We start from the raw sequence: 121896 nt of genomic DNA on the forward strand, positions 1-121896 counted from the left end.
CAGGGATAGCACAGGAACCCCAGAAAGAGGCAGGTTAGAGGCCTCCGGGGGGGTTGGATTGATATGCACTTGGGCCTGCACCTTAAAAAGTTTGGCTGATTTATCATGTATTTTTTGTAGGGCTGGGTCCCTTCTCTTCTCAGCCCTGGTGGGCTTGGCTAAGGAATGGGTGCCTGAGGAAGAGGAGGAAGAGGCCTGGGGAACTTCAGTAGAATTACCAGTAGGCCTAACCTCTTTGGGACCTTTGGTAGTGCCTCTCTTGGGAAAAGAAGCCATAGTCTGACAATTAACAGAAGACAAGGCTGAGCCAATAACTGAATAATAAGGAGAAGAATTTCAAGGACTTCCCAAGAGGAATGGATCCTGCTTCGAGGCCTCGAAGCTGCTGAAACTTGAGGACAATCTGGGCAAACCCAGAGTTCGTGCCCCCAAATCCAGCGGGGCCAGCCTCCCTAAACTTTGTAATTAAGTAAACCAAGGCACTCTGGTTGGAGGCTTAGCCGGTGGAGAATTTAGCCTGGGACCCCCAAGGCCCGCTCCGGGATCCACGCGGTGGACTGAGGCCTACGGGGCTGGCAGGAGGCCAACACGAGAGGCCTAGATTTAAAAAGGGCGCGAAGGCCTTCGCGCCGAAAAAATCGCTCCGTAATTACTTAAAGGGGAAGCGATCGACTAAGTCCAGGAGACTAGAAGGCGTCTCACTCCGCAGGAGGTATTTCTTAAGCCCTTAAATATTTTTGTATACAATAAATAATCAATATATAAATACTTGCACCAGGACCTCCAGGCCAAAGGATTAGAAGAATCCACAAGCGGCCGCAGGAATCGTAACCGGCAAAAACCGCCGGGGGAAAACGAAACCGCAACTTCTCCCAAGGAAAAAAGCCGAGCCGCTTTATTTTTTTATTTTTTTCTTTTAAACGGCTGGCGCAATTAGTGCAAGTAAATGAATAAAGACAATAAATCTTACTACTTTTTGAAGGAAAGATCGAAGGGAAGGTGTTAGAATGTTGAACGAGCTATCACAATACAACCGCAGGATATGCGAACTGAGCGAATTCTGGGGAAGGGGCGGATCCAGCAGTCTTTTTTAATACTAGGCTCAGTTCCAACGGATTGGACAGGAGCAACCCATGTGACTGCTGGACCCACTCCTTCAGTACGGAGAACCAAGGAGTCACCACAGTGAAGGAAAGGCGATGGCTACAAAGCGAGCGAGCGAGAGGTGAGGGGAGCCCTTCAGGTAGCAGGTAGAAGCAGCAGCAGCAGCCACCTTTCGATCAAAGGAGTGGGAAGTTCCCCCCTCTCGCACGCGTGGGTTTCTCTCTCTGTATAGGAGGCAGCCTCGCGCCGGGTGTATGGGAGGCACATGCTCCTCCTCGCCACCTTAGAGTCCATCTTTTTTTTTAAAGCCTGAAAGTTTTGGATTTTTTTGATTCCGCTCACCTCACCTTCTTCCTTCGGCAGCGACTTTTCTCCTTAAGAACCTGGTCATGGAACAAATTAAGTTCTTAAGTAGAGGTACCACTGTATCTAGATACACCCATGTAACACTATCACTCAGCAAGCTGCGCTGGCTTACAATTGGTTTCCAAATGCAATTTAAGGTGTTGGTTAAAGCCCTTAAGACCAGATTATCTACGGGACCGTCTCCTACCTCATACATCCCAGTGACTGATTAGAACCCACAGGGTCGCCCTTCTCCAGGTCAGTCAGCTGGGCAATATTGACTGGTGGGGCTATGGGGAAGGGCCTTCTCTGTGGTGGTTCAGGTCCTCTGGAACCAACTCCCCCCAGAGATTCACACAGCCCCCATCCACCTGGCCTTCCAAAAGGCTTTGAAGGCATGGCTTTGCTGTCCGGCCTGGTGCCGTTGAGTGATACACTCTGATCTGGCCAGTAGTAATGAATGAGAGAGGTATGAATGTTTTTAAATATTGGGGTTTAAAATTTTGTATTCTTTTTATTGTTGTACACCGCACTGTCAAGAGATGGGCAGCTATAAATTTAAGCCAAAAAAAAAAAAAATCTTGTATCATTTGATTTTTATTCAGCCGATAAGATTTTTGAAGTCATCAGCTTCTCAAATACTCTTGTCCCCTAAAATCCATAATTTATACAGTAAACAAGAGAGAAAGAAAGTATCCAGTCTGTGACTGTTATTCCATCCTAGATGCAACAATAGAAAACACTGGATTTCAGCCTATGCATTTATCCTTTACTAAATATAGAAATAATTCACTTACATATATTCAAGACCCGTGTTTTCTTCTGTTTTTATTTTGTCCTTTCTGGTAGTGTCTGACCTCCTGTAAACAGCTGTGCGAAGATCAGAAGCTAAGTTACCAGGAAATTCCTGGAACAGACAACCAAGTAAGAATTTATTATGTTAGAACTGGAATACTTCGGAAGTGATTAAGTCAGTTCCAGTATATTTGGCTGACTTGTATCCATATTAGATTATAGCAGTGATCGGCAACATTTGAGGTCTGGAGGCTGCAATTGTTCCTCCAGCCTTCTTTGATTCACAAGAGGCTGTACTGATTTTCAATGCATTTATAGGAGCTGTACTATGTACACAAATGAAAAAAAACAACTCTCTTGGAAGCAAATTGCTTTCATTCCCCTTATAACCATCTCCAAAATCAAGGAGCAAAATCTTATTCTTTCAGTCCTCCATTCAAAAACTTCAAATACAATAGGAAAAAGAAACATTACAAAAACAGCAATCCAAACTGCTTGTCTTCGAAGCAATCTTGACAGATTTAATGGCACGCAATCAGTACTATTTCCATCCATTTTGCATCATTAATGAGGTAAAATTAAAGCAAATGCATAAAATGTCAATTATGTGGTTACACAGATAACACATTTGCTAATTCTAAATTTAATACATACTTTTTCCCCTCAAGGTATATTAGAATGAAATATTATTATAATAAAAAAACCTATGCCACTTAAATCAGCCATTTCATTATTAAATTTTGCAGCACAATTTTAGGGTGCTGAAGGCATACATATGGAGCACAAGCTGCAGGTTCGTATATCCAGATTTTGAGCAGCAAATATTTATTCTTAGAAATTCAACAGTGATTCTCAGCATATTGTAGTCTTTATGTTCTTATGCAATCATGGAAAGTTTTGTTTTTTCTATAAACCAGAAATCTTTAAATCAAGATCATGAAATGGTGGTAGACTTTCAGAGAAACCCTTCCACCCTTCCACCTCTCACAATACTAGACAACACAGTATCAACAGTAGAGACCTTCAAATTTCTAGGTTCTATCATATCTCAAGACCTAAAATGGTCACCTAACATCAAAAACATCATAAAAAAAGCACAACAAAGAATGTTCTTTCTGCGCCAGCTCAGGAAGCTCAAACTACCCAAGGAGCTGCTGATACAGTTCTACAGAGGAATCATTGAGTCTGTCATCTGCACCTCTATAACCGTCTGGTTTGGTGCTGCAACCCAACAAGACTGACACAGACTTCAGAGCTTAATCAGAACTGCAGAAAAAACAACTGCTGCCAACCTGCCTTCCATTGAGGACCTGTATACTGCACGAGTCAAAAAGAGGGCGGGGAAAATATTTACTGACCCCTCACATCCTGGACACAAATTGTTTCAACTCCTACCCTCAAAACGTCGCTACAGAGCACTGCACACCAAGACAACTAGACACAAGAACAGTTTTTTTCCGAAAGCCATCACTCTACTAAACAAATAATTTCCTCAACACTGTCAGACTTTCTACTAAATCTGCATTTCTATTCTACTTTTTTTTCTCATCATTCCTATCACCCATTTCCTCCCAAGTTGACTGTATGACTGTAACTTGTTCCTTATATCCTAAGATTTTTATTAATATTGCTTCTTCATTGCTTATTTGACCCCTATGACAATCATTAAGTGTCGTACCACATGATTCTTGACAAATGTATATTTTATTTTATGTACACTGAGAGCATATGCACCAAGACAAATTCCTTGTGTGTCCAATCACACTTGGCCAATAAAAATCTATCTATCTATCTATCTATCTATCTATCTATCTATCTATCTATCTATCTATCTATCTATTTTTCCTCAACATGCCTAACTGAACTAAAAGTCTGTATTTGGAGCCAAACAGATTTTTCAGATTACTTTTAGAAACCATATTATATTCAGTACATTATGTATTGTGCAATCTATTAACTGATACCAAATCCATTTTCTCTACAAATATTAAATTAATTTAAGATAAAAGAAAACTATAGTAAGAAATTAGGATGTCACAAAGCAATTAAAATTCATTTAGCCACCCTGAGTCCTTCGGGATTGGGCGGCATAGAAGTCAAATAAATAAATTTACTATGACTATCTTGCCTCACTACTCCTAATGCCATCTTATATATACTTACTAGTTGAACATATTATATTTATCTAAGTTATGTAGCATTCAATAAGAAATAATTAATTGGTAATAAAGTTTAAAAACAAGCTGCTCAGTATAAATTCTCAAATTTTAAAGTTCTCACTAGTAGATTCTCATTTTCTTCAGAACTAGAAGTTTGTTCAGGCTTGACAAATTTTCCTTTCACCATATGTGGTATTTTGGTGTCTTTTGGTCCATGTTCAAGACGGGAGATCAGAGGTTTTTGTTGAAGTCTTGTTTTCTTATCCATTATTCTAATGTTGAGAGAATTAACAAAAATTAAAGAAGGGCTTTCACCTCTCCTAATCTTCTATTAAAAATAGACACCAGATATTTTTTTAAATAAGATGCCTTTTTAAAAATATAGATTTCTATTTAACGGTATATTTGAAATCAGATACCTTTTCTTCTTCTAATCCTGAATTTCCTGCATAGTAGAACCAACAAAATTCTACTTCCCTTACTTTATTGAAATAAAAAAATAAAAAAGAGCAAAAGCTATTTTAACAAGCTATTTTAACCTCTATTTACTCCATGTTTAACTTCTACCGCTTTTTTAGAATTATGTTAACAATGTTGAAAATATATGTCCAAGTTACTTATTGATTAATTGATGTCTACCCATTCTAGTTGCTGAAAAGAGACAGGACAGAAATAATCACAGTAATAGAAAAAATTCAAGAATATAATTTGTGCAGATAAAATAAAGACCGATACAGATTTGCATTCTATTCACAAAGCAAGCATCCCGGTTTTTATAAGCCCAGGCAAGAAATTTAGTATTGTCTTATTCTGTCTCTAGTATTGGACCAACATGATTAATTCTTAATAATACCATTATTCTTTCTAATTTTATTAATTATCCAATTAAATCAAGAAACAGTCAGTATTAAATTTTATGTGGATGCTGCATCTCTCAGACTTTGGTTTCATTATGTGTTCTAGTATTAAAAAGTAGTAGAAATGTCAACTAGATCCATCAATCAATCAAATACTTGTTTACAATTCTGAAAACAATTCACAGGAATTGCCAAAATTAATTGTAACCAGTGTCATCTGAAAGCATACGTGCTCTATCTTCCATCTCTCGTATACATAGTGAGATAGGAGTTGTATGACAATTCAATAATGTCCCTTTAGGAATGCTTAGACATTTTCTAGAGAAGTGTTTCCCAACCTGGTCATTTTTAGATACTGGATTTCAATGTCTTACCAATGTCCATGCTGTATGAGAATTCTGTAGGCTGAAGTTGGTCTCAGCTGTTCTAGAGTCTAGACCAGTAGTTCCCAACCTTTTTTTGCCCATGCCCCACCTAAGCATCTCTAGAATCCTGAAGGAATATTATATATCTGTGTTGCAATAAAGATAGTTAAAATTTAAATAGAAGGAGGGAGAGAGAGAGAGAGAGAGAGGTGGATGACAGGCATAACAGTAATATGTAATGATGGGCTCATATGCTTCTTACCTAAAGGGTCACATGACATTTAAAGGAACTACGTTTGAGTAAAAGGAGCCAATTTTATCTATACAGTAGTCCCTCACCTATCGCTGGTGTTACGTTCCAGACCTGGCCGCGATAGGTGAAATCCGCGATGGGGAATTTATCGACTGATAGTACTTATTTAAGTATTTATATTGTAATTGTTTGGTAAGTTTTCATTGTTTTAAGTGTTTATAAACCCTTCCCACACAGTATTTATTTTAGATACAGTATTTAAATACAGTATTTACAATTTTAGATATTTTTTTTTTAAAAAAACCTGCCGATCGAGTTTGGCGGGCTGTTTAAATCTGCCGATCGACTTCCTCAGAAACCCACGATGAAGTGAAGCCGCAGTAGGTGAAGCGCGGTATAGCGAGGGACTACTGTATTCCCTTTAACCTGAGCTAAAAATTCCGAATAAAAACTTTTTCAACACCATTTCATCAAATCTCATCACGGGCTCAAGGTTGACTCAGCCTCCCATCCTTCCCAGGTGGGTAAAATGAAGACCCGGATTGTGGGGGCAATATGCTGGCTCTGTTATTTTTTTAAAAAGTATTATTGCTAACATGTTGTAAGCCACCCTGGGTCTAAGGAGAAAGGCAGCATAAAATCGAATAAATAAATAATTTTTGTTGGACATTTTTTAACCAGTACAGCCCCCAAAAATACTAATCTGGAGAGGTGGAGGTGTACTGGAACCAATGAATTTGTCCAGATATGTCCATACATGTATTTTATAACACATATACTTTTAAAGTCACATTAAAATCTAGCTCTCTCTTCAAGATATATTAACATTAGCAGTTTTGCTTATCACACACACAGACAGACAGACAGACACGCCGCTTTCGTTTTCCCTTGATTTCATTTCCTCGGTTTTCAAAGTACTGTAAATTAACAGGTGGTTAATTCTGCCCAAAGCTCCCATTTCCTACTTTGCATGCCAAACGCACGACCTGAGCAACTATCTTCTCTCCACCGCCGCCTCCTCTCCGTCTTCATTCCTTCGCAATTCCCCGTCTCTGTATGAAAGCGCGCTGCTTTTTCCCAGGCAGCATCCCACTCAAAGAGGGAAAAGGCTCACCATGTCCCCTGCCCCACTTGTTAAGCTGCCGCCGCCGCCACCGCCACCGCCGCGGGCGAGAGAGACCGTTATTCCAACTGGAAGGTGGGAGGGAGGGGATAGAAAGGGCCTCACTCCCGTTCCCGCCTTTTTGCCCTCCACACAGGCACCACTTCGGCTGCGGAGGGCGCGAGCCCGAGCCGTAGAGGGTCGCGAGGCGGCGGGAGGAGGCGCCGTGGGGCAAGAGCTCGAGGGACTTCAATTGACCTCAGTCTCTCCAGGCGGCTTTTCAGGCGCGCCTCGATTTCTTAAAAGGGCTTATTACAGCGACTCGAAGAGTGTTGCTTTTCATTTCAACGCTATCGTGGGCGGAAGTGAGGGTATTTATTTTACATAGAAACATAGAAGATTGACGGCAAAAAAAGACCTCATGGTCCATCTAATCTACTCTTGTTAATTGCTTTTCATTTCATTTTATTTATTTTATTTATTGATTTTGTCCATTGCACAATGATAGTTATATTGGGTATACATATAGTAGATATATAATGAAGGTTATAGAGGATATACTCATAGTGAAATATAGAAGATTGAAATATAGAAACATAGAAGATTGACGGCAAAAAAAGACCTCATGGTCCATCTAATCTACTCTTGTTAATTGCTTTTCATTTTATTTTATTTATTTTATTGATTGATTTTGTCCATTGCACAATGATAGTTATATTGGGTATACATATAGTAGATATATAATGAAGGTTATAGAGGATATACTCATAGTGAAATATATCTAAGAAGAGAAGAGAAGTAATAGGAATAAAATATATCAGTGAAAGAATAGAATAAATATAGGAAAGAAGAATGGTATAGGAGATATAGGAGAGCAATAGAACAAGGGGCGGAAGGCACTCTAGTGCGCTTATGTACACCCCTTACTGAGCTCTTAGGAATCTGGAGAGGTCAGCCGTGGATAGTCTAAGGGTAAAGTGTTGGGGGTTTCGGGATGACACTAGAGTCCGGCAATGAGTTCCACGCTTCGACAACTCGGTTACTGAAGTAATATTTTTTACAGTACAGTTTGGAACGGTTAATATTAAGTTTAAATCTGTTGTGAGCTCTTGTGTTGTTGTGGTTGAAGCTGAAGTAGTCGCCGACAGGCAGGACATTGCAGCATATAATTTTGTGGGCAATTCTTACATCTTAGCTGTTGGGAACCTTTGTGTCAACATATTTTACAGCAAAGGTACCCAAAAATTGGGCTGCGGCCCACTATTGGGCATGACCCATTCAGAACCATAGAAACAGAAAATTGACGGCAGAAAAAGACCTCATGGTCCATCTAGTCTGCCCTTATACTACAGTATTTCCTGTATTTTAGCGGCAGCAACTGCTGAGATGGCTCCGGCGGCTTCCCTTCATCACGTGACGTTCCCGGCGCTGTTGCTACTGGAAGGGAAGCCGCCGCTGTTGCAGCCACAGGGAAGGAGAAAGTTTTTGAAGCTGCTTACAGGTAATAAGAGGAAGCAATGAGGAAAGGAGCCCCCAGAAGCTGCCAAGATTGCAGCAGCCCCCACCCTTCCTGCAGCTTGGAGCTCTTAGAGAGCTCCTCAGCCCCCTGAAGCTGCCGAGATTACATTTCGGATAATGAACAAAATTTTCTTTGGCTGTTTGGTATCTGAATTTTTGTTCAGATACCGAAGCAAATTTTTGCCGAAAATTTTGTTCGTTATCCGAAATGTACGAGAAAGGAAGCGTTCGAGTACCGAGGTAGCACTGTATTTGAATGCAGTTTTAATTGTACAGTGTTAATGAGAAAGTATGAGTATCATGATGATTTAAGCATCTTAAACCTTTAAAGAGTAGAGCGAGTTTGCTGTAGTAGTTAAGGCATCTAGCTACAACCTGGAAAACTGTGAGCTCTAATACACAATTTTATCTGTATAACTTTGGGTAACTCACTCTCTCTCTCAGCCCTGGGAAGGAGGCAATGGCAACCATTTCTGCAATCTTGCCAAAATAAACAGCAAGGATTTGTCCAGGTAGTCGGAATCAGCATTGAATCAAAGGAATCAAAGAAAAAATGTTAAAGCTAAGGGGGAATAGTTACCAATATTAACTACAGTTTCTAAATTGCTTATATTAATAAATATAATAATCATTCTGTTATTAATTATAATAATTATTAATATTAATAAATATAAGGTTTAAATCACACATCTAAAGCTGAATGTAATTTTGATAAAGATCTGCAATCTGCACTAAATTATTTGTTATATAATAGAAGTTTGTAGCATTTAGGACTAGAATTTTTGTTGCTAAGCAGTGTAGTTGTAAAGTACATTAGGTGATCACATTGCTTAGTGATTGCCAGAATCCCACCAGTTTCAGTTGCCATCATAGCCCCAGGAAGACCTCACATTAATCACAGTAGGTAGTCCAGGAGTGAGAGTCCCGGGCAAGCTGTAATGATAACTACAGTCAAGCAGACTATGGGCAGATACTATAGAGCAGAGGAAGATGGGCAAGTTCCACAACCAGTTCTTATGGAATATAGGCAGATGGGTGCTGCAAACAGGCACTATAGAACACAGGCTGGCAGCAAGCTCTATGTAACATAGGCAGGCAGAGGATGGGCAAAATAATGGCAGGAACAACTTGTAACTGTGCTTGAATGTGTGAATGTTATTTTGAGGATCTGTTGTAGGTCCTCCTTGTTCAGTATCATTGTGATTTCAAACCGTTGCTGAAGAAGCTCTTGTAACTCAAGGATGCCCTTATGGTATTCTTGCTTGTTGTTTATGCATGTTAAAAGAAAAAACAAAAACAAACAGGAGAAGTTAAAGAAATTGCTCCTGTGGCAAAATATATAGAAACTGGGAATGTTTAATCCCCTGTAAGATGAGTGAACAGGGTGGTTATGATGTCACACTTCAAATATTGTACTAAAAGGATATTAATCAGAAGATGATCAAGACTTGCTTCCTACGCTTGGTATCGGAAGAAACTTGAAGCTTATTTAATTCACATTTCATTGTTATGAATTATAGTTACATTTTGGTTTCAAATTACAATAAACATTAATGTTTTGGGGAGAAATATAGTAATTAGAGATGTAAATGTGATATTGAATTATGCTGCTAAAATTTGAAATTTGACATTTTAGGAAAAACATTGGCATTCTTAAGTCTAAGGCTTAGCAGAGTGAATTATTTTATGTAGGTGACAAGAAATTTACATTCATGATGTTTAGATTCAATATGCTCTATATCAATTTTTACAATGTCTTTAAAATGGAAAGAGAACAATATGTTTCCATAAAATCTAGATTTAATAATAGGTTTAAATATTGAATTAATTTCATATTGCTATTACATGGAATCCTTTTTCTTTCATTTTGTTTTCTCCTGTATATTTATTTTATTTGTTATAATGTATGTTGTTTCTTTACAGTACTCTTACTGATGTATCTTTTTGCCTGCATATTTCACTAATTTGAAAAAGATGTGTTTCCTACTATTCAAGGATCAAGGGTGGTTTAATTTGGATCCTACAACAAGCAGGGGATTAGATTCAATGTCTTAAATGATCTCTTCCAAATCTACAATTTATATTGACTGGTTCCTAATATGATTCGATTGCTTATTTGTACCTGGACTATCATTAAGCATTGTATGTTACAATTCTTGATGAACATATCTTTTCTTTTATGTTTATTGAGAGCATATGCACCAAAACAAATTCACACTTGGACATAAATGTTCTGTTCTGTTCTATTCTATGGTTCTGAGCTTAATGTTAACATCCTTAGTCATTTATTAAAAGAGTCTTCCTTTAATTTCATGCTGTGTTTCCTAATAATAAACTGCTTATAGCACTTCTCTATATGCAATTTATGTACTCATTAATATAAATTCCAGTTATATAAGCCATAGGGCTTAACAGAGTACATAAATAGCCATAAATTAAACTTCTGGAAACATTGAAGACATAGAAGCATTTCTGTATAATGTCTTTTCTCCTCTTGAGCTGACTACAGGTAGCTCAATGTTGCTAGGAGACTTAATCATAAGAAGTATTGCATTAATGTCTCATTTCAGTTTTTAAAAAGACAGGAGCAACAGACAAGATAATGAATACATAATAACTAAAAATGTCAGAGTTACATAATTTAAATCCCTTGAACATTTTGTGTTAAATGTCAGTGCACAGTAAATTGTTCCTTAAAAACATAGACTTGACTGCAGGGATTGTTAATTAACTAAAAATACAGAAATAGTCGAGTATGGGCATCTGGTAGAAATTGCAATGATGTTACACATTTCATGGTATTACTGCAGAAATGATGCACACATCATTATGACACATTCTGTCACTTCCTCCTGCCTACCTGAATGGGGATGTCATAGTTTTGAGAAAAGGCATGCTTGTCAAGTAAAAAGTGTTTTTATTTTGCTGAGAATTGAATAGATGTTTGTTTTGAGAACTCATTACATAAAAGAATTTTGGTTACTGCTAACTGCTTACTGTAGCATACCATCACAAAAGTTATCTCTCAGATTTTAGTTTTTCAGACTGCTACTATGATTAAAGCTCATAGAGCAACATAATACTATATCTTTTCCCAGAATCCTGGAACACCTTTAAAAAAAACCATTGCACTACCTATTTTTATGTTGATTCTAGTAAAGAAAGATAGAATTAACCAAATTCCAAATTACAATACATGAGTGTTGTTATGTACATTCTCAAAGTTTTAAGGGACGAGATGGGGAAAAAACAGACTCAGACTAGTCGGTGCCACCTTTTGGGGGGTGGGATTTTTTTTGGAAAAAAATGTTATTTTAATTTTTTTGCTGAATTTTTCTTCTGCGCATATGCAGAAGTTGAGTTTCTGCAGTGCGCATGCACCACATCTTAGTTTTGACTTTTGGGGTGTGTGTGTGTGAATTTTTGGCACTTTGCATGCAGCACGTAGCCACGCGGCCCAAGAAGACACAAACGGCAAGGCAAGTTAGAACCCACCCTGTAGGGGCTGTTGTTTGTGGGACTGAGGGTGGCTGCCTTCAGGGTAGCATGGGAGTGCTTACCAATTGGAGGGCTGTTTGTTGAGAGAGGCCTGCCTTGCCTTAACCACCTGGGTCATAACAAATTCAACCCTGAGCTACATATATTCTTTTCTTTTGGAATATTTATATTAATTTAAGACATTATAATAATCAAAATCCATAATTTGACAATTGACATTATAATCTACTCTGTTCTTCTGCCATCCATTGCTTTCTGTACTGCCCATTCTGAAACAGTTTTGAAGACTTGAAAAGATCAAACATTTTACTGAGTGAAAATGCCTTTTTTGTATAAATGGCAAATTTATTTAATAAAGTTGAAAACTTGCATGCTGTTAACCAAGCACAAGTTTCATTTCTTCTTTATTATATTGTTGTCTCCAATTTAGACAATTTCATATTTTTGTCACGATGAAATCATTTAATTTGCCCACAGAGTTTAATTTTAAATCTCAATCGCAAGCATTTCATTCATTTCATTCATAAGTGTGAAGGTAGGGTGGAATAAAATAAATACTGGACAGAAGAGGTTGCTAAACAATTGTATAGCCTGCAGATTCCTTACTAAATTGCATACAATACAAAGGAGAGGACTTTGATCACATGATCATACCAACATCTTGATTGAAGGGATCTTCACAATGATAGATTTAGAATTCAGCTATGAAGTTGCCTAATACAGAAAGTTAACTTACTTATAACATTTCATTCCTAGACTCCCTCAAGAGCATGTCTTAGAAGATGATGGATAAGTAAAATAGCTATTGCCTCTTGAGAAGGTTTCCCAGTATGGCTGTAAATTATTCCATTTTGTAAATAAGATTCAAAGATTCAGTCTCATCCACTTTTCTTGTGAGCTGACTATTGAATTAAATGAGCCATAATTCTGAGCCCATTTATTGAATATAGTTTCATTGTTAGAGATCAGATTTCCTATATACGTAAGGAAGGAAAGTAAAATTGCCTTGATCACACTGATTTAAATCAATCCTCTTTATTTCAAATAATAAATTTCTGTGATATAAATAATATTATAAATATTATAAATTTTAGTTGTACAGTATTTATACCATTCATCAATTTTATTCTTCAACAACAATCTATAATATAACTGTCTCTGCCGATTGAACATGGAGATAGCAAAAAATGACACACGTTTGAGAAATGATACAAAAATAATTTGAACCAATTTAAATCCATTGGTGCTAAGAGGTACAGATACAGCATTTCAAGTCATCTTTCTCCTTTTCCACAAGTCTTGGAGCAAAATGAGTTTAAGCAAATTTGAGTAATAGAAAGTTCCGAACTTATTTTGATCTATGGTCTGAATGTTTGAAATACAAATGAAATTAGTATTGTGTGAAGTATACCAAACTTTCCATCAGTCACTTTCCCCCATTTTCTACCTAACCTTTCAGTTAGGCAACAGAGCAAAATATTATTTAAGGCAATTTGACATCAAGGCTAAAATTGAGAAATAAATGTTTGTTTGTTTGTTTGTTTGTTTGTTTGTTTGTTTATTTATTAGTTTTGTATGCCGCCCCTCTCCGAGGACTCGGAGCGGTTCACAACAAAAACAGTACAAATCCAATACTAAAACGATTTAAAACCCTTAATATAAAAACAATCATACATCTCATACAGACCATGTGTAAAGTGGAAGCAGCCCAGGGGAATCAATTTCCCCATGCCTGACGACAAAGATGAGTTTTGAGGAGTTTACGAAAGGCAAGGAGGGTGGGGGCAGTCCTAATCTCTGGGGGGAGTTGATTCCAGAGGGTTGGGGCCGCCACAGAGAGGGCTCTTCCCCTGGGTCCCGCCAGATGACATTGTTTCGTCGATGGGACCCAGAGAAGGCCAACTCTGTGGGACCTAACCGGTTGCTGGGATTCATGCGGCAGAAGGCGGTCCCGGAGATATTCTGGTCCGATGCCATGAAGGGCTTTATAGGTCATAACCAACACTTTGAATTGTTTTGACAGATGAAATTGGCAAAAAACATCAGTTTACTCAAATAAGAAAAAGATACCGAGCTCCCTATTTTGTCAAAAGATTCCTTCACAAAACACCTTCATTCCTAAGATCATCACTCTTAATCATGAAAAAGAAACATCATAAAGCCCGAAGGGTGCCCAATTGCAGTTTCTCTTCAATTGACCAATTGCATTCTCCAGTATTCCCTTAGAACAGTGGGCTCCAGGGACCAGTTCTGTGGAGAGATATTCTTCTGCCGCCCAAAGGGGACATGGTTTCACATGCTGCCTGCATCCAGTGGATGGGGCTTTGTTTGTGTAGCCCAGTTTCTGGAATATACTGCGGACAAGTGCTGGTCCATAGATTGGGAGTTTTGGACCCCTGCTTTAGAAGGCTGTCTGGGTTCACTCATTTCTAGGAACAATATAGAGAATTTCCTATAAAAGAATCTACTTCAGGAACCTGACTTGTGTGTATGTGTATCTATTCTAGTCTCTCTTTTCACTTATCAGCAAAAATATGTTACTTACATAAATACATAAATACATACATACATACATACATACATACATACATACATACATACATTCTTGCCCAGTTTGAGATCTAAGACAAATGTACTTATAAAAGTACATGTGAACCCACATTTTATGAAGAAGAAGTTCTAGTGTTCATAAACAGTATACTCAAAATTATTCTGATGCATATGAATATGAGGTCACTCGTTATTGAGATAAAGGATTCTTCTCTTTTTAATGCTTTTCTTAGATAATTTTAAGTAAGAGTTGAAGCAGTATTTATTTTGAAGAATTCTTCAAGTGAGTTTCAGGTTTGTAAGTAAAACATTCAATTAACTCATTTAAGATAAATGAAAAACTGCACAAAAAGTTCAAGCTAATTCATGTCATACCCTAATACAGTTAACTGCAGGAATCTCTATGTGTCTCAACATAGTATTTGTTTTGACAGGAAGTAAAAGAAATTCCCTAGGGAAACTTAAGTCTTTGCACATAGAGGCATTTTGCTGATCTGGGAGTAGGAGAGATGCTGCAGAGATAGAACTGTAGTTTCCTTTAGAGTTTGGGATAGGCAATTTCCTGCTGATGGAAATTCTTTTTCCCTCTTCTGGCTCCTTGAATTCTATCCCTTACTGTCATAGTTGAAAAGCCTTGTTGTGCTTTGCCACTACTTTCCGATAAATTCAATGAAGAAACAAAGCTCTCTCCCTCCCCCCCCCATTTCCTAAAAAGCAAGGAAAGGATAGCAGTGAGCCATTGGCTGGCTATTGATTTTTACACCCTGCCATTAGTCAATTGGAGGAAATATATATTAATTCACAGAAAGCTAAAAATGACAGAACTGCATGAAACAGCTTCAAAGGATTTGGAGTGCTAACAGAAGCCCAATACTGTATATATATTTTCTATTATTAATTAGTAGTGGGGAAGCTTAATGGAAAAGAATAAAACTACAGATAGTCATCGACTTATAACAGTTCATTTAATGATCCTTTGAAGTTACAATGGCCATTTTTCACGTTTACAACCCCATAGTCATGTGATCAAAATTCAAATGCTTGGCGACTGACTCATCAAATTTATGGTGGTTGGACTGTCCTGGAGTCATTTTTGTGACCTTTTGATGGACAATGGGCAAACAGATTAATTTAGCAATCATGTTCTATCTTAACAACTGCAGTGATTCAATTAAACAAGTGTGGCAAAAAAGTTCGTAAAATAGGGCAAAATTCATGTAGTGAATGTCTCATTTAGCAACAAAAATTCTGGGCTCCATTGGGGTTGTAAGTCAAGGACTATTTCTACATTATTCAGTTATATAGGAATATGGAACTTAATGTTTGAATCACAATTACAAGCTCGTTAGCTTGCTTTCTCCCATTTAACTACTACCAGAACCTTCACTACAGTATCTGGAGAAGTCATGTAATCTTGCTTATTCTTACGAGTTTATACTTTCCATATAAAATAATGAAGGATATTAATAAAATATGTATTACAGGTTGGATCTATTATTTTTATTCCACTAGTGAGTAGTCTTCCATCTACAGAGAGTTTTTATTGGACCTCACTATAGTCTGGTTAAGCTGGGAATATGGAAGAGCTTTTATTGCTTTTAATTGGTGGGTATGATTTATGAATCCCCCTTCCTGTGTAATGGAGAGTCAAATGTAGACTATTCTCAAAGTTTCTCCCCAATCACATTAAACAAACCAAGTTCTTCAGAGAAATACAGTACAGTATTCGTGAAATGCTATATTGCAAGTACCGGTAATCTCTTGAGGCAGTTCTAAAAATTACTGGTTTTCCAGTACTTTGGGCAGGAGTCGTCTCGTGTGGGTATTTCCATCTACCTGGAGATTCAGCTTATAACAATTTGGCTGGCCACTCTCCTTCACTCGCCTGGATTTGGCAGTTTTTTACAACTCAGTCAGCCAAGGAGACTTTTTTTCAACAGCTCCAAGCAGATATTCTTTCCCCCTAGGCCTTACAATTTACGCATGGTATGTTTGTATGTATGTTTGGTTTTATAATAAGGTTTTTTTTAGTTGTGTAGTATTGGATTGTTACATGCTGTTTTTTATCACTGTTGTTAGCCGCCCCGAGTCTGCGGAGAGGGGCGGCATACAAATCCAATAAGTAATCATTTTTATCTATCCTAGGCCACCAGGTCCGGAGAGTAATGAGCCTAGCTGCTCATTCGCAGCGGAGGTTCTAACGGGGATTTCACCCCTCATGGCCCTTCTTTCCAGGGTTCATTCATTTGGGGATCCCTGATATCAGGGGTACAACTCTCCTTTCTGCCCAGGGCCCTAGCAACCACTACCGCCTTGTTTGTATGGACCTGCATTCCAGAAGTTCTCCCTTGTTTGGAATCCCCCAAAGTTTGGTGCTGCGGACTCTCCTTTCTTTGGGATCCCCTGTAGTTTGGCATGAGGGTCCTGGCCACCTTTAGAAGCAGTGCACAGACACCACCAGCCATTTAACCAGTCCAAACGGCACCTGCTCCCAAACCTCTTTGTCCAGCCAGCCAATGCACAGGTCCACAGATTTTTTTTTCCAGGTTCCCAGCTCTGGGAGCAGAACAGGTCAATGCTCTTCGCAGCCCCAGCCACAGGGGCTCCTCTACACCTTCCCTTCCCTCCCTCTCATCCACAGGGTGATCCAGAAGGTGTTGGAGGAGTGGGCAGAAATCATCCTCATCGCCCCGCATTGGCCTCATCACTCCTGGCTTGCGGACCTGGTTGACCTCTCAATAACCCAGCCTTGCCTTGGAGGATTCTGGATGACAGGGTCTCACTCAGCCAGGAGGCCATACAGCACCCAGACCTGCGATGATTGCAGTTGGCCTCCTGGCGTTTGAGTGGGACATCCTGAAGCAGGACCATCTGCCCACAGGTAGTAATCCAAATGATCCAAGTCTCCAGGCGAGTGTTGATGGCATGGATTTATGATTCTACCTAGGCTGCCTTCTCCTGGTGGTGTGCGGGAAGGATATTGATGCTAAGCATGCTACCTTCCAACTGGTTTTGTGATTTTTGCAAGAGGGCTTAAAGAAGGGGCTTTCGCCCAACACCCTCCATAGGCAGGTTGCAGCCCTGTCTACTGTACTGTCTGTGGAGGGAGGCATTTCATTTCATTTCATTCACCATCTCAGGGTGAAGTTTCCTACAAGGGGCGACTAACCTTCCCCTATTGTCATGATGCATTGATATCCGTGATGGACCTTGTCACTTGTATTGCAGGTGCTCATGGACACTCCCTTCCACCTTCTGATCCTCAAGGTTGTCTTTCTGCTAGCAATTACTTCCACCATACCGATTTCAGAATAGGCTGCCCTGTCCGTCCGGAAGGATCTTTGTACCTTTCATCCAGACAGGATCGTACTATGCCTGTACCTGTCCTCTCTACCCAAGGTAAACTCCGGGTTCCACCAGGCCCATCAGCTTATCTTGCCTGACTTCTTTCCCGAGCGTTCCATCCCAAAGAGAGAGATTGGCATAAATTGGATGTTAGGTAGGCTCTCCGCAGATACATAAAATGAACCAAAGACTTCAGGCAGATGGAACAGTCTTTCATTTCCTACCAACCGCCAACCATGGGTCGCAAGGTGTCACCCTTTACCGTAGGGCGATGGCTGAAAGCTTGCATTGCCGCTGCTTATCACCATAAAACTATCCTGATTCTGGGCTGTATCATAGCACACTCCACCAGGAGTGCTGCCACTTTGGCTGCCTTTATGTAGAGCTGCTACCTGGTCCACACCTATTGTCTTTGTTCGCCACTACAAAATTGATAAGTATGCCTCAGCTGTGGGTGGAGGGTTCTCCAGAGTAGTGGACACCCCTTCCACCGTGGGCCCATCTGTTCCCCACCCTCTGAGGACCTAACTTGTGTATGTCCCACACATGAATACTGCTGCCAAGAGTACCAGAAAATGAACGTTGGTTCTTACCTGATACGTTCCTTTTTGGTTCTTGGCAGGAGTAGTCACTCCCTCCCTGTCTCAGGGCCCAGACCCAGTTTTGGAGTGGTGCTTTCCTTCTCTTTCAGGTACTCAACTTAGTTGCAATTAACTGCCAAATCCAGGTGAGCAAAGGGACCAGCAAAATTGTTACGAGCTCAGTCTCTAAATGGAAGTTATTACCCACATGTGACTACTCCTGCCAAGAACTGAAAAGGAATGTATCAGGTAAGAACCAACATTCATTTTCCAGGTAGTCTGGGACTTTGGCCATAATTGGGACTGGATTTTCTTTATGAGTCAAAGCAGCCATAAGTCAAGGCAACCACAAGACTGGACTGATTTTACAACTATTTTCACAGTGGTCATTAAGTGAACTGTGTGATCGTTAAACAACCTATGCAGTCATTAATCTAATTCCTTCCCTGAAAGGGTGGTGGTGGTTTGGTTTGTTTTTGGCAGAAACCATTGCAAAACACGATCACATGACTGTAGGATGCTGCAAATTTAAAAGTAAATGCAATGGAAGTTACTAAATGCCCAAAATACAGTCATTTGACCATTCGGAGGAGGGCAAGAAACATTTCACAATGTTTAAAAGTTTTTTCAAGGACCATAAATGACCCTTTTTGAGGCCATTATAATTCCACATAGACATTAAATAACTGGTTGTAAGTTGAAGGCTACCGGTAATATATTCGTGGTTCAGTAACTTAACAAAAATATACATCTCTATTATTATTTTTCTTTTGTTTATTCATGGATTTTTATTCTGCCTTTTTTTACTACTACGGTATTATTACTAGGAATTGTTGATAAAGGAAAATATGAAAACGTTTTAAAGCTCTAAGCATTTACATAGTAAAGGCAATTTGGTAGTCCAAGCTATGAAAAAGGGATGCACAGTATAAAAGGCTACTGTTTTCAGGGGCAATTATCATTTAAAAGGAATAAACAGAATGACATGTTCATCTTCTAAAATGGAATTGTTTATGGAATGGGATTAGGAATTGTGCCTAATTATTTAGCAAAGCCTTGATTTGTTAAACACTTCATTAAAAACAAAAATATGAAGCAAATTGGCCCCTGTTTATTTTAAAGTCTTCTAGACTGAAAATTCTGTTGTTCCCGATGGCACTTTAATAGCTGTTTTTTCCAAGAGGTCTGCTTTTGAGTAATAAGGGAATATAAAGATATGGACTCCCTGATCCATTTATATAAAATCTGATGCAATAACCTTATATTAGAAGCTCAGTATAAAGAAAACCACAGGATATTGCTGAGCCGCAATAAAAGCAGCAGGGGAACAAAGCCATTCCCACAACTACATTGGCCTACCCATCAATTAATTCATTATTGGAGGCAAATTATCAAACCAGATGCAACAGAGAAAAACAAAATGCAAAGCTAAAACTGCAGCAGAGCATTTCTAAATGAAACAATCATCTGCAGGAGTAAATTGCATGGTATTATTTTTCCATACATCGACATGAAATAAGTCTTTTATAATGCCACTTCCGAAGCCCTGAAGAACTAGATAGAGTCATTAACAGTAACAAGAACTGACAGAGCCATTAACAGACTGCATGCTCCAGTCAGTGTAATGGAAACGTCTACACAAAAAAGCAACTGTATTACATGTCCTCCTCCTCTAGTCAATCTACTTATTGAATTGCTAAAACAGGAAATTTGCTCTACCACCTCATCCTTAAAAATAGTAATGAAACTGATAGAAGTTAAGCTGATTAAGGTTAAGCTGATAGGAGTTGGTAAACACCCGCCCCCAGCTGTTACTTTTAGGTTTTTTCATCTGACAATTAGTATAATTTTGTGATCAATTGAATATTCTGATACTCTATTTGCAATATGAAGTATTTATGAAGCTTCTGCTAGGCAGCCTATTAGCCCATTTGTGGAGAGAAGGATTTCTTCCCTGTTTTCTTTCTCCACAAAATTTCTTGAAAAATTATCTTAGCATATATTCCCTAATTAAAACTTTTGATCATTTTGATTGTTCTTTTCTATATTGTTTCTTAATTTACAATTTATACAAAAGGGAAATGTCATTATACTATAGATTTGATTAAGGTCATTCAGATATTAACACTTTCTTTTTTATTGCTCCAATTGTCTTCCTCTTCTGCAGTAATCTTACAAAAATTCTACATCGCAGGACTAAGATACAGCAAATAGTGGTATGCATGATGCATTAAATAACCTTCACAGATAAATAATACAACACAATATAATAAAACAGCATGAAAACACAAAATAAACTGAATGTTGAAAATAGAAAAGAGAGAGCAAAGATTAAAACTGGTTTGCATATATCACAGTTGATTGCTTAACCAAATCTTATGGATTAAACCACAGTTGTCTGAAAGCACTTAATATTCTAACCTACAAGATATAGTTTTAAATCTGTAATGTCTGGGTTCACAAAATAGATAATATATTTTGTAACTTGACTGCTCTTCCATTCATATCAAAAATACTATCGGTATTGAAGAGATGTAAAAATTACCTAATCCAACTCTTTGCTTTAAGGAGGATACTGCAACCCCTCCCTATAAGCATCCTGTAATCATTCCAATATAACTGCTACTTAGTGTGCTGCCTATCAGATTAACCACTGTTTTCTGAGTTTTTGAGCAAACATGCTTGCTAAACAGTATTGAATTTAGATGCTAAGATAAGCATACAAATTACTATTGTGTGTTCTCCTGAGTTTTCAAAGGTCTAAGGTAAGTTATGCAAGGAAATTTAATTTTCTTTGGTTGGGAAAACATTATGGTTTGTGGTCTCTTTGCAATAATGTTTTTATTAATCTTTCATTTACTCATTCTCTACAAAGAGGAGCAAGTGTTCTACATGCTTCATCTGCAGGTAGTTTACAACTAAACAGTTATGGCTTCTCCAATTCTGTTCAAATGTAAACTGCCCAAACACATTCTAGCTATCTCTCTGTCCCTTTCCTAATTAAATTCTGATGCGTACTAAACACTATCTCCTATAATGTCTTAAGGAACTTGGGAAATATTGCTGAGCTGGTGTTTAATCAAGGTGGGTTCCATTTACCTTTGCCACCAGTTCACATCACAATGTTTTGTGTGGGCATGCACCCCCTTGTGCAATTCTGCTTTCTCACATGCTCAGTAGCTATAATCAGCCTGAAATACAGCTGAGAAGCAGATCAGTTGTGCTTCCTGCAAAGGAATAAAGGCAAGTATAAAATGGGGGTGGATGGGACGGCCCTTTTTTAAGGAGCGACAGAAGAAAAAACTCCCAAACAGTAAAAAATTCAGGAAAAAAAATCCCAAAAAACATGGCGGCACCCACAGACTGGCATTGACTAAACCCCATTCGTGACACCATTGTGACGTCACCAGCAGGTTTTTACCAGTTCAGGCAATCCAGTCTGGACCAGCAGAAACTCATCCCTGTGTTTAATAAGTATGAGTTTTGAAAATGATTCCAATACAATTAGCAGAAATTCCTTCTGGTTTGTTCACTCCATTTTTTTGAATGCTACATTTAGTTTATGCAAAAGAAAATTTCCTTTATCTGCACACCTAACAGCACAGTAGTTATGAGAAAGAGAATGGTTCCATCTACTTTGAAGGAAGCGGCACTCTGCCTTCTGTTCAGGAAGTCAGAATTGGATCCAACAGAACTGGACAACTTTCATTTCCTGAAGGTGTAGGCTTGAATATCCAAAGGACTGTGGGGGAAGAATAGATTATGTAGACTCTTTTCAGTAAGGTTTTAGGCTGGATTACAAAGATGAGACTGCATTAATCACACGATGATAATGAACTTCATCAGATTTGGGATGGGGGTGGTAGACCCATCTAATCTTCCTTGATTTTATTTTTTTATTTATTTTATTTATTTATTTTGTCCAATACATAATGTAGGTTTCAGAGGATATAAACATAGTAAAATATATCAATGGAAGATTAGAAGAAAAGATATAGGAGTAATATGAAGAAATACTAGAGTTCATAAACATATACATGTAGTTAGTAGAAATATAAGAGAAGTATTAGTAAAGGGGATGGAAGATATGGTGGTGCGTTTATGCACACCCCTTGCTGACCTCTTAGGAATCGGGAGAAGTCAACTGTAGATAGTCTAAGGGTAAAATGTTGGGGGTTAGGGGATGACACTACAGAGCCAGGTAATGAGTTCCATGCTTCAATAACCCGATTACTAAAGTCGTATTTTTTACAGTCAAGTTTGGACCGGTTAATATTAAGTTTGAATCTGTTGTGTGCTCTTGTGTTGTTGTGATTGAGGCTGAAGTAGGCGTTGACAGGGAGGACGTTCTAGCATATGATCTTGTGGGCAATGCTTAGGTCATGTTTAACAAATAATTGGGTTTTGCTTTTCTCCCATTCTCATGGCATGAGCATGTTGTGCAACTAAAATAATAGTAGTTCATTAATGCTCATATAGCTTAGCATTTACTTCTGAGATATTTTGTGCACAGAGATTTTTTTGTTTCTTGAGAAATGAGATTGTCGTGCACTAAATTAGTTATTCAAGCATCAATCTCAAAATATATTTTCAATTATGTTGGACCAGCTCTCCATAAATCTGCGTTGTGACAATGCAACAATATGAGTGCTCATGTTAGCACATCAGTAAGAATATTATACTAATTTAAAATGGAAGATGACATTACATTATACGTATGTCCACCATCAAAAATAACAGCATTTGTTCAATTGTATTTGGCATTTATGAACTGTGCATAACCTTCCCACATCTCTAGTAACACTCACTACTCATACACCGTACTACTATATCAAGAGTTTTACTGGACACCATACAGAGGGAGAAAGATTTCAAATTGTAACTGTTTGGTATTGTTCCTATTTTTGTGCTGTCTGTTATTGTTTTTATTTCTGTTATAAAAATTCTCTGTGAATTTGAGCTTGGGAAAGAGAAAAGATACTCAACAGAGGCAAACAATAAAGTCTTTTTGAATTTGTGGAACTTCAGTTAAGGCTAAGCTACCAGCCTGTTCTGCTCAGGTGTCCAATTGAATCTTGATGTGCTACTTGACCTTGACAATTTCCCTACTTCCTAACCAAAACCAGCACATTTCCGCTAATTCTTGTTGAATGCATCAGCAATATTAGAGTGGCAGTTATTTGGAGTACATTACTTATGGCATGAAGGAATTCCATTTGTTTCAAGGTTTGGGGAGTTCTATCAGGATTCTGATCCTATCCTTACACCATTTTTCTTTACCTCCATCCATGTTGCATATTTTATGGTAGTAGGCAGAATGATTCACCAGACTGGGAGCTTGATAGAATTGTGAACTTTAGAAAGCATATTTAAAGATTTGAATCACCATTGTGTCATTTTTTTTAAGTGGGCTTTGTAACAACTACTTTTAAATGAGCCTGTAATTTTTCTTCAGCATGACAGAACCAATCAGGTCAGCTTGCAAAGAAAATCTCAAACCAAGCTATGCTATGTGTCAACTGAAGTGTATATTTTTTCTTTCCTCTATAGTCCATAGACTTCAGTAACCCTCAGTCATTCTGACTGCTGTCCAACAGCGCTACTAAGAACAATTATCATGCAATTGTCACACAGTCGGTATTAAAAAACACCCACATAGCAAATAGATGCACATCAGTTCCTTTATTCAAAATAGTATCAGCCTGAATTGAAGCTAATCCTGCCATGCTATTAAGAATTTCCAATTGCCTAAACTCTAGGCATTTCCATACGACTGTTCTAAAGGCTTAAGCTTTCACTGTGTGACATAGTTTAAAATATCATTTTGAAGCTAGGCAATGTTTTAAAATGAAATATTATTATAATTGTAAATGTTGCACCTTCAAGTTAGTTACAAAGCATTTTATGTCCATGGATACAATGTTATTGTCTAGTTGGGAAGCACAGAGCACAAAATTCTGAACTGGGAAAGTTTTTATTTATTTATTTATTCATTCATTCATTCATTTATTGGATTTGTATGCCGCCCCTTTCCGTAGACTCTACTGAAAGAGTAGTAGATCCTTGGAACAAACTTCCAGCAGACGTAGTTGGTAAAATCCACAGTAACTGAATTTAAACATGCCTGGGATAAACATATATCCATTGTAAGATAAAATACAGGAAATAGTATAAGGGCAGACTAGATGGACCATGAGGTCTTTTTCTGCCGTCAGTCTTCTATGTTTCTATGACTCGTAGACCATTTTCCGTAGACTCCGTAGACCATTTTCCACAATGAAAACTATCTTATTATGAAATGATCAATAAACATGTACTATTCTTCTTCCATATCAAAATGGACCATAGTGCTAATGCAACAATCATCTCCCTAACCATTACATTAAAGGATAAAAAATATACATTATATTGAATTTTGGCTGCATCAAGTAAATGGTGTTGGGTGTGCAATGTATGTAACACTGCCCTTGCATGAGCTGCATTAGTTACCAGTGGTTTTCCACATACAATTCAAAGTGTTTGTTGTCAGCTTTAAAGTCCTACATAGCTTAAGACTGGGTTACTTAGGGATGACTTTTGACAATAGTTTCTACCCATCCAGTCCGACAGGCTGGGTGTGCTGCCAGAAATATGCCTTCTCTGTTGCAGCTCTTGTCCTTTGAACATCCTTCCTTCAGAGCAGGGATGTCAAACTCGGGTTGTTACACTGTCATCATGTGATATATCACAACTTTCCCTTCACTAAAACAGGGGTGGCCGTGGCCAGTGTATGATGCAACTGGCCTGCAGGCCATGAGTTTGACACCCCTGCTTCAGATTTTAGAATAATCGGAACCCTGTTAGCCTTCTTTAAAAACCTGCCTATGGACTCAGGCCTGAGACCCTGATACATTAAAGGCCATTTCATGGCTTTACTGAAAATTAGTTTCCGGTCACAATTCAAAGTGTTGGTTATGACCTTTAAAGCCCTACATGGCATTGGACCAAAGTACCTCCAGAACCGCCTGCTACCGCACGAATCCCAGCGACCGATAAGGTCCCACAGAGTTGGCCTTCTTCAGGTCCCGTTGACTAAACAATGTCATTTGGCGGGCCCCAGGGGAAGAGCCTTCTTTGTGGCGGCCCCGGCCCTCTGGAATCAACTCCCCCCGGAGATTAGAATTGCCCCCACCCTCCTTGTCTTTCGTAAATTAATCAAGACCCATCTATACCACCAGGCATGGGGGAGTTGAGACACCTTTCCCCCAGGCTTTTTTATATTTATGTTTGGATATGTATGTGTTGCTTGCTTTTTAAATAGGATAAGGTTTTTATGTGCTTTTTAATATTAGATTTGTTTTCGCTAGAATATTGTTTTTATTGTTGTTGTGAGCCGCCCCGAGTCTTCGGAGAGGGGTGGCATACAAATCTAATAAATTGAATTGAATTGAATTTTTCAGCTGTAGTATATATTTATCTCGTACAGCTTTAATTATTTCAATGGTTTTAGAATTGTTTGCTAATCAGAATTTGAGATGGTGTCATGCCCAAGTCCCAGAAATGACACAATGAGATCCACTCAAGTCCAGAATTTTTACTTGCTTGCACCTACAGATAGAATCTTGCCAGACTAAAGCTATAAACTTCTAACTTAACAAATATATCCCTATTCTAGGATGTGGGTAACCTGAACATTTACCCCCACCTGCATACCACCTTCCATTCAGAAATATGCATTTAACCAACAAATGCTCTTACACGTTGGCCAAAAAAATTCAGAACACAAAATTCAATCTGGGTGGATTCGACCTCATAGATGACCCTCACTCTGTCAAGGACCTGGGAGCACTCATCCCAAATGATCTAAGTGCCAGAGCTCACTGTAAAAGCATTGCCAAAAACAAAAAATGCTTCAATAGTTAAGGAGATCCAACATGTACCGATACACAAATCAGCAACAGCACCACAAAATACATTCCAGTAGAAAAATATATCAGGAAAATTCAAAGTTCTGGCAGATCTCAAGATCGTGTCAGTCTGCTAATTATAGAGACAGTTTAAAACTGCCAAATGGCAAAAATTGCTGGTTCAAAATGGATAATTACATGTCTTGCATATCCAAAACAACAGGGTTGGTTGAACAAACTGGATTCCTACATTTTTATGTCTAATAAAATTTTCTGAAGTTGAGGCCTGGTATCTTCATGGAGGCATGCATGCAGTAGTATAGGACTACTTCCCAGTTATATCATCATCAATTTTCTTCACTTTGCAGTTTAAGTCCTGCTATTTCTTTAAGGTCTCCCACCCAAGTTCTAACCAGATTCAGCCCTGCTTAAGTTAAGCAGTATTGCCATCTGTTGAGATTGGGGTAAGGAAGCACATGGTGAGGGTAAAATGTGCCTCCATTCTCCTTCTTTTTGATGAACTCTACACATCAATTATTGTATTCAGGGTCTTTAAAAAAGCTCCATAGAAAAATAAATCCAAGAAGGACAAGGGAGCAATTATAACAATTGCTTCAATTTATTATGCCTTCAAATAGCAACAGAATAAAGTTCTGCAAAACATTGTTTTCAACCACTTCTTCAAATTGCAGAGGGATATTATATTTTTGTAGACATGTTTTTCTTCTCCAGACGTAGATAAATCTGTTTTATATAAAAGTGTAAATTATATGAGATATAAATTAGATAAATAAATACATAAGTTTCCTCAAAATATGTCCTTATATCTCTTTCCAAAGCATGGTGATAAAAAAAAAACCCCTGCAGAGAAAGAATATACATACTAAAATTCAGTCCATAAAACTTGCTCTAAAACTTACCAGTTTTATGACACAGATGCAAAAGTTGCAATTCAATAACTGGAAGATTAAACTCCACATTAAAGGAGGTTGTGTTTCTGTTAGCTTAATAAATTTTGTTTAACTACAGTATGGGACACCAGGTAAGCATTTATGAGACAGAATTGTTTGTATCTTTGGCATCAAAAAGAAAGGAATGCAAAAACAAAAACAATGCTAGTGAATGAACGGAAGCAATTAGAATTAAAGGCCAAAAATATTTAGAACAAAGTTTTTAAAATAAATGAGACCTAGAAAATGTTTTTGTTCAAAATATTATGGAAAAATCAAGAAGTTAGATAAATAACTAGCTTAAAGTGTAGCGAATCAAATAACTATTATTTTTATTTGGGATAGAACTGAGAATATCTTCGCAATGACGGATGTGGTGGATCAATTTTTTAACTATCACTCAATATTATATAGTAAACAGACACCTGATCCAAGAAAGACAGAAGAGTTTTTGAATACAATACATACAAAATTTATAGATCAGCAAAAGGAGGTTCTCCAAAAGCTCATAACAGAAGAGGAAACAAAAGCAATTAAATAACACTGAAGTTGAGCAAGGCTTCTGGAATTATATAATATACTAAAGATTTTTTCTGTGGAATTTAATTAAACTACTAATTTAGGCAATAAATAAGATTCAGCAACATAATGAACTTCCATCTTCATAAAAAGAATACCCATTCAGTTTTCTAACCATTGACATTTCACCAGCTTAATGCAGATATAAATGGAATATGTTTTCTAGAATGGAAAAATTCATAGTATACTGTACCTTGAGTTCTTTCAACACTGGAAATACTTCTGTCTCAAACAATAACAAGGAAATAATTTAGAACATCTTAAGTGCTAAGTGAGATATTTTCCCAGGCTGAAAATATAAAGAAAATATAAATAACTTTTCCTTCTCTCTATGATACTCTTCCTATTTCCCAGTGTCTTTTACTTATGACTGAGTGCCCAATGCAATGTAGTCTAAATATAGGTCAATATAGATCTGGTTGTAGATCTGTAGATGTCTGTAGCTGAAGGTGTAGTTGGTTGTAAATCAATGTAGATGTGGGTGCTCCATCACTTGAGGCTTTCAGAAAGAGACAGCCATTTGCTGAAATAATATAAGGTGACTAGAAGACCTTCAAGGCACCTTCCAACTCTAATATTCTATGTTCTATGATTGCTTCCAATCTTGTGACAAAGAGGTATATCATAACTGATGGAAAACCATATGATTATATGCATGAATTCTTCATTAATTGTGTCCAATTATCAATAGAAGATCCTTCCAACACAACACAAGCACCTGGCAGATCTGACCATAAGGTCAAAAGCTTTTTACATGCAAAGAAGTGCAGATTCAAAACAGCTTTCTCTCACTTCTATTTAAGCACAAAGATAGGAAGCAGAAGAGGTCTCAATGGGATCTACTTGGATGCCATACTTGGATCTCAGCTTTTTGTATCCATTCATCACTGTGTCTCTCCATTCTTTAAACAAGGCCAATATAAAAAATTAAAGGAAAACGTTTTTTAAATATGAATAACATATTACACTATTTGGGCACACAAATCCATTTAGGCTGAAGTTTGCACAACACAATACAGTAAGACACCTTTTAACTGAGTACTTTACTTTTAAACAAAACACAATGATTCCAATTGCATTTAGCAAAATTATTACAGATAGCTCAAACCTTACAAAAATTTCAAAGATTTATTTTAATAAATCATAGAATTATACAGATTTCAACTTTGAATTTCAGCAGTATTACTGGCAAGCGTTGACAATATAACAATACTGTCATTGTCATAGTCTGCTACAAATATTGACTGTTTTAATTTTTTTCTCAAACGCCGATTAACTTTATTTACCTCACTGATCATATGCACTGAAAACATGAAGTAATATTATCCAGTTCTAGAAAAAATAATTTCTAACATATTATATAAATATTCCAAATCCATAGTTGACTGGTACTTTTATAGCTTACAAGGAAGATAATACAAAATGATGTGCAAGCCATTCAGCCTCTAGAATCTTTCATCAGAAAAAAATGCAGGATACAGTGGCACCTCGACATATGAGTTTAATTCATTCCAGACCTGAGCTCGTAAGTCGATCAACTCGCATCTCAAACGAATGCCTTTAGACTTTGTTTTTCGTGCCGAGATAACTGGAAGCAAGGAGATTCTTGCGCCACCTAGTGGAAGCTCGGCTTGTATCCCGGATTTGAGCTCGGGTGTCGAACAGAAATTTCGCTCGCGTCGCAGCTCGTAACTTGGAATACTCGCATGTGGAGCAGCTCGTATCTAGAGGTACTACTGTATTCTGTTTCCTGGAAAATAAGACCTGTCCTGAAAATAATACCTAGCATGTTTTTGTGTGTGGGTCTAATATAAGCCCTACCCCCAAAATGAGCCCTACTTAAGAGCCTGCACAGCCACCTGCCCAACTATTCTCTCGGGTTGCTCTTGGTGCCATGACCACGAGGCGAGGTGGGGGGGTGGTGGAGCTGCCCCATGTGCCCCACATCGGCTTACCTCAGGGTCCTTGCAGCCAGGCAATCCATACCCTGGCACCTGCCTTGCAGTGGCAGCACCAGCAGATATGTGCAGCAGGAGCCCACAAGAGTGGGTTCCACTTACCTTCCCTACTGGTTCACATGACAGAATTCACATTGTGCATAACACCCAGAAGTGACCCTCCGGGCATGATTCTTTTGCAAGCCAAGGACCAGTTTGGGAGCATGAACTGCAGGTCATTCTGCTGGTTTGGCGAGTGGTGGTAAATTTCCACCACCAATTCTAAAGAACCGGTCCGAACCGGCAACAACCCACCCCTGGCCAGGCCACTTCTTCTGCTTATTCGCAGCTGCAATTGAGTCGGAGGCCAAATTGTGTGCTGGTGCCTTGGCCACAGTGTGAGGCAGGTGTCAGGGTATGGATAGCCCAGTTGTGGGGCCTTGAGATAAGCCGGTGTGGGGTGAATGGGGCAGCTCCATCCCCCCATCCTACAGCAGTGGCACTAGCATACCGTGTAGTCTCCAGGCCTGCCCCGAGCAAACAGAAAAAGTGGTCAGGGCAGGAGACTACATGGTATGCAAGTGAGGGGGGGAACAACCCCCCCCCCAAGCCCATATGCTTATTTTGGGCCCCAAAAGAAAATAAGACCCAGTCTTATTTTCAGATAAGCTGGTATAAACAATGAAGTCCAAAGATTTGGCCAAAAATGCAGTAGATAGATTAAGTTTGTAGGCTGAATGTAGAATGACCATTGGGTGGTATTGTCAGAAAGTCTGTTTACAAAATGACCCCATTTCTAATAGGTAATGAGACTAATACTCCTGCTGAAGTCAATGATATTTGTTCTCAAGTTAATGTACAAAGGGTTATCATTTTAGGCAAAAATCCTATAATATATGTGGGAATATTAACCAATGAATATAACAGAGCTAATTTCTGAGTTAGCATGCTTTATGCCTTTTCACAGGTGACTGAGAACATAAAACATAAACGCTTGCTAAGAATTTAGAATTTGTTGTTTTATCAAGATCTGTTAGGCTTAGGTATAGTAAACAACTTAAAATACAGAGTTAGATAGACAATGCAAGCCCAGCTGATTAAGATGATTAAATGTGTTCACTTACCATCCTTAATCTGGTCCTTTCAAGACATAAACAAAGGATTATTCATATGACTGTGCAGTAAAGATTCAGTTTGTTCAAACTGAGCTGCTTTTTAATGGTATTGTGTTTTATACACACAATATAAGTGTAATATGTTATCTTATATTTCTTTTCGTAATTTCTTTCTAGATTTGTTTGTACTTTAGCAAAACTGTATTTTAATTTTTGTTTTTTATTGTAGTTACTATTGTTTGTGAGCTGCTTGTGGTAATGTAGCATATAATTGGCAGGTACATAGATATTTAAATAAATAAAAAATAAATAAATAAATAAATATTTTTTCAAAATCATACATGATGCACTACCAGTTTCTCTTTCTTTCCAGGAAGTCGTTTGTACTCTATGTTTTCAGTTTGCAGTTGGCACATTGAGGGGGAAAACGAGGGGCTGAAGGAATAAGCTGCTCAACATAAAATATCAATTAATGCAAATGTGCCATACCTGCTGAGATGTTAGGCTACTTTTCTCTCTTCTCTCTTCAAAACTCATAAACTATGACAATTCCTTGTATAGGGAACACTTTTAGTTCTATGAATTCAGAAGAAAAGAATCACTGGTTTTAACTTTAACCAATATGTTTGGGAATGTAGCATTCCATAAAGTTTTAAAGACCCATCTCTGCTGGCAGGCTTGAGGCCATTGCAATTTTAATACCTTGTCCTATCCAATGAATGAATGTTTGATGCATGATGTTTGAATCTGTTGTTTGGTTTTTAACTATGGGGATTTTTAATGGTAATTTTATATAGATTTCTACCATGTTATATTACCTTGTTGTAAACTGCCCTGAGTCTCAGGAGAAGGGCGACATAGAAATCAAATAAAATCAAATAATAAACAAATAAACAAACAAACACCTATACAAATAAACAAACAAATAAAATTAAATATGCACAGAAAAGGAAAAACAATCAGATCTACCACGTTGTAGTTCTACTAGATACATAGGAAGGGAGGGAGGCTGTTGATTTTAATTCAACTGAAACAATTACTTTGATATGACAGAGTTTCAGACAAAAGTAAATTGGACCTACTAGAGGGTGTAGAACATTGTTGAGGCTTTCATCACATTACTAAGATATTTTCCTCCAGTAAGAGGAATGCAATATTATAGAATGCTAGACATAAATGTATTATTATATATAACATAATATTATTTGCCGCACTACCTACCCTAATTCAGCATAGTTGGAACATTAGCATCAACCATGAAGAATAACTGAGTGCAATTTGAATGTATTTTGGCCCTGTGTTCTCCCGAGATATGTTTTCTTCAGTCACTGAAATCGCAAAAAGCCAAATGTTTCCCAACTCTTCTCCAGCGTAGGATTGAATGTAGACTGTTGCACACATCTATTATCTGCACCTCCTTTGCCACAGGTCCAGAAGGTAGTTGCCTTGCTTTCAAGTTCCTTTGGGGGGGAAAAAGGGCTACAGAAACAATCTTATTTGTGGCAGAAGCTGCACTCTGAAGACAAATTAATATAATAAATGTCATACTCCATCACATGCAGATGAAACTGTCTACTTCACATATTATAAGTATCTGTTTCATTCAGGGATATAAAAAATTGCAAGTTTTGAAACAAAGGGAAAAAAAGAAGAAGATGAGCTCGCTCAGCCATCCATCACTTGATTTTCTTTCCCACTTGTGCTGTCACCTGTGATTCTTATAGGGCTTTATCTCTTGCTTTTTTATATTCTGTACGGTTCCTGGATTTAAAGATTCCATTTCTTTGCTGTATTTTAGTATTAGGCATCATTATAGGTTGGGATCTTTATACGGTCATCTTTGTTTTCAGTCTTTTACAAAATCTTTGCATTAGGAAGTAACTAAACCGTAGATCATGCTGAATGAACATAAACAGAAAAAAAAGAAGAATATGAAAAGATTCATTGAAACATGCATATCCCTTATATTTTTTATAAATTATTTTATATTTATACTATGAAGTTCTTTACTTGAGAAGTATGCTACCATTGTATCTCTACAGGCTGTATTTAAATTGCGCTGGACTGAACACTGCTAACAAGAAAATATGCAATACATTTTATTCACAAATCTGACACTAGGATTGCATTCCTTATGCAATAGCTCTGAAACATTTTCTCTGGAATTTTTGTCAGCTCTGGAACTCTTATCTTACTGTATATTTAAATATTGCTTCTTTATTTGATTCTTTCTTTTTTCCTCTGGGAAGAAGCAGGGGTGGGATCTTCCCGGTTTGGATCTGTTTGCCAGAACCAGTAGTGACCTGCTGGTGACATCATGATGGCATCACCAAACCAGAACAGAATTTGCACCGCAAATTTTTTTGAATTTCTTTTTAATTTTTAAAAATATTTTTTTCCTTTTTAACATATGCAGAAGCTGAGTTCTGGCACTGTGCATGCAGAGTGGTTTTTGGATTTTTCATTATTGCACATGTAAGGCGCATACACGCCGCTCAGGAGGGAGTGAACCAGCAGTGAGGTAAGTTAGAACCAACCCCTGGACAGAAGGAACATTAATTAGTGAGAATTTTTAAAGAGCTGCAATGTAATTTTTTGAAATATTGTTACACCGTTGAGTCCATTAAAAATGTCCTTAATGGCCTTAACACTGCTTTGCAGAACAATTGCAAATGAAATTCACTCAATGTTACAGCAATAGTTAAATGAGATAGGATTATTTCTACATATGGTGATTTGTTGTTATATTGTAGATGGCATCTACCATATTTTTCAGAATATAAGACACACTGGAATATGACACACCTTAGTTTGGGGGGAGGAAAATAAGGGGGGGGAATTCTGCCTCTGCTTCCCAGCAATTTGTCTCCCAGCAAGCAGCACATGATATATTTCTATGCATGTGTATCTGACCCATAGAAATAAGCAAAGAATGGGAGAAATGTACATTATGGCAGCATATTAATGCCAAAAAGCTTTCTTAAATGTAGTCACACTAACTCTTCCCAACTATTTAAGTAGATCTACTCCAAACATGACTAAGTCAGGGTTTAACGCAGCTGCCTTATTTTAATACTATAACATGGCATTGTTATGTTTCAGAGTATATTTGTATAGATGCTGTTAAAATTGATTTGGATTTCTGAAAGTATAATTTTCTACTTAAAAGAAGTTACAATAGCATTAGGCCTCTTCAGATCAAACATTTATTTTTAAATTTTGTTTAGAACAATAATAAAGGAGTCTTTAAAAAATAAGTCTAATAATTTGAACATTCTATAAACATTTATAGTTATTTACTTACCTCCTTGCATCCAGTTTCACGTGTTCATAAAACATGTGTCTTATACTCTGAAAAACTGTAATAGTGCATTTACTTCTTCCATACAGCTCAGGGCTGCATGCATAAATTCATAAGATCATATCCCATTGTGAAATTATCCATATTCACTTAATTTCAGCAACATTTTTGTATATATAATAAAATCCAATAAAAATCCAATAAATAAATATACACTTATATAGAACATGAGAGATAAGTGATCTAGAAAAGAATAAGCAAAAACTGTTTCTGACTGTAACACGTAGGTTTTTTTAATTGCCTTTATTGAATTATGTACAGTATAAATGTGGTTTAAATAAGGAAATAAATCCTCCCCACCAATCAATATCCAGATAAACAGCGATTAATACCAGACAAATAATCAAGACAAGAACAATGCCCTAATTAAGGAACTAAAAAGAAGAAAGCCAACACTACTAGGGCAAGCTATATAAAGACAGAGCAAACCTCAAACTCACTAGCAAGGATGATGTTACCTAGTCAGGTAATAAAACATCTAACAAGCAAACAGCTCAGAGAATATCAAGCACTTCACAGTTTAACCCTGAGCTGCATTTGTTCTCTTTTATTGTTCATAAGATATGAGAAATAGTTGGAGGAAATTTTTGTGAATAGTGACCCCTGATTTGGTTGGTATGGTTGCCTGTGATCAGATCCAACAATAAGAAACTATGACTGAGTGAGTGGTTCTAATTTATAGTTTATGCCAAATGCCCAGACAGTAATATAATTTATTTTGTTCTTTCTCCATTTGCATAGCTAAATTACTGATGGCCAATTTCTTAATGTATACAAAGTAATGTATTTATTGTATGATTCTCATAAGTTATGTTGTTCAATCTGGAATCATGCTCTCAAAAAAAAAGCCCAAATATAAAACATTATATAATTAATATTGGCGTATATACCAAATAATGCTATTACAATGAGATTGCACATCACTTAAATAGAGCAGCAATAATGGATAGTCTTAGTAGTAAAAGTGCCTTCTTTGAAATACAATGCTAATTTTTTCCAGTGCATTTTACAGAATCTGTTTTATAGGCTGAGGAGATAATAAATGTGCTCCATTTGGAGCAACCTGCTGCTTTACGTAGAGGCATTCACTAAATGGTTTGTGAATGAGAATTGATGCCTGGTGCTAGGCAGTTCTCATATCTGTAACTAGAAAAATAAAACTATCACTCTGATGTACAACATTATAAAGTTATTATAAAAACAGCATTCCCAAATCCTGCTGTTAAAAAGTCATCCATAAAACTAGTAGTTTTTTTCTCCCAAGTCCCATATTTGTAAATTAATAATTACTTTTATTTATGGCAAAAAGACCTAAATATATGATAAAAATTATGATATTTTGAGTTAGATCCAGTTAGATCCAGTTTTTTTTAATGAAATTTGGCAGGTAGGATCACATTATAGTGACTGGTGATGGGGGAAAAAGAAAAGGGAGAGGGAATTTATGCTGGGGAATATTAAAAAACAGATGTAATCATTGACTCTGATTGTTAGCAACCTAATAGTTAACCTTTGGGTAATGTTGTTAACAACCTGATGGCTCTTGAGCTAGTAGAAGCTGTTCTCCCTAGGAACCTTCAAGAGATAGGAAGGCAATGCAGCATGTAGAGAGGAAAGAAAGATTTCTAAATGTTGGCAATTGCCTTTTAGAAGAAATGAGGCCATGCTTACCAGTACAAATAGTAGAAGAAAGAGAGGAGATAGAAAGCTAATTTACACCAGGCTTCCCGTTGACAATAACGCAAGGTGTCTGCATTCATAACTGCAGGTGGATCATAGGCTAGCTCTGTGCTGTCTGCTGGACAATGGAAATACCTGAAAGAGAACACAAGAAAATCTTCAAGATTCTCACTAAAACAAGGTCTTTAATCGTGTGTTCTGTTCCCAAAGTGCTTCAAAGTGCTATTTCATTCTTGTCACAACATCATAGACCTCTGTGCAATTAGGCTAAAGTACAAGCAAGGATCTTTTCTATTTGTGCAGAGCTCTTTACAAAGTTGAGAAAACACTCTTCTCACAAGTTCCTAAGTCCAAAGAAGAGTCTACACCACAAGAGCAGGCACTATGTTATGGAAAATTAACTCCTTATGGGAAAGGCTGTGAGGCACAATGTGGGATAAGAATAAGGTCTCTTGCATGTTACAGCAAGTGTCGCTTTTTCTTTCACTTCATACATGGATGAAGGAGCACTAGAGTAGAATTATGAAGTTGCCATAATTATTTTACTTGTGTCTCGGTTTTGATTCCTCACAAAGATATAAATACGTCCATGCAGTTTTATTGGAAACAAGCAGTTTGCCATTGCATCATTCCTACAGCTGAGAAAGCTTACCTTAAAGTCACCTAGCTAGCTTCCGTGTCTAAGGCAAGAGTAGAACCAATATTTTCCAATTTTGTTTTATGATATGTTAAACAAATTATCTTTCTGGTCCGTTATGCCAGTGTTTCCCAACCTTGGCCACTTGAAGGTATCTGGACTTCAACTCCCAGAATTCCCCAGCCAGCATTCGCTGGCTGTGGAATTCTGGGAGTTGAAGTCCAAATATCTTCAAGTGGCCAAGGTTGGGAAAAACTGTGTTATGCTGTTGAAAAGCCAGACAGTATCATTTAGCCACTCCTGGTATCTTTAACATATAAGTATAGTATAGACCAGTGTTTCCCAACCTTGGCAACTTGAAGATATTTGGACTTCAACTCCCAGAATTCCCCAGCCAGCGAATGCTGGCTGGGGAATTCTAGGAGTTGAAGTCCAGATATCTTCAAGTTGCCAATGTTGGGAAACACTGGTATAGACTTTATCACCAAGTCATGAGACCTTGCCCTATTCTATGCATCATTCACTACATCAAAAGACAATGCTGGATATCCCCATGCCCTTGATATCCCCATGTCAGGTGGAAAAATTAACACATACTTTCTTACACTTTTCTCTTCACAGCATCATCTCCATGTAAGGAAGGATGTTTATTTATTACATGTCTGCCTGTCTGGCAGCTACTCATAACATAAGAACCTCTGCCAGCGAGCTAGAGGTGACAAAATTTTGAACACAAAGGAATCAAAATAGATTTACCTCCAAAAATGATAGAAAAGCAGGGGGATATTCAAGCCCAGGGTTAACCATTCTTGAGCACAGAGAAACATTATGCAGAAAAGGCTATGGATGGAATATTCTGGCAACACTAACTAAAGAGAAAGGAAACAAAGACAGGATTATAAGGTTAAAGATAAATTACATAAATAATTCACTTTGCCAGAAGATCAGTCATAATTGCAAATCTTTTAGTCTATTACCAACAGTTTGCCTCTATAATTGAGGGGTCATTGTATAATATTGTGATTCTGAGCAACATAAATCCTGAATGCAAGCCAGGATGTGTTCTGTCGGGCTCTCTGGTAGAATCCTCCCAAAAATTCACAGGTACAAATTTCAGACACACACACGTTTGAAAATTCAAAACAATGTTCTTTATAATGACAATTCACTTAAACCAAGCCCTCTTTTGGTATAGCAAAGAGCACTCGTCTCCAAACAAACTGGTAATTTGTACAAGTCCCTTATCAATTCTGTGATACTTATCTTCCTTGGAGCCAGGGAGGGTAAAAACACCCTCTCCCCTCCACCCAGAGGCTCTCTGGAGGCCAAAATTGCCCTCACAAAGCCTCTGCTGAGAGCCAAAAACCAGCTGGCCGGTGCACATATGCAGGTTGGAGCTGAGCTAGGGCAACGGCTCGCATGCCAGCAGATATGGCTCCGTGTGCCATCTGTGGCACCCGTGCCATAGGTTTGTCATCACTGTGCTAGGCACTGCCAATAGGTCCAGCCTGATCCCATATCTTATTCATTTGAAATATGCTTCTATACTTTGCTATATCTGCAGCATTTTTTTAATGTTTGGGACATAAGTGTTTACTGTGAAGAAAATCAGGTCATCTGGTATACACAACCCAGTAGTAATGCCTGCATAAACAGTGTGTGACTTCACTTGGCCCACCTGGTAGCACAGCATGTAGCAAGCTTTGTGATCTCTCAACAGGTGGCCTGCCAGCAGTATGCTCTACAAATTAGACACAAATGATTTTTTTTTTTAAATCCTAAAATTTGAACCCCTTTAATTCCAGGGGACCTACTAAAATCTGAGTCTCAGCTCTGGCTTTAATGTAATATTTTATGACAAATCTATATATTAAATTGATTCTTGTAAACAAATAGCAAGTAAGAAAAATATATGTGCACTATGCGGACACATGACCTATGATAGTAAAAATATTTTTGGCTTTAAGTCAAGCAGATTTCCATACCAAGCTTAAGCAGTCTGCTGAAAAATTTATGAAAAGTTCCTGATGCTCTTTCTTTTATCTGGTTAATTTCATTTATCAGATGTCTAATATTTTCTACAAGTCATACATAAATGACAAAGAGGGGGAGGTGATATGGCGTTAATATAAAAGCAAGCAAAGCCAAGCACTAATTGTTATAAAGGCATACAAAGGCTTGAAAAAAGCTACTGAAGTCCACTTGGGGAAACCAGAAAGCAGGTGATCTTGGTTGCATCTGCTGGCATGAGAATGATTTGTCAGTCTCATTTTTCTTCCATCAAGAGTCAGTCTTCAGAGCTGATTCAAGAGATCTTCAGTTCAGTCTGGGTGATTTTTAGATATATTGGATTATTTCACCTATTACATTTATATTTTACTTTTCACCCACACTTCTCAACACTTGAGTACTTCCTGCCTCCTGAACAATTTCTAATCCTGAACATTTCTTGCATCCTGAACATTTTCTAATTTTATCCTTTCAAAAATCAGGGAGAGATGATGGCTGTGAACACACATTATGCAAAGCCAAAAATATACACAACTGAAAAGCCACAAACTAGGCCCTCTTTGGTTAGAGTCATCTCATTCAGTACAATTCCCATAGTTCCAGAGATGCTCCATCTTAGATTGCAATTTGTTGCAAAACTCTACCAGCTTCATTTTTATTTCTTGCCTTTTCTTTCTGATATTTTTAACCACAATGAAAACTTCCTGAAAATTCCAAAGTTTGCCATGTCCCTTATAAATCTTTGGTAAACCTAGTGAAAGCATTACTGATTCAGTCTGTAAACCTGAAGACAAAATTTATAAACTATGGATTGTATAATTCCAGGACTGTTCTCCAAAAATTTCTGTCCAGCATTAATCTTGTCCTGTACTTTGTAACTGGCTTGTATGAAATGCTACACTTTGTAGTCCTAAGGTTTCCATATGTGGGCTGCAAAAACCAAGCATCAACTGGAATCTTTCTGACTCTTTGTTGTCATCATATAATTCTTTGGTTTTTTACAATATATAGTTACAAATATTCAATCTACAATTTCCTTTTAAACCAATACAAATGGTAGTCCTTAAGATATAGTTTTTAAAATTGTCTCTGGGGTTTTTGGTTTAGTTTTTAATTTCTTTTCATACCTAATTATATAATTTACCTAGCAAGCCCTTAAAATGGGCCTAATTTTTCAAATTTTGTTTTCTACTTTTGCAACTCAATATGTTGGAATTAATGGTTGAAAGGAGATAGGGAAATCCTTCAAAAGACCAATTGCTGATTCATGTAATAATCATATCAGGTATTTAGTACTGAAATGTTTTTTTATTACAGTTCCAGTCTGCCATTTTCTGAAAGCCTTCTATGAACCTCATTTTAAATACAGTGGTACCTCAAGATACGAACCCCTCATCTTACGAACAACCTGAGATACGAACCCGGGGTTCAGAAAATTTTTGCCTCTTCTTACGAACTTTTTTCGTCTTACGAACACCAAACCCGAACTTCCGGGTTCGGCATTCCGGAGGCTGCTGGGAAGCCCCGCAGCCCGGCTGTCACCTTTTAAAACACCCGGGGGGCTTCCCAGCAGCCTCCCGAAGCCAAACCCGAAAGTTCGGGTTTGGCATTTGGCTTCGGGAGGCTGCTGGGAAGCCACCCGGCTGTTTTAAAAGGTGACAGCCAGGCGGCGGGGCTTCTCAGCGGCGGCGGCAGGTTCGTAAGACGGAAAATGTTCGGGAGGCCGCTTTGGGTTTTTGGCTGGGAGGGAGGGCAGGAGGTCCGGCGCTGGGGGAGGGAGTCAGGAAGGTCCTCCTGCTCCCCCCCTCAGCGAAAAACACAAAGACGGTCTGCTGCCGCATGACAGGCAGGGCGGAGCAGCGTGGAGCAAAGGGAGTCTGAAACCGCCAGCGGCTTCAGCTTCCCATTGCTCCACGGGCGGCGGCAGACCGCCTTTGTATTTTTGGCTGGGGGGGGAAGCAGGAGGCGCAGGATCGGGCCGGCGGCGGGCGCGGGGAGAGGCAGCAGGTCTGCATCCTGGGCGGGCGGGTGGGCAGCGGGCGAGGAGGCGCGACTGAGCGGGCCCGGCTCAGGCTAGGACGGGGGGGCAGCGGCTGAGCGCAGCGGCGAGGGTGCGTTCGACTCGGGGCTGGCGGCGCCCGACGCAGTGGGGAACATCAGCGTGGGAGGCAGGAGAGGACCAGGTAACCGGAGCAGCGTCGCCGCCGCTCCCGACTTGGCTTCCTTGGCCGCCGCAGGCAACGTGCACTGCGATCTTCTGGGCCGGCCAGGCTCAGTGACGGAAGGCGGTGCCTGGCCTGGGAGGCTCGGCCGAAAGGGGCCGGGGCTGGATCCGCTGAGCCTGGCCGGCCCGGAAGATCGCAGCGCGCGTTGCCTGCGGCGGCCAGGGAAGCCAAGCCGGGAGCGGCGGCGACGCTGCTCCGGTTGCCTGGTCCTCTCCTGCCTCCCACGCTGATGTTCCCCACTGCATCGGGTGCCGCCAGCCCCGAGTCGGACGCACCCTCGCCGCCGCGCCCAGCCGCTGCCCACCCCGTCCTAGTCGGAGCCTGAGCCGGGCCCGCTCGGTCACACCTCCTCGCCCGCCGCCTGCCCGCCCGCCCAGGATGCAGACCTGAAAAACGTGGAGGCTGGTGAACAAAGGCCAGAACTTTCGGCTTCTGGGTGGATGGGAGGAGCTAAGCGGCCGGAGGAATCAATGCCGCTGGGCTGGCAACATCTCCCCAATGTAAAAAGCCGCTGGGCTGGCTTAGCTCCTCCTGTCCAGCCTGAAGCCGAAAGAAATACGTGGAGGCTGGTGAACAAAGGCCAGAACTTTCGGCTTCTGGATGGATGGGAGGAGCTAAGCGGCCGGAGGAATCAATGCCGCTGGGCTGGCAACATCTCCCCAATGTAAAAAGCCGCTGGGCTGGCTTAGCTCCTCCTGTCCAGCCTGAAGCCGAAAGAAATACGTGGAGGCTGGTGAACAAAGGCCAGAACTTTCGGCTTCTGGATGGATGGGAGGAGCTAAGCGGCCGGAGGAATCAATGCCGCTGGGCTGGCAACATCTCCCCAATGTAAAAAGCCGCTGGGCTGGCTTAGCTCCTCCTGTCCAGCCCGAAGCCGAAAGAAAAACGCGGAGGCTGCAGGAGTCGGGATGTGTGGAAGAGGTCCATGGGAGAACTGGGGGGACCCCAGCCCACGCCTGCTGCTTGCTCTCCCGGAAAGACCCCAGCCCACACCTTCGGGAGCTTCCCAGCCGGGTCCCTTCCACGGGGCAGTGGCCACGGCTCCCCCCAGTTCTCCCGCTGACCCTTTCCACACATGCACACCATCCGCAGCCTCTGCGCCGCCGGTTGGCTGTCATCTTCTAAAGAAGCAAGAAGAGGAGGAGGAGCTGGGCGCCGGTGGTGGCGGAGGAAGCCGCCCAGCTCCTCCTCCTCTTCTTGCTTCTTTAGAAGATGACAGCTGGCCGGCGGCGCGGAGAATGTGGCCCGGAGGCTGGGAGGGAGGCGGAATACAGGCGGAGGAGGAGGAGGGAGGCCAGGAGGGAGAGGGGGAAGGAGGGAGGGAGGAAATCAGAGAAGACGCACGTACAAACCGCCCGTGCGTTTCCCTTCCTTCCCTTCCAGTCATTGCAAGCCGGACAGTAACTGTTGACTTTTCCGTTAATCCACTCACGAGGCTCCCTCCGGGCAGCCTGCGCTGTCTCCCCCATCTCCCCCCCTCCACCCACACCCGAACAAATTCCGAATGCCGGCGGAAATGAGGCAAAAGGGGTGAATTTTGGGCTTGCACGCATTAATCGCTTTTCCATTGATTCCTATGGGAAACTTTGTTTCGTCTTACGAACTTTTCACCTTACGAACCTCCTCCTGGCACCAATTAAGTTCGTATCATGAGGTATTACTGTAAAGCATTATACTGTGGGAAGTGCACCCCAAAGAAGACAGCGCCAGGAACCCCTGAAAAGGTGCAGAAAACAAAAACAGACTTTTCCCTTAGCAGAGTAAAGACTGGGAGGCAAGTGCTTAGGATAATTGCAAGTCTCTGCAGACTGACAAAAGCTATTACTAGAAGTAACAAAGGAAATCTGGAAAATACTCAAAACCAGCTAAAAATAACTCACCAGATCTCCTTTTTCCTGTCTCCTGACAGTATTACCCCAGGATAGAAGGACAAAGGTCCTGGGACAGGATTAACACATTAAAGCAAGAAGACAGGATCCAGAGCAATCAAAGGCACAAGTATAAGGTAGCGTGGATTTGCCCCCCCCCCCCAATCTTCTTGCAAACCAGGAACGCTCAACCTGTGCCTTCCTACATTAAAAGAATTCTACTTTCTCTCAGATGGCTTCTGCATCCATTTCTTCTTAGCATCGGTGGTGTGTCCAAGCTGGGGACGAACCCCAGAGTTTTTCTTCCAACAATATCAAAAGACATGCCTGTCTTGCGATCATTTAGACACTGCTAAACAACTGGTGTAGTGTTTATATCAGATGGCATCAAGCTAGAAATTGGAAGTCAATGAGTTCTAGTCCCACTTTAGGCAAAAAGGTAAGCGGGTGAACTTGGGCCACTCATTTTCTTTCAAGCCTAACTCACTTGCGAAAAACCTTGCCAAGAAAACCTCAGACAGTCTCTGAGGATTGGACACAACTGAATGGAACAGCAACAAAAAAACATTCTTAGTTTAAATTGTTTGAATGTTGAGTGGCTTGTTTTGATAAATATTTATTATTAAAACACTTTTTAATAACAATTCTTTATTATTTAATTCTTTAATATTTTATTTTTAAATTAGTTATTAATTTAATAATTATTTAATGATGATTCTATTCTATTGGTACTTTTTAATAAATTTGTGGTCATATTTAATTCTTTTTGCTGAAAAAGTGGCAGTTATGCTATAAATCAATGCTGAAAAGCAATGTCCAATTTTTATAAATTTTGCCAATGCTTCCAGCTCATGAAACTATTGATTTATAACCTATAAAAACAGAACATACTGGAAATGCACTCACCAAAAAGAAAAAAACAAAGTACAATGGTGTCAGCCTAGAACTATTAATTATACTTACAGAGTAGTTTGAGGTAGATAGACACCTAACCATTAAAGATCTGGATTTCCTCGTATTTTTGTATTAACCTAATATTTGGACACTTGGAATGCACCTGACACCCATCTTGTTTTCAGTTTTCCTGAACTAATCTCCCTAGAAAGCAAAATGTTCCTAAAGTATTTTAAAAAACCCAAAACATCTCCACTTCTGTGTAAGGTTTGGCCATGCACTTAAGCCAACAATGAGCCAAAAGAAGAACTTAAGCAGAGGCTTGAAAAATAATCAACATTTAATTTGATCAAAGCAAAGATCTGAGTAAACCATTCCAAACATATACAAGAGACATGTAAGAAAGGCCACACTTTAGAACAGTGTTTCCCAACCTTGGCAACTTGAAGATATCTGGACTTCAACTCCCAGAATTCCCCAGCCAGCTGTGTTTCCCAACCTTTTTTGAGCCACAGCACATTATTCACATTTTCAAAATCCTGGGGAACATTGAGCGGGGGGGGGGGGGGGGCAAAAAGGTTTGGACAAAAAAAATCTCTCTTCCTCCCCTTCGCTCTATTTCTCTCTCCCTCCCTCTTTCTCTCCCTTCCTCTTTCTCTCTCTCTCCATCCCTTTGTTTCTCCCTTCCTTCCTCTCTCTTTTGCTCTTTCTCTCTCCCTCCTTCCCCCCTATGCTGTCTCTTTCTTTCTTTCTTTCCTTTCTTTCTCTCTCATTCTGTGTCTCTTGCTATCTCTTTCCTTCTCTCTTCCTTCCTTCCTCTCTCTTTTGCTCTTTCTCTCTCCCTCCTTCCCCCCTCTTGCTGTCTTTCTTTCTTTCTTTCTTTCTCTTTCTCTCATTCTGTCTCTCTTGCTGTCTCTTTCTCTCTCTTTCTTTCTCTATTCCTTCCTTCCTCTCTCTTTGCTCTCTTTCTCTCTCTCTCTCATTTTGTCTCTCTTGCTATCTCTTTCTTTCTTCCTTCCTTCCTCTCTCTTTTGCTCTCTTTCTCTCTCCCTCCTTCCCCCCTCTTGCTGTCTCTTTCTTTCTTTCTTTCTTTCTTTCTCTCTCTCTCTCATTCTGTCTCTCTTGCTATCTCTTTCTTTCTTTCTTCCTTCCTCTCTCTTTTGCTCTTTCTCTCTTCCTCCTTCCCCCCTCTTGCTGTCTCTTTCTTTCTCTTCTCTCTCTCTCTAATTCTGTCTCTCTTGCTATCTCTTTCTCTCTCTTCCTTTCTTTCTCTCTCTTGTTCTCTCTCTTCCTTTCTTCTCTGTGGAGGCCGGCAAAGCTTTTTCCAGGTAGGCTGGCTGGGGGATAGGGTGCGCGCGCGCGCACGCACGCACCCCCAACGTTCCAAAGAACCTTCTCCGACCTCCGCTGTGAGAAGGTTTTCTCCGAGCGCTCGCCGCCGTTGCAGCCACCACTGCGGGAGGAGCTGGAGAAAGGGGCAGATGGGGCGGGCAGGCGGGCGTCAGCGGCGAGAAGCCAGGGGCGCGAGGGGAGCGGAGGCACTGGGGGTGGGGGCAGCCGCGGAGCCCGCCTCCGCACTTTCATCGCTCCCCACCCCAAACTCCAAAACCAGCTCCTTACGCGGAAGAATTAACCTCTCCTTTTTCCTGCCTTCCTTCTTTGGGGCCCAGCAGGTTTGTGCCGGAAGCAGGAGCCGGGGGACAGCTGCGAGTGGGAGCTCCAGGTCCGAGGCACCGGCAGCGCCCCGCCCAGCTGGAGCTTCCCTAGGAGCTTCGCGGCACACCTGCCCGTGTCTCGCAGCACACTAGTGTGCCGCGGCACACCGGTTGGGAAACGCTGCTTTAGAGAATGTATGGTGTTCTTTTTATACTTTAGAAACATCAATTTGGCCCCTAATTCCAGCGTCCTGATTTAGATGTACATAGTCCTGCAAAGGATAGGTACAACACTTAATTATTTTCATAGAGGTCAAATAAGCAGTGAGGAAACAATCTTAATAAAAATCTTAAGGATACAGGGTTTTTTAATCTTAAAGCAACAAGTTACAGGCATATAGTCATAAGTGGGAGGAAATGGGTGAAGCACCAGGGAGATCTGTGTTCTACTGCTATTTGTTCTACATTAAAGGAAAGGAAGGGAAAGGAAAGAATCATTTCACCCCTTCCAGCCCCAATTTTACAGATCAGAAAGGAATCCTTGTTTTTTAGAGCAAGGAAACAACCGAATTTCACTTTCAGTTCCTCCAGCAGCTCAAGGGCTGTTAGCCTGGGTTCACTGAGAGATATCAGCTCTGAAGGAACACCTCTGCAAGGATAACAGGCAATTACCCTATTTAACAGCTATTAAGTGGTGTTAATTGCAAGCTATAGAGCACAAGCAGGATGGTTGGAGAAAACAAGGGGAAGCAAGAGGACAGGATGATACAAGCATGGAGAAGCATTTTCAGATGTGTGCAATGAATTGGAATAAGCTTCCAGCTGGGATGCACATATGGTGGCAGCTCCCTCCCCATGTAGCAGATCTTAAAATACTGCAGAATACAAGAAATAATAGGATAAAATACTAATGCAGCCATTTATATTTATTACTGGCAAAAATCTGTGATAATCAACAAAACAGGCACATTTCATAGCATATATCATAACCATTAAGAACATTATTTTCCCATAGTTACTGACAATATTTTCAAAATCGTATAGGCCCAAATTTTCCTGGAGTTTTTGTCATACTGTGCTGTTGCAAATAAGTTGTGCATGGACAAATCACGAAAGCATTAACTACTTCTGAATACGGGGTAAATTGCTGGAATGATAATTTAGCAATGCCCCATTACCAAAAAAAGACTTCTTGTTTTTCTAGGCAGAGCTTAAATTTTTGAAAGTCACATTTACATCTAAGATTCTTAATTATTTTCTACATCAGAGATCCATTCCCACGATCCCTTTAAACATTAATACAGTACAAATAATTTGTTTAAAATATATGCAAATTTTATTAAACACACAGAAAACCAAATGCCAAATTAGATCAATATCTTCCCTAAGAAGTGCTGGAAAGCCTTGTTAGATCTGCTTTGGGTTGCTTGGACTAAGCGGCTTAATACAGTAATACCTCGTCTTACGAACTTAATTGGTTCCAGGACGAGGTTCGTAAGGTGAAAAGTTCGTAAGATGAAACAATGTTTCCCATAGGAATCAATGGAAAAGCCAATAATGCGTGCAAGCCGATTAGGAAAATCCAAAACATTAAGGCTGTAAAAAAAAAAAGCTGCCGGCAGACAAAGCTGAGGCGAACAGAGTGGGGGGAGGGACAGCGAGAGGTGGCAAGAGGTTTTTTCCCACCCTGTCCTGCACCTTTCTCCCCTCTGGATCTCCATGGGTTCCTCCCGTTTTTCCCCACCCTGTTCTGCACCTTTCTCCCCTCTGGATTTCCATGGGTTCCTCCCGTTTTTTCCCACCCTGTCCCGCACCTTTCTCCCCTCTGGATCTCCATGGGTTCCTCCCGTTTTTCCCACCCTGTCCTGCACCTTTCTCCCCTCTGGATCTCCATGGGTTCCTCCCGTTTTTTCCCACCTTGTCCTGCACCTTTCTCCCCTCTGGATCTCCATGGGTTCCTCCCGTTTTTCCCACCCTGTCCTGCACCTTTCTCCCCTCTGGATTTCCATGGGTTCCTCCCGTTTTTCCCACCCTGTTCTGCACCTTTCTCCCCTCTGGATCTCCATGGGTTCCTCCCGTTTTTTCCCACCCTGTCCCGCACCTTTCTCCCCTCTGGATCTCCATGGGTTCCTCCCGTTTTTCCCACCCTGTTCTGCACCTTTCTCCCCTCTGGATCTCCATGGGTTCCTCCCGTTTTTTCCCACCTTGTCCTGCACCTTTCTCCCCTCTGGATTTCCATGGGTTCCTCCTGTTTTTTCCCACCCTGTCCTGCACCTTTCCCCCCTCTGGATCTCCATGGGTTCCTCCCGTTTTTCCCACCCTGTCCTGCACCTTTCTCCCCTCTGGATCTCCATGGGTTCCTCCCGTTTTTCCCCACCCTGTCCTGCACCTTTCTCCCCTCTGGATCTCCATGGGTTCCTCCCATTTTCCCACCTTTCTCCCCTCTTGATCTCCCCTCCATCAAGGTGCAGGACAGGGTGGGAAAAAACGGGAGGAACCCATGGAGATCCAGAGGGGAGAAAGGTACAGGACAGGGTGGGAAAAAATGGGAGGAACCCATGGAGATCCAGAGGGGAGAAAGGTGCAGGACAGGGTGGGAAAATGGGAGGAACCCATGGAGATCCAGAGGGGAGAAAGGTGCAGGACAGGGTGGGAAAAAACGGGAGGAACTCAAGTCTGGAGGTGGGGCATCCCAGCGGCCGGCGGCAGGTTCGTAAGGTGAAAAAAGTTCGTAAGAAGAGGCAAAAAAATTCCGAATCCTGGGTTCGTATCTTGAAAAGTTCATATGACAAGGGGTTCGTATCATGAGGTACTACTGTACTTAATAATGCTTATAAAACAAAATCATTTTTCCTCAATATACACAATATACACAAAATGTTAGTGAATTTCATGTATTAGGGAAAATCATACATGCACAATTAAAAGCACTTTCAAATGTCACTGAATTAAGTGGAAACCTCTGGCATTTAAAATTGATATAGGCTAGATACATAATTATATATTATGTATCAACTGGAACAAAAAATGTAAACTAACATTAATGGGGAAAAAATGAGACATTATGGATGGAGAAATGTTGGATATTCAAGAATTTTAAAAAATCATTTACAATCCAGAAATGTTATCCATTCATCCAATCTTTTAATGAAAAAGGTCCATGTGGATGCACCCCAACCTTAGACAATCATATGAGTGGTAATATACAACAATAGTAATACAATATAGTATATAAAATACATAGTGTGGGCATGGAATGCATTTATAAATAAAATGTCTAATCATTAAGAAACAGTTGTCTTTGCTCTTAATTAGGGCTAAAAATTGGGAGGGCAGCAAAATAGATTGGTTTCTACAATCATCTAACATTTGCAGCCAAAAATGTGTACTTATATTCATTTATCTTTTCCTCTTATAAGTCTAAATTCTGAAAGCCAAGGACCTTTTTTTGAGAAACAAAACTTCTGTCTTTCATTCAGTTTATCACTTAACGTTTTAAAGAGAATTTTAAAAATTTAAAATACAAAAAGAATAAAATTTCCAGGCACATAGCAGGTCACACATTTGCTAATTTTCAAAATTGAGAAAGTATATTTATGTATTTGTTTCCTTGGTTGCTTGTTCACAGATCACATTTAGAGACTGCCCATTCAACTCACTGAGTAACTCTAGCAAATCTCTATTTTTAACAAGAATGTTTGTTAAACTATTCTTGTTAAAGCCATTTGCACCTTAACTCATTTCCAAAATTCTTTAAAAAGGAAAAGCAGCCCTCAGTCCAGTCTCCAATTATTTGGGAGAAAGACAAAAGGCATACTTTCCCCAGATCACAGCTGACAATGCATTAATAAGATAGAAAAATAAATAAATAAGATGATGTTCCTTCTTTGCATCTACCTATAAAACTGGAGACCATGACAGGCTCTTCAAGGAAATGCAGAAAATATATCTAACAACTTGAACACAGAATGTAAACTGAGAATGAAAGGAGTACAGTCCTTCACATCTGAAGTTACCATGTTGGAGACAGGATTTGACTTCCCTGAAAATACCTTTAATACTTGGTTTAATGAGCCACTCTATGTTAATTTTTCTAATCTAATATACTTGCAAATGATTGTTTAACCTTCTTAGTTGAGCATAAAATCAATCACATTATTTGAGAAGCTAAGGCTTTCATTGATGGGCTTTTTCTTTGGAAGGGCAGAGGGTTACAAATAGCTCCTAGTAGTAAACATTCAAATTATTACTCTGTTGGTGATTATCAGCTTATTTCCACTATCTCTTGCTAGTAACTCACATTAAGTCTACTCAGCTGTTTGGTATTAGTTTTTTATTCATTCATTTATTTTGATACTGCCTTCTTGCTGTCAGCTAGATATTAAGCTTCATTCAGGAATCATTAAAAATAAAGCTTCAGAATATAGTCTTAAATTCCAGGTAGGGATATATAGAAAATAGTCATCATTTATGTAATTTGAGCCCAAGACTCTCAAAGTTTTAAATATTAATGAAACAGTAAGGTAGCAGTAAAATATTTGAATGCTGAGCTTTAAAAATGAATTTAGTAACATACTCAATTATTGTAATATTTCAATACATATAAATGAATTGTTTCACTTCTTCACTGCCACCATCCATTTAACCAGGAGAAGGGGGAAGAAACCAGTTGTAATGACTCACCCAAAAAGAGGCAGAAAAATATTCCATTCTTCTCTGACAAGCTGTAGGATATTATCTTTCAATGAAATCCGAGTGGCTACCAATCAAATTTTTTATAAAAAAAATATAAAATACTAAAACTATAAAACTAAATAGATTAAAGCATTGAAAGATGAAAAACAACAAAGACCTTGTGCCAGGTCAATCTTCTAATGTGCAATTATACAATCTTATTCCAGCGCTTGGGGAGAAAATTAAGTCTTCAAAGCTTTATGAAAGGCTGAGAGAACAGAGGGCTCCCCAGGGCGAGACCTGTTAAAGTTGGACTTAAAGAAGCAATGCAGGAAAAATGTGGATGCTTCTGAACTTGGCATTGGAGAAGACTCCTCTAAATATCATGGACAACCAAGAAAGTAAACAAATGGTTCACTGAACAAATCAACCCAGAGTTCTCACTTCAGGCACAAACACCCAGGCTCAAATGATCCTTCTTTGCATCCAATATGCAGAGACTTAGCTCTCTGGAACTGGTTCTAATCAGGGGCAGATTCCTCCTGCCGCTGCTACTGCACAGGAAGCAAAATATTGTGAGGAGATTCAATTCAATTCAATTTATTAGATTTGTATGCCGCCCCTCTCCGAAGACTCGGGGCGGCTCACAACAATAATAAAAACAATATTCCAGCGAAAACAAATCTAATATTAAACAGCACATAAAACCCTATCATATTTAAAAAAGCAAACAACATATATATACCCAAACATAGATTTAAAAAAAAGCCTGGGGGAAAGGTGTCTCAACTCCCCCATGCCTGGCGGTATAGATGGGGCTTGAGTAATTTACGAAAGACAAGGAGTGTGGGGGCAGTTCTAATCTCCGGGGGGAGTTGATTCCAGAGGGCCGGGGCTGCCACAGAGAAGGCTCTTCCCCTGGGGCCCGCCAAACGACATTTTTTGCTCGACGGGACCCGGAGAAGGCCAACTCTGTGGGACCTTATCGGTCGCTGGGATTCATGCGGTAGCAGGCGGTTCCGGAGGTACTCTGGTCCAATGCCATGCAGGGCTTTAAGGTCATAACCAACACTTTGAATTGTGACCAGAAACTGATCGGCAGCCAATGCAGGCCACGGAGTGTTGCAGAAACGTGGGCGAATCTAGAAAGCCCCACGATGGCTCTCGCGGCTGCGTTCTGCACGATATGAAGTTTCCGAACACTTTTCAGAGGTAGCCCCATGTAGAGAGCGTTGCAGAAATCGAACCTCGAGGTGATGAGGGCATGAGCGACTGTGAGCAGTGACTCCCTGTCCAAATTGATGCGTGTGTGAGAGAGATTTTGGCATTTTTTTTGCTTCCACGCATGTGAAGAAGGAAAAAAATTCCGAAATCTCGCGTACGCATCCCCTCGCAAGGTTTTGCTTCCTGTGCATGCACAGAAGCAAAATCTCGCTGGGACATGCACGCATGCATGCAGCTCAACTTTTGCTACTCCTGCAGCATCCTATACCGTTCCGGTAGCAAGACAATGTTGGTTCTAATGATAGGAAAGGTGGAAGGGAAGAGAAGAAGGGATGATCCCTGGCAAAATAGATCGTCATAGTAGTGATGCGTGTATTGTTGGAAGATTAAAAGGACCACGTTAGGGGCAGTTCATCATGTAGAAAACCTATTTATGTGGTCATTAAAAGTTGACAATTACTTGAGTCACTGGACAAAGTCATGTGACATAAAATATTATAATTGGCACATAACCAAAACACCTCTAAGAACCTAAAAACTATGGGTGAAATTCAGCAGGTTCTGATAGGTTCTGGAGAACTGATAGCTGAAATTTTGATAGTTCAGAGAACCAGCAAATACCACCTCTGGTTGGCTCCAGAGTGGGGTGGGAACGGAGATTTTATTTATTTATTTATTTGATTTCTATGCTGCCCTTCTCAAGGTGACTCAATATCCTTTTGCAATATCCTTTCCCCAGGAGTGGGGAGGGAATGGAGATTTTGCAATATCCTTCCCTTGCTCTGCCCACCAAGCCACACCCACAGAACCGGTAGGGGAAAATTTAGAATTTCACCCCTGCTAAAAACAAAAGATAAGTAAGATGGCCAAAGAAGTTCATAACCTGCTCCTGTTACATCACTATTTTAAATCTAGTTTACAGATTGTTTTTAAGTTGTAACAATCAAATTGGGAACACTGAGCCCAGAATTGTAGCAAAACTACACTATCTCGTCCATAATTAAGACTCAACAGTTCTAAACCTCTAAGCAATCCCTCCCAAACTCATTCATCAATCTAAGATGATAAAAGATGCTTTGTGCAACTGTACTTTCAATGCTAAATCCAACAACATTTCTTAACCACACATCTGATCCTTTGGAGAGGGTAGAAAATACTTTCAGATAAGACTAAAATTCTTCTTAGTAAAACTCCATATTGCCCATAATTAAACCTTGGCAGGATTCATATATGAGTTTGCTAACTTGGGTTTGTTAACTATGCCATAATAAATGATTTGTATATGATGGAAGATTATAATCTATGATTTATATATCACAATAGAGAGTTCACGTGATCTGCTAAATATGGTCCATATCTCTTGCAGCTTTACTGGGAAGTTTCTCAAGATAAAAGAACCATAATCCGCCAGACATATTTTAGAAAGTAAATGATGCTTCTAACACTGGAATTAATGTTTGTCCTAAAGAAAGTAAGAAAAGCATACAGTACAGCTTTTCACAGGGGAGTTGTTATTGCTGAAATATCTGAAAGCAAAGTCTCTCAAGAATGAATTGTTTCACTTCTTCACTGCCACCATCCATTTAACCAGGGAGAAGGGGGAAGAAACCTGTTCTAATGACTCACCCAAAAGAGGCAGCAAAATATTCCATTCTTCTCTGACAAGCTGCAGGACATTTTTCCCCAAATAGGCTGAAAATAAATTATTCATGCTGGAGGGAAGGATTTCCAATAACCAGCAAAAAGTGAACCGCTTAAAATTGAATTTTCAATGTGAACAAACTTAGGTCAGATTATGGAACAAAATCAAGACCTTGGCAGAACGTAAGTAGTAGTTAAAGTTCAAATGCAAAAATCACAGAACCGTATATAAACTAGAAGCATTTCAAGTAATATAAAGTTCATCCCAACTGATGATTAGTTAGACCTAGTTGCAGCTTACCTATGCACTGTTTAATAGTAGAAAATTTGTTTTCACATATCAGTTTCCAAAATGCTTCTTTTCATTTAAGCAGAAAATAATAGTTTTCCTGAAGAGAAAAATCATCTTGAATAGTATATAACCATGCACCTTGAATGAAAAATAAGTACTACCTAATTATTCCAACAAAAAACTTTTTTTTAAATCGGTAATATTGTTCAATTGTCTTTAATAAAATATCCTCAATTCATCCATATTAGAGGAAATGGTGATACTGCATATATATATACCAATAATACACAACTATTTTCTTTATCATTATACACTGCTCAAAAAAATAAAGGGAACAGTTAAAAAACAGAATATAACTCCAAGTAAATTAAATTTATGTGAAATCAAACTGTCCACTTAGGAAGCAAGACTGATTGACAATCAATTTCACATGCTGTTGTGCAAATGAAATAGTTGTGCAAATGAAATATTCAATGAGAATATTTCATTCATTCAGATCTAGGATGTGTTATTTGAGTGTTCACTTTATTTTTTTGAGCAGTATATTATTCAAGCTTATATCTCTCTGTTCCACATTCCTCTTTTGATAAGGATTATTTAGATGCTAACTCCAAAATTAGGAAAATATCCCCAGATAACACACAAGTGTATTTCTAAAGAATGATGAAATAAGATAATTTTATAAAACAGCACACATATCAGATTTTATAGGTAACATCTCCAAGTTCTGTTGTTTACCGAACATTTGTTGTCTTCCCTAAGCAGCATTAAAAAAAATAATAAACACCTTTCAAACTCACTTTTTAAAAACATTTCTGCTGGTCCTCTAGCTGTAAAGTACACAGAGAAAAAGCTTACTGTGAATGTTCTCAAGCTATTTCTAGGGCAAGTGAATCCAAGCAACAACATGTGCACTCAGAAAGGGAGGAGGGGTTATGAGTAGGGAGAAAAGAAATGATGTTTTCTGGGCCATCATTAAGAAAGAGTCTTGCTAGTAGGATTTGGGTCTCACACCTGGATCCGCAATACTCTAGGGAGGTGTTCTATTTAATACCTCATCTAGGACCTTTCCTTCTTGCCTCCCACTACCCTCCTTTAAATATATACATATATATAAACTTATCTATCACAAAAATAGTCTCTGTGTTATTCTGAGTATTATGGGACATTTAGGGGTTTGATAAAAGAGTCAAGGGAAAAAAAACCCTCTGATGATATTCAACTACACTGGATTGATTTTAATGCTGCTGTTGCTGTTGTTATTGTTGGTATGGAAGTGCACATTAAAGCCTGAATTTATGACTCAATGGTCTATAAAATAACTAGGACAAATATGCTGGAAAAACCTGCTCAAAGATTATCTTTATCTTTGAAGGTTCTTTCCCAATAGGGAAAGGGGTGTAGTAGCTATCTTCTTAAGTAGCTGTTTATATTTCTGAAAAAAAGTCCCCTGCTACTGGTTTCCCTGCTCAAAACCTAAATTCTGTCAGCTTAGAAATGACATTATACTCCTGACTAAATTGCTCTTGCCTATCACTGATTAAACCTTCAGCTACGGTCAATCTCTTATAAATCACATTATTCCTGTTTAAATAGTACTTCATAATACAAATGGAAGAGCAGCACACAATATATGTGTGGTCTATTCTAGGAAGCAGGAGTTTACACAAATATTCAGAAATACATGTTAAGTAGTCTTGCTCTACCAGAGTAAACTGATGTAGCTTTTTAGTATTACTGAAAGTTTAGGGAGAAAGTACTGTATTTCTGAAGTTGTTGTTGTTGTTGTTATTATTATTATTATTATTATTATTTATTAGGTTTGTATGCCGCCCCTCTCCGTAGACTCGTGGCGGCTCACAACAACAATAAAACAATGTATAACAAATCTAATAATTCAAAAGTCACTAAAAACCCCTTATTAAAAAGCAAAAACATACACACAAACATACTCATGCATAAACTGTATAGGCCCGGGAGAGATGTCTCAATTCCCCCTTGCCTGACGGCAGAGGTGGGTTTTAAGGAGTTTACGAAAGGCAAGGTAGGTGGGGGCAATTCTAATCTCTGGGGGGAGCTGGTTCCAGAGGGTCAGGGTCGCCACAGAGAAGGACCCGCTAGACGACATTGTTTAGTCGATGGGACCCGGAGAAGGCCAACTCTGTGGGACCTAACTGGTCGCTGGGATTCGTGCGGCAGAAGGCGGTCTCGTAGATACCCTAGTCTGGTACCATGAAGGGCTTTATAGGTGATGACCAACACTTTGAATTGTGACTAAAAACTGATCGGCAACCAATGCAGACTGTGGAGTGTTGGTGTAACATGGGCATATTTGGAAAAGCCCATGATTGCTCTCGCAGCTGCATTCTGCATGATCTGAAGTTTCCGAACATTCTTCAGAGGTAGCCCCATGTAGAGAGCATTACAGTAGTCGAACCTCGAGGTGATGAGGGCATGAGTGACTGTGAGCAGTGACTCCTGGTCCAGATAGGGCCACAACTGGTGCACCAGGCGAACCTGGGCAAATGCCTCCCTCGCCACAGCTGAAAGATGGTTCTCTAATGTAATCCCCCCCCCCAGGGTTATGGACGGACAAATGGAATTGTCCCTGGGAAGTAAAACCCACAGCCATTCCGTCTTATCAGGGTTGAGTTTGAGTCTGTTGACACCCATCCAGACCCTAACAGCCTCCAGGCACCGGCACATCACTTCCACTGCTTCGTTGACTGGACATGGGGTGGAGATGTACAGCTGGGTATCATCGGCATACTGATGATACCTCACCCCATGCCCCTGGATGATCTCACCCAGCGGTTTCATGTAGATATTGAATAGCAGGGGGGAGAGGACCGACCCCTGAGGCACCCCACAAGGGAGTAACCTAAAAATTGACCTCTGACCCCCCACTAACACTGACTGTGACCAACTGGAGAGGTAGGAGGAGAACCACTGAAGGACAGGGCAGCGTACTAGGTCCTACTCTTTTCATTCTCTACATCAACGACCTTTGCGATCATATCACAAGCAACTGTGTTCTTTTTGCCGACAATGTAAAAACTTTTGAACACCACGGACAACACATTTACTCTCCAAAAAGACCTCGACTTAGTCTCAGATCGGTCTAACCCCTGGCAACTTCAAATATCAACCAACAAATGCTCTACCCTCCCCATCGGCAAAAAGAATCCTAACCTCATATATAAACTACCCTACGAAAATAGACTAACAATCCTGGGTCTAGAAAGCTTAGAACTACGACACCTAAAACACGATTTAAGTATTTCCCACAACTACTTCAGCTTCTACCGCAACAACACAAGAGCATGCAACAGATTCAAACTTAATATTAACTGCTACAAACTTGATTGTAAAAAATATGACTTTAACAATCGAGTTGTCGAAGCGTGGAACTCATTACCAGACTCAATAGTGTCAACCCCTAACCCCCAACATTTCTCCCTTAGACTATCCACAATTGACCTCTCCAGGTTCCTAAGAGGTCAGTAAGGGGCGTACATAACTGCACCAGTGTGCCTTTTATCCCTTGTCCAATTGTCTTTCCTTTATCTCATATATCATATATATTTTCTTCCTTTCATATATCTTCTCCTCTATTTTATATTTTTCTTTATATATATTACCTCATGTCTATTCTCTTCTATATGTATTGTGTATTGGACAAAACAAACAAACAAACAAACAGTGCCTCCCACTCCCAACCCCTCCAGCCGGTGCAGAAGGATAACATGGTTGATGGTATCGAAAGCCGCTGAGAGGTCAAGAAGCACCAGGACAGAGGATAAACCCCTGTCCCAGGCCCGCCAGAGATCATCCATCAACGCAACCAAAGCAGTTTTCGTGCTGTAAACAAATCAACATTGTTGTAAAAGTTTTGGAGGACTTTCAAGGAGGTTGGATAAGTAACTCACACCTTTCTTTCCAAGAACAGTCTTGAAAAATACATTGTTATGAAATTACATTGCAAACAATGGCTATTATCTTCCAGGATATTGGACAATAGGAATAAGCAGCTATGTCACTGCTTTGTTCAGCAGCACATCTTAATGGAGTGGTTGGCAAACAAAACAGAAAATAAAGGAAACTTTTTAAATTTAAGATTAAAAGTATTAGAATTGTACCCCACCTGAGTTACTAAATACTTCACTCAATCAATCAAAATTTGTCTTTAAGTGGCACAAGGTACATTTCATTTTTTGTCACAGGAAAAAAAAACCTTCTATATAACAAAGTTTTTTCAAAGTTCCTTTTCTCTGAGAATTGTTACAAGACTTGCATAGTTAATCATAAATGACTTTTATTTTGAAAATGAGCACATATTTTCCTTTGCTGCAAAAACAAATGTTGGTATTAATGCATTATTTGATAGGAGTTTTAAGCTATTAAAGTATAAAATGAGCAAACATCTGAAAGGTCACTGCAGTTTTTATAAATACTACTTAGTAATTAACCTTTGGTTGCCTCTTGGATTAAATTTTTGGTACAACTCCTGTTGGAGAAGGCATCAATAGGTTTTTTTTCCTATCACAAAAAGACAGATTCACTATTGTCTTAGAAGGAAGGTTCAAATATGAAAAGAGGACGAACTGAAAACCATGAATCTCATATTTGGACTATGATGAGAGCAGGCAAACTTCACAAACTCCATTTCTCTTACTCAACAATGTCAATTGAAAAGCCCTACAGAAAGCAGTTTTTCTATTTTCATTATGTCTTTTGTCAGAATTTATCAAACTAAGAATGTCTCCCATGCTGTGGTAAGTAAAATTGTCAAAATACATCTTTCTACTGCCACAGTTTCACATGTCCTTACTTGCTACTGGGTGACAATTCAAGATTTTATCAAAATGATACTAGAAGAAAACCAAATGAACTCAGCCATATATGCCTAGCATCCTTAAATCTGGCCTTTGTTTCATCTTTAAAAGTACCTCTCTACAAAGAGGAGAGGAAAATATGGAGATATAATTATATCAACTTGAATTTTGAGTTAGAAATCACATGCAGCTAATGCACAATCGATAGAACCCTGCTTATTTGTCCTTTCAAAAGCTTTTGACAAATTTTCTTACTAAAAATATATTTTAAAAGTTTGGCAGTCATTTTCACCAGAAAATATCTCTTCACTCTTTAACCAAGCATTACTGCAATTGGTTAAAAAACAGATAGCAGGGAATGAAAGTAATACACTATTTTTGCAAAACAGGCATCTGTACTAATGCTTTTTAACTTGTTCATAAATAAACTAGAATTGTTATTATGTAGAAATTGTAAACACTATGCAACGGCCTTTGCTCAGTTTAAACTTTAATGCCTTATGTCTCCCATGAAATCATGCACAAATAACATAATTTGTTCTTACAGCAAAGTAAGTTTGCTAACAGGAAAAGGGAACCTCATCTTAACCCTACCCACCATGAAGCAGCCTTTCAATAGTCAGGTAGGTGATCCTTCTAAGGCAGTGTTTCCCAACCTTGGCAACTTGAAGATATTTGGACTTCAACTCCCAGAATTCCCCAGCCAGCATTCGCTGGCTGGGGAATTCTGGGAGTTGAAGTCCAAATATCTTCAAGTTGCCAAAGTTGGGAAACACTGTTCTAAGGAGCTATTGCATAGCTGAGCAAATGAGGAAGAGGTTGGACAGAATACATGGATGATCACAACTTCTTCTTATTTTATTTTATTTTATTTTATTTTATTTTATTTTATTTATTTATTTATGTATTAATTTATTTATTTATTATCTATCTATCTATCTATCTATCTATCTATCTATCTATTTATTTATTTATTTATTAGATTTGTATGCCGCCCCTGTCCGCAGACTCAGGGCGGCTCACAGCAGTGATAAAACAGTATACAATGACAAATCTAATATTAAGTCTAAAATAACAATTTTACATTAAAAACCTAAAAAACCCCTTATATAAAAACATATACACAAACATTCCATACATAAAACTACATAGGCAAGGGGAGATGTCTCATTTCCCCCATGCCTGACTGCAGAGGTGGGTTTTATGCTATATGCTGTAGTATACTAAGGGAAGCTTGATTGGAAGGAGAAGATGGGTGTGTAGGTAATCCTTGGGTTACAACCATTCATTTAGCAACAAATTAAAGTTATGTTGGTGCTGAATGAAAAGACCTTACAAGCAGTGCTCAAAGTTGTGGTGACTGCAATATCCTTGCAATCCCATGATTGTCAGATTCAGGCACTTGGCAACCATCTTGCAATTACAATGGTTGTAGTGTGTGTGTGTGTGTCACTTGAATGCCTTTTGTGACATTTCCTGTCAGCCTCCCACAAGCAAAGCCAAGGGGGAAACTGGCAAGAGATTGCAAGTTGCTCCCACAAGTTGCTATCGCTCTTCCTGCTTTTTCTCTCAAGCAGCCTAGGCAAAATGGGAACCTCATCCCCTGTAGCACCCACCTGCCCATAATCTATAGTACGCATCTTTGCCATCAGCACATCCACCCATACTCCATAGCTTATTAAGTATGGACTCATTTATAGTTCTCATGCGCCCCCCCCCCCCCCGTAGTTCTTGTGTATCAGCCTACTTAGTTAGGACATGGTTTCAGAGCCTCTTCCTATGTCACAGTCACACGAGGTCCTCATTTAATGATCTGCAGTACTTGTTTTATAGAAACATAGAAACATAGAAACATAGAAGTCTGACGGCAGAAAAAGACCTCCTGGTCCATCTAGTCTGCCCTTATACTATTTTCTGTATTTTATCTTAGGATGGATCTATGTTTATCCCAGGCATGCTTAAATTCAGTTACTGTGGATTTATCTACAACGTCTGCTGGAAGTTTGTTCCAAGGATCTACTACTCTTTCAGTAAAATAATATTTTCTCATGTTGCTTTTGATCTTTCCCCCAACTAACTTCAGATTGTGTCCCCTTGTTCTTGTGTTCACTTTCCTTTTAAAAACACTTATGACAACAATAGAGGCTGTGAGGATTGCCATTGCTGAACTATCTGATCATATGACATAATATTACAACTGTGTTGTTTACTAACAGAAATTCTGGTCCTGTAGTTTTAAAATTGGAGGAAGAAACCTTAATAATCTGCACTATGCTAATGACACTATCCTGATACTAATCCCTGTGCAGTAAAAAAAACAACAACACCCAACATACTTTTCTAGGGGAAGGTAGAGAATCACCCAGAAATTAACAAAGCTCTAGGGAACCATGGAGATGACCTTGAAGAAAGCAGCCAGAAGCTTTAGGAAAATATCAGGAGCAGAGGAAGCATGCATTAAGCCCAGGCAGGTGGGAGAGAATGAAAAAGAGATTCAGTTATCCCAGCAACTCTCTGGTATAAAACCTGGGAAAACACAGCCAGGCTTGTAAGATTCTGTTTCACAGAGTCCTCAAGACGGTTCATTTAATGATAGTTCAAAGTTATGACATACCTGAGTAATTTATAACCTTATATACTTTATAACCCTATTTGGACCGGTGCTCACAGTCACTCATGCCCTCATCACCTCGAGGCTCGACTACTGTAACGCTCTCTACATGGGGATACCTTTGAAGAGTGTTTGGAAACTTCAGATCGTGCAGAATGCAGCTGCGAGAGCAATCATGGGCTTCCCTAAATATGCCCATGTCACACCAACACTCCGCAGCATTGGTTGCCGATCATTTTCCGGTCACAATTCAAAGTGTTGGTTATGACCTATAAAGCCCTTCATGGCATCGGACCAGAATATCTCTGGGACCGCCTTCTGCTGCAAGAATCCCAGCGACCAGTTAGGTCCCACAGAGTTGGCCTTCTCCGGGTCCCGTCGACTAAACAATGTTGTTTGGTGGGACCCAGGGGAAGAGCCTTCTCTGTGGCGGCCCCGACCCTCTGGAACCAGCTCCCCCCAGAGATTAGAATGCCACCACCCTCCTTGCCTTTCGTAAACTCCTTAAAACCCACCTCTGCCGTCAGACATGGGAGAATTGAGACATCTCCCCCGGGCTATACAGTTTATGCATGTATGTTTGTGTGTATGTTTTTGCTTTTTAATAAGGGTTTTTTAGTGACTTTTGAATTATTAGATTTGTTATACATTGTTTTATTGTTGTTGTGAGCCACCCCGAGTCTACGGAGAGGGGTGGCATACAAATCTAATAAATATATAAATAAAATAAACCCTCTCCATCCCTCGCCCCTCTCTCACACAAACACAAACACACAATCATTATGATCACCTGATCTCAATTTGGCAACAAGTTTGCATTTACAATTGATGCAGCATTCTGCAATCATGTGATCATTGTTTGCTACCTTCTTTGCCAATTTTCAGTGGGGTAAAAAGCAAAAATGCCCATTAAGGAAGCTAGTTTTATTTAACCACTGTCATAAAAGTTGTCATAAATTTGGATCCAACTCAATTTACAACCACAATGACTTATGATGAAAATTCTGGCTCAAAATGTGATCACAAGTTGAGGACTACCTGCACTGCAGCCTATCTCAAGTAAATTGTTGCTCTTCAGCAATTCCTCTATGAAAAAGGAGAGGGCTTGAAATCACCCACAAGTTCTCCTAACACCAGCTTCTCGTGAGAAGGCTGCAAGACAGTATCTCTGGTGAGTTTAGAGCTCTGAGAAATAAGGGAATATCCACCTTGCTCAAATCAGTCAGTGCCTTTAAGGGGAAACTAAGTTCACATATTTCCTTTTCTGTTCACTTTTGGAAATTACTTGTTAATTGCTTTTCAGTTGTTAGGAGCCTTTGAGTCAACACATTTTACAGCAAAGGTCCCCCAAAATTGGGCAGCGGCCCACTATTGGGCATGACCCATTCAGAACCAGACCACAGAAGTGTTAGGCATCTCCACCTGCATGAACAGTGGCGAGTGGGCGAAGCTCCATTTGTGCAAGCAGCGAAGGCACAAGCCTGATACTCATGCAAATGAAGTTGCACCCATGCTCACCCGATGGTCCTGTGGAACCAAGTTATAAGTGGACTAAGAATCCACGTGAATTTTTTTAAAAAAATTTGAATTAATTATATACAATCTCTCTCATGGGAAATGATTATAGGAAACCCAACATGAAGCACCAGAGAAATCAGGAGGTCCAGATAGTTCAAATGGATATAGATTTATTGCAAGTTGAAGTGCTCTACAAGAATCTGAACTACTAACATCAAAGCAATTTGGTGGTAGATAAGGAATTCAAGGTGGACTGACTTAGCTCTCTTGTGGACTCATGACCAATGATGTGTTTGACCCCTTCCTCAGGCTCAGCCTGGTCATCTCCTACACCCAAGCAGGAACATTGCAGAGTATTTTGTTGCAAATTCTATTTTTAGAACAGGATGACTAATCAAAGCAGAACTATAATCATTGCTTAGAGTTAATGCTCATGTCTATAAAAGCAAGCAATTCTTCATACAAGAGTAAATGTATTCACTATAGATTAAAATATTATTTTTAATAGTTGTAGTAATTAAGTAATTAAATGTGGATGAGAACTTCAGATAATTGATTAAATACTAGTCCACACAACTGTTTTCCATGGGAAGAATAGAAAGTTTCTGCCTTTGGATTGGTTTTGGGTAACACAGCCTAAGCGAGGGTTTTGCTTTTAATTTTGGATATTTCACATATTTTCAGTTTTGTCTGTAAATTTGTTACTTTCTCGCAGACTCTCAGACAGGGCTGGTTTTACAGATAAATAAATCCCAATCTTAAATATATTTAAAACTAGCAAAACTGCGTAAGTGCAACAGTGTGCCTACCGTCCCCTGTCCTAATGTCTCTTTCTCACTAGTATCATGTATTGTATATAAACATTGTTATATCTTTGTAAACTACCAATACGTACTTGACAAAATAAAAATAAATTAAATTCTACAGATGTTGATTTCTGAATAGACCTGCTTAATCTTACCTCACTTGGATAAAATCAATTAAGAAAGCCCTAGAACACTTAAGTAAATTAGCAATATTGGAGTTCTCAAGTGAAAAAGGAGAATATTTGTAGCTCAGGTTAAAAATAGAAATCACATGCACACGTATTTTCAGCACTCGAAGAAAAAAAGGTTCACCATCGGTCTAGATTAGAAGATCTCCAAGATCCTTACAAAATCTATAATGTCTTGAGTCAGGGAAAGGAAAAATAGCTATGTTAAAGTCTTGTGATTATGAAAGATACTGCAGGTAGATAGGCAGGGAGGGAGGGAGGTAAGAAGGTAGCTAGCTAGCTAGCTAGACAGACAGACAGACAAACAGACACAGGCAGACATTTAAAAAAGAAGGCACACAAATATCTGACTACCAGAGGTGGCATGAGGAGCCCTATTATAATGAGGTCAGATATCTTCAGGAGTTGTTAAAAGCAGCACATGTCCTAATTTTTGTTTTATTAGCACTGTGTTCTAATTGCTCCCCAAAGCTCTGCTACCAAACCATGAATGCCTCATAATTGCTAAGTAGGCAAAAACAATCCCATTCAATTGCTTCTTGAATTATCCTGTTTTCTTTTCTTCCCAAAGCAAAAAACTCCACTAAAAAGCAGCTTATCAGCAAAGACAAGCTGCATTAACCAATGAGTTTATGAAATATATGCTATTCTTTATTCCTTTCAGTCTGTTGTTTCTACAGTTTTAGTCTGTTTTAGCCAAGAGCTGCCATTTCTGCTGTAAGTGAAGATATTTAGACTTGAAAGAAATTAAAGGCTGATGTCAGCAAGACATCGCCATGCCTTGCGCATATATTAATAAAATGATAACCGACTGTTGCTAGCTTTATAAAAATTGGGTCACAGCTTAAAACCAAAAGGTGGCTAAGCAAATAACAGTTATATTATTTTTAGAAGAGCTTTTGACTTCATCTCAATATTAAGGTGATTGGTGATACCACCTACAAGGACAAGAAGCAGCTTGAAGCCTAATGTAAAATTCTAGGTATTGGATCTTGGAATACAAGCCACTATGAAAATACACTTCTTCAATAATAAAGAAGTGTAGAAGACTACATTTTGAACAGAATTGTAAAGATTATCAAGCATATTATATGACTCCAACAAGAACTTACTGTATTGATTAAATAGATATAAAAATGTTGAGCATATTTGTATACAGCTGTCTAATTATGAAATTAAAGCTGAGAGGCATATCCTAAAACCCAAAGATACGAACATGGGTAGAATCTTTACTGATTTAATATGAGTCTGCCATTTTTTATAATGAAGGTAAAGCATCAGAGGTGGGTTCCCACTGGTTCTAACCGGCTCTTTAGAACCATTAGTAGTTCGGCGATGATGTCACAAAGCCAGTTCTGTAGGTGTTTCCATGGGCTCCACCATTTGGAAGTGCAGAAGCTATTTTTTGATTGCCACAGGCAATCAAAAAGATCCAGAACCCATCCTGTAAGCATCCACTCAACCAGGGCATCTTAGCCTCTTCAAACCACCCAGGCAGAGAACAGAGTATCTCAAAAGCAATCGAATAAATCCTTCCACAAGTAACAATAATTAAATCCATAATGGGGCATAAGGAGAGTGTTCTGTGCCCAAGGCAAAATCTCAGTTGGGGCAAAGCACTAAAAGTCTTTTGCATTTTTTTCTGCCTTATAGTAGTTGTCTTGATTTATAAAACTCATATGAGTGTTGTCCTTTGTCATTTCTTTCTTCTCTAATTTTTTAACAAGCAAAAGGAGGAGGTACAATGAAAAGAAAATAGACCCCACATACATAATAAAAATATAAAAACACTTATGGCTGTGTTTATTTACCCAAATTTTTACCATTTCTTTTCAACAATTCTTTAGGACAAATAAAATCTGAAGAAAGGATGTGTTTTGTGGTACAAGAAAATATTTGCAAGCATACATACATGATAGCACACATGGGAATAAGAAAAAAACAATCAGGGATTTTAAAAAACCCAGTCTGATTTGTAATTTGTATGTGTGTTATATATACAATGTTTCCTTCAATCTCTTCAAATTTTTTATCAATTCATTATTAGAAATTTGGCATGTAGGCCAAGTGTGTCCAGCCTGTTCAAGCACTATGTAAAAATGAATGCAAATGATTTTCAACAGGTATGAAAGGAAAGAGCATTCTTACACTGTTTTTCATTGCAGTTATATAAAATTGCTACATGAAAAAACCACACAGAAAAATGGATATTACACTACAGAAGAAAAGAAGGCCATTTACCACTCAGCCACTTAAATTACGAAGGGAAAAGGAAGCATGTCTCCTTGCAACAACCCTTTATTTCGTAAGAAATAAAATTACTCAGCTTCCAAATTCAGCTTCATTATACAATTAAAATATATATATAAATTCATTTTATCATATCCCAATTTAGGATCATTAGACCAATCATAGGTCTAAGTACAGAAAGATAAAGATAGATGCTAGACACCAATTATGCTTCTAAAAGTTATAAATTGTCTTTACAAAATGATGTTCTCAAAAGTTCAGGGTCTTGTGTGTGTGTGTGTGTGGAGACTGAATGGAAGTCAGTTGTAATTCCATTCCTTTTTTACAAAGTTCATCAAACTGTCAATTTTTTCTTTACCATTTATAACCTTCTCTGGAAAATAGTCAGTTAGAATGAATGGTCATTGAGAATGCATTGTTATTGACTTCTAGGGAAGAAATGGCAAACTGAAGTTAGCTCTATTAAAAGGGTAGAACGAAGAGCCAGTAATGAAACCAGTTCTTACAAGAAGAAATGGACAATCCAATCCATGTTCTTCTCAAAGCTGATCCTTATAAGAAAATCAGAAGACAACAGTCTTCAGTGGGTTTAATACTCTCAAAGATATGGGAATAGCTATCCTGTTTAATCCATAATTGGAACTTTGAAGGGCAATGGATTTACATATTTCCTTTTCTAATCATTTTCAGAAATTGCTTAATTGCTTTTCAGCTATTAGGACTTTTGGATCAACAAATTTCACAATACCGGGTAAATTTCTTTCATTTCTTAATAAAAGAAGATTTAAATAAAAGTTCAAAGACTTTTTAAAAAAATATTCTGGAATAAACAGCAATGGTGAACAAAACTTTGATTTTAAAAATTACAGCAGACTAGGGGTTCCAGATAAATTTGAAATAAGATTTTGAAATTAAATATAAGAATCCTTCCTATGGTAAAATATTTTTTTATTTTGAATTCTTAAAAAAAAGTCTGAGTCCTTGAAGGTTGGACACTCAAGGAACTAGAGAAGAAAAGAACATTTAAATTTTACTTATGAATACACAATGGAACAAATTATTTTAACATTCAACTTACTGAAGGGTATTTTTGAACAATGGACCCAGAAGTTAATTTCAAAAGTACAATAAAAAAGAAACCAGCTGTTTCTTTAATAAGTAAAAGGGATACATAAATAACAAACCAGGGGAATGACCTGGATAATCTTCCCATATTGGGTCTACAAAAAAGGGTTGATGAAGCTTTGAAGAATTTTGTGAGATGGGACAAAGAAAAACGGAATGGCATAAAATTTAGAACATTATTGGAAGGAACTAAAGATGAAGATTGTTAAAAATAAAAGGAAGGATTATAAAGGTGGATTATTTGATCAAGGTTAAGATAGATCTGTTGTTATCTGTGATAATTTTAATGGACTTTTGCTGACATCATTTGCTGAGATGGTAAGGTTTTAAGGATTAGTTTACAGATGAGAGATGTGATATGAAAAGAATAGATCATCTGTTGTACTTTAAGAGAAGGCACTAAGTTAAAAATTGTTTCTACTATTTATTGTGATGAAGGGAAGACGTTTATATATTTCTTTAATTTTTCTCTACTATAATTTTATGTTTTTCTTTATTTTCTATTTTCTTTTTCTTTCTGTACCTTCTATTTTTATACTTTCGATTTGTATTCATTTTTTAAAATAATTAAAATATTTTTTTAATTAAAAAGGAGAATTTATTGCTGTTTAAAAGAACATGATGGCTTGCTTCCCTTCAATAAAATCAATCTGGGATAACTTTTACCTTTCTCAGAAGAAAGCAGATCCGTTCAATGTTTCTCAACCGCTCTCGCTGTTGAAGGAAAGTGGGAAAAGATGGAGTGAAACTATACAATTTAAGAGACCTAAAATTGAACAAATTGTGTAGATCAACATATATTTTACCTGATCTCAGAAGAAAGTCTATAATATACTAGCCTCTGCTATAATTTGCATGGTACTGCCTTAGTTATCTACTGAGATAATCTAAACGTATTTCAATTATATCAAATGTTTTCACTTTTGCCCAGGCAACTGAAGTTATTCCCAAATCTGAACTGCAACTCCCAGCATATTAGAAACCATAGTTTAGCAGTGATTGGATAATTATAAATATTTTACTGCATCTTTAAAGTTAGCAACTGATTCCTGGAAATTCATGCAAGGGATAAAATAAGGATCTTATAGTTTGATGATATATAAGATGAGCTTGCTGCCCCAGAGTAGATGAACTATGGAAGAGAGGAACACATGGTGGTACTAAAGAACATTAAGAGACAGAAACAAAGTGTGTGTTTTGTGCAGGCACACTTTTTGCTTTGTCTTATACTTTCTCCTTATACTGTGAAAGTCCCACCTTATTTTCTCAAAGTAACAACCATTATTCTTGCATGATCAGCAAGTATTTTTCATGCTGCCTTGAAGTAGTTAAACTTTTATTGCAGTTTAAAGGTGAAAATGTTTTCTAAAGGGGAAAAAATGCTTCCTTAGGATGTACAATACAGTTGGCTAAATGAGAGATCAGCAGAAACTTGAATTGTGAGTACTCTTCTAGAAATAGCAGAGTGGATATTACAGTTAATTGTAAATATAAGACTTAAACATACAAGATCTACTGTCGATTACATCTTAAACTGGATCACCTTGGGGCTAAGGTTTCACAGAATTGTTTTCCCATCACATAATTTGTGCAAATGTTACATAGCAAACTGCAGGGCCATATCTCTGGATGGGGTTACCAATTTACATTCTGTTACAGTCCTGTAACCTAAGAGGAAAGTTTCAAATCAGATCACTTGCTTCCCTGTTTTAGATCTAAATGTGATCTGTGGCAACTTGAGTTTAAAAAAACCCAGCGGCTAGATGACTAAACGTTGGGACTGCACAAAGCATTTGAAATAGAGTGCTTTGCTAAGCACACCAGAAATTGCAAGGCCCCACCATCCTCAAAATGTTACAGCAGGCATGTCATTTGGAAGGCTTGTTCAGCTCCTTTTCCCTGGCTGTCAACATGTGTGAATGCATGTGCAGCTGCTTCATTTCACTGGCAATTCCAGAGAAAGCCTAGTCAGCATATGTACACAAATATAAAGATAACCAGCTGCACGAGCTTTCCAAAGAACCCAGATTGTGGTGCTTCACACAGCTTTAATAAAGATCTATATCTGAAATATTTGAGAGCTGCTGTCCATCAATGAAAACAAAATTGGGAGAAAGGGGGAAGATAATGATCATCGAAAGGCAATTTACAAACCTCACTCGTTTGCCATTAAATTATTTAAATACAGTGAGGAAGACAGATTCCCAATTGCATGCAAAACTGTGGGAAGGCTTAGCCTCACATTTTCCCTTTTCTCTCTTCATCTAGCGCACGCTATACAATATGTGCTCACATGTCAGGATAAAAAAGTATATATGATGAGAAGATGCCCAGGGAGAAGTCTTACCTGGTCATCTTGCAACTTATTAGACCTGAGGAAGTGGACAGATTCCTCAGTACTGCAAACTGTGCCATCTGCTTTTTAGATCCATACCTTGCCTTGTTTGTCAAAGTGACCTGGGAGGTGTTGTGTGAATGGGTTGAGTCTACTTTGAGTGAAAGAGTTGTCCTTTATCTGTTAGGAAGGCCTTGGTTCACCCCTCAACAAGAAACCATCATTGGATCTCATCCCGCTATACTAGACAATTTCTGTCCAGTGTGTCTCTTCCCTTTCTTGAGGGTGGTTGTGCAACAGCTTCAAAGGGCCTTGGAGGAAGTGGATTATTCGGATCCTTTCCAATCAGTAAAGAAAGCCTGAGTCAACCTTGAGCGTGTGAAGATCAAACTCCAGACTGAGAACAGCCTGAAATAATGCATTCTAGCCACTGTGCCACCAGCAGTCCTACATCCCACATTAAAAGACACTAATTTCATCTAGTGATTTTATACTCCAACTATGTCAAACAGTCCAAAGGCAAACTATGGCACCTGATCCTGTCTTGAGCAGTACAATTTAAATAAAATATAATTCCATGAATCCTAGGAAACAATGATCGCTTAAAAACAGAATATGGATGATTTAAGTCTTCCCCTGGAAGTTCCAGAAGAGATTTAAGAACTTACAAGGCTTGTATTATCCTGAACCTGAGACACTGCCATCTGCATTCTTTGCCTATTTATTGTATTTGCTTCCTGCTCTAATCAAAAATCACTCCTGATCCCTTGAGCTGTTTCCAACTTCTTGAATTTTATGCCAGATTGTTAATTGCTGTCAATCCATAGCTGCAGACTATCAGTATATGCCTTGGACTGCTATTAGTAACCTTTGAAAAAATACCAAGGTTCCCCATCATTTCAAAGTTATGGAACTGTGTGCAGATATTATTATATCTCTTTGCATTTAGAAGGTTAGTTAACATACATTTCTTTAGGCATGCCTATCTAACATTACATTATTATTATAATACTATTATGTTTGTTACTCTCTTGCAATATTACTTTTCCTTGTTTTTATCAAGTTTTAATTTTTATTTTTATATTGTTAGCCATTTGTGAACATTCAACATTCAGGAAATAAGACCTTAGTATTAAATAATTGCATCTAGTTCATCCTGTGGTTATATTTGACCCCCTCAAAGGAATCCTTTCTAAAGATTTATTGATTGATTGAGCTTTTCCTCAGAGTCTAATGAAGACAGTGGGGCCACAAATTCTCCTTGAGAAGTACACCTATAAATTATGTTTATTTATATCGCTTCTATAGAAAGTATGTCTTTCTGAAAAGAATTACAGAGCATTTAGCTGCAGCATGCAACCACCTCAAATACCGTAGCCAATTATAGATTGCATGAATCAGCTTTCAGTTTATGGGGTTTTATTGCAAGAACTTTCATTTCCAAATCAGAAGTAATTGTGCCAAGACCAGGCTCACTATATTTACATATTAAAATCAAAGTCATTTATAGAGGGTTTGGACAGGGAGGTCAAAAACAACGGCAATCAGCTTGCATATGGTTGCCAAGAAAACTATAAGGGTCTGTCCGTGAAAGCACCAGGAATGGTATTTTTCAATGCTTATTGAAAATCATAATATTACATTTGACACTACATTTCAAAATATAATTTTAATTAAATTACTTACCGCATGTGTTGGGTTGCACTGGTCTATAGGACTCTTGAAGTCTGTCTTTAACTCATCAAATGCAATTATCTACAAAAATCAAAATTCAAATCATTATGCCACTTTCAAATTTGTGCTTTTAACAATTATTTTTTTCCTGCTGTGGTGAAAATTCTTCAAGGCAGTTCACGGTGTTACTGTCTGAAAAACCTATTTTAGCCATTAAAATCTTAAAAATAAACATAAATACATATATATATATATATAAACTAGAATCAATATCAAATAAACCAATATAAAATAGACACACATGTTTTATATTGGTTTTATTATTTATTATGATATCGATAATAATTTAGTGTATGCTAATACTCTAGTGCTTGCAAACATTGGTTAATATTCAGAACCGCATCTTATTTTTTTTTTATCCCCAATGCAAAATGATTTTAATCCTGAGCATGTATTAGAATCCTGCATTTAACTTCTAGGCCTTAACCTCTTTTCTATATAATTTGTATAAATATCTGAGGTAAAACTTGGGTTGTACGTGTAGTTTATTGGCCAAAATGTATTGAAACTGATTGCTATGTGGCCCTCCTATTTACTAATCTTTATGTGGCATCATTATAACTAAGTCTGATAATATAATCTATATTTTCTTAATCTAACTAAAAATTGCATACAAAGCCTCAACTGACTATAGCCGTGATGGGCAATGAGGATGTGCCAACTGGCAGTCTAGCACAGCTATGACATATGTAAGACTTCAAGAGGTGTAACAGTAAACAACATGAATTAACGCATACAATGTGTGATAGAAAAATGGTTATATTATTTATTGATTTTATTTATTTATTTATTAGATTTCTATACCGGCCTTATCACAATGACTCATGGTGGTGTACAATATTATAAATACAATATATAAAAGAAATCTAATTTACTTTAAAAGACTGATATAAATTGCTAAAATTGTTTAAAACTCCATATACAGACATACACATTCATCAGATTCAATCATTCATAATATCGGCCGGAGACAATCTCATCGCTCATGGCCCCCAGGCCCGCCAGCAGAGGTGGGTCTTCAGAGCTTTACGAAAGACCAGGAGGGAGGGGGCGGTATGTATCTCCGGAGAGTTCGTTCCAGAGGGCCGAGGTCACCACAGAGAAGGCTCTCCCCCTAGGTCTCGCCAGATGACATTGTCTGGCCGACGGGACCTGGAGAAGGCCGACTCTGTGGGACCTAACCGACCGCTGGGATACATGAGGCAGTTTGTTAGCTATAGTTAATTAGTTATAAAACTAATAGAAAAGAAGAATGAGGTAACAAATTCAACTGTTGGTATGATCTTGGGGAACTGGGTTGATTAGTATAAGTATGAAAGTGAAGGTGTAGATTTAATTATGAGTAAAAGGGCTAAAATGTATAAGAGAGTATGAAATAATGTATTTAAGTCTTGAATATACATAGGAAATTATCGTAAAACATGCTTGTATTGTTTGGTTATGCTAGAAAACTGAGGAAAATAATGAAAGATAGAAAGAAAAGTAGTTCTGAGTGCAGACAAATTATATTATTACAGGATTTGGGGGGTAAAATGAATCTGAAAGAAAAAAAAGTTAAAGTAACATTTAGTGAAAACTGAATAACCACAGAAAAAGGAAATACAAGACCTGTTTAAAAAGGAAATAGGAGAAATATTAGAGGAAATGTCCACAGAAGGTAGCCAATTATGTGGGGGGTTTTCTTAAAATTCCTGTTAAATTTATGTGAACTCTGTAGGCATTAATGGAAATAATAGTGATGTTGGAAACTCATTCATTAGTTTGCCATATGCCTAAACCTGATTTGTTTGTTTAATTAAAAAAACCAGAACAATTAAAAGTCAGCTGTGGCAGGGTGCTTAATGACATCAGAAGAAATTTTGGCAGGAATATTAGTGCCAATTAGGCTTATGTTCCCTACTTTTATTCTCAACCCTTGCTAGAATGTTTTCAATTTCCTGTGTTCCTCATATAGGAAGGGGGCAATGAAAAGATAGATCAATTATCATCAGCTTGGACTATGACAAAAGAAATTTAATATATTGCAAGGAACATGTTGTTATTTACCATCACTTTTGGTTGAATCCCTCTTCCTAAATGAAATGGCTTATTTGTGCAATAGTCAACACTGTTCAGTTAGTTTCTTGATTACACATCTGCTGCATATAATGTATAAAGTGGCATCTGGATATTCTTTGTTATATGCTAAAGCCCAATGGCAGACACATCTTTGCATGATAATGTCCCCAGATTTGTTATTTGAGCCCAAGAGGAATGAATTTCAAGACATACCTAATTTACTGCTTCCATGATCCGATGGAATCTTTTTCTGGCATCCTGGCTGTACCTATTATTTATTTATTTATTTATTTATTTATTTATTTATTGGATTTGTATGCTGCCCCTTACCTGCACTTCAGTATTTCCTGGTTTAATTACATCCTTTATTGGCAATTAGCTAGATATTACCATACGAACAGATACTGTGTTTCTCTTGAACTTTCAAACATTTGCTTTTTTCTCATTTTTATATTTGAGGAGCTGGCTTGTTTTCTGATAAAGATGATGAGGTTATCCATTTAGCTGAATCTGACTATTGGCAAGTCTATGGGCTAGGTCTCTCCACATTTTCTGATCTTGTACTATTTCTTTGAGGTTTTCTATGCTCCAGCTAATATCAGCTATGATGGTGTACAGCCACTGTGTTCTTTGATGGCCTGGTTTATTTCTACCGCTAACAGGCTTTTTGTGATATAAGTTTTATTATTATTTTTCTATACAGTGGTACCTCTACCTAAGAACGCCTCTACTTATGAACTTTTCTAGATAAGAACTAGGTGTTCAAGATTTTTTTTGCCTCTTCTCAAGAACTATTTTCCATTTACAAACTCAAGCCTCCGAAACTGTAACGGGAAAAGGCAGGGAGAAGCCTCCGTGGGGCCTCTCTAGGAATCTCCAGGGCCAGAAAAGGTTTTCAAATGTTTTCGCTTACTGATATTACCTTTGCTAGGACCTCTATTTCAAACTGAAGTCAAACTACACTCGTGTATCTATTATGAAATGTTCAATTGTCTTAATCTCCCTCTGGAAGAATAAAATGCAGGTAAATCTATAATATATTTCAGGTATCTTCATAGTATGTAGTAATCCTCAAATTTTGGTAATAGGCCTTTAAAGTTATTTCATTCTTTTTCAAGAATGTGACTGTATTATACATTACTATATCATACATTATAGGCATTAGTTGCAAGCAACAGCCTTTCAGGAAGAGTGCCATTTTCTTCTGGAACAATTCTGCATGACAGAGAATTACAGCATAAAGCACAAATACAATAAATCTTTGTTGAAAGTACAGTGGTACCTCTACCTAAGAACGCCTCTACTTAAAAACTTTTCTAGATAAGAACCGGGTGTTCAAGATTTTTTGTCTCTTCTCAAGAACCATTTTCCATTTACAAACTCGATCCTCCGAAACTGTAACAGAAAAAGGCAGGGAGAAGCCTCCGTGGGGCCCCTCTAGGAATCTCCTGGGAGGAAACAGGGTCGGAAAAGGTGGGGAGAAGCCTCTGTGGGGCCTCTCTAGGAATCTCCTGGGAGGAAGCAGGGTCAGAAAAGGTGGGGAGAAGCCTCTGTGGGGCCTCTCTAGGAATCTCCTGGGAAGAAACAGGGCAGGAAAAGGCGGGGAGAAGCCTCCATGGGGCCTCTCTAGGAATCTCCTGGGAGGAAACATGGCCTCCACCCTCCCTGTGGTTTCCCAATCACACACAATATTTGCTTTTACATTTATTCCTTTGGGAAAAATTGCTTCTTCTTACAAACTTTTCTACTTAAGAACCTGGTCACAGAACGAATTAAGTTCGTAAGTAGAAGTACCACTGTATTGTGTTTATATAGCCATCCCTATCGTAATTACTCTGTGTGATTTAATAACATTTAAAAATAGTATAACAATATGTAAAGTGCAGCAACACCCCCAGCAAGTGAGAAATCTAGAAAAACTGAAATGGAGATCAAGATTTTCATGAATGTCATCCATAATTCATGGATGCTGTCTATTAATTGTTCCATGATGCAATGAAACACTTCAGGAGCAGAAGTATGTATTTAAAGCTGTACTAAGAACACTGCATATTAAAAGTACATATGTTTTTTCTTCATTCAGCATCTGTGTCAAAACCTGACTGTATCTCCCTGGACGATATGTTTGCATTTGGAATTCTACTAAGCATTCTTCTCTTGCTGGGACGTAGTAATACAGTACTCTCTTCCCATAGACTCAATATCTGTATATCTGAAGTGACTATAATATAATCCTTCATATATGTAGTTACTAGATATAGTTCTGGCTTAGGCTTAAATAGAAATCCCCTTAGACATAGGATAGAAAAGGTGGATAGAGAAAAAATATTTTCTCTATCACACAATACTAGGACGAGGGGGCACTCCCTAAAGCTCATAGGTAAGAAAGTGAGGACAAATGAAGGGAAATATTTCTTCACCCAGAGGGTCATTGGTTTATGGAATTCACTTCCAAAAGAAGTTGTGACAGCTGTCAGCCTTGATAGCTTCAAGGCAGGATTAGACAGATTCATGGGTGCCAAGTGTATCGGTGATTATTGAAATGGATGTCCAAGTGCTGTCTCTATGTTGGTTGAGACAGGCAGGATTTCCTTGGGTACCATTTGTTGGGGATCAAGGGAAAGGGAGGATTTTGCTCCCTTTCGGCTCAAGATCCCCGTGCACAATTGGGGGGGGGCACTATGTGATACAAAATGCTGGACTTGATAGGCTTTGGCCCAATTCAGCATGGCTCTTCTTATGTTCTTAAAACTATTGTAATCACATACATGGGGTTTAATACTTTAGGTTTCAGGCAAAAACCTTGGACTTCCGTTGTGACTAAAACCTATTAGTTCTTCAATTTGAGCAATATTTTTTTTCATTCCGTCCAGTTTTGTTTTCATTCTGCAGAACTGATAAATTTTTCATAGCGTGTGCTACTGTTTGTGCATCTCAATTAACAATAATAAAAACAATTTACTGGGAGATTAAAACTATCACAGAAAAAAAATCTTCATGGATAAGTAGATATCTCTCTATACTGATTGAGCAAACAGGATAAGATAATTTGTAATTTGTAACCTGTCTGATTGTAGCCCCAGGTTGTTTCTTTGTGAATTTAGTAGTATTAATTCATTTATATTCATAGCCACCCGATGTAGCTACTGTGTGCCCCGGAACTCTGTTCCGGTAGTGTTCTGCCGGTTTCTCTGGTAGAAGCCTCCCGAAAATTCACGGGTACAAATTTCAGACACACACACGTTTGAAAATTCAAAACAATGTCCTTTATCACAAAATTCAAAGGAAACAAAGCACCCTTTTTGTATTGCAAAGAGCACTCTTCTCCAAAACAACCTTGTTGGCTGTACAAGTCCCTTAATCAGTCCTTAAGTACTTAGCTAGTAGCTGTGAAGAAACGTCACAGCCCTCCTTCTTCCCATGAAGTGAAACACACACACACTTTACTCTGCTTTGGTGTCAAAGGCGTGAAAAATCCTCAAAGTTCAAACACAGCGAGGCACGATCCTGAAGAACTGCGATCAGATAATCTTCCACAATGGCCAAACTAGCATGCTGCTACTTATAGCAGCAGCTCTAATTAGTGGAGCCCCACCCAAACACAGGTGGCCTCTCTTATCTCCTGTAATATTTCCTCAATTGGTCTCTTCGATGCATAAGTCTGCGCCTGCGTGGGTCTAACACTTTGTCATCCGAATCGACCGAAGATAATGGTGATTGGCTTCCTGGGCTATGTGTCAAGGCCCCCTCTTCCAAGTCACCCCCACCTTCTTCTTTGTCCGAGGAAACTGCACTCCCTGACTCTGCCGGCAACAAAACAGGCCTAGGACATGTTGAAGTTTCCCCTGCCTCCACCTCCACATTCCCTGGGGCAGGAGCTGGGCCAGAGCCAACCACAACAGGTAGTGCCCCGTGGATTGTACAATTTGTGCATGACAGCTCCAGTGCTGTCTTCACTGGACCGTCGCATGGTTCCATCCTTTTTTTGAATTTGTGGCTTTATTTTGCTTCCTGCACATGCGCGGGAGTAAAATCTCGCAAGGGAACAGTCATGCATGTGCATTTTTGGCTATTATTGCTTCCATGCATGCATGGAAGTAAAAATTCACCAAAATCATGCACACACGGGCTTTCCTTTACAAGATATCAGCACCCTTTTGCTTTCTGCACATGCACAGAAGCAAAATCTTGTGAGAGGACGCACGCAAGCATGAATTGCCATGATGTGCATGTAGCGCATTGGTAGGTAGGTAAGAGCAACCCACCTCTTGTTAAAACCCAGTCTTATTTCTGTTATCGCATCTAACTCACATTCATTTATTCTTATGAAGAAACTGTTTTCAGATTCATATTCCTTTGACACTTCTTGACTTGTTTTGTTGCTTTGTGCATATTAACTATGTGGTTATACTTAGCACTTGTAACTTTTTCAGTATAAGTATCTGTTCTGCTGGCGTGTCTCAACCGCCCATAATTACAGGGTAATTAGTCCAGGAAGACATACACCACACAATAAAAGGGAAACCCAAAAGTTTTTATAAACAGAAAAACAGAAACAGATCCCTTTTTAAATGTTAAAGGGATTTTCTGGTACACACAAGGCACAGGTTAAATGCAGTCCAATTGCTCACCCAATAACTGGGAAATTGAGTCCCATTCTAAAGTCCAGAGAGTCCACACACACAATCCTTAAGAGCAAAAACCACGATCTTGATGAAACAATGAATCAGATAAACTGCTATGAGGCTAAAACACCAGGCTGCACTTTTTATCTGTAGCACTAATTACAGCAGTCCCACCCAACCACAGGTGGCCTCGTTTTCTCTTGTAATAATCCTTCAGTTGTTGTCTCCTATGCATCACTCTACGCATGCGTGGATGTGTCATTAATTCTTGTTCAGAATCCAGGGATGATACAGATGACTGATCTCCTCCTGGGCTGTCTGCCAAACTCCCCTCTTCCCTGTCACTCAGGCTTCCTTGGTCAGAGGAAACTTTGTCGGCAGATTCTACTGGGAGCAAAACAGGCCTGCGGCATATGGATGTCTCTCCCACATCCACCTCCACATTCCTTGGGGCAGGAGCTGGGCCAGAGCTAACCACAACAGGTATGCTTCATTCAACTTTGGCTGCATTGTTTACATACATTGTGCCCTGCTTTCAAATGTTTTAGCTTACTGATATTACCTTTGCTAGGACGTATATTTCAAACTGAAGTCAAACTACACTCATGTATCTATTATGAAATGTTCAATTGTCTTAATCTCCCTCTGGAAGAATAAACTGCAGGTAAATCAATAATATATTTCAGATATCTTCATAGTATGTAGTAAGCCTCAAATTTTGGCAATAGGCCTTTAAAGTTATTTCATTCTTTTTCACGAATGTGACTGTATTGTACATTACTATATCATACAATAAAGGAATTAGTTGCAACCAACACCCTTTCAGGAAGTTTGTCATTTTCTACTTGAACAATTCTGCATGACAGAGAAATACAGCATAAAGCACAAATACAATATAAACCTTTGTTGAAAGTATCCTGATTGGCCATCCACATTGGCTTTCTATATACAGTGATCCCCCGCTCGTTGCGAGGGTTCCGTTCCAGGACCCCCCGCAACGAGCGGGTTTTCGCGAAGTAGCGCTGCGGAAGTAAAAACACCATCTGCGCATGTGCAGATGGTGTTTTAAACTTCCGCAGCGCTAGCGAGGAGCCGAAGATTGGGGGGCGGCGCGGCTCTTTTAAAACATCGCCGCTGACATGGGGGGCTCGCTAGCACCCCCCCGAACCCCCAACCCGGGTTTGGGGGGTGCTAGCAAGCCCCCTATGTCGGCGGCGATGTTTAAAAAGAGCCGCGCCGCCCCCCAATCTTCGGCTCCTCAGCGGCGAGCGAGCGAAGCCAAGCCGGCAGCAATGTCGCCGCCGCTGCAGCCAACGCGCGCTACGATCTTCCGGGCCAGCCAGGCTCAGTCACGGAAGGCAGCCGCTTGGCCCGGGATGCTGGGCCGAGAGGAGCCGGGCTTGATCCGCTGAGCCTGGCTGGCCCGGAAGATCGTAGCGCGCGTTGGCTGCAGCGGCGGCGACATTGCTGCCGGCTTGGCTTCGCTCGCCGCTGCAGCCAACGCGCGCTACGATCTTCCGGGCCAGCCAGGCTCAGCGGATCAAGCTCGGCTCCTCTCGGCCCAGCATCCCGGGCCAAGCGGCTGCCTTCCGTGACTGAGCCTGGCTGGCCCGGAAGATCGTAGCGCGCGTTGGCTGCAGCGGCGGCGACATTGCTGCCGGCTTGGCTTCGCTCGCCGCTGCAGCCAACACGCGCTACGATCTTCCGGGCCAGCCAGGCTCAGTCACGGAAGGCAGCTGCTTGGCCCGGGATGCTGGGCCGAAAGGAGCCGGGCTTGAAGATCGCAGCGCGCGTTGGCTGCGGTGGCGAGGGCTTGCGATGGAGGGTGGAGGAAGCGGCCATGGGAGGGCGAGCTGCCTCAGGGAGGAGGATCGGGCGGGACCAGGTGGGGGCTGGAATTTCTCCGCTGGGAAGAAGCGGCCAGGGCGAAGGGCGGGCGAGCGGCGAAGGGCGGGCGAGCGGGTGCTGGGGAGGGCTTCTCGCCCTCCCGCCAGCAAGAGGGGGAGCGAACGGCGTGGGCAGGCGAAGGGCGGGCGAGCGGCAGCGAGGAGTTTGCGTGGGCGATGGGGAAACTCCTCGCTGATGCCAGCAAGAGGGGGAAGACCCAGGGAAGCCGCCCAGCAGCTGATCTCCCGGTTGCCATCTACGCATGCGTGCCCATAGAAAAAAAGGGCACGCATGCGTAGATGGTATTTTGACTTCCGGGTTGAAAAATCGCAAATTACCCTGTTCGCAATGGTCGGGGACGCAATAACCGGGGGATCACTGTACTTCAATTCACAGAGTAGCTGAAAAGGAAAAATAATTTGGGGTGGTTACTGCTCAGCTAACATACAGAAGGTGCTACTCTCTAATAGTTCTGGAGAAATGCTTTGAGAGCTTGCTGACCTTGTACTATCTCTCTATTATTTGACTGTGGAAAATAGGTAGTCCTTGACTTATGACCACAGTTGTGCCCAAAATTTCCCTTATTAAACAAGGGAGTTATTAAGTGAGTTTTACCCCATTATACAACCTTGCCATAGCTGTTAAGTGAATCACTGCAGTTGTTAAATTAGTGACACAGTTGTTAAGTGGATTTAGTTTCTCCATTGACTTTGCTTGTCAGAAGTTTGCAAAAAGTTATCACATGACCCTGGCATACTGCCAAGTGTCTGAATTTTGATCATGTGACCAGGGGGTTGCTGCAATTGAAATAAGTCATTTTTTTTCTCAGTGCCATTGTAACTTTGAATGTAATATTCATATTTTTTTAAAAAAAAAATTAGCAAGATATCAGACGTTTTGGGTATATCTGGGCATTTAGCATACTATTATTGCTGAATAAAAATCCAGTTTCTCTTCTGAAATCCTGCACCATCATTTATAAAGAGGCAATTATATAAGAGGTAAAAGCACTGCTTTTATAAAATCCGCTTGGACCTAATTTGGACTTGGAACAAAAATGAAAGATTAAAGAGTGCCATTACTCCCACAACATGAGTTAAGTTCAATTTTGGGAAAATACCAAGTTCTTCATGTTTCCCAAATTTTACCATAAAATGTTTTAGCTCATCACAATCTTTCCTGTGCTTTATGTTTCTCTCCTCTTGTCCCGGGATTTGAAGAACTTGGCAACACTATTTATTTGTCCTTTTAATTTCTAGCTTTTGACTTTACTTGTCAGCTTCATGTATAATTCCATCTCTTATTTACCCAGTTCAATGGATTTTTGCAAAATTCCTGGTTTCCATAGTAACTTGATTGCTCCCCCCCCCCCCCAATAGATTTTAGTTTGTTGGTTGACATGTATAACTTCCAGGAACTTTTGAGCTTTTTCATTAAAAAATGTTATGAAAAAATTGATAAATCCATGCATGGTATTACTGAATCACCCCCTCCCATTTTCAGCACAATTCAGCCTTTTAACAGATTTACCAGAAAAGATATGCATCTGATCTATGCTGCTGCTAATATTAATTCAGGCCCTTGAATAACATGCCTCATCTATTCAACCTTCTTCAATCGGGTGCCCTCCCAACTGATTAAAAATTGCAGATGTCGAAGACCAATGCAGCAATTATTTATATCCTTCCCAATCACCACAGATTGAAGGCAGTTTACAAAAACAGACCAAATAAAATGCACAGCAATCAATTAAAAAAAAATCTCAGCCACCTTCTAACACTTCATACAATCCAAACACTCATTGCGCAAAAGCTATGACCAGAATAAAAAAAGAAAGTAATGTAACACTCCCACTAGTACCCCAAAAGGTACTATCTTAACATCTTCTGAAAAACTAACAAGCTGGGGACCAAATCAGCCATGGGGGCAAGCTGGTCCAGAATGACACATCTACTACTGAAAAAGAGGGCTTCTTATCTCTATGGCACGGGCAGTTATTCTTGAAAATGGAAAGTCTTGGATGATTTTAAGTGGTCAAACTGTGTTTTTCGTCAATGTAATGAATTATTATGGAATTTTTGTTTAAAATCCAAACTCGAATTATACATGAATCTGGCAAGTGAAATCAAGAGTTAGCAAAAATATGTCTGTTTTCAAGATAGAGCAAATACCAAGAGATCCCCACGATGGGAAAGTGCCACCATCTCAGTTCTGGGAAGCAAATTGAACCCTCTTCAAGTTCACTATTAAAATAGGTCCAGCAAAAGAGTCTATTATTTTAAAAAATAACAAAGGCCACTGCCTATTTGCTAAAACAGCATCGGATTCTATGATGTCATGGGATTATTTACAGTAATTAAATTTGGAATGATCTAAAGGTATGGTTTAACTGAACTGAAGCTGTCCTTTCATTTGAAATATATGTATGTATGTATGTATGTATGTATGTATGTATGTATGTACGTACGTACGTACGTATGTTTAATTAGCTTAGCTGCCTCCTCTCTGGTGATACCTGGCAAGCTCCCTTCAGCAAATGAAATTCTACCACCCTGCCACACTCACTGCTCCCATTCTGCAACCACCTTCTCCGGGGGGTGGGTTCCACTTACCTTCCCTACTAGTTTGCATCGCGACAGAAGTGCATATTTTGCATGCGCCACACTGTCACATCACGCAAAACATCCAGAAATGACCCTTGGCGCATGCGCAAAAGCAAACTTTGCTGTGAGCCGCCCCGAGTCTACGGAGAGTGGCGGCATACAAATTTAATAAATAAATAAATGAATAAACTGTGGCGACCAGAGGACCGGTTCTGGAACATGGATCGCTAGTCATCGCTGCCGGTTCGGCGAGTGGTGGTAAATTTCCGCTACCGGCTCTAAAGAACAGGTCTGAACCAGCAGCCACCCACCACTGACCCTCTCCCCAGGATCTTCGACCAGCTGCAGGAGGAAGAAGACAACCGAGGTCATCTGGGGGCAGAGGGGCCATTTGAATGCTACTCACAGAACAAAAATCTGCATCCCTACATTTTCTGCTGTGTGAAATTTTAATCTAGAATTCTGGTAATAAAAATGACATACCGTTTAGAACAGTGATGGCGAACCTTTTTTCCCTCGGGTGCCGAAAGAGCATGCGTGCGCACTATTGAGCATGTGTGAGTGCCCACACCCATAATTCAATGCCTGGGGAGGGTGGAAACAGCTTTCTCCACCCCCCCCCAGAGGCCCTCTGGAGACTGGAAACAGACTGTTTCCAAACTTCTGGTGGGCCCAGTAGGCTTGTGTTTCTTCCTCCCTAGGCTCCAAATGCTTCCCTGGAGCTGGGGGAGGGTAAAAAGGCTCCCTGGAAGCCAAAAACGCCCTCCCAGAGTCTCTATGAGAGCCAAAAATCAGCTGGCCAGCACACACGTGCACCTTGGAGCTGAACTAGGGAAACGGCTCATGTGCCAGCAGATGGCACCGGTGCCATAGGTTCACCATCACTGGTTTAGAATATGGTAAGGCAGAGTGTTAAAACAAGCAAAAAAGAAGAAGAACAAGCAGTATTGTATTCATGCTATGCTTATAATAGAACAAACAACTCTTCTCTTCATATAATTAAAATAGCTTCCAGATATTATTCAGTGATCAGTGGTGGTCCTCAAAATACTAAATCTGAAACACTATGTTACCAGTGTTAATCCTATTATTATTTGATTCTCTAGGAATACATAGAATTCAAACTCCACCTTGAATCAGTTATGTTATAATGCAACATGTAGAACCCAGCATCAATGTTCATGTAAAGCTTTTACCCAAGTACACATGTCTACTTAAAAATAAATCTGACTAAATTCCAAGCAGATTATTCCCAAATAGATAATTATAGCATATGATGGTAGCCATAAACTCCATATTGATATTCATACTTTTCTCTTTCTGCCTGCGTTTACTGTCACAAATCATCTGAGTTGTTAAGCAATTAGACTTCAGCATTTTATTTCCCAGGCCACTGAGTCAAATATTTTTAAATGAATTGTATTCTCTAGAACAGTGCTTCCCAACCTTGGCAAGTTGAAGATACCTGGACTTCAACTCCCAGAATTCCCCAGCCAGCATTTGCTGGCTGGGGAATTCTGGGAGTTGAAGTCCAAATATCTTCAAGTTGCCAAGGTTGGGAAACACTGCTCTAGAACAGTGATGACGAACCTTATTTGGCTCAAGTGCCAAAAGGGTGTGCAGACATGATAGCGTGCGCGTGCATGCCCACACCCATAATGCAATGCCTTCCCCTGTGCATGTGCACAATCCTCCGCACTGCCCCCACCCACGCATGCGCACAGACCTCACTGAAGCGTCCGGACTCCTGGTAGGTCTGTTGGGCTGTTTTTCGCCATCTCCAGGGTTAAGGAGGCTTTCCTGAAGCCTGGGGAGAGCGAAAACAGATGAAAAGAAAGCCAAAAATCAGCTGCCATAGGACAATGCCTTGTGTGCCCGCAGTTTATTCCTCATCACTCCTATCACCCATTTCCTCCCACTTAGGACTGTATGACTGTATTAATATTGATTGTTTCTTCATTGCTTATTTGACCCCTATGACAATCATTAAGGGTTGTATCTCATGATTCTTGACAATTGTATCTTTTCTTTTATGTACACTGAGAGCATATGCACCAAGACAAATTCATTGTGTGTCCAATCACACTTGGCCAATAAAATAATTCTATTCTATTCTAATTCTATATGCCTCAGCATGCCACCTGTGGCATCCGTGCCATAGGTTTGCCATCACTGTTCTAGAAGCAGTGGTAAGTATATGTCCCAGTTGGTAATTCTGTACCTTGTTTCTTCATTCAGAATTCTTTACAATCCTCCAAGTGGCCCAGCATAGGTGGGTGCTTCACATTTTTTTTGTTAGGAGACCATTCACTCATGGGCAAACCTCCAGAGACTGAAAACTAGCAGGGGATGGAACTGTAACCAGCTTTAGAAAGACTCCAGAGACGCACAAATTCATTTATCCGCCACCACACACACAAAATATTGTCTTGTGCTTTCACTTTTAACTTAATTGCAGAAGTTGTATAGCTTTTGTAGAAACAGTAAACTTTGTACATGTCTAAGGATTAAAATGAAAAACAAATTAATATAGTAGAACCTATATTTTTATTTAGAATATTCCTCCTCCCCAAAGTCTAGTTTTTGTTCTTGAAAGTTTTCTAATAGAACATGCAGTTTGGTGACCTATTTTAAAATGAAACCAAGGGGAGTTTGTCTATTGTTACTTATCTGCACAGGAAGAAACTATTGGATGATTACAGGTGCCATGATGCTGCATTTTATAATTTCAGGATATTTGTTTCTCGTGGAAAATACAGAATAATTAAAAATCTGAAATGCCCACCCACTGCGATTATTTGCTTTAATTTGATCATTTCTAATCTGATAACTCAGGTTAGAAATGACCAAATGGATGAACGGATGAATGGAAATGTAAAACTCAAGCAATCTACTTCTTTTTAAAATATCATGTGACTATGATTCAGAGCCAAGGTGGTGCAGTGGTTAGAGTACAGTACTGCAGGCTAATTCTGCCGATCACCGGCTGTAAGCAGTTTGGCAGATCAAATTTCACTATGCTCAAGGTTGACTCAGCCTTCCATCCTTCCGAGGTGGGTAAATCAAGGACCAGATTGTTGGGGGCGATATGCTCACTCTATAAGCTGTTTAGAGAGGGCTATAAAGCACTGTGAAGCGGTATATAAATGCTACTGCTGCTCATTTGGATTGGGTTAAGACTAGTCAATTGGAGCCAGTAAAAGGCCAAAGATAGCCAAGAGTTTGAAGTGATTTGAAATATTTTATCTATGATAACTAGTTGTTTTATTTTTAATAAGGCAGTTTCTTTTCTCTGGTTGTTCAGATTTTGTTTTAGTATTAGAAATAATACTCCTATAAAATATAAACTAGAGGAATGAGTTGGGTATATGCACAATGACCAGCTACAGGATACTCTGAAGCCAAAAATGTGATGTGCAGAGGTGGAACTGGGCTTTGACAATCCCTGCAGCCTGGAACAGCTGATTGGCAGTATTATGGGAGGCTGATCCAACCACTAATCAGCTGTTTTTGCTTGTTAGGACTCTGTCCAAACAGTTGGGTTGGCAATATATAAACAAGCCAACTCCGTATGTGTGTTATGTATTAAGGTAATATAGCTTTAAATGTATTACTGAGTTCCAGTTGGCTGTGGTGTAGCATAAGAGGGTGATAGAGATCATGATTCTCTGTCTCTACTGATTCATTATTGACACTTTGACTGATATAGTGAGCTCTATCTTATTCTCTGTTAGCTTGATGTATTTGTAAGCTGTAATGTATATTTGATATGTAATTAAAAAAACAGGCTGGTAAGAAGATTATTGACTGATCTGAATGTGTATGGCCTGGACTGTTTAACTTGACTGTGCTATTTCTAAAAGTAAACACTAATTGCACTTTAACGTATCTGTGTGCATGACTGGATAATTACTCATATATCCTGGACATCTAATGCAATCCCACATTTCTCTGTACATGTCCTTGATAACTCAAGATCGCTCTGCATGCTCCTTAACAGTACTAAAAAGTCAATGCACAGAGGCTAAAAATGTGACGCATAGAACAGCTGATTGGTGATATTCTGAGAGGCTGATCCAACCATTAATTAGCTGTTCGCGCTTAGCATGTTATCACAGCTAAGGTTGTGATAACATGCTGAAGCTGACCTGGCTGTTTGCTGCAAGGACGCTAGCCAGATGAATACCGATGGATGCTGGTAGGCAGAGGCAGAATTTTTTTTCCAGTTTCCAGCGGTGGGTTACTAGCCGTAACTCTAAATTGTGCTCGCCACCGCGGCTCATAAGAGCTTGCGGGGCCAGCGCGATTTTGCTTCTGCACCTGTGGAGGTAGAAAAATTGTGCATGGAGCCGCAGGTGCGCCCGTGTTTCAGCATGCACGGAAGGGAAAAAAATTGCCAAAACACGAGCATACCTGCGGCTCCGTGCGCAATTTTGCTACCTCCACAGGTGCAAAAGCAAAATCGTGCTGGTCCCATAAGCACTTATGAGCCACTGCAGCGAGTGCAATTTAGCGTTCCGGCTTGTAGCCCATTGCTGGGTATATCTTAGAGTTGGTAGAGTCTTGTACTCAGAACGATATGGTGCTAAGGCCCTTAAAGTACAAACTTCCATCCCTTACATTTCTGTTTAATGCCTACATTGATATTACACATACATTTTATTGACCTCAGTAACTCTTTTACGTAGAAGAAAGATGAAAAAAAGTATGGAAACTTTTCTTAACAGGAAGTGATAAAGTGTGTTCATCTGGCTTAATGCACTAATAATAATTGACCTACAGAAAATTAAAAAGGAAAGGAAATCTATTAGGAAATTGAATCATACACTCCAGAATTTACACAAAGGGTAACATATGGAACAGCAGAAGAATTGTGGGTGGGACCAAAAAGAAAAAAAAAGCACTTAAAGGGGGGGGGGAGAACTGCTAGGATATATAAGGAAGTAGACCACAGTTTTCCCTAAGCATGGGCCAATTTTGTTATCTACTTTCTCATCATATTGCTTTGTGCTATAGGGATATAAAATTGAACAGCATGTTTCAATTTAACAAAGCGTGTTAATGGCTGCTCAGCTTTCTTCTAATGGCAGTATTGCTCAATACCCTGTTTTTTTTTAAATTACATTTACTTTTATGTAAATTTAAATGAAAGTGATTCTGGGTGGTTTAACATAAAATATTAAAAATATACACAAAATGTAAGTGATTCTGGGTGGTTTGACATAAAATATTAAAAATATACACAAATAAAATATTTATTTAAAAACAAAGCTGTCACCCAAATTCACTCTGCCAAATAATCCCCTGAAAGAGGAAGTTGCCTCCTAAAAATAAAAAGTTAGGGGACTACCTGTTCCACAGGGGGGGGGGGGGGGGCTATTAATGTGAACGGTGGTTTTTTGCCACCTTCCTCACATTGAAAATCAGTGTCTGCGATGTAGCACTTTATGTATGGAGTTCTCTGTGCAAATGCAGATGCTGAAAAATTAAAGTCCTCACCAGGGATGGTTTCTAACTTACCTCGCCACTGGTTTGCTTTCTCCCGTGCCGCGTCAGCGCAGGCACATGAACAGTGCCGAAAACCAAGCTTCTGTGCATGCGCAGAAGCCAAAAACAAGATGGCGCCACCCATAGTGCTGCCATTAGAGCCAGTTTGGGAGCATTGCCAACCGGCAATCACTCCTGGTTCGGCCATCGGGAGCAACCCACTTCTGGTCCTTACCCAGAGTCTCCATTGCAAGAGATAATGGCTACTAGCTGGATCTATCTCCCTGCTGCCTCTGTTTGTTTTAATCTCTCTCACCAGGATGCCATGGTTAAGTCCAGAGGTAGAGGACATAAGATCACAACAAACCCTCCTCTCTTGAGTGACTCAGGTTCAAAGCCGTCTCATGAGATCTAGTCTAGCTTGGAGCCTGCTTTCTAGCTTGGAGAAAATATGAACAATTTTATCCAAGAAATAATCAAATGGTTGATAACAATTTGCACTGATTGGCTCTTCCCATCCGCCACTCAAAGAAGAAGAAAGGCTTTTTAAACAGTGCATCTTGTTGACCTTCTACAGATGCAGCGAGAAATTGTTCTTCTTGTCACCCTAATCATGCAGAGTTGTTGAATTTGAGCTTCTATCTATGTGCAATAATACTAACTGCTCATGTACTACCAGGGTTGTTTAAAGCAGTGTTTCCCAACCTTGGCAACTTGAAGATATTTGGACTTCAACTCCCAGAATTCCCCAGCCATGTTGTAGAAATATTAGATTTCTTATATATTATTATATTTAATGTTGTACGCTGCCCTGAGTTGCCTCGAGAAGGGAGGCTTAGAAATCTAATTAATAAATAATAAATAAGTGTAAAGACAGTAGGGCAACCTTTAATTCCCAAACCACCTCCAAACACATGATGCTAAAATGATGCTCAACAACTTGAGTAAATCCGTAACTATCCCAGCATAAAGATCAAGATGGCCAAGAATACATGCTGTTATGTACAATAGTAGCAACTCCTGTTTATCCCAATCTCACATATTTAGTTTCACAGTAAGCCACCTGCAAAACAGCATTCCTTGCGACAAACAATTATATTTGTAGAAACTCAATGGTATTTAAGCATGCATAATATTTGAAAATTAATATTGAATTCTCTGCTAGGTGACTCACAACACAAAGAACGTTGACATTTAAATGAGCATGATTTGAAACTTCACAGAATGCAAATCACATGTCATCACTTGAATATTACACTGAATATTGTTCAAACCAAGCTACAGAACCAAAATTTGAAGATGTACATATTGACTTTAATTTTAGTCTAATTTTCCCTTTCAGCAAAGCAGAGGACACACATTATTTTCATGTTGCTGTATAGCAGTGATGGCAAACCTATGGCACAGGTGGCACTCTGAGCCATATCTGCTGGCACGTGAGCCGTTCCCCTAGCTCATCTCCAACATGCATGTTGTGTGTACCGGCCAGCTGATTTCTGGTTTGCACAGAGGCCCTGGGAAGGTGTTTTTGGCTTCTAGAGAGCCTCCAGGGGGATGGAGGAGGGCTCCAGGGAAGCCTTTGGAACCTGGGGAGAGTGAAACACGATCCTACTGGGCCCACCAGAAGTTGGGAAACAGGCTGTTTCTGGACTCCAGAGGGTCACCCAGGGAGGGGGAGGGGGAGAAGCTGTTTTTGCCCTCCCTGGGCATTGAATTATGCGTGTAGGCACTCGCACATGAACGAAAAACGTGCGCCCATGCTCTTTCGGCACCCTAGGGGGGGGGAAGTTTGCCATCACTTCTGTATACTATGATTTACAATCTTACCAAAAACATATCAATGAGCAAAGAAATAAATTAAAATCAATTAGGCAATGAAATGATAAATGGCTGATTTGCATAATTAAAAAATTCAGTGCCAAAATTTGAACAAAAATATATTTTTAAAAATAAATTTCTGAAAACAAGTGAAGAAAGAGGATGGAAAGTTCCATCTTCAAGTAGGCCAGCGTGAGTGATGACATTCCACCAAGAATGGAAAAGCAAAATCTCTCTTGAGCTCATAGACCTCTCCAAAATGAAAGAACAATCAAGTACAGATTTAGGGAGCTAAAGGGGGTCCTTTAAACCTTGCATAAACTTAAGATAACCATTATAGGCTTAAAAGTTTTAAAGCCAGACAAAACCAATTTTATTGGGTCTTTTGTTTGGCAGGGTTAAAGGGTGACTGTTCCCTCCATAAAACATATCAAAGCTATTCAAAATGCATTCTAAGAGGGTCTTTGGCCCTCTTCTACTTTAGTAGCTTTCCACTTCTGTCAAAAAAAAAAAAAAGCAAGAAAGAGCTGTAATGTTTTCTCTTTATCAGAAAGGAGAACTAAAGTACTGAAAAAGGATCTTGTCCCAGGGCCTCTACCAATAAAGTAAAGAACTGCAAATTGTTTACATAGGAAGGAATTTAATAGCATTAAATGCCAGCATTCCATGCATAAACATAAATAAGGAATATTCATGAAGCTCTCTAGCCAATAGAAGTTGGATATCATTGTAATGTCATGTAGCTTATGGATGTACTGTATAATGCTTAACACAAGTGGAAAGATGAGCAAAACTTCACAGAAGTTCAAAAAGTCTATTTGGGAATAAATTTCAGCAGGAAGAGAGAAAATTCCCAAATGGTTAATAAAATACTATGTTCTCCAAATAGCTATGGAATCCAGGATTTGACAGTGAATGATATGGAGTATCATGAAGTGGGACAGCTGATTGATACATGGAACAAGAGCCCTCCATACTGTCATCTTTTCACTGAGGTACAATATGTTTCACTTTATATTTATCCTTTATTGCCAGTTGCAGTAATTGCAAGACAGCCTTGCAGAAAGATCCTATATATGTCCAATTAAAAATAAATGTTGCCAAGTTGAGGTTTACTAGCAAATGAATATAGAATTGCAACCTGAAGCACACTAAGCATCCAATCAGAATGTTTTGTAATGGGAAATGTTCCATATCTCTAAGGCGAGGTACCTATTTATCAACACTATTTTCCTGGGCATTTGAGTAAGATTTGTAGTAGATACAATAAAGACTTCTTAATATTCTAGTCCTTAAAAAGCAGAAATTATAATGGCCTCTGTTAACTTGATGAAGCCAAAATGATAGAACATGTTGCAAGATCCTTCTGCACTTGCTTTGCGACATTGCAGTGCAAATATACGAAGGGCATAATTTGCATTGCCATGTTATGATGTATGTTTCATCACTAGCTTCTCATCCTCACACAGATCCCCATGAATAATTGAGAAGACCCCGTCTCTAACTCTCTAAAGCTTCAGCAATGCTAGAATTCTTTAAATAGTAACCTTAGAAGTACAGTATTGCATTGGACAATATTAAAAATAAATCGAAAGAGTCAGAATAATCAAAACAGAGATACAATGATTTTATATAATTTCTGATAAAGATTAACCACAAGAGCAGATGATAAAGCTGCTTTAATTATAAAAGTATTGTGTTAAAACAAACATGTCATATTTTCTCATCCTTATATTGTCTTGTTCCAAATGCATCTTGATAATAAAATATTTAAAGTTTAAATTTACACAGCAGATAAAAATACAAAAATAATGATACGAATCACATTATTGAATATATTTGCAAATTTACTTTTTTTACTTACTATACCTCTCTCTATATTCAGAAATCATTACTTTTCTTTAAAAGTAGTTTTTTTGGGTAGCTCTCCAACAGTAAGCACATTTTTACTGCTAACAAAATAAAAGCAGTTGAACAAAATGTGTTGGCTGATATTCTTCAATGAAAAAGACATGAGACTATAAGAAAATTCATGGTTCATTCCAAATGCAGAATTCAAAGACTTTTGCAACATCTGGTACTATTTTCAGATGAGTGCAGAAACCTGCTTATGGTAATTCTGTTCCCAAGGTTACAAGGAACTTCATACACTACATAATAGAAAGTTGTGTACATACTTATCATAATTAATAATTTATGGCAAATAGGAGCAAGGTGAGCGATATATATTCAGTGGAGCTCCTGTTGCTAGATTGCAGTAATCCAGGTTACCTCTCTATAACAAAGATCATATTCGGTTGTTCAAGCTCTGCAATCTAGTTATCATACTCCTAATTTCAATACATATTTTATTTTATTTTATTTATTTTATTAGATTTGTATGCCGCCCCTCTCCGTAGACTCGGGGCGGCTCCATAGACTCGGGGCAGAGTTTGTGCAGTTATCATTATAATAATATTGATATCAGGAATAAATTATGTTTTATAGACAGTGTACAGATAGTTTTTAATTGGAACCATTGTCTTGAATAACATATGATATACTACAAGATTATAACCACAAAGTAAAGCTAAATAAAATTATAAAGTTTCAAAAAAATAACATTATAACAACTTTTTTTTTAAAAAAAGGATTGATTTCTTGCAGCAATAGCAAAGAAGGTATTTCTAATTATTTTTGTCTCCATTGGGTAACATCATTTGAAGATATTATTATAGGGATTTGAAAATCAAGTACAGTATGTGATATATTAGACAAAAAATGTTTGGATCTTCAATGTTTGGGTCATTAGCTTCAACATGTTGAAGGTACTATCAGTGTATCATGATTTATTTATTTATTTTTTACTAAATTTGTGTTTTATTTTCCTTAATAGCAATAAAGCAATAAAGGGCTTTTAGTTCTATTTGAATCCAGCCCACTATTCCAGCTGTATATCTAATGATAGGAATTGTTCAGGTGTTAATTGACAATGGTTATTCTCCATTGAGTTTGGATTTTAAGTTCATCTTCAGTCTCCTGATGTATTCACTACTAATCTTTTCCTTGACTTCCGTATTTATTTATTTATTTTATTTATTTATTAGATTTCTTTGCCGCCCCTCTCCACAGACTCGGGGCGGCTCACAACAATAATAAAACAGTATACAATAAAAAAATCTAATATTTAAAAAGTATCTAAAAACCTATTAATTTAAAAACCATTCAACGCAAGTATACCATACATAAAACTATATAAGCCAGGGGGAAATGTCTCAATTCCCCCATGCCTGACAGCAGAGGTGAGTTTTAAGAAGTTTGCAAAAGGCAAGGAGGGTGGGGGCAATCCTAATCTCCGGGGGGAGCTGGTTCCAGAGGGTCGGGGCCGCCACAGAGAAGGCTCTTCCCCTGGGTCCCGCCAAACAACATTGTTTAATCGATGGGACCTGGAAAAGACCAACTCTGTGGCACCTAACCGGTCGCTGAGATTTGTGCGGCAGAAGGCGGTCTCGGAGATATTCTAGTCCGATGCCATGAAGGGCTTTATAGGTCATAACCAACACTTTGAATTGTGACTGGAAACTGATCGGCAACCAATGCAGACTGCGGAGTGTTGGTGTGACATGGGCATACCTGGGGAAGCCCATGATTGCTCTCGCAGCTGCATTTTGCACGATCTGAAGTTTCCGAACACTTTTCAAAGGTAGCCCCAACATGTATTTGATGCTGTCAATATTTGTAATAATTTTCTTTATACAGACACTTGATAGTATTTCCATTGGGCATCTTGATTCCTTCAGTTTTCACTATTTTTTCCCTTGGTGATGGTAAGGGTAATACATTTGTCCAGACAAAAGTCTATTGCAATATATTGACCGTATATGTGAACAAGATTAAGCAGCAATTGTATTTCAAATCCTGTCTTTCCCTATAACTACAGAACATCTAAGTAAAAATAGTAGGGGCAGAGATTTTTGATGCTTGATTGCAAACATTTATCTATTTAACTCCCCCCTCCAATCTTTTATTTAACTTTTTATTTTAGCTTATGAATGTGACATAAAGTAACAATGTAATATATGTCCTATTGTAATTCATCCTATGCAATTATACAACCATTCAAAATCTCTGGAAATCAAGCATTTACTATAAGCTTAAATAATAAAAAGTGAACACATTTTCATATCTAATTATTTTGAAATAACCTTCAAACTCTTTCTATATTTTCTAGCAATGGATTATTTAATAACACCATATTAAAACATTATGATTTATAATTTAAAACATTATGATTTATGATATGATTTATCATTTAGTGCAAACCCTAACTCAGAATACAAATAGCTTTTACAGAAACAGGCTTTCAAAGAGAACCTTAACTCAATAGAGTATTATTTCCAATATCCTTGGGGTATCATTTTCCAAATTCCTATGTACATAAAAAAATACAGCTGAATATATTATATGGCTTCAATCATTTTGTGATAAAAGTTTCCCCACCCCCACATTGCTAGATCTCAATAATGAGGAGACGAAATTATAAATTGAATTAAATGTGAATTTATTGTCCCAATTATATGAGTACAGAAAGATTAGCATTTTGCTCTCCCACACTGCAGTTTTCGAGGCAGGAAAAGGTGTGTGGGTGTGGTAATCTCTTACTCTTCTCTATATAGAATACAGTTAACTCTGTGTGATTCTAATAGCTTTTATTCTTATGGTTTGTATGCCAATATTTGGTGATTAAAATCTGAAATACTGTATTACTTAGATCTATGATAATTTCATCAGATCTTTTCTTGCTTCTAAACTACAACAGTGAAAGTAAATGTTGAGCAATTATTGAAATTTAATAAGTTTACCATGTACCCAACATTATGGCATGAGTTTTGTTACTTGCATTCTTGTTAAAGATGCTATGTATGACTAAGTATTTAAACAAGGGCAATACCATTTTAAGGGCAGCAAACTGAAAGTCCTATCCACAACACAATCCATTTAGAATTTGGAAGTGGTTCAAGCTCAATACAGATCTATTCCAAATGTATAAGGAGTGAAAATAACATCAGAGTTGAAATTCATTTCAATATTGGAATGCTTAATTTGACTAGAAGGCAGTTTAACTACTGGCCAAAGGGAAAAGGTAGTTAGAAACATAGAAACATAGAAGATTGACGGCAGAAAAAGACCTCATGGTCCATCTAGTCTGCCCTTATACTATTTCCTGTATTTTATCTTAGGATGGATATATGTTTATCCCAGGCATATTTAAATTCAGTTACGTCTGCTGGAAATTTGTTCCAAGCATCTACTACTCTTTCAGTAAAATATTTTTTCACATTGCTTCTGATCTTTCCCCAACTAACCTCAGATTGTGCCCCCTTGTACTTGTGTTCACTTTCCTATTAAAACACTTCCCTCCCGAATCTTATTTAACCCTTTAGCATATTTAGTTCATGCTTTGAAAGTGGTTATGGCCCCACCATCACTATCCATGTATCCATATCACACTCTCACCTAAGGGCTGTGAAAATAACCTTAGAGACAGGAGCCAAAGCCTAGGCAATTGTCAGATAAAAGATAACTAACAGAATGAATTGGGGTATGGAAAACACCTCAGAAAAATCCCTCCTTAGTTCTTTGAAAAGTAAAGGAGGGAAGAAGTGCTTTCAGATTGGAATCAAAGGGATGGCATCTAATAATCATTTCACTGGAGCATTTTCAACATGTCCTAAAATTCTGAATGTACAATGACACCAAGCTGGCAGGAATCCCCAACACTCCAGAACAGCGGTCCCCAAACTACGGCCCACGGGCCGGATGCGGGCCGCTGAGATCTTTTAACCAGCCCGCGGCAGCACACGAGATTTTACCGATCGATATAATAAGAGAGAGAAAGAGGGAGAAATAGAGAGGGAGAGAGAAATGAAGAGGAGAGATAGAAAGGGAGAGAGAGAAAGGGAGAAATAGAGAGAGGGGGAGAGAGAGAAAGTGTGAGATACAAAGAGGGAGAGTTAGAAAGAGAGTGAGTGAGAGAAAGAGAAGAGAGAGGGACAGAGAGGAAAAAAGAAAGAGAAAGAGGGAGAGATAGAGAGGGAAAGGAAGAGGGAGAGACAGAAAGAGAGAGAGAGAGAGAGAAATGAGAAAATGATGGAGGGAAAGAACGAGGGAGAGGAAGATGAAACAAATGAGAGAAAAGGAAGAGGGAAGAGAGAAGTAGAGAGAAAGGAGGGAGGGAAGGAAGGAAGGAAGGAGAAATGGAGTTCGTTGATTTAAGTTTAAATTTACTTGTTAATAAAGATGTATAAATTTCTTTATTACTTCTTCTTTATTTTAAATATTGTATTTGTTCCCATTTTGTTTTTTACTTTAAATAAGGTATGTGCAATGTGCATAGGGATTTGTTCATAGGTTTTTTTTATAGTCTGGCCCTCCAACAGTCTGAGGGACAGTGAACTGGCCCCCTGTGTAAAAAGTTTGGGGACCCCTGCTCCAGAACATAGGCTTAAGATACAAAAGTATCCTGACAGACCTAAAACACTATGCACTATCTATCAAAATGAAATTCAGTGGTGAAAAAGTAAGGGTCTACATTTAGGCCAAAAATCCCCACCCAAATGCAATGATATAGACTAGGTGGCATGTGGCTCCAATAATAATAACTGAGAGAAGGATCTTAGAGTCCTATTTGGGGTACGCATACCACACATTGGGAAACACTGGCTTAGAGGATAAAATGTTCCAAAGGGCAAGTGCTGTGTCAGAGAAGGCTCTTCTTATGGATAGTCACTGGATAATCACTTCCAATAGTCAGATTTCTTTGATCAACAAGTGTAGTTGGCCCACTCTGCCAGCGTGACTATGATGGGCTTGTTTTAGGAGGATGGCACGATTCAGTAGGTGGCTTGGACTTGTGCTATTAAGAGCTTTAAAGGTCATAATTGAACTGCACTCAAAAGCAGACCAGTCAAGTTCATGGAGCAGAGGTATAATATTGACCATCTTAATGGCCCCAAAGCCTGCTCTCGCTGCACTTTGCACCAGATGTAGCTTTCTAATAGATTTCAAGGATAGTCCAATGTATGTACATTGCAATAGTGCAGGTGAGAGATGATTAGGGCGAAGGAAGGGAGGGAGGGAGGGAGGACTGACAATAAATAATTTGTTTAAATAAGGACTTCTATTATAAATTTATTTAAAATTTCAAAAGGAATGTATAGCTACAAAATGCTAAACAAAAAGTAATGGTTATTTTAACAGCAACTTAGGATTCAATAAAACTAATTTTAAAAATATATTCTAATTATGTAGCAACATTTCTGTATATTTTTCATTAGAACTGATTACATGATTGCTACAGTTAAAAATCTGCAACAACATTTATACCGTATATATTCTATGACGTGAAAGAGAACAAAGATATAGACAGTCAACTACCACACTAATGTAAGTTTGATCAATATTTTTCATGCAGTGTATGTAATATTATGATAAGTTCAGCTTTTGAAGCTCATAAAAGCACAAAAAGGATTTAATGCCTCTGTACTTGCTACATATTCTGAAATGTGCTTCCAGAGACATATTCAGGTTATGTTAAATTTGTATGCCTGGCACCCTTAATATCAGTCTGGTACTCAATCGTAATGGCAAATCAATAGGATATACAGTTCAATCATGTGAATGCTGGAACTTATTTTGCAGGTTTATTTCATTCCTTTTGAATCAATGCTGCTTCATGTTACAAGAGGGTAAACCTAAAAATTACCAAACAAGAAATAATGTGTTTTGAAGAATACACATAATGTGTGGGGAAGACAAAGAAATGTATTTGAAAAAAGAAATACAGTGTTCCCTCGATTTTTGCAGGTTCGAACTTCGCGAAAAGCCTATACCATGGTTTTTCAAAAATATTAACTAAAAAATACTTTACGGTTTTTTTCCTCTATACCAGTGATTTTCAACCTTTTTTGAGCCGGGGCACAATTTTTACATTTACAAAACCATGGGGCACATCGGGCGGGCGGGCGGGCGGGCGGGAGTAAAAAAAGTTTGGACAAAAAAATTCTCTTTCTCTTCCTCCCTTTCACTCTATTTCCCTCTCCCTCCCTCTTTCTCTCCCTTTCTTTTTTCTCTCTCTCCATCCCTCTCTCTCTTCCTTCCTTCCTCTTTTTTGCTCTTTCTCTCTCTCCATCCCTTTCTCTCTCACACCTTCCCTCCCTCTCTCTCTCTCTCTTTCTTTCTCTCTTGCTCTCTCTCTCATTCTCTTTCTTTTTCTCTTTCTTGCTTTCTTTCTGTGTCTCTCTCTCTTGCTTTCTCTCTCTTGCTTTCTTTCTCTCTCTCTTTCTCTCTCTGAGCTTCGCGGCACACCTGACCATGTCTCACGGCACACTAGTGTGCCACGGCACACTGGTTGAAAAACACTGCTCTATACCATGGTTTTTCCTGCCCGATGATGTTATATGTCATCGCCAAACTTTCGTCCGCCTTTAATAATTTTTTAAAAAAATAAACTTTAATAAATAAACATGGTGAGTAATAATCTAAATGGTTGCGAAGGGAATGGGAAATTGTAATTTGGGGGTTTAAAGTGTTAAGGGAAGGCTTGTGACACTGTTCATAGCCAAAAATAGTGTATTTACTTCCGCATCTCTACTTCGCGGAAATTCGACTTTCGCGGGCGGTCTCGGAACACATCCCCCGCGAAAATCGAGGGAACACTGTACCATTTTCTCTTATTCTATAATTAAATGTATCATACAAATTACTCATCATAATACAGTGGTACCTCTACCTAAGAACACCTCTACTTACAAACTTTTCTAGATAAGAACCAGGTGTTCAATATTTTTTTGGCCTCTTCTGAAGAACCATTTTCCACTTACAAACCCGAGCCTCCGAAACTGTAATGGGAAAAGGCAGGGAGAAGCCTCCATGGGGCCTCTCTAGGAATCTCCTGGGAGGAAACAGGGCCTCCACCCTCCTTCTGGTTGCCCCAATCACATACATTATTTGCTTTTACATTGATTCCTATGGGGAAAATTGCTTCTTCTTACACATTTTTCTACTTAAGAACCTGGTCATGGAACGAATTAAGTTCATAAGTAGAGGTACTACTGTACAAGTAATTCTTGACTTATGAACATAAGTGGGACCGAAATCTTGGTCGGTGACTGAAGCAATTGTTAAGCAAGGGGTCATATGACTGCTTTGCTCAACTACCACATTCTTAGCCCCAAAGTGCAGTCATTAAATGACGTTGCAGGTCGTTAAGCAGACAGAATCCCAAGGAAGCAGTGTGGAGCACCTCAAAGGGCTGGAGAAAACCCTGGGAGACTTTGCATAAGCTGCATGTGATCGTCCCCAACAAGATCCAGACAGGATTTTCAGCCCCTGGATACTAACATGTAACACGCACTGAGACCCTGACTGACATCCCACATAAACACAGCACCATGCAATCTTTACCCTCTCTGCTCAGGGGCTGAAATTTCATCTCCCTCTTGTCTTGGGGACTGACTGAAAGAGCCCCCAGTTAAAAGATTTCAGTTCTGTGCAAGGCAGGCATGAAGGATTTCAGCACCATGCAAAGTAGGCACAAAGTGATCATCCTTTGGCAGGAAGCTCTTTCAGCCAGCCCTCATAGACAAGAAGGGCAGGTGACAGGCAGAAGCAGCTTGCAACCATTGCTTTTCTGGGGAAACTGTCAGGAAGTTTGCAAATGGTGAGCATATGATTACAGGACACTTGCCAAGGAAATGTAAGTGCAAACAGGTTGCTAAGCACCCAGATCACAACCACATGACTGCAGGGGGGAGGGGAGACTTTGTGACAGTTTGCAACAGTCAGGAGTGCTTTACAAGCTGTAAAAGCTGTAAAGCCCTCCTTTACAAGGCTGTTGTTAATTCAAACTGTTGTTAAGCAAGCAGTCATAAGTCAAGGACTACCTGTAATGAGAAAGGGATATGTTTATGTTACAATACGAAAGAGTATCTGGAAATAAGTTCAAGGCTCAGATGAGACAAGGAATTAGATAGTGGAAAACTTGAGAAAGAAAATTTCAAAAATTAAGATAGCTTCACAGGTAACAAATCAGAGGACACAGCAATGCAAACCAAATACTAAACATCTAACTCACTCTCTCTCTCTCTCTCTCTCTCTCTCTCTCTCTCTCTCTCTCTCTCTCTCTCTCTCATACACACACACACACAGAGCCTATATAATTATAAGCTGTCTAAAGTGCCATTTTTTTTCAAAATATCTCTTTGCTGCATAAATAAACTAATGTCATCTTCCTTAAGCAGAAAATGTCTCCATTTATAGCACGTGCATCTAGTTTTTATAAAATTATAAGGTCTAACTGCAGTTTTAACTGCTATTGTTTGATATTTATGGGTGACAATATGAGTTTAATTGGGTCATTATGTTCCATATCTATAATTATTTTATGAGATCTTGCATACTGTCTTATTAGTGCTAAAATTCTATTGTAATTTTGATGTAGAAGTCAGGCAGCACATTATTACAAAATTATTTAAAGCAAGTTAAGTGTTTACTTTGTTTCAGTTCAACAAGCAGATTATTTCAAGAGCACATTATTCTGTACTGTTTAAATGTCAGTATGGGCATACAATCATAGATTATTTTTCAGAACAATCCAATCTGTCCCATTATAAATTACATTATAAAATAAGTTTTCACTTTTAAGAATTTAATGTTGTTTCGTTTTCCCTATTCTTCTCTAGCAGTGAGTTTCTTTTTTCTTGGTAGCACTCGCAAACCAAATGGAGAGCAAGCAAGCAGATCTTCAAACTCTAGAGCAGTGTTTTTCAACCAGTGTGCCGCAGGACATGGTCAGGTATGCCGCGAGCCTGGCCCGGCTGGAGCTTCCCTGGCGGTGACGGCAAGTGAGCTTTTGGGGCCCGGTGGGAGGGTGCAAGAGAGAAAGAAAGCAAGAGAGAGAAAGCAAGAGAGAGAGAGAGAAAGAGAGAAGGAAAGCAAGAGAGAGAGAAAGCAAGGGAGAGAGAGAAAGCAAGGGAGAGAGAAAGAGAAAGAGTGTGTGTGAGAGAGAAAGCAAGAGAGAGAGAGAGAGAGAAAGCAAGAAATAGAGAAAGATAAAGAGAGAAGGAAAGCAAGAGAAAGAGAGAAAGTGTGTGTGAGAGAGTGAAAGCAAGAGAGAATAAAAGAGAGATAGCAAGAGAGACAGAGAAAGAGAGAGAGAAAAATGCAAGAGAGAGAAAGCAAGAAAGATAGAAAGAGGGGGAGAAGGAGGGAGAGGGAAAGACATAGAGGGAGGGAAGGAAGAAGAGAGTAAGAGCAAAAAAGAGAGGAAGGAAGGAATAAAGAAAGAAGGAGGGAGAGAGAAATAGGGCGAAAGGGAAGAAAAGAGGGTTTTTTTGTCCAAACTTTTTTTAGCCCCCCCCCCAATGTTCCCCAGGATTTTGTAAATGTGAATAATGTGCCGCAGCTCAAAAAAGGTTGGGAAACTGCTCTAGAGCAGTGGTCCCCAACGTTTTTTCCACCAGGGACCAGTTTCAGCAAGACAATTTTTCTATGGCCCGGTGGAGGCGGAAAGGGGTGTGGCTGGGGGCGGGATTAAGCATGGGGGTGCTGGTCCTCCCCGCCCCTCTTTCCCGCCATCGCCCTGTGGCCGGCAGAACCTGCCTCCCAAGCCCTCTTGCCCAGCGGGAGCTAAGTGCTGGAGAGAGGGGGTCAGGCTGGCCCTCCTGCCTCCCCCCAGCCAAAAACGCAAAAGCGCCCCGCCGCAGAAGCCAAAAGAGGCTTGAGCCTCTCGGTCCTTCCCGCCCCTCTGTCCCGTCCATCGTCCTGTGGCCAGCAGAACCTGCCTCCCAAGGCCTCTTGCCTGGCGGGAGGCGAAGCGCTGGAGGGAGGGGGTGGCAGCATGAGGGCCAGCAGCTGCTGACTCCACGGACCGGTGCAACATGCCCCGCGGCCCGGTACTGGTCCGCGGCCCGGTGGTTGGGGACCCCTGCTCTAGAGCACCGATTAAGAACACATCTTTCAACCATAAAATTCTTTCAGTTCTCTGCTTACTTTCCATGATGCTTGTGTCTTTCCTATTATCTCCAGCTTTCATTCCCATAGATACTGTATAGTGGCATTTTGAAACATTCTGTTATTATAATTACTGTATGTCTTTGACTGCAAGAAAAATTCAGTAGCTAAAAGAGGCAGAGCTTTTTTGTCATTCAAATTCCCTGAATTGCTATAATAGAAAACAAAATGGAAAGGCTTTATGTGTGGATCATTATACCCTTCCTAGCATCAAAAGGAGAAACCTGTTTAGAGCCTGTGTTAAGTTAGTGGATATAAATTCCAGTAACTCTTGGTTACATTTTTACCATTTCAAGCAGTTCTTCATTTCTTATCTGCCATATGTTTGCTCTTTTCCCCTTTATCCTTTGGAGATGGACTTGAAGTATTTCAATATCTCAAATAGGACAATGAGTAAAAATATTATATTAAATAAATGACTTGCTGCCTTAAAATAATTAAGTTTGCTTTAAATCAAGCATGACTCCTGTTGATTACAGTACAGTATATGTAATTTGTTTAGCAACCAAGTCTACATTCTTGAGATTTCTAATAATCCCCAGCCAAACATTAATCAGATCTAACTCTCCTTCACTTTTTAAGACCAGTCAAAGTTGGCTAGGTGCTGCTCATCTCCTGTTGACGAAACCTACACATCCAATCAGATTTCTTAGCAACAATATTGAAATAATTTTACATTGCCTTCTTTCAGAACAGGTTAGAATGCAGTACTGCAAGCTAACTCTGCCCACAGTCGGTTATTCAGTCCTGATGGTTACAAGATTGACTCAGCCTTCCAAAGTTGGTAAAATGAAGACCCCGGTTTTTGGGGGCCATATGGTGACATTAACCACCCAGAAGGTGCTGTAAAGTCTAAACGCTATTGCTACTGTCATCTGCTTTTCGAAATCTGCAATTTTGCAGTTTTTCATTTTCAGTAGTAAAAGTGAAATTGAAATTTTTGCCTAAAATTTTAAGTATCCAACTGCTATTGAATATACTGAAATATAATAGATCTAAAAGCAGAAATTAAAACATCATGACTTGCTATTTAGGAAGATGTTCCAATACACTTGTACAATGAACAAGTGTAGAATTTTAGAAAAATAAGGTTGGTCTCTCGGTTAGGATTTTTCTTTCAAACAAAATGATTTCTTTAAAGATGTTATTTATTCTGAGAATTCTTCATCAATGCGAGAATTGGCAAAGGCGTAACATATTCAGCCTACCCACTGTCTGCATCAATTGTCAGAACTAGATGTCCCTATTCAAAGATATTTATAGGATTTAAGCATATGTCAGTCAGAACATATAAATGCTTACTCTATGTGATAACGTACATAGAGTGTTTAGTCATTTCCTGATATGAAGAGCCCCTTGTCCAACTTTCTATGTGAAAATAACAGTTGGCAGATAGCTAATTAAGAAATTGTTAATTACAATCACATTAAAGAAAACAAAAGGGAAATGGTCATAGTTTAGAACGCTTTGAGGAGAAATGCCACGACAATGACAACCTAAGAGCTATTTCCGGTAATCTAACTGGTGATGTAAGTATATATATTGTAAGTATATTAGTCTAACTGGCAATGTAAGCCATAAGTAAGGCACTTGATAGAGCAGGGAGGAGAAAAAGCAATGTGATACCATATAACATAGAATAACAACAGTGTTTCATTTTCCATAGTCTCTTGATAAATCTGAGTGGGCCTGATACCCCATATAGTGTTCTAAATTATAGTAGTAATGTATTCAGCAATGATGGAGAAAGACATGCATACCACATTTGTTCAACTAGTATAATAGGCATCAAACTAACGTCTCCTCATTTTGGAATTCAGAGTGGGGGAAAGAACATCTCTTGAAGACTATAGTAAAAGACTATTTTATTGATTTATGAGAATGTTTATAAATATATGCCTTAAGCAGGGGATTGGACTAGAGGACATCCAAGGTCCATTTCCAGCTGTTTATTCTATTATTTGTCCCCTTCCTTCTTAAGCAAACATGTTTGAAGAGTTTCAGAAATTGAAGTCTGGATAAGGTATTGCCAAGACATCCAAATTACTTTGACTTTTCAATAAACATACCTTTAGACCCTAACACCCACTTTAAAATGAGAAAGGAAATAGAGAACTGCATTAGAAGCATAAGAGAATAAGAAAGGGGGACTATTTTAGATAATAACTAGGTAATGTTCTGGTTTGAATTTAAGTGATTGTTTCTTCACAAATGCATGGCACAACACAGGAGAACAAACCATCAAAAGACAGGATTCGGCAGTCCATCTGAAAGACAAAGGTCGCTATTTTGAAGACCGCAAAGTTTACATCCTGGATAGAGAAGACCTCTAAAATGAAAGAGTGGTCAAAAAGGCCATCTATGTTAAAACTGAACAGCCTTCTCTCAACAGAGGGAGAGGATATAACACCATCTATCTCCTGTCTACAACATAGTCTTTTCAGTAGTGCCAAGAAAGCCCCACATTCATTTGCACTGTGATTCAGGTGACACTGTGGCTACAGATAAATCACAGTGGCCTTAAGCTCTCTCAGGGTGCTAATGTCCAGAAATCTGCAAAGAATACAAATCCTTCCATTCCCCACCACTCAGTCAAAACGGAGAAAGCTTCTTGGATGAGAAGTGAAACATTTTCAAGGAAGAAACCAAGAAAGTTAATTTGCCCTTTGGAAAAGCACCTTTGGGGCAACCATGACCTGGATGATTGAGAATCTCCATAGACTTAACAAGAATTGAGTTTGTGACAAGTATAGTAGGATCATATGTAGCCTTTCATGCCAAAATGTGTGCTCAAGTAAAAAGGAACCATGCCCTACTGGTACCAGCATTTGCATACACATGACAAGGAGAAACTCAATGTACATCTGTCCATGCTGCTTCATGCTTCTGTTGTTCCAAATTAATACACAACCACTAAGGCAGCGCAACTAAAAGGCACTCTCTTATTGCCTGCTCTCATTTATTGAATAGGAAGGTGTGCTCTGAACTTGTAGCTGAAAACTGAGCTCCTCCACTGAAAAAACTTTTGGGGGGTGTCCTTCTTCATTGCTTATTTGACCCCTATGACAATCATTAAGTGCTGTGCCACATGATTCTTGAAAAATGTATCTTTTTCTTTTATGTACACTGAGAGCATGTGCTCCAAGACAAATTCCTTGTGTGTCCAAATCACACTTGGTCAATAAAGAATTCTATTCTATTCCATTCTAATTTCTAGCTAATCTATCTCATGCTTGAGTTGACTAGCAGTTAAAAGATTCTAGTTTGGTCAGATTCCAAAATTATCTCCCAGACATATAACTATTAGGTGTGAATGAAGTTCTGATCACCACAATGCAAAAAGAAAGAAAGAGGTTGAAACTGTAGAAAGAGCCCAGAGGAGAGCAATAAAAATGATAGTGGACTGGAGGTTAAAACATGAACAGTTATAGGAATTGGGTATGTCTAGTCTAAGGAAAAGAAACATAGAAACATAGAATATTGACGGCAGAAAAAGACCTCATGGTCCATCTAGTCTGCCCTTATACTGTTTCCTCTATTTTATCTTAGGATGGATATATGTTTATCCCAGGCATGTTTAAATTCAGTTACTGTGGATTTACCAACCACATCTAGTGGAAGTTTGTTCCAAGGATCTACTATTCTTTCAGTAAAATTATATTTTTTCATGTTGCTTCTGATCTTCCCCCAACTAACCTCAGATTGTGTCCCCTTGTTCTTGTGTTCATTTTCCTATTAAAAACACTTCCCTCCTGAACCTTATTTAACCCTTTAACATATTTAAATGTTTCTATCATGTCCCCCCTTTTCCTTCTGTCCTCCAGACTATACAGATTGAGTTCATTAAGTCTTTCCTGATAAGTTTTATGCTTAAGACCTTCCACCATTTTTGTAGCCCATCTTTGGACCCATTCAATTTTATCAATATTTTTTTGTAGGTGGTTTCCAGAACTGAACACAGTATTCCTTAGAAGGACTCTGGGTTAACATAATAGCACTGTTCCAATATTTGAGGGGCTCCTACAAAGATGAGCAAGTCAAACTATACAGAGCCTTGGTGGTGCAGTGGTTAGAATGCATTACTGTAAGCTACTTCTGCTGATCACCAGCTGCCAACAGTTTGGCCGATGGAATCTCAGTAGGTAGGCTCAAGGTTGACTCAGCCTTACATGGTAAAATAAGAATCCAGATTGTTGGGGGCAATATGCTTACTTCTCTGTAAACGGCTTAGAGAGGGCTGTAAGGCAGTGTTTCCCAACCTTGGCAACTTGAAGATATTTGGACTTCAACTCCCAGAATTCCCCAGCCAGCATTCGCTGGGAGCATTCTGGGAGTTGAAGTCCAAATATCTTCAAGTTGCCAAGGTTGGGAAACACTGAAGCAGAGGACTGGTCCCTTCCAACTCTTAGTATTCGAAGTTTTAAGCGCGGAGTTAAAGTTAAACGCGCAGACTTGGGGTAAACTTGCAGAAACGACCTACTCACATGCCAGATGGCGAAGAAGATCAGAGCAGCGCACAAGACCAGGGAGAGCATGTAGCAGAAGGCAGCAAACGTGAAGGCCATGGCGGGACCGGGAGAAGAACCTCTTGGACGCCTCCAGCCTGGTTTGGTTTTTTTTGTTTTTTGTTTTTTTTTTTGGGGGGGGGGGGGAGCCAAGAGAGATTCTCCAAGCCAGGCGCGAAGAGCGGCTTCGTTTCCCCACGGAAGGAGCGCGCCAGACCAAATTCGCTTGGCAGAACCGCCCCGATCCGAGCGCCACGAGGTCCGGTCAGACGTTACCACAGCCTGGTTGTAGCTTTTTTTTTGCCTTTCTCTCTTTCTTGCGCCTTCCAACCAGGGCAGCGGCACGCGGGGAAAAATAGGGCGCCCCCGGCAATACTCCGCAATCCAAACGGGCGGCACTTCCAAACCATCCAAGGCGACAAACTGAGCGTCGAGGAAGGAAGAAGGAGGCGGGGATGATTCAGAAAGCGACCCCAAAAGCCAATCCTCCCCAACGGAAAACAAACAGACCCGGGAGATTGTGGGGGGGAGCGCGGAATTCCTCTCAAGCCGTGAGGGGAAAGGCGACCGGAGGGGCGGCAAACCGGTCTTCTCGGGGGGCTTTTATCTCCCGGAAGGAGCGCGCGCATTCTCCCTCATGGCAGCGGGGACAGCGCCGGCTTTCCCTCTCCACCTTTTTCCCCCCTCCTTCAGCAGAAGTTCCTTTGTTCCACATTCACGAGGCGAAGAGGTTTCGGCGGCGGCATCCTCCGTGTGTCGTCGTCCCCCCTCAATTATCGCCTCCGCGACGGTCCATGAGGGGAAAAAAGGGAGGGGGAGGAGAGGAAGAGGGACTTCTTATCTCCCCCGCACCCGGCAGCGGATGCCCGTCGCTTTGGCAAAGAAAGCGGGAAAACCGCGTCCACCTGCTGCTGCCTCGCGCCTCTCCACAGAAGCAGCTCCTCGCCTCCCAGCTGCGGCGGCACAGGTGGAGGGCACGCCGTACGGCGGTGGCCGACCGCGCTGGGGTCCGTCCCCCCCACACCCCGAAGCCGGTTAAGAAGCAACAAGGGCTCCACACGAGGCTCCGCTTGCGAGTCTTCTCTCGCTCTCTTTCTTCCTGAGGGGCGAAACGTAACTCGCGCCCTTTTCTCGCCGGATGGGGAAACTGCGCCCGCCTTAAGATGGGCTTCTGAGCCAAGTTTAAACTGTTGATCGACGCTCTTGGTTTCTGCCCACTCGAGGCCATCTGCCGCCGTCCCTCGATCGGAAAAGGAAACGGGTGGTGGTGGTGGAATCACAAGGGCATGGTGGATTGAAATGGTGTTTCACACATCCTTCTTGGCAGGCGAGAGAGAAGTGGGAACACGCTTTGTCGAAAGCTGCTCCTTTTCCTCCCTGTAGTAGGCAAAATAAGGTCAAAAGACCCACTAAGGCTCTCGGGGAAGAAAAAACATCTTAACGTTTTTATTTTACTGGGATTCTATTTTTCTACTTTTTTAGGACCTTGGTGAGGTTTTGGAAAAAGATTTTATTACAAGTCGATTGCCTTTGCTGAGTAAATTAATTTATGAAGAAAGTTCCATTGCACACCTTACTGATCATCATCATTATTATTATTATCACAACAACAAATTTGGGAGGGACCTTGGAGATATTATTTATTTATTTGTTTGTTTGTTTGTTTGTTTATTTACTCCAATACACAATGAAGGTTATAGAGGTTATACTCTAGTAAAATATATTAGAGAAAGAATAGAAATGAAAATATAGGAATAGAATATATCAATTAGCGAATATAAGGATATTATGAGAGTAGTATAAGAGGATTAGAATAGAAGAATAGTAGATATGATATATGAGATATAGGAGAGACAATAGAACAGGGGACGGGAGGCACGCTAGTGCACATATGCACGCCCCTTACTAGTCCAACCCTTTCAGACAAATGGTTATCCAACATCTTATTTAAAACGTGCAGCGTAGGAAATTCACAACTTCTGGAAGCAAGCTATTCCACTGATCAATTGTTCTGTTAGGAATTTTCTCCTTAGTTCCATCTCCTTGATTTCCACCCATTGCTTCTTGTCCTGCCCTCAAGTGCTTTGGAGACGCTCCGAGTCTCCGGAGAGGGGCGGCATACAAATCTAATAAATAAATAAAATAAATAAGAATAGCCTGACTCCCTTTCTTTGTGGCAACCCCTGAGGTATTGAGACACTGCTATCATGTCTCCCCTAGTCCTTTTCATTAAACTAGACATGCCCAGTTCTTGCAACCCTTTTTCATATGTTTTAGCCTCCAGTCCCCTAATCATCTTTGTTGCTCTTCTCTGCACTCTTTCTAGAGTCTCAATATCTTTTTTACACCTTGCCGACCAAAACTGAATGCGGTATTCCAAGTGTGGCCTTACCAAAGCCTTATAAAGTGGCATCCTGATGTACTTTGTATTGGGATTTTACTAAAAGTAGATTTTATTAAATTATTTAATATTTATTGATCTTGTTGTTAGCAATGTTTTGTTTTTTAAAAACTTTCAGAAATATAGTCATAGAAAAGGATCTGTCACATAGAATGCTCAACTTTGCTTGGATGAGCACATTCAATGTACGTCTCTGGACCAAAATATTTATCCTGTCCTAATTGAAGGCAGAACCAAAATTTTTATTTTCTGTTAATTTTGGGACCAAAACAATAAAGAAAATGTAGGCATTTCTGACTGGTTCTCAAATATTCATCCTTCACATTAGTTCAGGATATTTTTTTTAAAGAAGTGAAAAAGTGAATCAAGCAGAGTTTGATTTCATTCATGAAAAAAGTCCTTACAATCATATCTTTATAATAGCTGCAGAAAGTTCTCTTTTTTTCTGTCAAAAAGTTTCCTTTCTGTGCCTTCCTTTTGGATAAAAGCTTGGTGATAGTTACATGTCAACAACAAGATGGAACCAGATATTGTCCCATTTCTGAAATTTCTAGCAATATAGAAACAACAGTCCTTAGATGAGTGGTTGAATTCTCAAACTGCACTTTGTCAGCTGTTTTATTTGTTTTTTCTGTCTTTGATTAAATCACCTCCAGGGCAGTTAATGATATATTGCAAATTAAAATAAACAGAAGACATGAAGTGTTCCTATTAGGAATAATAAATCAAAAATTAGACAAAAATAAATATTACCTACTGAAACATATACTAACTGCAACTAGAATGGCAATAGCCCAATGCTGGAAACAGCCTAATCCTCCGGAAGATCCATTAATACTTTTAAAAAAATTGGATTGTGCAGAACTGGATACTAGGCTTTCATATCTTCTTTTCCCTAAATCAGCCAGGCATATTGTGGGACCCAGCTGCAGAGAAATTACCCTGGAGAAACAATGCAGCATCAATTACAAAAACATGTACAGACATATATTTTTAAACTGTTTAACAAAAGAAAAAAAAGAAGAGATTCTGATGGGCTGTGTGGATTTCTGATCTGGCTTTTATCCAAACACTGAGTCCAGCCCTTAATACAACTTTAAGACTTGTGGACTTCAACACTCAGAATTCTCAGCATAGCTGGTTGGAGAATTCTGGGAGTTGTCCACAGAGTTTGGGGAGCTCTGTTGTAATGGGACCTCCAAGTCACTAGCTTAAATGTATGACACGTTCTGTCTTTTCTTATCTTTTATTTTTGCAGAGAAATACTGGGCTGATTTGAATTAAAGGAGAAACCAAACAATTCACTCATTACTTCTAACTCTTAGGAATGCAATCTTGTTTCCAGTACAGTACAGTACTCCTTTTTTAATTTAAATATGTCCTGTGTAGCCAAAGAAAAAATGTCACCAAAAAAGTAGAGGTCTTAAAAAAAATTTTTTTAAAATGTGTTGCAGGGCTGAGTTTTTGTACATTAATATATGTCTTGTACATATGTGCACTCTTCAGTTACTGTGGACTCCTGGCAACTGCTTGAACTAGTCCCCTACAGTTTTCTTGGCAAAGTTACCAAGAAGTGGCTTGCCAATTTCTTCTTCCTAGGGCTGAAAGAAAACAACTGGCTCAAAGTCAACCCAGCGGGCTTCATGTCTAAGGCAGAACTAGAATTTACAGTCTTGTAATTTCCAGCCTGGTGCTTTTAACTACTACACCAAATTGGCTCACTGCATAATGGCTTATAGATACAGTGCATTTAATCAGAAACTGTTACTGCTTGGTACACATAAGGAATTAACACTCTTTGCTGTTAGAGGGAAAGGTTAATTCCAACAATATGGCATGTTCTTTGACATTTAATCAAACATTGTTCTAATTTGATGCAAATAGCTTGGAGAGAAACATGGGGTAAATTACCCATAGCAGACAAAAAGGAAACAAAGCCAGTGACTCCCTGATATCCATATCATAGCCATAACATAAATAATTTGTATATTGAGACAATTATATTAAAATTTAAAATGACGTAACAGTACATTCAGATCCATTACTTTCCATTTCAGTAGCCTAGCATGCTTTCTTGCTTAATTGTTACTAACAATGTTAAACCAGAATGGAATCAAATGGAATGTCACATGGTTTGGTCTGCTCATGTCCTATTCAACATTTGTATTAATGACTGGATGAAGAGACTTACTAAAGTTGTAGATGACATAAAACTGGGTAATACCATTGAAGACAGATACATAATTCAAAATGAATTTGTAAGTTAGACAAGTGGACCAAAGCTGGACAATGAAATTGAACAGAGAGAAATGCAAAGTTCTTTGTTAGGAAAAAGAAGCTAAGTGTACTGGCTTAGAATTAGGACTATTTGATCTGGTCCTACTACTTGTGAAAATAATCTTGAATACAACGGTGGAAACCAACTGCTGAAAAATAATAAATGGTGTTTTAGTCTGTACAAGTAGAAGCACTATTTTCACAAAAACCATTTCACTATTCAGATCTCACTTTAAGTTGTGTGCCGAGTTTTTTGATACTGAACCTAAAGAAGGCTTTGGACAAACAGGAACAGATTCAACAATAGATAAGGTGTTAGAAATTAAGTCCTCTGAGAAGAGTAAGAAGTACAGGAATACTTATCTAAAGAAAAGATAGTACTACAAACTTTAATAACATATTAAAATATATTATTTACTATCTTATAATATTTTCTGTAGTGGGAGGGAGGTGAGAATGCTTTTCAAGTACTAAAACGGGTGTCAGAAAATCCAGATGTTCTTTGAAGTCCAAAATGTTTATAGTGAGCTTTCTACCAATTATTAATGCTATACAATGTTTTAAATTTAATTTCAGAAAGGTGCTTCAGAGCGTCGGACAACTCAAACATACATTCAATCACATCTTTTCTTAGAATGCACAGATACCTATAAACATGTCTATATGTAGCACAATCATTCTTTCCTTTAATCTATTAAATTATTAGATATCTTCATAAGTAAAGTTTAATTGTTTATATATTTTGTTTCATTTCTGTTGAAAACAGTTCTTACTTTAAGTGTCATGGATTTAAGTGTCATGGACGTATCATCTCTTTTCATCATATTCCTTTCCTCTGCATGTATATTGAATAACTTTCCAAAAGCATCTTAAAGAATTCTTCCATTCTGAATTCTCAAGGAAATGTTGATTGGAAGATCAATGGAATATCATTTCTGGAGAAATGAATATGCTAAATATAATTACAGCTATTCATTACCTGAATCAGAATAATAACACTTGTCAGTTTGAGAAGTATGAAGAGACAATAAATGCCATTGCCTGCAGAAATGTTATAAAGACCTGCATATGTATGCTGTTATTTGAATTACACATCACCAAGAATTGCATAATGATCGCCCTTACACTATTTTGTTCATTCAGATGAAGCGGTGCAATCTTCATGTTATTTTTATCTCAAGGTTACTGCCACTGGTCCCAACTATTGTTTAGCCAAGCATTAAAACTTCTTTAATTGCACCAGCCTTACTCATCAACTAAATAAAAATACACAAGGTCTGAATTTACTCTTTACCATGAATGAAGAGTTGTTTCTAGGCACTGTGCATAATTATAATCTTTGAAGATCATTCTAAAAAAAATAATAATTAACTCAGTATAATATGCTTGTTGTTAAAAAAATTAAGGTTTAATTATAAATCACCCTGTTAATGAAACACTGGAATTTAACACACATTTTTTTAAAAAATGAAGATGAATTTAATATCGTCCATAAAATTGATTTTATTAAATAAAGATTTCAATTTCTATTATATGTCCTAAATTGTCAAATTAAAATACATATCACCAAATACATTAATTTTGCTATATATGTATTTAATCTTGAATTAAGTTTGGTTTGTAATTTTTTTCCTATTACATAAGTAAACAATTTGTAAGCACTTTTTCTAATATATTTTTTTTACCTGGAAATAAACTCATATCTCAAAAGTATTGCAAAGGAGGGTTGGGGTCAGTTTGGATATGAAGTAGAAAATATTAAACCTCAGATTTTTGCATTCATATAGTCAGACAATTAAGCCCCCATATGTCTGCTTGCATTGTTTAAATTTTTCCACATTAATTCTGTTACTTTGGCAGTAAAACGTCTTACAGTTCTTTATGTGTAATTAGTATATGAAATACTGTAGTATGTATCCAATAAATGAATGGAAAAAACTTACTTCATACATTGACAATCCACTGTTACATTGAACCATAGCTTGTTTAATCAGCCTGAATGTTTGGATAATACAGGTACTAAAGCATAATGCTAAAATATCATTTATGACTTGTAAACTGTAATGACTGAACTTAAAGTCTTCTGTTTAGTTTGAGAAAAAAATTGACATGCTACATCATTAAGCCAACTGAGATAAACAAATGTAGAATTAATTCAAGACATTTCTGCCTTAATTAAAAATTTCTAAAACATTGGCTACATTTATATCATGTGTTCTTTGTTTCAAATTTTAGGTAGTATATTGGGTTTGAATGAATAAATATAATTTTTATTGGCCAAGTGTGATCGGACACATAAGGAATTTGTCTTGGAGCATATGTTCTCAATGTACATAAAATAAAATATAAGTTCATCAAGAATCATAAGGTACAATGATAATGATAATCCAGGAACAAATAAGCAATCAAATCATATTAGGAACCAGTCAATATAAATTGTAAGAATACAAGCAACAAAGTTACAGTCATACAGTCATTAGTGGGAGGTGAGTGGTGATGGGAATGATTAGAAGATTAATAGTAGTGCAGACTTAGTAAACAGTTTGACAGTGTTGAGGGAATTATTGGTCTAGCAGAGTGATGGCATTCGTGGAAAAAACTGTTTTTGTGTCTAGTTATTCTGGTGTTCAGTGCTCTATAGCATCATTTTGAGGGTAGGAGTTGAAACAGTTTGTGTCCAGGATGTGAGGTGTCTATAAATATTTTCATGGCCCTCTTTTTGACTTGTGCAGTATACAGATCCTCAGTGGAAGGCAGGTGGGTAGCAATTGATTTTTCTGCAGTTCTAATTATCTTCTGGAGTCTGTGTCTGTCTTGTTGGGTTGCAGAACCAAACCAGACAGTTATAGAGGCGCAGATGACTGACTCAATAATTCCTCTGTAGAACTGTATCAGCAGCTCCTTGAAGAGTTTGAGCTTTCTGAGTTGGCATAGAAAGAACATTATTTGTTGTGCTTTTTTGATGACATTTTTGATGTTAAGTGTCCAATTTAGATCTTATGATATGGTCAAACCTAGAAATTTGAAGGTATCTACTGTTGATCACAGTATCAACAATAGAGACCTTCAAATTTCTAGGTTGTCTAGTGTTGTAAGAGGTGGACTATGGACGGGTTTCTCCTAAAGTCTATCACCATTTCTACAGTTTTCAGTGTATATGTAGTTCCAGATTTTTCCGGTCACACCACAAAGTTAGTTGTTCAATCTGCCATCTGTATGTGGATTCATTCGAATGGGGCTGATCACTGTTGTATTATCTGTGAACTTCAGCAGTTTAGCAGATGGATCATTAGAGATGCAATCATTGGTGTATATAGAGAAGAGAAGTGGAGAGAGCACATAGCCTTAGGAGGGAGGCTGTGCTAATTGTACAGGTATCTGATGTGATTCTGCTTAGCTTCACCTGTTGCTTCCTGTTTGTTAGGAAGCTTATGATCCACTTACAAGTGTCTTGCTAGCTAGTTCAGCTTGTGTTATGTTATGTTATGTTATGTTGTTATGTTATGTTATGTTATGTTACTACTCGTATAAGCTGGTTGAACAAACCAACGCTTATCATAATAGGTAATCTCAGTGATGAAAAACAGAAGTTCAATATTATGTGGAATAAAGGATTTCCATATGTACTGTATATTTAGTTTATTATGCATATTTAGAATAGACTAGAATGACAATGTTGGGAGGGACCTTGAAGGTCTCCTATCCAACTCCCTGCTTAGGTAGGAAACCCTATACCAGTGATGGCGAACCTTTTTTTCCTTGGATGCCGAAAGAGCATGCACGCATGGTATCGTGCATGTGCGAGTGCCCATACCCATAATTCAATGCCTGGGGAGGTTGAAAATAGCTTCACCCACTGCCCGGAGGCCCTCTGGAGGCCAGAAATGGTCTGCTCCTGGTGGGCCTAGTAGGCTTGTGTTTCATCCTCCCCAGGCTCCAAAGACATCCCTGGAGCTGGGGGAGAGTAAAAACACCCTCCACCATCCCCCTGGATCTCTCTGGAAGCTAAAAACACCTCCCAGACTTCTGTTCAAGCCAAAAATCAGCTGCTGGTACGTTGGAACTGAGCTAGGGTAACGGTTCATGTGCCAACAGATATGGCTCCACGTGCCACCTGTGGCACCCGTGCCATAGGTTCGCCATCACTGCCCTATACCATTTCAGACAAATTGTTGTCCAATCTCTTCTTAAATACCTCCAATGTTGGAGCATCCATAACCTCTGAAGGCAAGCCATTCCATATTTAAGTGATTGTCCACTAGGACTCCACTTCTCACAGTTACTAATATTGAGGGAGGAACCACCTATACCACAGGTGTCAAATTCACAGTATCACATTGCTATCACATGATGTTTCATTCCCATTTGTGGAACTGGGTTGGGTGTGGCCTGTGCATGACACATCCATCTCATGGGCTGCTAGTTTGACACCCCTGGCTTATACTATACCTATGTATTTTGTTTTTCTTGCCTAAATGTAGAACTTTACTATTTTTGTTAGATAATGCCCAATGTTCAAGTCTGTCAAGATCCTTCTGTATCTTAAGCCTATGTTATGGAATGTTGGCTGTTCCTGCCAGATTGGTGTCATCTGCAAATTTGATGAGTTTCCAATCTATTCCCTTATTCAAATCATTGATGAAGATGTTGAAGAGTACTGAGCCTTGGGGTAACCCACTTCATATCCCCTCCACATAGATGTAGTTTCACTGAGGACTATAGATTGAGTGCAGTTGGTCAGCCAGTTAAGAATCCATCTGGTGGCGATGGTGTCTAACCCACACTTTTCTACCTTATGAAGTAGATGCTTGAGGTCTACTTTTTCAAATGCCTTTCTGAAATCCAAGTAAATTCATTTAAGGTTCCCCTATTATGAAGATTCCAATTAAGATTCTTGAGCCTTCCATTTCTTAAAGTCTGGCTAGTCTGTTAAATAATTTATCAATAAGAAAAAAATAATGAAATATAAATTTACATGTATTCATTCAGAAGTTGGTTTCATTGACTCACTTGTTTTCAGACTGCAATTTTAAATAATTCTGTGCACAAAGTTTAGATTATTAATTGATTAATAAATATGGAAAATATATACGCAATGCTTTTAAAAGTATGCTTCCTATATACAAAACATCCACCTCTACACTGGATATTATTATTAAGGTTAAAACTACAAATAAAATTATAAATAAAACAAAAAGAAATAAAGAATAAACAACACTCACAAGTGCACACATCTGGTAGAAGACAAATTAGCTTCAATGTCAAATGTCTCTCTATAATTTTAAGTACAAAAAAACTGATAAAACAGCATTCTTCTTGCACTCCAAAAAGAGGGCATACTTTTAAAATGTTTTTATTTATTTTTAAAATGTATAAAATAAAAATGTGCAATTTTTATAACTAAAAAGAGAGATTCAACCTAGAAGTAAGGAAAAACTTCCTGACGGTCAGAGCGATCAACCAGTGGAACAACCTGCCTGCGGAGGTTGTGAACTCCCCAACTCTGGACACTTTCAAGAGGAGATTGGACTATCACTTGGCTGGGGTGCTTTAGGATTCCTGCTCAGGCAGGGGTTTGGACTTGATGATCTGCATGGTCCCTTTCAACTCTAACAATCAATAAATAAATAAATAAATAAATAAATAAATAAACAAACAAACAAACAAAAACAAAGCAAACAAACAAATAAAATTATGTACATTTTAATTGTAAATTTTTCTTAGCTTCAAGTAGAAGTATATTTTCAATACAGTGGTACCTCGAGATACGAGTTTAATTCGTTCCGGACCTGGGCTCTTAAGTCGAGCAGCTCTTATCTCGAACGACTTTTCCCCATAGGAATTAATGTAAATAATTTTAATTGGTTTCAGCCCTCAAAAAACTCACAAAGTTAGTCTAAATTATGCAGAAAGACATGTTTTTAATGAAGAAATGTACATGTACATATAAATGAATAATGAAGTTTCTTTCACTTAACTTGTAAACTTTCTTAAACTTTTAAATTTACATATGTTCAACTTCTCTGCCACCCAATCCTGTAGGACAGAGGTCCCCAACCCTTTTTGCACCAGGGACCGGCTTTAAGTGATCAAGAGAGGAATGGGTGAATGAATGGACGGAGGGTGGGAAGGAAGGAAGGAAAGAGGGAAGGGACAGGAACAGAGGAAGGAAGCAAGGAAACTTATGAAAGGGGAGAGTAAGAGAGGAATGAGTGAAGGGAGGGAGGGAGGGAAGAAGGTGGGAAGGAGAAAGAAAAGAAGAAATAGAGGAAGGGAAGGTAAAAGAGAGAAAGAAAAAGAGAAAGAAAGAAAGAAAGAAAGAAAGAAAGGGGGAAGGGACAGGAACAGAGGAAGGAAGCAAGGAAACTTATGAAAGGGGAGAGTAAGAGAGGAATGAGTGAAGGGAGGGAGGGAAGAAGGTGGGAAGGAGAAAGAAAAGAAGAAATAGAGGAAGGGAAGGTAAAAGAGAGAAAGAAAAAGAGCAAAAAAGAAAGCTGCAAGCACCCCCCCGAGCCCCCCAGGCCGGCTGCAACCTTTTAAAACATGCGCGCCGCTTCGCAGCTGTCTCCTGAAGCCGAACGCGGAAGTTAGCGTTTGGCTTCAGGAGACAGCTCCTTGGCGCTTGTATCTCGAATTTGGGCTTGTAAGTAGAACAAAAATATCTCTCCCCTCCCAGCTCTTATCTCGAGTTGCTCTTAAGTAGAGCAGCTCTTATGTCGGGGTTCCACTGTATAGCTCTTGTGGATTTTGTTCAGTTATGTACAATGGAAAGAAGCATAATGTTATCCAATATTTATTGCAATAGATTGTACTTTTATGAAACTTTGATAATTTTGCATTCTTATGACAACAAAAATAATACGGTAATAAAGGAAAAGAGAACCTTCTTAACAAAAATCAGTACTCTATTCTTATTTCTTTAAATGTTAGTATTGATATTCAAAAGTACAAGACTGGCACTTTATAATATTTGGTCCCGCTTTAAAAACATGTGCAACTTCCCCCCACTACAGTTTTTAATATATTAACATTTGAATAAAAAAATTGGAAATATTTAGGTAGCAACTTTTGACTTTTATCAGTGTAGTAGAATACAAAGAAATTGCAACCTCAACCTTTTGCTTTACATATCTAAATATTTCAAGTCATTTCTATAACAACAATATTGTTCTAGTCATCAACACTTAAAATCAAAGGTGTTTTTCCCCGATTTGAGCAAAAAAATTCAGAAGTGATAATGCACTACTATTCAATTGACCTATAAAGCCCTTCATGGCACCGGACCAGAATATCTTCGGGACCGCCTTCTGCCGCACGAATCCCAGCGACCAGTTAGGTCCCACAGAGTCAGCCTTCTTCGGGTCCCGTCGACTAAACAATGTCGTCTGGTGGGACCCAGGGGAAGAGCCTTCTCTGTGGTGGCTCCGACCCTCTGGAACCAGCCCCCCCCTGAGATTAGGATTGCCCCCACCCTCCTTGCCTTTCGTAAACTCCTTAAAACCCACCTCTGCCATTAGGCATGGGGGAACTAAAACATCTCCCCCTTGCCCATGTTGTTTGCTGTCTAATTGATTGTGTGCTTGTTTTTTATATATATTGGGATTGTTTTATGAATTTCTCAACTTAAAATTGTAATTGGATTGGTGGGCATTGCATTTGTCACTATGTACTGTTTTTTACTATTGTTGTGAGCCGCCCCGAGTCTGCGGAGAGGGGCGGCATATAAATCCAATAAATCTAATCTAATCTAATCTAAATCATTGTTCTTTGTTCTATGCCTGGACTTAAATAAAATTTACAAAATAAACAGATTTGATGGCCCAGTTGCTCTTTAAAACCATTTCAATGTGGAACAATTGGATATCATAAAAGATTTAGATCTAGAACACCCAATTGACATATAAAAATAAATCGCATTTAGTGTTTTGTGCTTTGGTATAGGTCACGCATAACACAAAATACTTATTCTTCAGAGTAGGAAGGACTAACCATATAACTAACTATTCTTATTAGCAAACTATAACAACTTGGTATAAGCCTATATCTTTGTTTTCTATTATTTCTGAAACCAAGTTCTCTCTCTGTTTCTCTCATACAGTCATTTCACTTAAAACAAGTGAATATTTTTTTTTATCAATGGATAATTCCAGTTACTTTTAAATAAAAATTATCCTGATCCAGGATACAATTAAATCCTCTATCCTGTCACTTTCCTTTATATAATAATTTTATTGAAGATAAACTTTGTAAAAAAAACATTAAAAAAAACTAAAGGAAAAAGAAAAATGGGAGCAAGAAAAAGACAACAAAAATAATAATAAAGAACTGGCTTCCAAACTTAAGCACACTAAGCATAAGCTTATATTGTAACTATCCACATTTTTAAAAGTTATAAGTAAATTAAACAGCTTCTTCCTATAACCAAATTTTTATCTATACACAATTCAGATTTATCCTTTTTTTCAAATCTAGTTCAACAAAAAATCCATTTAAAATTATCAAAAATATCAAACAGTTTATCTCTGGTCAAATAGTCCACATTTATATTCCTCCTTTTTTGCTCTGCTCAGTATCCATCTTTAAGTCTTTCTTATTTCATTTCGAGACCTGATCTTTCATTGCTCTGACATTTGAAAACAATGTTCAAAACTTTCATCAGCCAACTTTGGATTTCCATAAAGAGGCATCATCCTGACTTTCTTGTTGTAACTGTTACACATTCAGATTCTTTTCTTGATTTGTCTTTTGTATTCCCATTTTGATAATCTCAATCTTGTTATTTTTCATGTCTTCAAACTCTATAAATTATGTGTCAGTTAAAAAAAACATTTAAATCTGTATGTATTCTTTCAAAGATATGAATTATTAATATTTCCGGTCATGTTTAAAACAACTAAAATAAATTATAACTGGATTAGTCATTTTTGCTTGGTTCTTTAGTTCCCTCTAGTGTCTGTTTGCAATTTTCATCGAGCCTCTGTCATACGTTCAGTATATATTATTTAAATATATACTGGTACTAGTTTTTTAAATCTTTCAACAAAAATGACTAATATTACAAATATTTCTAGTTTCCCAAACCATTTAAAACTTTGTTAAATATTTTGGGTTTTGTGCCAATTGTATATTGTTTTAAACTGTTGTCTCTGTTTCAAAATTCTTAAATACAAAGGTGGTAAAACTCACCAGATGTCTAATTAAGATTACTATTTTGAAAGTTCAAAATGCCCACTAAAAGATTAAATTAAACATTTCTGAATGTGATCAGAAAAGGAGCCTGGCTTAGTGTCCTCATAAAAGGCTTTCCTGCTGCTGAGGCAAAAGATATTGTCTTTCTTGTTTCATGGTTCTCAAATGATGTCTGTTTCACAGTCTCCACAGAGTGCTTAAGAGCAGACTCTCCTCCTCCAGGGAAATTTGAAGGACTGGTTGTACTCACCAGCTTTTTATCTTCACAGCAGTTGTCATCTCCATTTGTTCACATAGATGTCTTCAATCAGACATGACTCAAAGCAGAGACCGCCATTTTGTCATTTCCAACATACATTGCTTCTGTTTGCTGCATTTATTTAGAATGGATGTGAGTTTTTCTTTTCTTTTGCCTTTTACAGATATTAAATAAGTATGTAAGCCATTCCGAGTCTTCGGAGAGGGGCGGCATACAAATCTAATAAATAATAATGATAATAATTATGATAATGATAATGATAATGATAACGATAACAATAACAACAACAACAACAACAACAATAATAATAATAATAATAATAATAATAATGTTATTTGACTACAATGATTGTCCAAAAAAGCTATTTCTGCTTCCTTACTGTTATTTATTTGAAGAACTTTGCATAAAAAGTCATGGAATACAGTTAACACCATTCTCAAAATTCTTGGTGGTAGAGGTACTATTACATACTAATGTATTCCTGTAAATTCTATGCAGGTATTTAAGTATATGTTAGTCAAGGCAGGAGTCTACCTATTTTCATATTTATCTTGAGTTTATATACAATGATTTCATAGTTCAAACCAAGTTCAAACCATGCTATTTCTTTCTTTTCTTCCCTACACTAATTTTTAATAAAACCGTATAAGAAGAATCACAGACCTGTCCATGGGAAGGCAATTTCCATATATTCACTGAGTCTTGTTTAAATGCCTAAGAAGGGCTATACTTCACGAAATGCAATATAATCTCTTGTGTCTACACATTGCTAGAGCTAGCAACTAAGCTCTTTTAATATATTGACAATAGGAACTGTTTTTAAAACAGCACACAAGGTATAGGATTGTACTGCAATTATGAAAATTCATAGTAAAATATGGATTTTATTGTAACAACGTTGTTGTCCTACTAGTACCAATATAGATTCAGATATTCCCTAAGCTCACATTCCCTTGTTTTGTAAGTAAAATTGCGGGCAACCCATCTGGCTTCGAATCTATTTTTTTAGTGTGACGAAGGTCATTTTCATTCCAGCAGTACTGTTCACTGAATGCGAGTTCATTAAATCTGTATCTGACTGTCCATAGGATGGAGTACAACAATAATTTCCATGTAGTTCCATAGACATTATTTATTGTTTTGGGATGAGTTTATTTATTTTCACCAAATAAATCTGAAACCTGAGAGTGCTTCTTGGACTAGATAGCCACATCGATGCTATTTGTAGCTTTAGACAAGTGAGGTAACATAGTACAGTAGTTGATATTTTAGATGTAACTTTGCTTTGCAAAACAGTTTACTAGTAAGATATCTTCTGTGTAATATCTATGTGCCCATGTTGCATAGCTATGGCATCATTGTCTTCTTTAGTACCCCCTCTTATTGGAATGCTGCTGCTGCTTTGCATTACACTGAGAGCTTCTGCTCAGGAGACAAATTTCTTTCTCAATTTTTCACAGAATATTTTGTAAATTTCAATCACTTCCTCCCCATTCCTAATGAAATAAGCAATCTGATTGCCGGAGTCCATAGTGTCATCCCCAAACCCCGAACACTTTACCCTTAGATTATCTACGGTTGACCTATCCAGATTCCTAAGAGGTCAGTAAGGGGCGAGTACAAGTGCAGTAGAGTGCCTTCCATCCCCTGTCCTATTGCTCTCCTATATCTCCTATACCTTTCTTCTATTCCTATATCTCTTCTTCTATTCTTTCATTGATATGTTCTATTACTATACCTTCTTTTCTATTATTTCTTAGATATATTTTACTATGAGTATGTCTTCTATAACCTTTATCATGTATTTTACTATGCGTATATAGATATATACCCACTAAAACCCTCATTGTGTATTGGACTAAATAAATAAATAAAATAAATAAAATAAATAAATAAATAAACTGTTACTCAGTTTCAGTTATTTCAGGCTCATAGCAATAGCAATAGCATTTAGACTTATAGACCGCTTTCAAGTGCTTTACAGCCTATTCTAAGCAGTTTACAGAGAGTAAGCATATTGCCCACAACAATCTGGGTCCTCATTTTACCCATCTCGGAAGGATGGAATGCTGAGTCAACCTTGAGCCTACTAAGATTCATTCTGCCAAACTGCTGGCAGCCAGTGATCAGAAGTAGTAGCTTACTACTAGTGGTTACTAGTAGTAAGTAACCACTCCACTGCATTGCTACTCATGAGAGCATATAGTGATGGCAGGATCTGCAATTCTCTTTCT

The 121896-nt window shown here is 38.9% G+C and overlaps 1 protein-coding gene across 2 annotated transcripts; it reads right to left on the minus strand.

Moving 5' to 3' along the window:
• Positions 1–32809: 32809 nt before the first annotated feature.
• Positions 32810–105596, minus strand: CNIH3 (cornichon family AMPA receptor auxiliary protein 3). 2 transcript variants are annotated; one of them, XM_070741039.1, is made up of 6 exons: positions 105516–105596; positions 70455–70523; positions 67100–67147; positions 37374–37486; positions 35972–36115; positions 32810–32837 (listed from the first exon to the last, which is right to left on the minus strand). In XM_070741039.1, the coding sequence occupies exons 1-6, from the start codon at positions 105594–105596 to the stop codon at positions 32810–32812; spliced, it is 483 nt and encodes a 160-aa protein (XP_070597140.1). The 2 variants fall into 2 exon arrangements, with proteins under 2 accessions (XP_070597140.1, XP_070597151.1); XM_070741050.1 differs by lacking the exon at positions 67100–67147.
• Positions 105597–121896: the final 16300 nt, after the last annotated feature.

Source organism: Erythrolamprus reginae, chromosome 1 (genome assembly GCF_031021105.1).
Source record: "Erythrolamprus reginae isolate rEryReg1 chromosome 1, rEryReg1.hap1, whole genome shotgun sequence".
NCBI classification, from domain to species: Eukaryota; Metazoa; Chordata; class Lepidosauria; order Squamata; family Dipsadidae; genus Erythrolamprus; species Erythrolamprus reginae.

Coding starts and splice junctions, on each gene's coding strand:
- CNIH3 (XM_070741039.1), bottom strand. CDS start 105,596: ATGGCCTTCACGTTTGCTGCCTTCTGCTACATGCTCTCCCTGGTCTTG. Junction 67,148..70,454: donor AGTGCAACCCAACACATGCG/GTAAGTAATTTA, acceptor TTCCTTCAACAG/CGAGAGCGGTTGAGAAACAT. Junction 32,838..35,971: donor TTCTTCTACTATTTGTACTG/GTAAGCATGGCC, acceptor ATGTTCATTCAG/CATGATCTACGGTTTAGTTA.